The sequence below is a fragment of the Myodes glareolus genome, chromosome 1 (genome assembly GCF_982192425.1).
Source record: "Myodes glareolus chromosome 1, mMyoGla1.1, whole genome shotgun sequence".
Taxonomy (NCBI): domain Eukaryota; kingdom Metazoa; phylum Chordata; class Mammalia; order Rodentia; family Cricetidae; genus Myodes; species Myodes glareolus.
The window spans coordinates 128396846-128521012 of NC_142026.1; the positions used below are offsets into that span (position 1 = coordinate 128396846).

Genomic DNA, 124167 nt, shown 5'->3' on the forward strand with positions numbered 1-124167 from the left:
AATTAATGTGTCTTCAAGTGAGAGTACTGACACAACTTAGATAGGATATAAGGCTATATTACTATAATGCTTATATTGGATTATATATATATGTATATATACTATATGGCCATATTACTGTAACACTTAGAAATATGGATGTATTGCTGTAATGCTACAAGCCTCTGTCAAGCACTGCATGATACTCTATGAATATACATGGTGCTAATGTGTCAATTAAGATAGTGCAGGTTGTTTTCGCAGTACTATTCATGGTATTTAAATTATGAAACCAAACTAGGTATCCAACAATAGAGAACTGGATAAGGAATATATATATATATATATATATATATATATATATATATATATACACACACACACACACACAGACACACACACACAGACACACACACACACAGTAGTCATTCAGTCACAAAGGAAAATGCTGGAAAAAGGCTGCAACTAAAGATAATCCCATCAAGCAAACTAAGCCAGCCTCAGGAGGACAAATTTTCTCCCACTTGTGGTTCCAAGATTTTGTGTGCATGTATGTATATGTAAGTTATATATATTCAAGGCAGAGAAGTAGAAAGTAAACTCTCAGTGGGACAGAGGGGACTCACGAGGTCACAGAAAGGCAGTGGGGGTAGTGGGAGAGGAACTATGCCCAGCCTACAATATATCCTTGTACAAAAAACCTCAGAAAGATAACAATAATAACCACTGCCAAGGCCAAGAAACCCCTAGAGACAGCAATGGATACATCTAGAATGACTGGATGGAATCTAAGAAAAGCTGCTTCAGCCCCAATTTCATGTGTGTTTCCAACAGCACATGTGTCCCCAGGGCTTTCAAAGGATGTGACCCTGGGGTTGGCTTTCAGTTTCTCTAACTAAGGCTCCTCCACCAAGCTTAGCTTTCTTGTCTGGGCTGTCTTCAGTCTTCCATTTGGCAGCTGCCTGTCCTTGGCTTTTCTTTCACTGTGCTGTGACTGTTTGTTTATTTGGAAAACGGATTATTCTAATATCCACTTCCAAATCTCGGGGGAACACTTGGAGCTTCTGTTGGTGAAAGGCCACCTACAACTCTGTCGCAAGAAGCCACGAGGTTACCAGCACAGCATTGCTACATCTGTGCTTCGAGGCGGGGCTGTTGAGAAGGTGAAACGAAGAGCGTTCACTCACCAGGACAGACCACTTTGCAGAACCAGGCAAAGAGTGAACGCGCGACTCTTTAAAAAACAAAAAGCAAAAAGCCAGCTAAGAGTGTTGGTTGGACATGCGGCTCAGTTGTCTGAATGCTTGCCTAGTGTGCATGAGGCCCTGAGTTCAGTCTCCAGCACTGCCTAAGAACCTGGAATCAATTGCGTGGTGATAATGTGTCCCACTTCTCCCCCTTTATCTCTGTCCCTAACTGTCTTTAGTAGGTAGGAGGATGGATCCCTAAGGGATAACTGCCTTGTGGTCTGCAGGTCTGGAGGAGGCTTGGGCCTCCGGCTAGTGCAGACAACAGGCGCCGCCTCCTATTCTGTTTACTTGTTGCTCCAGGAGACACACCAGTGTCCCTGACTCCGCGCTCAGAACAACACTCCCGGCTTCTTGGGTCTCAGCAGCATCTCGAGGGACCAGCCAAGATGAGCCAGAGCAGCACCTCAGGCTCCAGGAGCTTGGAGCGCCCCCGCGACGCGGCCGCACTGCCCGAGGTAGAGTTCCCGCTGCTGTTTCATGGGAGGGACTGGGGAGTCTCCTGTTTGCACGGTGTCCTGGGTGGGACTGGAGCAGATCAGTTCCCACTGGGGCAGGGGTCAGGAATAGCAGGTCTTGAAGTGGTGCCACGCGTCCTCCTTGACCACTGAAACTGGCCGAATTCCACCCAGTGGCTTTTCCCAGCAGTTCTTCCCCCACCCTATCCCCAGGGAACAAAGGGTTTGCTTCACGGAACTGCATTTTTGATTTGGAGCAGTGTCTTCTAACCTGGAGGTGGTGGGATTAGCACTGGGCCCCTCAAGGCCTCCAGCCTGTAGGTTGCTAACAGGTCCCCAAACAGTGTTTCCTTGGAGCTATTTATTCATTCCGTTACTCCTAGGATTCTTGGCATTGGGGACTTACAGGTGTAACACTTGCTTACAGGAATGGGAGAGTTCTGGACGAGCCTGGGATCCTCGGGGAGTGCGTGAGTGCATGCGTGCGTGTGTATGTATGCGTGTACTGCTTTCAGAGTGAATCTCTAACCCAGGAAGTGTCCTCGAGGATTCCAACCATGTACACCCTTTGGGCAAAATTAGGTAAAGAACATGGGTTGGATTCTCCAGCATGCTATCACAGCTCAGATATTTAGCACACTTGACCATCACCCTACTTTTAGGCTTCTCCAATTCTTCACATATTGTGGGGGACCCATATCACGGTTTGCAAATACACCTGATTCTTCTTCTGACAATTTCATATTTGGTATTCTATTTTATCTTTGTGGTGTCTGTTCTCTGTGAATTAAGATGATTCAATCATATATAAGTACATGATACTTTTGTTATTAATATATTTTAGTAAGTCCATTTGATGTAAATTACAGATCTTACCTCCAAATATATTCTTGTAAAAATAAAGGAACTTGCTAAAGTTCAATGATCAAGTTCAGAATATTTAGCATTTTTATAATCATGTTATCTAATGTATATTATTTGCTAAATTGGAAATTATCCCAAATATAAGATACTTTACTCCCCTTACACGCAGATTGTGTTTAGTGTCTTTAAATTTGAACTGGCTCCTCAGCTTTCTGCAACTGTGGCTCCCCTGAACTGATTATTGGTAGGAGACTACTAGGAGATATTGTCTGTCAGTACATAACTTTAGGAGCTGAGTAATATCAGCATGACCATTATTGTTGATGTTCCCAATAATGGGGACTATATCTGCCAGATGCTTCCTTTGTAAAATCCCCCTCTGTGATAAGTAAATAGTTATAAGGGCTGGGAAGATGGCTCAGTGGTCTAGACCACGTGTTGACGTTATGTTGACATGCTGGCTCACAACTATCTGTTACTCTAGTTATGGGGGGGCCACCACTCTCTTCTGACCCCCATGGGTACCAGGAATACATATGGTGCTCATACACATTTACTTGGCAATATATTCACACACATAAAAATATTTGTTTGATAAATAACCATCATAATTGCATAATTTTTTTTTAGAATAAACCCCCTACCTACGTTAAGAAGAATTTCCGCTACACCTGAGGTTTGAGTTGGCTTGGAAGAAATAAACTTTACTGAGAAGGGTAGAAGCAGAAAAGCCAGCATGTATTCCATTAGAAGCTGAGTTTATAAAATAGTTCACCTGAGATAATCTTAGGTAGGTAATGAGGGGGTTTCAAGTTATATAGTAGGGTTGCTCAGGTGATAAAAGATGCAACTGAGACCTAACTGTCTCCTGAAAGCTCTGGGCATTTCCTGCTGTGTTGCATTGAAGCACGGATTAGAAAGCAAAGCGTGGGTAGGAGGCCCCTTTCTGATTGTGTAGATGTCCAGGGGATGAGTCACCCTTGGAATAAAAGGTTTGGAATAAAAGCGGGGCTCAAACAATCTGAATTATTTTACTTCTCCAGACTATTTTGGTTAAAAATTCTTTAGGGTTATAGAACTTGAATATTCTTACCCGAAATATGATGCATTCCTTATCTCTTATTTTTGCTGTGATAAAATCTCATGGCCAAAAACGACTTATGAAAGAAGGAGTTGATTTGGACTCGCAGCCCCTGCTGGAGAATCCATATTGTGCAGGAAGCGTCACAGCAGGTAGCTGGAGCCAGGAGCGGAGAGATCGCATCTTCAAACACACAGAAAGCAGAGAGAGCAAGCTGGAAGTGCCTCACTTCTCAAAGCCCCGCCCCAGTGACATGCTTTTTCCATCAAGGCTCCGCCTCCTAAAGGTTCCACAGGCTCCCAAACAGTGTCCAAATATGGAAGTCTATGGTGGGGGTGGGGGCAGTTTTCATCCAAACCACCACCACCACACACATGGATCATAACAACACGTAGGGTCTTTTGGGGATTTCATAGTGTATGAAGGGCACTTCACAGGCTGTCTGCTCTGACACTAATTAAAGTCAGCCATTAGTGTCCCCACTGCTAAAACTGTCACGATATTTCAACCAGCACCTCTTTCGCCACCTCTACAATTGGTTTCTTGAGGATCTAAGAGTGAGCCTGAAGCTAGAAAAACAAACAAGTTCTTGCTTTTCCTGGGGAGTTAGTGCTCATGGTCAAGGGACCTGGAACCATGAAAGGGATGCCCCTTCCTTGTGTCCCTTCAAGAGGCAAATTTCAGGTTAAGACTTTCTTGGTCGAATCTCCCAAAATCAAATCACTCACCAGAAGAGCTTCATGAAGCTAGAAAACATGAGAGCAGTAGGCAGTGTTAGAACCGACTGGAGCTTCTCAGGCAGGGAGGAGGGTGCCATGCTTTGGAGAATTCGTAAACAGCATTGTGGAACCATGAGACCCCCGTGAACTTGCAACAATAGCCTTGTCCGAAAATGCTACCCAAGCATGGGGTGGGTCAACAACCAGCAGAAGCTACAAAGCCGGGATTTAGTGAAAAGTGTTTTGATTTCTCGACTGAGCCACTAAAGGCAGCATTCAGGCTATTTTGCAACATTTTTGTTTTTAAGAGGCTTTGAATAAAAACTATGACTCCAGTATGAGATGCTCTTGGGAAACGGAACAAGTCTCTTTTTTCTGTGTATAGCAGGGGCTGGAGAGATGGCTCAGTGGTTAAGAGCGCTGGTTGTTGGTACAGAGGATCCTGGCACATAAGGAACCAAACAACTGAAAATGTTAAGGCCAAAAGACACCACTTGAGGTGACAATAAAGGCTGATATATTAAGATGATAAACAACTTTATTCATCAGGAAATTGTAACGGTTCTAAATGTGTATGCACGAAGTGATATAGCCCCCAAATACTAAAAGAAAACCTGGTAGATCTGTTTGGATGAACAGACAAACCCACATTAGTTAGTGCATGCCCTTTCTTTTGAAATTGAACATTTATTGTGTGAGTGTGTGCATGTGTGCATGGGTGTTTGTGTGTATGTGTGTGAATGTATGTGTGTGTGTGCATGCATGTATGCGAATGTGTGTTTGTGTAAGTGTGTGTGTGTGTGTGTAAGTCAGAGGGTTACTTGACTTGTTAGAACAAACTCTCTTCATCATGGGTGTACATGAGTGTCTGAGGGATTGAAATCAGGTCCTCAGGCCCCATGAAGCATCTTATTGGCCCTTGAACACTTTGGCACACACTTTCAATTTAGTAGGAGAGGTATTCAGAGGCTAACATGCAGGTTTAGTTAAGTTATCATGCGAATAAACACATGTAAAGGCTGGGAGAGGAATCGGAGAGGAGGGAAAAGGAGAAGGGTTTGATGGAAATACTTTATGCACATATATAAAGTTCTCAACAAACAAACAAAAACAAAGCCCCAACCGATAGTTTGAGTCTCTTCACTCATGTGAGTGAAGGACCCCAACTCGTATTAACCACAGTCATACCGTTCTTGCAAAGGATGAACAGATAACAAGCCTAGTCAGGGCCTCCGGAGTGCTGAACAAATAACAGGCTTAATTCAGGACCTCCGGAATGCTGAGCAAATAACAAGCTTAATTCAGGACCTCCGGAATGCTAAGCAAAGATACCTGAGGTTAGAGCAAGGACAGCCTTATCTGGCTGCGAGACAGGAGATTTATGAACTGGCCATAGAAACAAAGGAAGAGAGGATTGCGAGGCCTGAGTCACGTGTAAAGCGGGGCTCTCATGAGTCAGGGGCTGTGCAATCAGACATCTAGTTGCCAGCCAGGAAAGGGGGGCAGGATAGGAGGAACAGTATCCCCTCAATGTTATTTAGGTTAAAAATTTACCACCCTGCGTCTTGCTTCTGTAAACCTCGCTTTTTGCTCTCCTATAAGAACCCCTCACCCCCAACCTGCAGGCGCGCAAGTCCTTTGAGAGACTCTGTCGCCCCAGGTACCTGTGTATCCAATAAACCTCTTGCTGTTTGCATCCGGCTGTGTGTTTTCGACTGATCTTTGGGCACGGGGTCTCTCCCGAAGGAAGACGCCCTCGGAAGTCTTTCATGAGTTGCTGTCAATCTTGACAGTGTGCTCCTTTCTAAACTGTATTATTTCTTCACTTTAAATAAAATTTTGTTGCTACTTTGCAATCCCTACAAGATAAAGTTACCAAGATGTTGCGTGTGTGTGTGTGTGTGTGTGTGTGTGTGTGTGTGTGTGTGTGTGAAGCCTTAGACTGTGAAATAATTAGACCTAAGCCTAGAAGTACTTGGTTGGGACTGAATGAGATGAGATCCTTACACTATTATGGATGGAGAAAAACAACCCAATCCTTTGAGAATATGAGATAGCCCAGCTTTAAAGGAATTTTACAAAGTCCTGGCCTGTGCCCTTCTAAGGTGTTAAGGCCCCGAGGGAAGACGGCGGTGTGGGCGCTGCACCGGTCAGGAAAGGTTATTGCTGTAAAGATTGGGGAAACCGGAGCAAGGTGTGCAGAGCGGTAACTCCGTACCAGCCTGCGCTCTTAGTTTTCACAAACCTGCAGGAATTGTTCACAGGGAGGCAGGGGAGGATGTCTTTGATCAGAAAGTCTTTGTTCAGGTTTTGCCACATTCCCATAATTCTAAGTCACTTCAGAGTAAAATGCCTAAGAGATAAAGAAATACATGATGACGGGTTGGTTCATTTACACATTTGACTTTGAGATTTTTATTATAACTTAGTTCATCTTCCCTTGGCACTTATTCTCCGATCACCTGGCTTTAGTATGGAGTGCGAGATAACACATCAAAGAATGGTAGGATGTTTTGAACACCAAAGATATATATATATATATAAAATATTATACTATAATATATAATTATATTATATATAATATAATCAATATAATATATAATATAAATAAAAATAAATTTAAATATTTTTAAATTAAAATTTTTTAAATTAAAAAATATATTTAAATAAATATAAATAAAATAAATTTATATATATAATATATAAATAATAATATATATAAAGTAATATATATTACTTTAAAGTACATTATTATACTTAGTTTCAGCAAACAGACCGTGGAAGCATTTTGAACAGTAGTGAATGCTTCTTGGTTTGTACTTGAATTAAGTTGACAAATTTATAAGGACTTACTTCTTTCCATGTTCAAGGACAGCTTAAGTTTTAAAAAACTGTACAAGGGAGCGACACTGGCTGCACAAGGAATTGGTTGTGCTGGGTTCTTTCGCTCAAGGTTTCATTCTTTCTTTGTTTTGCTCCTAGTTTATTTTAGTCTTTGAAACTGGTGTCCTGGCAGCTTTACTGTCAGGGTGGGGGAGTTCACAGGCTTTGCTGAAGTGGAGCAGGCTCTGCTCTCTCTCAGATACTGGGATGCCAGCCCTGCTGGTGGCTACAGTTTCGGTATCGAGATATGTATTGCTTGAAAACTAAAAGTTGCTTATAAAATTATTAAATGGGCTAAATAAATATCCAAATAAATAGCTCTTTAGGGCATTACAGAGGGTATTAGTTCATAGAATAAATACCCATTTTATATTTCTGAGCAACCCAAATGATTTCCTTTTCATTGGATTTTCCTTTATGTTTTTCTTCATAAACCTTCCCCATGGACAGTCATTTTCAGAAATGTGGGCTTTTAGCAGAGGAAGGTGAACATATTGTGACCTCAGCATTTGTGACAAAGGCAAGAGTTTTAAGACCCGAGGACAACTGGGATATTTTTATAAATCTTTCTTATTTGGGGTCAAAGATGCAGACAGTAGAGTTTCTGATAGGAAGTCTTGATGTTGAAACCCAAATGTTTGGATTAGCAGAAATGAGAACTTAGGAGGAAGTGGGAAGCACCAGGGTTTTACTAGTGAGTTGTTGGAACAGTCAGTCACAGGGCCACAGTCTCAGGCTTGCTGTTACACAGTGAAGGCCAAGAGTCCCTTTCTGCGGCAACTATAGGGCCTGTTGTAAGTCCCAGTCTCATAAAAATCATATATGAGTAAGAGAAAAAGGGTTAGTTAACGCTAAGCAATGGAGCACAGCATTTCAGAGAGTGATAAAGGCTTTGAGAAGAAGGTCAGACAGGGTCATAAGCTGGAGATGCACAGGATGTAGGGCAAGACCCGCTTGGCTAGGTAAGGAGGGGTGGTTCCAAGGAGACTATGGCAGTGGTCTGAGTCCTGGGGAACCTGAAAGGAGAGTGCCGAGAAACAGCAGGCCTGCTGATGGGAAAGAAAGAGATGCATTTATTCAAGGGTAATTTGAGCCAGATGTTCTGAATTTCCAGCTAGAAATCCAAGCATTTGGGAGGCTGAGGCAGGAGGATTGCTATGATTGGAGGCCGGCTTAGTTTTCTTGATGAGATTCTATCTTTAAAAAACAGCAACAGCCACAACACACACACACACACACACACACACACACGTACACACACACACACACACACACACAACTCCTGCAAACAAAAACAAACAACAGATTGTTTTCAGAAGTTTCTTCTGGCATAGGAAGGCCAACATATTGGTAACCTCAGTGTCAATGCCAAGGGCAATGTTGTTGGTTAACAACAACGAAAGCAAGAGTGGTTGTTAGCTGGTGTTTCTCAGTCTGTGGATGTGTAATGTCTCTCTGTGACTGACAGGTCCATGAGGTGTTATGTTTTCCTCAGTGTCGCACTTGAGTGAGTAGTCCACGCCAGTTTACCCCATCACTGATGATAAGAAAGACAAAGACAGGCTGCGAAACAGCTACTTGGCAACCACATGTCATGCGTTCACTGTTGCTCCGAGGGAACATTACTGGGATAATTGGTGAATAATTCTGCAGCCTTGTTAAATGTCTTGAGTTTGTCAATTACATGAAGAGGAATGTTCTTGTTTTAGGGAGCTGTGTGCCAATGGACTTGGGGGTAATGGGCCATCGTGTGTGCAAATTGTTCAAAAGTGATTCAGCAATCAGAAAAACAATTCACACAGGAAGAGTAAATCGAACACAACCAAATGTTCTCATAGTTGTTGACCGAGTCTAAAATATTCTTGAGTTCGTTGGGTTATTCTTGCAAGTTTCTTCATAATAAAGTAAAAAAAAAAAAAAACAAACCAAGAAAACAAAACCAAAAAATTACAACAAAACCTCACAATACATGCCAGTCAGCAAATGAGGTTACAGAGGAGAAAGTACTGTTTCTGGCAATGGAGTTTATAGTTTAGTTAAGTAACGAATAATTCGTAACAAGTGACATTTGCCCAAGGCACATGGCAAGCATGGTGAGTATCAGTGCACCAATTCATGTAAGGATCCGGGGGATGAACACGGTGAAGCAAACCCAATGATGCGGGGCTTTCATAGACTAGAGTGTGGGGTGTAGGTAACAAGAAGCCTTGAGATAGTTGAGTTCTGTCTTTGTCACATGGAAACACGGGGTAGGGGGTCCTAAGAACTAGGGAAAGTGTTCTCACTGAGAAAACCTTGATGTCAGGCTTCCCAGCCTTTTGAACTGTGAACAAGAAATGTTTGTCCAGGCTCTGGTGTTCTGTTATAGTAAGACCGAGCTGACTGACAGATGACCTTTGCTGAAGTTAGAATCCTCATTCACGGACTCGGGTCTTACACCCAGCAGATCCGGTTCAGGGCAGAAAGGCCTTTGGTGACATTATGGACAGTGTTTTTACCTGAGGAATCATTCCTCATAGGAGGGCTTCTCGTAGCCTTTGACCACAAAACATTAAATCGGGTCTTGGAGAAGTCGATTTCTTAGAGGAATGGATTCTTGGTGCACTCCCTTGCAGGACTGCAAGCAGCGGCTGCTCTGACCCTTTTTGTGCACCTGAGTTCTCTTAGGTGTCCAGGAGATGATGGGTAAGCCCATGGCAAGGGCTATGGAGGATGGATGAGTACAGTGAGCGGACACTTTAGCGATGATGTCACTTAGACGCGGAGAATGAAACTTTTGCTCACAACTCCATTCATTATCAGGAGACGTTATCGGAGTGGAAATGTGCATCCTTCCCTGAACAAGGAAACCCATCGCATGGTTTTCTCTGTCTCCATGATGGAGATGGCGAGATGATCATGAATTTGTTGGCATGGGGCTGAGGAATAGGGGACCCTCTTCATGACCCAGTAACTCCAACTCTTTCCTCTTGGCCCTAATGGGCATCATTGTTGTCTGAGTTCTTGGCTCTGCCCAGGCTTCCAAAGATTCAGCCAGCAACTTGGTCCACACATCCATTCTGTGGCCCTTGGAGTCTACCTCATTCTTTTAGGTTTTTTTTTGGGGGGTGGGTGGGTGGGTACAGTTTCCACCTCGCTAGTTGTCAACAGGGCTTTCTGCTGCCTCCATGCCACTGAAGTGGGAGTGTCCCCAATATGCGGTCATTATCAGTCCTGACAGAGGCACCTAATGCCTCCTATGGAGAGAGATCCAGTTTAAATGCAAATACCCCGATAGGCCCTGGAGAGTCGATTAATTTTCCTGTGACTTCTTTAAGTCCAGTTTGAGAAATGATCTCATGAATATTGACTGAATTTTCCCTAGCTTTCTAGAAGTTCATATTTAGTTAAAATATACACTTCTAAATTGACCAGATTCAAACTGATTGTTTCTGAACTTGCAGAAAAAAGAATTCATCTTTTTGATGGTACCTGGAAAGAGATTTATGAATTAAAGTTAAATGAATTCCTTGTCCTCAACATTTCATGTAGGATGCAAGCTGTTATTACAATAGACTAGCATACAGTAGTCGGGGTTAGGTCAAAATTCAATTTATGGGGAGATTATTTTTAACTTTTAACCAGAGTGATACAGGATAGTAATATAACAATTAAGAATATGGGCTTTGGAGTCAAGCAGTCTTTGTTTGCACTTGGATGGGTCATTCATTCATTCATTCATTCATCCCTCACACATTTGCTGATGGCTAGTAACTGGAAACATGGCAGTGAACAAAACTGACATTCTCTTGCCTTAGTCTCTCAGGGGAAATGGATGTTGTATAAATTGTCCGTTCAGATAAATGATAACCACCGTGGTCATGACATAGAGGATAAAAGTTGGTACCACGTGAGGGAATGACATGAGAACTTAATTTACACAGAAGGGTCAGAGGGAACTGATTTAATGGCTGACGGGCCATGATGGCTGGAGCAGAACGGACGTGGGGGAGTTGGGGTTGAGGGAGGGAAGGAGTGGACTCCTTGTCCTCTTAGGGCCTTGTTTCCTTTTCACATAGTGTTGCTAGCACCACCAGCATCACAAGGTCACTCTGGGATTAAATAATGCTGCATTGATTTATGTTAAGTACTGGCTTGGCTTCAGTATTTAACTCTTGGTAGCTATACGGACTAACCGTACTTCCTCTGAATGCAGGAGACAGTGTAGACAAAAGTAGTGTGAACCAGGGTTGGATCCTCCAAAGGGAGTCTGAGTAGAGAAGGATACAGCAGGTGACTTATAGGAGACTCAAGAAGAAATCATATTTTAAAAAAATACTATCTTAATTTATATTTTTGTATATTTTGGTGACATACCACATATGTACAGTAGTACACTTTATATAAACATAGAACTGGCAGCCGTGTGGTGGTGGCGCATGCCTTTAATCCCAGCACTCGGGAGGCAGAGACAGGTGGATCTCTGTGAGTTTGAGTCTAGTCTGGTCTACAAGAGCTAGTTCCAGGGCAGGCACCAAAGCTACAGAGAAACCTTGTTTTGAAAAAAAAAAACCAAACAAAAAAAAACCCCAAATAAAACAAAAAAACCCATAGAATTGGCAAGATACAAACAAAATTACTTGTAGAACCCAGGGTAAAATCATGGGTTTAAGGATCAGCTGAGCAGTGGGGTTGGAGAATGGCTCTACAGTGTACTCGCTCTTGGGCAAGACCAAGGTGCTCAAGTCTTGTGACATTACTGTAAGAGTTGACTGTGGCAAAGTTCATACAGTGATGGTTTGTGTTTATATGTTCCCAGTCCTTGGGAAAGGATCACTGAGTGTTGTTCTCAAAGGACAAAGACTTGAATTCAGACATATTTTTAACATGCGTGTGTACGATGCTTGTGTGCATGTGTGTGTGTAGATGTGCAGACGTCATGGAATCTGTGTGGAGGTCAGAGGACAGTCTTGGGTGTTGCCCTTCCCTTTACACTTTGAGACAAGGTCAGCCTCTCTGTTGTTTTATAGTTGAGTGAGCCAAGTTAGCTGGCAGTGGGGTTCCTTTCCCTGCCTCCCATTTTCCTGCAGGAATGCTGGGATTACAGACACTTGACCCTGGACTCAGCTTTGTGTGGGTTCTGCGGGGTTGAACTCGGTTCCACATGTTGGCATAGCTGTAATTTTACCTACTGAGATCTTCCCCTAGCCCTGGAAAAGGATATTTTGAAAGGGCTGCAGAACAATAAAAAGTTGCTGATTGAATAGTGACCCTACATCAGGGACACCACAAGAACACACCCCACAGAATCAACTGCCTGGAACTCATGGGGGCCCACAGACATCAGAGAGCCCGTAGGGGTCTGACCTAAGTCCTCTGCATATATGTTATGACTGAGGAGTTTGGTGTTCTTTTGGGATCCCTAACAGTGGGAGCAGGAGCTCCCTCTTACTCTTTTGCCTCCTTGTGGGACCTTCTTCCTTCTACTGGGTTGCCTCATCTGGCTTTGATGTGATGGTATGTGCTTGGTCTTATTGTAGCTTTGTTATGCTGTGTTTGGTTGATGTCCCTGAGAGGCCAGTTCTTATTTGAGGGGAGACAGAGGAGGGGTGGATGGGGAGAAGGGTAGAGGTAAGATGGGGTGGAGAGACTTGGAGGAGGGGAGGGAGGGGAAACTTCAGTCCGATGTACTTTATGAGAGAATAAAAAAAAATACATAATGACCCTTCATGTAATGAATCTCAGTATATTGGTGAAATGTAAGTCAGTGTTGCTTTTATGTGAGACAGGCACTCAAATTCTTAAAATGTTTATTAGTTTTAACACAGCCATGTTGGAAGAAGTGGCGGGCTGGTCAGAGGTTGCAGTCTCGCTGTGGTCTGGCAGTTTATGTCAGTAAGCTCTGCAAAATGGAGCTCCCTCCCTCCAGCAAAGCTTCCTACTCTCTATCTGCCTTTATTTGGAGAACGCACCTGGGCCTGGAGGACTGACCTTATCTGAAAGCTGTCTCGAAAACCAGATGCCTGACTCATCTTTAGCTTGACCCTCGTCACAGATCCCTGCTGAGAAGACCTGTGCTAGGGCCTCCGTAGAACCCTACTGCCACATACTGAACCTTGTGATAGGAGCGAACTACTCCATACAAATTAGGGTCTGTCACCAGACTCCCCGATCCTATATATTCCTTACACTCTAGAATAAAATTGAGCTGAGTCACCAAAATCTGTCTCCCAGAGGGCTGTCTCTGTTTGTGCTCACGGACCACCAAAGCTTTCTGTCACCATCTGCCTCTTTCCCTTCTCAAGCTGGTGGCCAAAGGCCCAGAGGGAAAGAGGACTCCCCCCCCCCATTTCTTTTTCAGTAATCATCCCTAAGAGTAAATTAAAATACATCTTTATGAGGGAGTATTATGTAGGTGGGTAGAACTGCTAGGATTGTGGGGACCCTTGGAGATGGGCTAAATGCATTTTCCAGTAGGAGATGGACATAAACCTTTTGTGGGTTTTGGAGGAGAATTTTATGGCACAGACAGATGCATTTTTGGTGTCTATTTGACAAGGGTGGACTCGAACTTGTGATGATTTATCTTGACTCTCAGCTTGATTGGACTCTGAGATGGCTCCACATTACTAAAGCACAGTTGGCAGTGTGTCTGTGCAGGTCTTTCACAGAGGACCAGCTAAGGGAAAGAAGAAAACCCGTCTTGAATGACTGTGGCGCCATCCTACAGGTGTGGGAGGGCTTTATAGAATAAACACGAACAGAGCGAAAGCTTGCTAGTGTAGGCATTCTTTATTGTTCCACTTCCTAGCTGCCATGACATGAGTTGTTCTCCACCATCCCCCTCCACGGTGGACTGAAGACTAGGCTAGACATTGAGTACTAGAGCGGAAATGAGAGAAGTATGGATTCTGATTAATGGAGATGTGGTGTGTATAGCTTGGGGAGACTATTCCTTACCTTGTTTACTGGGAGGGTTTTGTAGGATGTTTGTGTTAATTTTCACCTTGCCAGGATCTAGAATCACCTAGGGGACAGGTCTCCAGGGATACCTGTGGGAGTTATCTGGTTAGGTTGGCCTCTGGACAAGCCTGTGGGGGATTAATGTGATTAACTGATGTGAGAAGAATCATTTTAATTGTAGGTAGGATCACTCCCTGGGCAGGAGGATCTAGAAAATATGAAATGGGAAACATAAGTTGAGCAAGTATGTAAGCATGCCTTCATCCTGCCTTCTTCCTATGGATGCAGTGTGAACAGTAACTTCAAGTTCCCGCCGCCTTACCCCCACCCCATCCATGATGAACAGTACTTAGAACAGTGAGTAAATAAACCTTCTTCATTATTATTTTCTTTCTCCTCCTCCTCCTCCTTCTCCTCCTCCTCTTCTTCTTCTTCTTCTTCATTTATTTATACTTTATGTGCACAAGTGTTTGCTTGTATGCATGTCCGTGTACCACATGCATACCTGGGGACTCCAGAGGCCAGAAGACAGTGTCAGATTCCCTGTAGCTAGAGTTATAGATGGTCAAGAGCTGACATGAGGGTGATCAGAGCCCAACCAGGGACTTCTGCAAGAATAACAACAACCTGACTGCTGAGTATCACTCCAGTCCTTCCCTTCTTTATAAAAGTTGCTTTTGTCAGGGAATTTTATCATCATAGCAGCAAGAAAAGAAAAAAGACACCAAGGAAATGATCAGTGCTTTCCAGCAAGATCCAAAACAAAGGAAGACTGAAGGGAGTACAGGAATTCTTCCTATTGTATCAATCTTTGCTTATTTCTGGATAAGGTTTTGGCAAAGCCATTTCCGTCCTGGTGTTGAACTGCTTCAACTCAGGTGTCGGAGAACTTAGAGAATTGATACTAATCCATGCAGGCTTCCATACTTGCCTAACAGAACACACCTTGCTATCTGTCTTCGGGTTCCTATTGCTGGGAATAGATGCCGTGGCCACAGCAACTCTTATAAAGGAAAACGTTTAATTGGGACTGGCTTACAGTTTTAGAGGCTTAATTCATTATCGTCATGATAGGAAATATGGTAGCATGCAGGGAGGGTACCGGAGAAGGAGCTGAGAGTCTACATCTTAATCAGTAGGTAACCGGAAGAGGACTGGAAGTGGCTTGAGCACAGGAGACTTCAAAGCCCACCCCATAGTGACACACTTCCTCCAGCAAGGCCACACCTACTCCATAAAGTCACATGTTCTAATAGTGCCACTTCCTATGAGGGCATGGGAGTCAATTGCATCCAAACAACCACACTATCGCAACAGGACCCTGGGTCAGGTAATGAGGTGTACCACCAAATGACTTGAGTCTTGGGAACTGGGGGCTGGGGCTATAGCTTGGGTGGTAGCATACCTCCCTCACGATTGGCCTGAATTCACTGTGTAGACCAGGCTGGCCTCAAACTCGCAGAGACCCGCCTGTCTTTGTCTTCTGAGTGCTGGGAATAATGTGCTCAGTTTACTCAGCTTTCTTATACCACTCGGAACCACGCCCCTCAGTGGGCTGGGCCCTCTTCCATCTATTAACAGTGAAGACTGTTCCTCACAGACATGGCCGTAGGCTACCTGGTTCTGGGCACACCCTCTTTGCAGATGATTCTACATTAGTTGACAATAAAAACTAAGGAGACTATTGCTGCCTTCTTTGACTCCCCAGATGCCTTTACTCTCCTCTCTGGAGTCTGTAGGGAGAATAGGATGTGGGTCCTGGGGAGAAGTGAGGTAGGTTTAGTTTAAAGTGGACCCACCCACCTTTCAGAAGCACATGGTTCCTTCCTAAACTGAAGTCTACCATCTCGGCCCCAAAGGGTGTGGTCAGGACCCTTGTCACTGTCATGCTATGTGAGGACAGCTGGTGCGTATAGCAGTGGAAAAGGTTTGAGATCCACTTTGAATAGGACTTATTCTGGAATAAACTATAAAAATATCATTTTAAACACTTTATTTTGAATCTTGTTCCTTTGCATAAATTATTTAAATTTTTATTACTTATTTGTGTGCGCACATGTATACCATGGCCCACCTTTGGGGGGTTGGTTACTGCGATCCTAGGGGTTGAACTAAGGCAGCCAGTCTCCACTGGCAGTGAGTACTATTATTGATTGAGCCAGCACAGTGATCCCAGCTCTGTGCGAATTCTTATAGGAAGGTTTAACATGGCTTGATTATTTGCTTACATGTTCTTCAGGTTTCCACATTCTCTTGTGTTCTGAATGGTTCTCTGAGGAGGCTTCATTGACATCAGGAGATGAAGCAATAGTATTTTAATGTTTCCTTGGGCAGTGCTAAGGGCTTATTTGGAAGAGAAAACAGGGGTTTGGTTCAACACAGATGTCATTTAGGAAGGTTTTTGTGTTTTTTTCCCCCCATGTCTGGTTTGTCCTTTGTTCATTGGAGAACTTTTATAGTTAGGTTAAAAAATGAAAACAATTTAATTCCTGTTTCAAGCTTCTAGGACACCTGTATTTTGGCTACCACATTGTTTATATTTTGTCTCTTAGCCGTGAATTTCCTAGAAGTAGTTAAGACTGTCCTTGCCCCACAAATGCATCCCAAGAATTCTACTGCCCTCCCTTCTGATTTATCTTTGCACACCCAAGGGTTCACGTTCAGGGTTTCTTGTTGCCTCTGCAGCCAATAAGAGCTCACAGAGAAGCCAGGCGTAAGAGCACACACCTGGAATCCTAGCCTGTGGGAGGTGGAAGAGAGCAGGAGGATCCGGAGTTCAAGGTCATTCTCTGCTACACAGTGGGTTTGAAACTAGTCTGGGCTACTGTCAGGGTCCAGTCTCAGGGGAGTTCACACGTTCCAGGGCAGGAGAGTGAGGGTTAGAATTATTAAACAAAAGGGACAGAGATGTGAGAGAAATAAAAGACAGAAACAGGACAGCACCAGGAGGGAAATTCAGTGAATACTGCAATTACCTGTGTTTATTTCCACATGCTTATATACATCACTCCAAAAGGGGTGGAGAGAGGCCACAGACTTCATTAATGTGATGTAAAGAATAAACAGAGCATCCTCAGTCAAACAGTCTGTTGTTTGAACAGGACCTGTAAGGACCACACCCTTAGACCAAGTAACTTACAGGCAGCCACTCCCTGGAACCTTCTGCCAATCTTCTTGAAGGAGAAGGAATACACTTGAATTCTCCGACCTTTGGTCAAGATGAACAGATTCACCCCTACACTCAAACTACTAATGAACCACACCCTAGGCCAGGATCTCTGGTTTGTAGCCAACCTGTTGTCCACAACTTTGAGAGAGCAAGACTAAGCTCAGACTCCCTGACCTTTAGTCAAGGTAGACTGGGCTCACATATGTGGGCCCTGAGGCTATAGGAGACCAAGCCTCCAGAAAACTTTAAAACCCAAGAGAACAAAACAAGGACAACACCTAGGAGACCAGGAACGTGACTCATCAGGTAAAGGACTGACTGTGTAAAGGTGAACCCCAAGTTTGGATCTCCAGTACCCATATGTACTTCTAATATCAACAAGTACTGCAACTTGTGTGTAGTCTCCAGCCCCCCAGACAAGGTTTCTCTGTAGCTTTGGAGCCTGTCTTGGAACTAGCTCTTGTAGACCAGGTTGGCCTCAAACTCCCAGAGATCCGCCTGCCTCTGCCCCCTGAGTGCTGGGATTAAAGTCATGTGCCACCATCGCCAGCCAGTTTGTGTCTATAACCTCACTGCTGGGGAGGCAGGGACAGAAACTTCGGAGGACACTGCCTAGCCAGCCAGATCAGTGAGCTCTGGTTCAGTGAAAGGCCCTGTCTCAAAATCCATGGTGGCGAATGATTACGGAAGACACATGACATAGACCCCTGGTCTCCACAAGCATCCACATGTATATGTAAATATACACACGCACACACATGCATATAAACATGTGTACCTGTTTATACAAGAGTAAGCATGCACATGCTTACACACAGGAGAAACAAGACCTAAAGCCCTAAACAAACAGAGATCGTGAAGCATGTAACTCTAGAAACTTCTGTCTCTAGAGGCCAGTACATGGCAACTGGGAAGTTGGTACTTTAAACACCTCAGCAGGCTTTCAATTATCTCTTAAGATTTTTAGTATGGAAGCCCATCACTTTAAAAATAGTTAAATCTGGGGCTGGAGAGATGGCTCAGAGGTTAAAAGCATTGCCTGCTCTTCCAAAGGTCCTGAGTTCAATTCCCAGCAACCATATGGTGGCTCACAACCATCTGTAATGGGGTCTGGTGCCCTCTTCTGGCCTGCAGCATACACACAGGCAGAATATTGTATACATAATAAATAAATAAATAAATAAAAATAGTTAAATCTGTTTGGAACAGAACCGTAAGTGTATACAAAGTGTACGCGTTTATGGGCATCTTGTGGTGTTTTGACAGACAAGAGACAGAAGTGAATTGCTTTCCTTTAGGGATTGTGGACATAGCCGAAGTTGCTACTGCTCCCTTTGAGAATCGTTTCTACTCTTGAGCCTCTTCAGCGGTAATGAGTACATAGATATTTTTATTCCTTTCAAATCACTCAGAATACCTTGCATGCACATTTGTACCTAGAGAAGGTATTATTTTGCTTACATGTACTTTAAAAACTAAACAGTGGATTTGGGCAAATGGTTCAGCTGTTAGGGTACTGTCTACTCTTCCAGAGATCCTGCTTTGAATTGCCAGCACCAGCGTGGGAGCTCTTTACCTTTGTAACCTCAGTTCCAGGGGAGCCAACATTCCCTTCTGGCCTCCAGGGGCCACGTGTGGTGCACAGACATACATTCAGGCAAACCACCCATCCATAAAGTAAAAACAAATACACCTTAAAGACATAGATGGTGTGATACTGTCAGCTTTGTTCTCTAAGTTGCTTTATTTACAGAAGTATGTTTGTGGGATCTCCTTATGGTCACCACATAGATTTAGTTTGGTTCTTTTTTCCCCCCTTTTTAAAAATTTTGCTTTCAAGATTATAATATAATTAAATTTCTCTCTCCCATATACCCCTCTACACTCTCCTTCAAATCCATGGCCTCTTCTTTCACTAATTGTTCCTGCATACACGTATCCATTCCCAAACATAACCTGCTCAGTCTGTATAATGTTACTTGTGTGCATGTTTGCATGGCTGACTATTTGGCACTGGGGAAGCCCACCTCTCCTGCTTCCAGCTTCCCTCAGTTGCCTGTAGTTCTTTGTGTAAGGTTGCAGCCTCCTGGGCTCTTCCCAAGCAGTTTGGCGTGTTCATTGGAGTCCTCCATTCAGCTAGCCTTTGGGCAGTCATGTTGGTGAGACTCTACAGGAGGAGCTTCTGGTTGCTAGGAGACATAATCTCACAGCACAGTCCTTGGTCCTCTGGTTCTTAACGCTCTTTTTGCCCCATCTTCTGCAATGTTCCCTCAGCTCTAGGTACAGGACTGAATTGTAGATGTAGCCTTTGGGACTGGGCTCCACAGCTCTGCATTCTGATTGGCTGTGGCTTTTTGTAGTGGTCTCCATCTGTTACAAGGAGAAGCTTCCTTGATGAGGTGAAGACAACTCTTTTTTTTTTTAAAAAAAGACTTATTTATTAATTATGTATATACAGGGTTCTTCCTGCATGTATGCCTTCAGGCCAGAAGAGGGCACCAGATCTCATTACAGATGGTTGTGAGCCACCATGTGGTTGCTGGGAATTGAACTCAGGACCTCTGGAAGGGCAGTCAGTGCTCTTAACCTCTGAGCCATGTCTCCAGCCCAGGTGAAGACAACTGTGGGTCTAAGAATAAATGTTTGTAGATTGTTGTCAGGGTTAGTTTGGTTCTTTTAACTGCTTTCTAGGTTCCCATCTTATGGATAGACAAAAATTTGCTATCCTGTTGTAATAAATATTATGAACCATAAGCCTCGTGTAGAACTGGACAGACTATGGGGCAGAGTTTACTCCAAAGCGACTACCACATTTTATACACCAATTCACAAAGTGTACATTGAACGAATATGGCACAGAAAAGCAACCATTGTTATAGATCTGTAGCTTTTTTTCTCTCTCTTCCTCTCTCCCCTCTTCTGCCCTTCTCCCCCCCTCCATCTTCTTACTATTGTTGTTGTTTTTTTTTAAACTTGTCAATATAATTTTCTTTTGGGTCCTGACTTTGCTCAGTTTTAAGTAGTGATTTAAGGACAACCCCTATTAGTAGGGTTGGTGTAGGAGAATTGTCTGTATTCTGTCAATCATGTATTTTAATAAAACGCTGATTGGCCAGGCAGGAAGTATAGGTGGGTCAACCAGACAGGAAGTAGAGGCAGGGCGATGAGAACAGGAATATTCTGGGAAGCAGGAAGCTCCCTCGCCATTCCTGTGCAGACCACTGAAGAGGCAACATGTAAGCTGACAGCTGAAAAAGGTACCAAGCCATATGGCTACCATAGATAACAATAATGGGTTAATATAAGTTACAAGGGTTAACAAGATGCCTGAGCTAATGGGCCAATCAGTTTATAACCTAATGTAGACTCCGTGTTATTTTCTTTGGGAATTGCCGGTTGTGGGGTACCGGGTGGGACAGAAACCCCAACAAGCCGGCCCTCATGTTACATAGGGTTATTGTAAAAAGTTCTAGAATAGTGTGTATTCTTTGCAATGGGTTTATTGAATTAGGAGAGCGAGAGAGAGCGAGAGAGAGCGAGAGAGAGAGAGAGAGAGAGAGATTCAATAATGGAAGAGTTTGTGGTAATTCAGTTGAACATTATGGATGCTGGAGCAGAGGGAGAATGGCTTTGAGACTCATCAATGAGAATGGAATGAACTTAAGGGCTTTTGTGTGTCCCATACTGGCAACTGGCAGTGGTTTTCCTCCTTCTCTTCCTTTTCCTCCTTTCATTTTTATTTTAGTCCATGAGATAATAAGACAGCTAGGCACTGTAGTAGCAAGACTGGCCCACGACACTGTCCACAGGTCAGATATCTTGGCACATTGTGTACTAAGTTATGAGTGAGCTTCTCTTTGCTTTCTGGCACTGAACGTTGAAACTATCCTTTATTCTGAAAAGACTAAAAGCCACCAAAAGGCAATTTCATTCATTATTATAATAGTATCAGTAGCAGAATCCAATCATATGTAGTTGGCTCTCTAAAATTAATATAAAATTGCTTCGTGGGCTAGCTGGGTGGTACCTAATGGCTTCAATTGTCCTCATGGGAGGACAGATGGATGGGGCCTTAATTCTGCCAGTGTGAATAGAGTGAAAAAAAATGAAGCGAAGATAGTTTAATACTTACAGTTAAAGTTGAGGGATTAAAAAAAAGCTACAGGAGGGCTTGATAAAAAAAAAAACAACCCTCCTGGAATATCAGCTTCTACCTGTGTTCCAGTCTGTGCTGTCACAGCCTCCTCTTGGGCACTGTAGTCTTCATAGATAAGCAGCAGGGATAGTCTATTTTAGCTATGCTTGCCCCTTTAAAAAAAACTCAGTAGGGGATGGAGGATGCGGTGAAAACAAGGTCCTCTAAATCAATGGGATCGAAGTTCATATGAACTCCCTGAGATAGAAGCAGCATGCACCGGGCATACACAGGTCTGCACCAGGCTTTTTGGATCTATATCATGACTTCTGGCTTAGTGGTGTTTTTTATGGGATTCCTGAGTGTGTGAACTAGTGGGTCTTCGATTCTCGTGCCTTCTCTCGCACTCCTTTCCTTCTGCTTGTCTTGTGCAACTCCAGTGTGTTATTATGTTTAATTTTGCTGTGTTTTATTTTTATCCCTTAGAAGCCTGTTTGTTTTCCAGGGGGAGACAGAGAGAGAGCGGATCCAGGCAGGAGAGCAGCTGAAGGGGAGTGCGAAGAGTAGAGGGAAGAGAACTGTAATCAGGATATAGTACGTGAGAAATATGTACTTTCAATAAAAGGAAAAAAACTTACACAGAGGACGTGATTTCTGATGATGAAAGTAATGTGCAGTCCTTGCGAAGGACCTGGAAAATATGGGAAGAGGAAAAGAACCACAGTATTTCTTGCCAGCATCTTAAAACTTATATTTAATTATGCAAATGATATAAAGCTAAGCCGTTACACTGTTACACCGTGTTCAACACTGGTTCCCCTGCTGGAGGTCATTATTGCCATCAGGCATGTGAGTTCTGGTGCTTTGCTCCCCTTGATTTGTCTCAGATGTACTTAGAGGAATACACATAGTGGTATTTTCCCTTTTCTTTTGGTTTATGAACACCGCATCAGATTGTAGCTCTATACGTTGCTGGGTTTGCTCAGTGATGTCTCTTGGAAACAATATAATCCTCCGACATAGCTCTGGCTCCTATTTGCTGTGTTGTGAGGTTCTGCAGCTCAGGAGACCTTTGCTTGATAACTGTCACGTGAACAGGCATCACGTGAACAGGAGTCACGTGAACAGGCGTCACGTGAACAGGAGTCACGTGAACAGGAGTTTGCATTGTTCTAATAGCCTCTTCCCTTTTGCTGTTATTAGAAATCACAGAATAGTAATAATTATCTTTGTGCATGCTTCTGCATACACACGTAAATGGTTTTCAAGGGGAAATAGCTGGAAAGTTGAGCTGTGGGTGTTTGTTTGCTTTGGTAGTGCAAGAGATTGACACCAAGGCTTTGCACAAGTTTGGTAAGCTCAACACATGGAGCACTTTGCACCCAGAGCCCCGTTTTAACCAGAATACATCCTTGTCCAGCCATGAACACTTGAAGGTGTTAATCCTTTTGATACAGATCTGCTTTAGACCAGGACCTGCTAAGATGAAGGGCTATTTCTGAACTGTTTCATAGGACTCTTAATATTATATTCAGTGGGCACATTGCATTTTTATTAGGAGATATAAAACTGTGAGATAATTACATCACTTCCTAAGTGAAGTGTGCTTTGGTGTTGAAAGAGATCATAGCCATTGGAGAACTTATTTTTCTAATAAAACTTTTATTAAATGGTGGGCCATGTACACTAAAGTTGAAACCTCCTGAGTACAGTTCAGGTGCTCATGGCCTCACGTGGGAAGTGGTGGCGAGGGTCAGTGGGCCCTTCTGAATCCCGAATGAGGCTGGCAGGATATGACCCCGGCACTAAGAGCTTCCATTCAACTCTTCTGCTCTCTGCCCAGGAGAATTTAACCACCTTGACTGTGTTGTGACTGCAAACACTGGCTGTCACTAAGGGTTCTGGAGCTTTTGTTTGGCATCTTGTGGATTACCACACACAGGCCATGGCAACGTTTGTTGTTCAGTTCAGGGCTGCTTGGTGGCGTGTGCGCATGCATGGATGTGTCAAGTGCGGGTGGTTGGCTGTTGAGTAGTCTCTGGCAGCCATTAGTGGTTTTCCTCACATGTCTTCTGAGGTGCTGGGATATTCCATGCAATTCCCCTTTCCAAGATCTCTTCCATGATCCTTCAAAAATGAGTGGTTTTCTTACATGTCTTCCACGCAGACCACAGGGCCTGGAGAATTCACAGAGGTGGGTATAGACATATGTCTGTTTTAGCCCTGTCATTTTTTCTCATGACTGTGGTAAAATGTCTAAGGACAGCAATGGAAGGAAGCGTGTACTCTGGCTTAGAGTTTGAGGGTGCAGCCCATCATGGCCAGGATGGCATAGTGGCAAGTGTCACCATTACTCTGCACCCTCAGTCAGGAAGCCTAGAGTGACGCTTGCTCATTTTTATTAAGCTTGTGACCCCAACTTGTGGGATGGTACCATTTACCAGCCCACACCAGCTCTCATCTAGGTTCCAGTCTGTGCTCCCTACAGTCCTTCCTTGGTCATTGTCTTCTGTCACAGTCTGTGCTCCCTACAGTCATTCCATGGTCATCGTCTTCTGTCGCAGTCTGTGCTCCCTACAGTCATTCCATGGTCATTGTGTTCTGTTCCAGTCCGTGTTCCCTACACCACACACACCACACATCCTGTTGAGGTAACATCATTAACCACAGCAATGTTCAAACTAAGGCACCATACATACATACATACATACATACATACATACATACATACACACATACATACATACATACATACATACATACATACATACATAGACACAAAGAACAGGTGGCAGATTGGAACCTGCCCCGCTGAATCTGCTGCTCAGCTGTGTTTACTTGGTTCACTTTTTTTTTTTTAAACTTTAAAGTCCCTTGTCAAGCTGCAAAAACTGGGACAGCTTTACTTTAAAAAGTCAAATACATGGTTTGTCTTGCAAAATTGGAATGAGGGACCGGAGAGATGGCTAAGTTGTTGCACTTCCAGAGGACCTGGGTTTGATTACCAGTACCCACAAGGCAGCTCACAACCACCTGTAGCTCCCAGCACCCTCTTCTGGCCTCTTCAGGCATTAGGCACACATGTGGGGCACAGGTATACATGCAGACAAAACAACCAGAAACATAAAATAAAGTGAAATCTAAAACAAATAAGCAAAAACAAAAAGAAAGATTTGGCCAGGAAGGGACCCATCAGCAGCTGTCAGTGAAGCCAAGAACTGTTGCCTTCGGGAAGGACCCTGACTTCTGAAGTCTCCACCATCTCACCCCTCACCTCATGCGTTCACTTAGGTCACTTTTGTGACCTGAGGGAGATTTTGATATTGAGATAAATGACAAAATGAACCATGAACAAGATGGCAACCTTTTACATGTGAGCTGTGCAATCCCTTGGGAAAGACATGAGATCAGAAAGCAGCCAATCATCTTCGTATTCAGAGAACAGTGAAGGTTGTTCCACAGGATATAGCAGCTGGAAAGAGCCTCCTTTAAGAACTCGTTGCTGGCTCTTTTTTTGTTTGTTTGTTTGTTTGTTTGTTTGGGGCAGATGTGAGCTATTGTTTAAGTAGAAGGTAACAAAAATATTATTTTATTTTTTTGTGCATGTGTGTGAATGATGTGTGTGTTCATTCACGGTCAGGGCCCGTTAGCATGGTTCTCCTATGGAGGTCAGAGGAAAGCCTCGAATGCTGGTCCTCACCTTCCACCTTGTTTGAGACAGGATCTCTTTGTAGTTCAGTGCTGTGTACTCCAGGCAGGGGCTGGCCTGTGAGCTACAGGGATTCCTCTGTCTCTGCCCTGCATTTCCCTGTAGAATTGCTGGCACAGATAAACTCCTGGCTTTTATATGGGTCCTAGGGATTTGAACTCAAGTCCTCACATTTGCATGGCAAGTGCTTTATCCACTGAGCCATCTTCCTATGAGCCATCTTCCTAGCTAGGAAAATACTTTAAACTAGCAAACACCAATTCTTTCTTTCTTGCTTAGTTTCTTCTTCTCCTTCTCCTTGTCTTCCTCCTCCTCTTCCTCCTCCTTCTTCTTGTGCCTCGTCTTCACTTTTTTCTTCATCCTCTTTCTTTTTCCTTCTCTTTTTCTTCTTCTTGTTCTGTTGTTTTGTGCTTTGTGAGACAGGAACTCATGTAGCCCAGGCTGGGCCTTGAAGTTGCTAAGTGGTCAATGTTAATTTTTAAGTCCTGATCCTATTGCCTCCAACCCCCAAGTGCTACCATGCCTGTTTTCTTAAACCTTCCTCTCTATTCCCCTTCCTTCCTTCTTCCTTCCTTCTTTCTTCCTCCTTCCTTCCTTCCTTCCTTCCTTCCTTCCTTCCTTCCTTCCTTCCTTCCTCCTTCCCTTCCTCCTTCCCTCCCACTCTCCCACCCTTCTTCCTTTCTTTCATTGGAGATCTAACTCAAAGCATCACTCATCTACTACTGAGCAGCCATGTTATTTTTCTCATACAATGATATAAGATTCATTTTTCTTGTAAGATATAGGGTTTTTCTATGTTGTACGGGTTGGCCTCTTCACACTTTCAATCCTCCTGCCTCAGCTTCTTGAGTGCTATGGTTATAGGTGTTGGCCACGGCATCCAAATGCTTCATCTCTCTACCATGGTCTCAGGCGTGTGTGCATCATTATTTCTTGGGCGGCCTCTTTCTTTTCAACTTTAAGAACAAGACACAGCACATTCTTGGCAGCATTTTCTATGCATTTGAAATACAAAGAAAACTTCCCTCTGAGCTGTCTTTGTGCAACCTCAGAGGACAGACTGTTTAACACTCCTTTTAATGCTTTGTCTTTTGGGGAACCTCTACCAGGAAACTGCCAATCAACCCATGGAATTTCCAGTCACCCGGGAACAGCTGAACCACTACCGGACTATGGCTGAAAACGTTCAAAGTGAACTTGCAGCAACTTTGGTCAAGTTTGAATGTGCTCAGTCTGAGGTGAGACACTGTACACATCTCATCACCCAGAAGGGCATCCTTTCAGCCTTTTACAGAGTGCAATGGGTGGCTGGGGATCAGAAACAGGATGGTAAGCAAGGGATTTCACCTATGGACAAAGTTTAGACTTACTTTCTCATGTGCTTAGCGCCTCCGACTCCATGCTGGCTTTTAGATTTCGGTGAAGTCTGCATAACCTGGGGACACCTGAGGATGATGGGTTAAAGTTGCTTGGGCCTTGGGGGACTTGACGTCTCCTTCAGAATATCTTCCTTTTATGTGGATTGCTTGTACTTCACAGCTCTTAGAGGGATTTCTGAATTCTCTTCATGTGAGAGAGCTCTGATCGTCTGGGAAAATTCCAAGAACGACTAGTGTAGCAGAGTTTCAGAACCACTTGGGACTCATTCTGCTCCGGGGGCAGTGGCTGCGGGGTGGGGGGGGAGATGGTCTAGCCTGTGAGGTAACTAACAGGGTCACTGAGGGCGCCCGGGACCAGAGGAGAGATGAACTTGTACCATGTGTGTGACGCTGCATTCACGCACACTCTAAGTTCCAAAGAAGCACATGTGTGTGAAAATGGTCCCACACAAGAGACCAGACGGTCTCCGTCAGTAGGATGCAAACACCTTCCAGCATTTTGATGCTTCAGAACCCACAGAGGTCCAAAAGTTCCCTTCGCGTAATTTCTCTTTGTTGCTATATTTCCCCCAGGAATCTGAATATTATTATTTTTTATTGATATTTATTGAGCTCTTCATTTTTCTCTGCTCCCCTCCCTGCTTCTCTCCTCCCCCTTCAATCCTCCCCTAAGGCTCCCATGCTCCCAATTTACTCAGGAGATCTTGTCTTTTTCTACTTTCTACTTGTAGATTATATCTATGTAAGTCTCTCTATTATTATTATTATTATTTTTACCACCTACAATCGTGATCTAAAAGGCAAACGGGAGAAGTGCAGTGGTATCCCGGACATCTGAATTTACTTGAGAAATAGCTGTGGCCATGAAATCACAGGGTGACTTGGAGGTTCCCCGAATCATTGTAAATCAGCACTACAGGCAGCAATGCTGGCAGAGTAAACGGGATCCCACTATGAAATACTTTATTGCTTTCCGTAATATCCACCACAAATGTTTCCTGAGTAGCCTGAAATCGACTTAAGACATTGCTCAGTTTTTTTTTTGTTCTGTGTGCTGAGTATTCAAAGTCTCTCACACTCTATACCATTACTCTTCCATGAGGCTATCACACCAGCCTTCGACTGATTTTTGAAAAAGATAAGACCATGACTATTAGTCAGGAATTTATTCACTCATAATTTCCAATTTGGTAATGCAGATCCAAATTCAAGAAAGAGAAAATGAAATTGGACTGGTCATGAATAAAGGATGAAAGTTTCAATTACCATTTTGGCTCATTTGGTAGGCGCTCCAGTGGCACATTGTTAAGCCCCTTTGGCCTCTTCCCCCACTTTCTCTTTACGTTTAGCTTCGAGAGCTCCGCTCCAAGATGCTTTCCAAAGAAGTTTGCTGTCAAGAGCTGAAGGCTGAAGTGGAGAACTACAAAGAACACAGTGCCAGAAAATCCTCTCTCCTCGTCTCCCTGAGAGGCAGGGTGCAGGAGCTCCAAGAGGAGTCGGCAGCACTCTCCACCTCTAGAATCAGAACCGAGATGACCGCACACGCCGCGATGAAGGAGAACCAGGAACTCATGAAGAAAGTCCTAGAGCTGGATGAAAAATTACAGTAAGAAAGTTCGAAATGATTCCCCGTTTGCTAGTGACCATCCTGGCTTCAGATCTTAGCCTAGGTCTTGAGTGGACTTTGAATGTTATGCATTATTTTTTCCTTGAAACTCAAACTGGAAAAAAAAAAATTCAGACCTCAAGTATCTTTGTAGTCTTGGAAACTTTGCTCGAGTTCATATATTGTCAAGTATTTCAGCAAACACAGCGTGTCTTATGCGTGTTTGAACCTGCTAATGAGAACTGCAAATGCTCATCACATGAATAGCTGTAAGATTTTCTTTAAATAGAGCTTAACTCTAGAGTGGCAGGGAAGCCCGCAGAAGCGTATTTAGTGGATAGCTAAAAAAATGCAATGAAACCGGACTGCTCTACACAGCCCTCATTCGATTTGATTGCATTTTATGCAAGGAACTCACACAACTCAGGTTTTTCACTCTTGGTTCAGCCAAGAGGTCACTATTAAAACAAAATCGGGAACTGCTTGCTCCTAAAATATGTTTTAAAATTCTATGAATGATTTTATTTTATTTTTTAAAGACAAGAGTCTCTTCATGCAATCCTGGCTATTCTGGAATGGTAGACCAGGCTAGTCTCAAACTCAATCTGCTTACCTTTACTTCCCAAATGTTGGGATTATGTTCATATGTTTTAGAGACTTGGTGTTGCTATGTAGTCTTGAACTTAAGATTGTTCTGCCTCTGCCTCCTGAATGTTAGGATTACACTCATGTCATACCATGACCAGTTTTAAATATCATTATTAATGAAGTAGTTGATACTATTTTTATGTATTCCATCTTAAAAAGTGAACCAGTGCCTCTAGCCCCTGTCTTTTTCCACCTATAACAAAACTGCTTTTTTGTTCATCTTAAAAAATGAACCAGTGCCTCTAGCCCCTGTCCTCTTCCACCTATAACAAAACTTCTGTTTTGTTTTGTTAAAAAAGTTTGATTTCAAGACAGGTTCTCCCTGTGTAGCCTGGGTGTTGAATTCACAATCCTCCTTCCTTTTCTTCCCGAGAGCTTAGATTACAGGAGTTCTTTAAGGATTTTTTTGTGAACCCAGGTCTCCAGTTTAGCTCTTTTCTCTGCTCCATTGGAATTCCTTGGTATGGTCACCAGTGATGGCTCAGGGCTGGCTGGCCACTGCAGCATCAGTTACGGCTGACCTGTGAGCCATTTTTTTCTCTTGACTTCCAGAACATTGCCTACAACTAGTTTGTCTTTCTTTTCTCTTTTTGTGTTTTTCCTCTTCCTCTTGGCTTCCAAATATTGGGATGCCTTTCTTCTTATCTCCATGTTATTTAGTCTCCTGTGTTTTAAGTATGATCTAGGTGCAGGTGATATCGCAGCAACTCTGTATTCAGCTTGACTCTCCTCTCACAAAACAAGGCACACAAACCTGGGCATCTTCACGCAGATGTCCAACAGGCATTGCAACTTTGTGCCTGAAGCTGATATCCTGAGGTTCCCACCATACCTTTCTGTACTTATTTGATTTGATGATAATTTCATTCTTCTAGCCGTTGGGTAAAATATCTTGGTATTTACCATGGTTCTCTTTTTCTTTCACATTCTTCTCTGTTTAACAAATGTATTCACTGCTACCTTAAAATATAGCTAAATATTAACTCTTTCGCATTTGTTACCCCAATATCACCTCTCACCTGGACTTATTGTCGTAAGTATATACTATTTCAGAACCCTAGTCCTGGTACCAGTTCATTCTTGAAGTGATTTGGGGTGTCATTATAGTATAATAGATCAAGTGACTTAGGCAGCAGAAATTTATTACTCATAGTTCTGGAGACTGGGAAGTTCAAGATTGAGGTGCTGGTTGATTCATTTCCTGGTAAGGGCTCTCTTCCTGTTTGAAGATGAATGTCTTTTTTCTCCCATGATTGAAAGAGAAGGAGAGATAGCCGCTTTCATTTCCTCCCCAAATATACTAATCTTATTCATAGGGGTTCAGATTTAGGACTTAATAATTATCTTCCAGAACTCTCAAGTGTACATACTATCTCAACGGAAGCTAAGTCATTCAACATATGCAGCATAGAAACATCCAGTTCAAAAATGATTTTCTTTCTTTTTTCAAAGTGCATCTCCAACCAGAATGATCCTGTTAAAGTACAAATTAGATCATGTCAGTCCACAGCTAAGAGTTTGCCAGCGACTTTTCTTCTTTCTTAGGGTAAAGACCTAGTGTTTTGGCAACCAAAACGGCTCACACTAACCTGGTGATGTTACCCTTCTCTCCCTTATTCTGTTCCTGACCTCTGGCTTCTTAGCTGATTCTTGAACTGGACAGACACGATCCTACCTCGGGCCCTTTGCACCTGCTCATCCCTTTGTCTTCAAGGTTCTTCCCTAGATAGCGTGGCTATGTCTAATCTAGGCACTCACTCAGAAGGACCTGTGCATTGAGTCCTTTCATAAGGGCTGTGTCTAAAAATTTCTTATTCCGTTTTCTGTTTGATCCTTTCCCTCCAGTCTTTATATAATAATGCTCTATATTTTACATGGATTAATATTTTTATCAGTCTTTCCAACTTGAACATAAGCTTCATGAGGCAAGGATTTTTATTTATTTTGCTTACTGTTGCATCTTTTGCACCCTTGATAGGATTTAGTGCATAGGTATATTTATTAATTATCTACTAGATAAACATGTAAAATAAATGTCATACTTATTGTAAAATACCCTTCCAATACAAAAAAAATCCCAAGAAGAATTAAAATTACTTAAAATCTTTCTTTATAGAAAATTTTACTAACATTTTGAATAGACTTTCAGATGATTTTGCCCCAATTGCACTATGCAATATAGTACTTTTACCGACTAATACATTATTGATGTTTTAAAAAGTCATTTAGTTTATCACCCTAATGGCCTTTCATATTCCATTTTTAAAGCAACTTAATTGGGAGCTGGAGAGATGGCTCAGCAGTGAAGTACACTTCCAGCTCTTTCAGGGGAGCAGGTTTGGCAGCTCACAACAATCTGCTTATACCTCTGGTTCCAGAAGATCCTGCGCCCTCTTCAGGTCTTGATGGCTACCAGGCAGACTCACATGTTGTACACATACATGCAAGTAGGCAAACACTCAGGCATGTAAAATATAAATAAGTCTTAAAAAGCTTAATTTACTCAAAACCAGTTCCCTGGTTCTTTCCTATAAATACTTAGTTTCATTAAAAAGTTTACCATTAAACCATCTGAACAGTGTAGTGGCATTTTAACTGTATTTTATAAATAAAGACTGCCTGAAGATCTGAGAGCAAAACAGTCCCACTGGTTAGCCTTACAGACCAGATATGGTACTACACACTTTTAATCTCCGTAGCCATAAGGACACGCACCTTTATTCCCAGTAGTCACAATGATACACACTTTTTACCTCGGTAGCCATAATGACACACATCTTTAATCCCAGTAGCCACACTAGTTGCTATAGAAACTGGGTGGAGTATGCCTTTAAAGATGGTGGTGCATGCCTTTAATCCCAGCCCTAGAGAGGAATATAAGATGGGGGAAGACAGCTCTCAGATGCAGTCTCCTACTGAGATTCCAGGAGGCAGGATCGCCGTTTCGGACTGAGGTCAAGGTAAGAGCCAGTGGCTGGCTGTTTTGCTTTTTAGATCTTCAGGTTGAACCCCAATTTCTGACCCGGAGTTTTTTATTAATTGTGCTTCAGATCAGGACATCTGCAGATACTCACATTTTTACAGTTATGTGATTATTTCCTTAGGGTAGATTCTCGGAATTCTATTGGATCAGTTGGGAAGCAAATAGCTATGGACATAGTTTAGGGGCCTTTGCAGCGGAGCTGTGATGTTGAAATCTTGTGGATAATGTGTGGGGGTCACGTAAGCAGATCTATCAGCGTCATGGCAGGCACCGTGCTTTTCAAGCACGCAGAAACTACAGATAGAGCAACACTAGTCATTTATTAATGCACTTTCCTAAATGGAAATATGATATGCTTTTGAGTATGTGCAATTACATGCTTTGTTAATCTTTGAATAGAGTCAAAATTTTTGCAGTAAACACTTAACGTGGAAAAAAGAAAGCAATAATCATGATTATTGTCTAGAATACTGAAAAATGATACCAAATTACTGAGATGATTCTAATTTGCCTTAAGAGTATGTCTGTTTCTTGGTTATCTCTCTCTCTCTGAGCATTTAAAGCATTGGGAACGCATTGCTATTTCAATAAACCTTTCGGACACCAAGTATCTGACATTTCCTTGGCTTGTCAATTTCCATATATTGTTCATATGCTAAAGATTCTCTTTGTGTGGCTGTTAATATTGCTTTTTTTTTTTTGCTGGTGCTTGAATATTTTTTCTCCATAGGTAGAGTATCTCTTGGTTCAGATCCATGTATGTATGTATGTTTGTATGTATGTATACGTGTGTATCATCTATACTTGACCATGAACATTATAGATCACCCCATAATGCCTAAAAAGAAAATGAAACGCAGTCTTCTAGCATTCATACAGTGCCATTCTCCTCCCCTTGGAGACCCTAGCAGAGGTCTCAGGTTTGTAGTTTGTGGACTGTGACCACACACATGGCAGAGGGTCCATGTGTAAACTAACGCTTGCCTTCTTGTCTGCAGATGAGTTGCAAACAGGAGGCAAAGACTCTTCCTCTCCTCTTACTAGGTCCAGACACCAAGACGATTGTTATCTCTGCAGACTGTAGATTTGCTGAAGTTGCTTTGGCATTTCTCATTTCCTGGCAGGGCTTAGCTGCCCGTCAGTTGCACTGGGACACTTTGACGGATTGAAAGTGGTGGTTATTCTCCATGGAGAGCTTTAGTTCTGACTTGGTTTGATGAATGTTATCTGCTATAATGTTAAACTTTGATTTATTTGTTATTTTCCTGATAGAAAGTGTTTAAAGGAAAATGAGGAGTCTAAGAAACAAAGCTCAGAGACTCTCCAGCGACATGAGGAATTTCGGACTGAACTTTGTGACTGCTTGAGTCTAGACAAGAAGCGTGACGAAGTATCCGATGAAGATTTAATCTTAAAGGTATTTGCATGCAGGTTAAAGGCACTATACACACAGGGCCATGTAAGTGGAGTTTCCTGTGCCTCAGTCACTCTCAAGGCTTAATATTAATTTCAAATGATGGTCAATAGCTTAGGCTTATTACTAACTCTTACATTTTAAGTTAACCCATATTCCTTATTTATGCCCTGCCATGTGGTGCAAGAGCAGTCCACACTCTTAAACACTGAGCCAACTCTCTAGCCCTGTATGATATTTTCAATAGAAATTTTCTTAGGATCTGTAGGCCTCACTAAATCCAAAACAAGGAGGTCCTATGTTTGAAAACAGTACCTCAGCTGGAGCTGTTGGACAGGAAATCTTATACCAACTAAGTATTTCTATGAGAAGCAGAAGAAAAGCCATACTATCAAAGTCATTCTTTTACTTTCCCATGCCTGCATAAACACATGGTAAAAATAAGGGGCAATTTTTAAAAAAAGATTTTAGCTTTAATTATGTGTATGTGTGTATACGGTCAACTTTGTCTATCTGGGAGGAAACCTCAGGTCAAAGGAGGAAACTACTTCAGACGTCAAGAGGTGGATAGGGATAATAAGGGCTGCATTCCAGGCACTAGAAAGGGTTTGGTCAGCAAGAGACATAACAACAACAAAATTACAAGAATATGAGGCAGTCTTGAGCTGTGTTCTTTACAACTCCAAAACCTGGACAATGAAACGCTCCTCAGAACAGCGGCTGAATGTGTTTGAGATGGTATGTTTCAGGAGGATTCTAGGCGTCACATGAAGAGATAGACTGTCCAACAATGACATTAAGAAACACCTCCACCTATAGAAGGAAGTAAACTACAGGATGTGACAACAGTGCCAAAGATACTTTGGCCATGTTGAGAATGAATGAAGGCAGATACTCGAAGACAGCACCGCTTAGAGGAGTGTACAGGATAAGGCGAAGAGGAAGGCCCAAAAAACGCTGGATAGACAGCCCAAAGGAAGACTGTAGAACCTTGGATATGACACAAGCATCTAGGACTGACCAGGATAGAAACAACTGGAGAACCGCCATTAATGGACTGTCCATGCGTGCTTCAGTATTGCCAGGGCATAAATGATGATGATGATGATGATGATGTGTGTATGCACCTGTGTGGAGGTGTGTACACATGCCCATGGAGACCACAAGAAGGCTTTAGGTGCCCTGCAGCTGGAGTTGTAGGTTGTTGTGTGTGGTGTGCACATGCCCATGGAGACCACAACAAGGCTTCAGGTGCCCTGCAGCTGGAGTTGTAGGTTGCTGTGAACTGCTTGTTTTGGGTTCTGGGAACTGAACTTGGGGCCTCTGGAAGACTAGTATATATTTTTAGCTACTGATCCATTTCTCCAATATCTCCCATGTTTAGACAGGGTCTCACTATGTCACTCTGGTTGGCTTGGAGCTCTCTGTGTAAGCAAGACAGCCTTGAACTCAAAGAGATCTACCCTCCTCTGCCTCCTGTGTTCTGGGATTTAAGACACGTGTCACGGCGCCCAGCCAGGAAGCATTCTTAATAACTTCTTTGATATTCACACACTCATTTCACCAATGTTTAATGAACCAGCATTACGTGCTGGCCACTGTTCTGCCAGTGAGCGGCACGAGACTAATTCTACACCCACGAGGAAACACCCAGCTTTCATTGTTATGGGATTGTCAGAGGTGTGGGAAGCTGGCTTAGGTGGACAGGGGCATTACCCCAGAGGCAGGAACGTAGTGGATGCTGGGAAGTGAGCACGGGAATATGAGGAAGTCTTTAAGAGCGAGGAACAGAATTGTGAAATGGTACCCAGCCCAGGGTCTGAGAGATGCGCCCCTTCCATAGGTGGTCAAAACACGAACACTGACCATGCCATCTGGGGGTTCAAGTCCTCTCACAGGCAGTGTCATGCCCTACAGAATGGGTTTATCTATCACCTAGCGAGGCTTACAAATGCTTTCAGTGAATAGTTTTCAATATACAGGCTGGAAAGCAAAAACCCCGTGAATGCTAACCCCCATGGCAACCATTATTAGCATGCTCCATAGGATGCTTATGATTACTTAGAATAATATTCCTAAACACAACTGCTCTGTTTTCTCTGCAATGCACCCTCACACCATGCCAGCACCTCACACACAATAGGTGAAAATGGATGTGGGCTGAGGACAGCTTTCTGGGCCAGTGACCTTTGCCATCCTTTTAGGCTGTCCTCTCCCCTCCAGCACCCCTCATTCGGTACCCCCTCCTGTCATCCTTGCCTGTGGCCACCTTTGAGCAATTTTAACTTGACCACCAGGTCTGCGAATCGTGGCCTTTGGAAGCTGCCTTTGAAATGTGACTGTTTGTACCTGTTGTTTTTATTGTTTATTGTTGTAACTTATTTAGGTTATAGATTGTGAGTCCTTGGGGAACACGGCTGGGATGGTCTGTCGTTGCCTACTAACAGTACAGCTGTAGTTTCTTTCTCTTCAGTTTAGAGAGCTCAGCAAGGAGAACACATTCCTGAAAGGACAAATCACGACTCTTGAAGAGACTATAAATGTCCATGAGATGGAGGCAAAAGCTAACAGAGAGACGATCATGAGGCTGGCGGCGGATGTCAGCAGGGAGCAGAAAAGAGCTGCCTCCTGGGTTGCGGAGAAAGACAAGCTGAATCAGGTACAGGGAGCTGGAGGTGCCTCTGTGCTGTGCTCACAGAGCAGAAATGGGGGAGCAGACGTCCCCGAGTGCCCTGAAATTATGGGCTGCTCTTTCGAAGGGCTGCTCTCAGCAGGAGGGGTGGGGGTGGTGTGGGGTGAGTGATCCAAGTAGGACTTTTGATATTTGATAGATATTTTTTATACATACTAGCTATGCATTTCTAGTTGCAAAAAAGAAATACAAAATGCTTTAAGGGATTTGTAGGCAGGATGACTTACTTTGATTAGATAATAATGATGATTTTCATATTCAAGTCTTAGATTTTGAACAAATAGGTAATAGGTTTAAAAGATGCAAAATTTTAATTGTACAAAAGATATTAAATGACAGCCCCTCACTCTCCTCCCTCTCCTTAGACTCCCAGTTCTCCAGGGAAGCCGCTTATGTGCCTTTTTTTTTTTTTTTGGTTTTTTGAGACAGGGTTTCTCTGTAGCTTTGGTACCTGTCCTGGAACTAGCTCTTTTTTATTTAATTGTGTGTGTGTCTGCCTATGTACAGGTGGAGGTCAGAGGTTGTTTACGGGGTTAGCAAGAGTTCACCAACTGGCCAAGTTGGTTGGTCAGAAGGCCCTCAGAGCCCTGTCTTCACCTTTGGGATTATAGTGGTGTGTTCTCTCTCTGTTTCCCTCCTCCTTCTTCTCCCTCTTTCTCTCTTGTCCCCTCCTACCCCCTCCACACTTGGCTTTTTGCATAGATGCTGGGGATCCAAATGTGAATTCTCTTGTTTATGCAGAAAAAAATCTGAGCAATTCTAGCCTTTTTTTTTTTTTTTAAAAAAGCCACATTTAAAAAATATATCCCACTGGAACTATTCATATTTATATATACATGAATAAGCCTTCTATGTGTCATATAGGTATATTCACTTTTAAATAAAAGGACCATCCTCTACACACTGGTCTCAGCAAAGCCATTATGAAGAAGTGCATCAGTTGTGTTTCTGTTGCTGAGATAGAATGCTCCAACAAAGGCAGTGTTGGGGAGAAAGGCTTCATTTTGGCTTACCGTTCCAGAGGAGACACGACCACGATGGTAGAGAAAGCAGGGCAGCAGGAGGGCGGGGTGCCTGATGGTCAGGAAGAAGACTGATCATAGTTCATCCACACACAGGAAGCCGAAAGAGAGGAAACAGGAAGTAGGGTCAGCTATGAAACCTCAAATCCCACCTCTAGTGACTTCCCCAGGAGGGCTCTACCTTCTGCAGGTTCCAGAACCTCCTGATAAACAGCACCACCAACTGGGGACCAAGTGTTCAAACACATGAACCTATGAGGGACATTTCTCATTTAAACCACAATAATCCCACATAATTTTTCATGTGTCCTCTGTCATATAGAACAAAATCCTAGAAGACTTGATGGATCCAAGTATATGGATGCAGTAATTCTGAGAGATACCAACCAAAGGGAATGGCTCTTAATTATATTTTTCTTTCTCTCTCTTTTTTTACACAATGAATAGCCTGATCTTTTCCAACTAGCCATAGCTTCTTTGAGCATGAGAATAAATACCATATGTTTGAGGCTGTATAATCTTTTAAATATGTTTAAAGTTGTATGATGAAGAAACTCACTATTGGATTAATAATAACCATTCACTTTCAAAAGCTAAAGTGAGTCAGTGCCCTCAGCTAGGAAAAGTGCTGTGGCCCTTGTCACAGACTGGGACTTTCTGATTAGGTAGTGATTAGTGTCCCAGAGAGGCTCCATGAGGAAGAAAGGCTCGGTGGTCTCCAGGCTAAGAATGACATGGACTTGGTGTATGAAGGAGGCCTCTTCCTTCCATCTTCCTTATCTGCAATGACGTCAGTGGGTCTGACAGGGGCCCACACTAACGATGGTGATTGCTAATTATTTCCAGTTCTCTTCATGAGCAAATCCTCTTACCATTGGCTTTCATCCGCCAGTGCTTCAGCACTTGGGCAAAGCAAAGACTGTCATTGTCATCAGCTTTTTGTCTTGAACAGTTTGTGCTGCTAGAAGAAACTTCCCCAGGCTTGACTTGGGATCCAGTGCAGTGAGAATATGTGAGTCTAGATGGGCAAGGCCTCAGGTTGGATTTCCAGGGCCACAAAAATAGAGGAAAATGAAACTTACAAAAAATCCAGAGTGTATGGCTTAAACAGCAGTAAGTTGGAAATGCAAGGTCAGGTGCTGGCATGGCTGAGGTCTGTTGAGGTCTTCTTCTATGTTTATAAATGGAGGATTTTTTTTTCTGTGCCTCATATGGCAGAGAAGAGGGAAGAGGAAGGGGGAAGGGAAGAAGGAGAAAAAGAGGGAGAAGAGGAGAAGGGAGGGAGAGAGAAGTATAGATAGATGGGTAGATAGATAAGATAGATAGATGATAGACAGATAGATAGACAGACAGACAGACAGACAGACAGATAGATAGATGGGTAGATAGATACCAGTCTAGCATTTGCTATGTGACTCCAGGTTGGCCTCAATTTCATAGCTATCCTTATGCCTTAGCTTTCCAAAGGCTGGGATTATAGGTATATGCCACTATATCTGGCTCTCATCTCTTTAGTGGGATGATATATTTTTTTCCCTTCTGCAGTTACCTGTGGGATGACAGTTATAACATCATTTCCTGATTTTTTTTTGTTTGTAGTACTAGGAATTGAACTGAGAGCCTCGTGTATATTAGACAACTGGTCTACCATGAAGCTCTATTCGTATCTTTATTTGTCAGGATGCTAACACCCATCAAATCTTGTCTTGATTAAAGGTCCCCTCAGAGGTGTCAAAGTGATAATTTATACACTTATAAGTCTTTCAGTATCGGCTACTAGCTCTCTCTTTCCCTCCCTCCCTGCCCCCCTCCTTCCCTCTCTCCCTCCCTCCCTCTCTCCCTCCCTCCCTCTCTTACACTCTTGTTTTTTTTTTTAAATGATTTGTAATCCAGAACAAAGCTATACATGCATGGATGTTCAGCTGCTATAATTTTATAAAAAAATCTTCTTTTTCATTCTTATACATTAATTTTTATTGTCTTGTTGTCTCACAGTCATTTTTTTTCTTGATATTCCAAATTCTATGAACTTCTGTGTCTGAAGCTCCTTTGAGATGGCCTTTGTGCTCCTGTACCATGACACTTGCTTAACATCTCCTTACTTTTAGGACAAAGGCACTATCCTAGGCTTATTTGAAATTTTCAGGTTGCCAGCCCAAGCCTCTCAATTCCCTAGAGAACCGAGGTTCTCCTTGTCAAGGAACAGTGCTTAGCAACTACTGTAGGACAATGGTCTTGTACCCTGTAAAGATTTGTCACTTGTATTGGTTTAATAAAATCCTGATTGGCCAGTAGCCAGGCAGGAAGTATAGGCAGGCAACCAGAATAGGAGAATTCTGGGAAGAGGAAAGGCTCAGTCTACAGTTGTCACCCAGACACAGAGGAAGCAAGATATGAATGCCTCCCTGATAAAAGGTACCATGCCATGTGGCTAACACAGACAAGAATTATGGGTTAATGTTAGATGTAAGAATTAATTAACAAGAAGCCTGACCTAATAGGCCAACCAGTTTATAATTAACGTAGGCCTCTGTGTGTTTCTTTGGGACTGAATGGCTGTGGGACCAGGTGGGACAGAAACCTCTGTCAACAAGAGACCATACTTTATCCTACAGTGGAGCAGATGCATGCTTACTTCCTATACATTTACCATATCACAGTGGGAGTGCTAATTGCTCACTGGGATTGTGTGGTTTGTTCAGGTACCTGTAATTATCCTGTGGCAAGGCTGGGACCAAACCCACATCACCACAGTGCCCTGCATCTCTCAGTCATGCCCTTTGCATGACAGCCACAGCATCACCCTGTATGTAAGTGTGTTGTCAGGGATTATTTAGTAGCAGAAGAACAATAATAAACAGCCATAACATCTAATTTTCTTAGTATTAATTTTCAAAAAGAGCCTCTGGACATTAACAGGAAATGAGTGAGGAAGCGTGTCATAATACTACCTGAAACAGGAAACAGAACCCGATTCTTATGTAAGTGTCTTTACTTGGGACTGACTCTGGAAACTTGTGCACTTTGGCTCCAGGTTCTCGCCAACCTCATAAAAATGGCAAAATAAAAATATGGGCAATAAAAACACGAGGCCTTTAATAAAGTGCTCATTCATAGAACTATTACTCTGATGATTTACTATCAAGAAATACTGTCCAGTGCCTTTCCTGACACATTAACGGCCTCAGAAAGTCTCCAGACTGCTTTCCAGAGCTCTGGTTTTGAGTTAGGAAACATTTTTATTAGGCAAGTCCAGATGTATGGAAGAGGCTGAAGTAGCCACACAGCTGGGGTGTCGTGTCTACAAAATTTGGCTTTGTTGTTTTGCTTAAAGACTATATTAAGAGCCAAGTGTGATGGTGCACATTTTCAATCTCCGCATGCAGGAGGCAGAGGCAGGAGGATATCTGTGAGTTAGTGACCAATCTGGTCTATATAGTAAGATCCTGTTTAAGGGGAAAAAAGATCCAAGTGATTTATCATATGTGGTAAATATATTATTTGAAAATCTTTAGCGGTTATTTTGTGTGTTTGGGTCCTGGGAACGGAAGTGAAGATATTATGCCTGTTAAGCACATGTACCCCTCAGCTGTACCACAGATGTTGCAGTGTGTTTTAAAATCTATCAAAGCTTGCTATTTTTATGCATGTTATCTTTTTAAAAATCCAACTTCATTAAAAGTAGCCACTTTACCCACACAAGCCATACACACTTTTCTTAGTACCTAGAAGTTAAATAAACGCCCTGCACTACAAATAGCCTCTTTCATATTTTCTCGAGTAGAATGAAGAAACTAGGGACTGGTACTGTGTTTGGACCCAGGCATGCCTAGGTTTGAAATGATGACCCTTCTGTATTATTTTTCTCATTATGCTACATTAAGTAGTGTGGAGAGCAGAGCCTGGCATGGTGGGCGGAGGAGTTAAGAAGCAGCTATAGGAGCTGTATTCATTGTCTGCCTTTCAGGATTTGGGTTCCTCTATGAGACAAGCCTCAGGGGACACCTAGGAGGGATCCCCTATTAGACAAGCCTCAGGGGACACCTAGAAGGGATTCCCCTATTAGACAAGCCTCAGGGGACACCTAGGAGGGATCCCCTATTAGACAAGCCTCAGGGGACACCTAGGAGGGATCCCCTATTAGACAAGCCTCAAGGGACACCTAGGAGGGATTCCCTATCAGACAAGCCTCAGGGGACACCTAGGAGGGATCCCCTATCAGACAAGCCTCAGGGGACACCTAGGAGGGATCCCCTATTAGACAAGCCTCAGGGGACACCTAGGAGGGATCCCCTATTAGACAAGCCTCAGGGGACACCTAGGAGGGATCCCCTATTAGACAAGCCTCAGGGGATACCTAGGAGGGATCCCCTATGAGACAAGCCTCAGGGGACACCTAGGAGGGATCCCCTATTAGACAAGCCTCAGGGGACACCTATGAGGGATCCCCTATTAGACAAGCCTCAGGGGACACCTAGGAGGGATCCCCTATTAGACAAGCCTCAGGGGACACCTAGGAGGGATCCCCTATTAGACAAGCCTCAGGGGACACCTAGGAGGGATCCCCTATTAGACAAGCCTCAGGGGATACCTAGGAGGGATCCCCTATTAGACAAGCCTCAGGGGACACCTAGGAGGGATCCCCTATTAGACAAGCCTCAAGGGACACCTAGGAGGGATTCCCTATCAGACAAGCCTCAGGGGACACCTAGGAGGGATCCCCTATTAGACAAGCCTCAGGGGACACCTAGGAGGGATCCTCTATGAGACAAGCCTCAGGGGACACCTAGGAGGGATCCTCTATTAGACAAGCCTCAGGGGACACCTAGGAGGGATCCCCTATTAGACAAGCCTCAGGGGACACCTAGGAGGGATCCCCTATTAGACAAGCCTCAGGGGACACCTAGGAGGGATCCCCTATTAGACAAGCCTCAGGGGACACCTAGGAGGGATCCCCTATTAGACAAGCCTCAGAGGACACCTAGGAGGGATCCCCTATTAGACAAACCTCAGGGGACACCTAGGAGGGATCCCCTACTAGACAAGCCTCAAGGGACACCTAGGAGGGATCCCCTATTAGACAAGCCTCAGGGGACACCTAGGAGGGATCCCCTATTAGACAAGCCTCAGGGGATACCTAGGAGGGATTCCCTATTAGACAAGCCTCAGGGGACACCTAGGAGGGATCCCCTATTAGACAAGCCTCAGGGGACACCTAGGAGGGATCCCCTATTAGACAAGCCTCAGGGGACACCTAGGAGGGATTCCCTATTAGACAAACCTCAGGGGACACCTATGAGGGATCCCCTATTAGACAAGCCTCAGGGGACACCTAGGAGGGATCCCCTATTAGACAAGCCTCAGGGCACACTTAGGAGGGATCCCCTATTAGACAAGCCTCAGGGGACACCTGAGATTGTGTAGCCTGTAGGCAATTTTATGAGAGACAATGTTGATTAGGTTAATTGAGATTGGAAAACCCACCCTAGCAATGGGAGGCACTATTCCCTAGGCTTGGGTCCTGGACTAGAAAAAGGAGCGAGCTAGCTGAGCTCATTGAGTTTGCGATGGGACCAGCTCTTGGTGCTTCCACTGCATTGACTTCCTCAACATGGTGGGCCACACCCTTAAACTGTAAGTGGAAAAAAAAAAACAAACCTCTCCTGTCTTGAGCTGCTTTTTTCAGGTTTGTTTGTAGGTTTATTTTCTAGACAGTGGTTTTTTATGTAGCTCTGGCTGCTCTTTAACTCACTCTGTAGACCAGGTTGGTCTTGAACTGGCAGAGATCCACCTGCCTCTGCCTCCCGAGTGGTGGGATTAAAAGTGTGTGCCACCGCTGCCCTGCTATTGCTGGGACTTTGGTTCTGGCTCCAGAATCACTTGCCTATGAAGTCCCTCCCAGGCATGCAACTTTTCCTTTGAACCTCTGGTTTCTTTTAAAATTACCTGTGAAATGGGAAACATGACTTAAGGCTGTTGTCTTATGTGCATTTTTAGTATTAAGTTATCCTTATTATTGCCTTGATATCTGTGGTGCCTCCAATCCAGGATGCCCCATGGATTGCAAAAACCTGTGGATGTTCAAGCCATTCCGTAAAACACTATAGTTTAGCATGCATATGGTCTCATAGATTTTAGATGATCTCTAAATCTAAGTACTTCTAATACTTAATATAAGCAAAATGGCACACAAACTATGATTTAGCAAGAATTTGTGCGGGAAAGGTCTGCACTTCATTTCCTTCCTGTTTATTTTCGACCTGTTGTTGGCCGGCTCCATGCGTGTGGAAGCCACATCTATAGAGAGCACACGGTAAGATTCATACAGTACTCAGGGTGACTCCAGTATGTGATTTATTTTTACTTCTTTTTCCTCGTGACTCACTTTTATCTAGAGATTAAAATAAATATGAGAGTGTTTGAAGAGGCAGGCGGAAGAGTTCCTGGATGCAAGAAATGATCAGACACAGATTGCTGAGGAAACTAAAGCTGTCTCACACCATACGCCATGTTGGAAGAAACTTTCAAGTAATTTCCTATCTAGACCCCAGCTCTTGTAGGAAATATGAGTTGTTGTTGGTTACTTATTTTGAGATAAGGTCTCACTATGTAGCTAGTTGGGGCTATGTAGACCAAGCTAGGCTCAAACTCATAGAGATCAACTTACCTCTGCCTCCCAGGCACTGGGGTTAAAGGTGAGTGCCTTGCCTGGCATATTTTATTCTTCTAATTCATTAGCTATTTTTTGGTAGTTCTGGGCCTTGAGCCCAGGGCCTTGTATAGTCTAGGCAAGAGCTCTAAAGACTTTAACATTTAATCCTTAACATTTCCCATATGACTTGATGTCTAGCTCTTCCTCAAGCTTCCCCAGAGCTGGAAAGTCTCTGATGTTCCTGCAGTTCCCAGTGGGGCAGCTCCCCAAGAAAAGAGGTTGAGACCAGACAGAGTTTCTCCAATTTATGCCCTAATCCCGGTAGTGTCTTATTTCACAGAGTAAACTGAAATAGCTTTTCTTCCTCCTCTCCTCTCCTCTCCTCGCCTCCCCTCCTCTCTCCTCTCCTCTCCTCTCCTCCCCTCCCCTCCCCCCTCTCCTCTTCCTATATCCCCCTCCCCCTATTTCCCTTCCTGACTCTCCCCTCCTCTCTCTTCTTCTCCTCTCCTCTCCTCTCCCCTCCCCTCCCTTCCCCATCCTTCCTTTCCTTTTTTTGCTTCTTCACAGCTCTACAGACCAAACCTATGGCTCATTCATGCAAGGCACGTGACGCTCAGACATACTTTCTTTACTTAGAAAAAAAAAAACATTCTTGGAGACCAGATCTTGTTAAATTGCCTGGACTGGATATGAATGCATTCCATAGCCCAGGCAAGCCTTGACCCTTCTCAGCCTCCCAAGTAGCTAGGATTTCGGGCCTGTGCTACCAGGCCTAGTTGAAATTCCTTTTATTTATGGCCACATGGTAAATTTTTTGAAGCCATTTCTAGGTCTCTTCCTTTGGCTAAGCAGCCCAAGGGTTTTCCCAATGTTCTTCACTCGGACCCTCTTAGTGTTGTCTACGAGGTTGAGGAGAGGAGTTCTTTTCTCCAGATGAGGAATTATCATGAAAACAGACAGGAACGTAACACCTGCTGAGGAGGTCAAAGTTACAGGTGTTTCTGAGGCTCCAAAGTACAATCAACAACCAAGCCAAGGAATGATGTATGGAACAGCAGAGGGTTGTTGATTGTGTTCCCTACCATGAAACAGGAAGAATTCAGTCTTCTTACTTTTCCTGCCCCCCTCTTTTTACTTCTTAGCTTTTATTATATGATTGTATTCACGTGATCACGGTTTACATTAGCTTTTGTTATATGAGTGTGTTGATATTGTCACAGTTTGCATTCTGACTTTTTATTAAAATTTATCAGATGGTTTATCTTTAGGGTCATTCTAAAAATTTAAAATCAGAATAGCATTTAAAGATTACATGATACAATGCTTTTTATTTATTTATTTTATTGTGGCTCTAATCTTAGCCATGCTAGAACCCGTGTTATCCTGCTGAAAAGGGTCCAGCAGGAACTGTCTGTGGTCCTCCAAGCACAGGCTGACCAGCCCAGGGCAGTTTTTTGCAGCTCTATAATGCAGCCCAGGAACACAGTGGCTTCTGGGGCTGAGAAATCCACCCTCAGCCAGTGCTGAGCTTGCTAATAATTGGCTAATAATAATAATTTGCTAAGACTTCCAAACTTCAGCTACCGTTGCCCCTTTCAGTATACACAAAGTCATTGGGACAGCTTGGATTTGAGAAAGGTCAACTCACCTGCAGGAAAACATGGTTCTGTAGCTTCTGCCTCACTGAGCATCTGTTAGAGTAAACAAAACAATTCTCCTGGACTACACTTATATACCGCGGAGGGGTATGCTTGGATTTGAAGACGTTTGCAGAAGTTGATGGCATGTGGCAACATGCTCTTCTGTCTCATGAGAGATCAGAGACAGGAGGAGCTAGCCTGGTCTACATTGTAAGTTCTAGATAAGCTAGACCTACAAAGAAGGCTTCTGTCTCAACAAGACAAAAACAAGAAAAACAAAGACACAAGAGTAAGCCCTTCTTACAGAGATTTGTTGAAACTAGGATTGTCAGTGTGCACCCTCGTGCCTGGCTTCCTAGAGATTTTAAGGTGATTTCTTCATGTTCAAGATATTTAATTTTAATTTGTATTTAAATAAAAGAAGTAATACTGCTTTCAAAAATATCTGGTTAGTACTGTGTCAGCAAACAGTTCTATTCACTGTTCTGTAAAGTGTGGTGTCACTCGATGATACGCAACTGTCATATAATTGGATAATTTTGAATATTTGTCATTTCCATACTTCATAACTTAGCTTATACTTATGTTTTGGGGAATAGAATTGTAGTCTTAAAAGATGTTTGCACATTACATTTTGTTATGTATTATATGAGAAATTTATGCCCAAGTTGTCCCTGTTTACACAAGTGTGCCTGTGTGGCAGGAATTGCAGGATTTATTTATTAATCTTAACTGCAGTGGACAGAATTAAACAATTGACTTTTTAAATTTATATAATTAGTTTAGAATTGGGGAATTAAGGTTCAGTCAGAAGTTCCCACTCAAACTAATTGTATTTCCAAAAAATAATTTGATCTCAGGCATTATAGAAATCCATATTGTAGTTAGCAAGTTCATGAATCAGTTGTGCCTGTATGTCATGTGTGAATGTGTATGTGCGTACCAGGTTTTTTCTTTTGAACCACCAATCAACTCCCAAATCATGATACGGAGACTTACTAGTTATGAATGCTTGGCCGTAGTTTATGCTTGTTTCTTGCTAGCTTTTTTTCTTTAACTTAAATAAATCTGTTTCTCTTTATCTTTCTTTAGTCTCGGACTCTTTACCTTTTTTTCTTTAGGCCCTACTCTGTGTCTTTAGGTCCTACTCTGTGCCTGCTGGCTGGCAGCCGCCTGTCTGGCCCAGGCAGCTCCCTTTTTTCTCCCTCAATCTTTTTCATCCTTCCTTTCTAGATTCCTCCTCTTATCTATTTTCTCTGCCCACCACCTGGTTCAGCTTTTTAATTAGGCCAATCAGGTGCCTTAGGCAGGCAAGGTGAACCAGCAACACATCTTTTCATCATTAACAAAAGCAGCAGAATGAAATGTAACACATCTTTATACAGTTAAAGTGATATTCCATAGCATAAACTAATGGAACACATCTTTATACAGTTAAAGTGATATTCCATAGCATAAACTAATGGAACACATCTTTATACAGTTAAAGTAAAAATCTGTAGCATAAACTAATATAACACATCTTTATAAAGTTAAAGTGATATTCCATAGCATAAACTAATGTAACACATCTTTTCCTAGTTAAAATAATATTCCACAACATATGTGTTTGTGTGTGTATATGTCTTGCATGAATGTGTATGTGTTTGTGTGTGTATATGTCTTGAATGAATATATATGTATTTGTGTGTGCATGTATATCATGCATAATTGTATATGTGTTTGTGTGCCTGTAGAGGCTGGTGGTTGATGGAGACTCTCCCTCCTCAGCTCCGTACCTTATTTTTGAGACAGGACCTCTCTGTGAACCTGACTAGGTCACACTGACTGCCCTACCAACTCTGGCGATCTATTTTTTTTTCCCCATCCAGTAGACCTCTTGGCTTTTTCATGTGGGGTCTGGGAATTCAAACTCAATGTTCTTATGCTTTTGAGACTGGCGTATTACCCGCTGAGCCCTCTCTACACAAGCTATTGAAAGACTTTTTTTCCCCCTTCAGATAGATTTTTGCCTTTCGTTGAACACTTTCTGTTATTTGTACATGATTTTGTTAAATGTAATGGTGAAGTCATTATTATTCATTTGCTGACTTTAGCCTACTGAGCTTAGAGATTTTATTATTACTATAATTATATTATTATTATTGTTATTACTGTCTTGATATTTTTTGAGATAGGATTCCTGCATGTAGTCCTGGAACTTGCTATTGTAGGCCAGGCTGGCCTTGAACTTACGGAGATCCACACGCTTCTGCTTCCCAAATGCTGGGATTAAAAGCATGTAGTACCACACTCAGTAAGATCTGTTAATTATTACAAAATGGTTTAAGCAGTGCCTTCCGCCTAGGGCCTGCCCTTATTTGCAGATGTACCCTCAGTGGAGGTCACTTCTGAGCTTTCTGGGAAAGAAGTTGTTTTTTTTCTTCTCCCATGTCAGTGTGGTCTGACAGCTGCCACCAGGTCATGCCTAGCCATGCTCATGTCACCGCATGTCTCAGGCTTCAGGGCATCCTTGAGGTAGCCATGCAATCAGACCCCAGGCCGGCGACTTGCTCCTGGGGACGGGGAAGGTAATTGCATTTGCAGTCCCGAGGACATCTATTTCCAGTAGAATAGTGTGGCTGAATCCCAGAGTGATTAATTAGAGCGCTGGGGAGCGGCTGTCCCCAAGGTCTGCTGCTGGCTCCCGCTCCTTTATTTCATAGAGAAACAGCTTAGAGTGCACTGGGACGGATATTTCCAGAAAAAAACCACAACCAAACTACTCTTGTGATTTTAATTAAACATCATGACAGGTGCTTGGGTTTACAAACAGGCAGTGCTTTGTTTTAGGGCAGTGATTCTCAACCTTACTGATGCTGGAACCCTGTAGTTTAGTTTCTCCTGTTGTGGGGACCCCCCCAACCGTAAAATTATTTTGTTGTTACTTCGTAACTGTAATTTTGCTACTGTTGTGAATTGTAGCTCAAATATCTAATACACAGGATATCAGATAAGTAACCACTAAAGATGTCGGGTGACCCATAGGTTGAGAACCACTGTTTTAGGGTATTACTAAGTTGGTAGTAGAAGTAGGTTAGAAACATTTTTAAAAGCTGAAATTTTTTCCAAGCTGAAATATTTTTTATTAACTTTGGTGCTCTTTTAGTGTTAGATGATATTTGATTAATCTACTTCAGACTGTAAGTCCACCATACTCTAGCATCTGAGGTCCTAAGAGGGTGTCAGAGCCCCTGGAACTGGAGTTCTAGATGGTTCCGAGACACTGCGTGGGTGCTGGGAATCAAACTGGGGTCTCTTGGAAGGGCAGCTAGTGTTTTTAACCACTGGGCTATCTCAGCAGCCCAAACAACTTTATTTAATAACTTCATGAAGACATGGAGAGACCTCAGAACTAGAAATGTAATGCACACCTAACCCTAAGTCCTTGGAGCCACAGGTACGGAGGTAAACGAAGACCTCATCAAATGCAGATATACCTTTACTGTTTGCATTCTGTAATCTTTCAGGACTTGCTCAGCGCCTTGGATGCCAAAACAGCCCTAGAGAGGGAAGCTAAGCTCTTCCAAGAAAGGCTGCTTGCTGCGCAGCGAGCCTGGGAGGCGTCAAAGCAAGAGCTGAACCAGCTGAGGAAAAACTGCCAGCAGCTGGACCTGAGTTTGAAGGCCAGCAGGGATGCAGCCGCAGGCTCGCAAAGCCAGATCTCCTCCTTCAGGGAGAAGCTCGCAAAGGTCCTTGGCAGCCGGTTGGATATGGCTGGGTCCGCAGAGGATTCCATATTGGAGAGGACTCGAGAGCTGTGCATCCAGGAAGAGAGCAAGAAAAGGGTGAGTAGGCCATGGCCCCTTACAACTTCCTCAGCAGTGACTCAGCACACAGCAGCCATGTCTTGGAATTAGTTAATATACAATGGAGCGTGTTTGCATCACTTTTAGGTGTACATGGGATGACCCGAGTCACTGATGGAGTTGGAGCTGTCCATGAGGAGCCCTGTTTCTCCTGCGTTTAGTCATGGGGCGTGAGCTCTGGCAAGACCCTGAGATCATGGTTTCTGAGATTTTCAATGACTTTTTCTGTTTCTTTTTTTCTTCCTTCTCCATTCCCTGCCTCCATGTGCCTCTGTGTGGTATGTATGTGCCTGTCTGTGTGTGGTCTGTATGTACCTAGTTGCATGTGTCTGTGTGTGGTGCGTGTGTATCTGTTTGCTTGTGTCTGTGTGTTGGCTGAGACTGCTTGTTCGTTTCTACTGCTCAGATCCAAATAATCACACAGAAATTATATTAATTATTACACGGTTTGGCCAAGATTCAGCTATGTTTCTAGCCAACTCTTATATCTTGAATTAACCCATTTCTATTAATCTATGTATCAGCACAAAGCTGTGGCTTATTGGTAAAGATCCAGCATCTGTCTCCTTCGGCAGCTACATGCTCTCTCCCTGACTCAGCCTATTCTCTCTATTTATCTCTATTCAGATTTCCTCCCTGACTTTACTCTGCTAAAAAAGTTGAAACAGCTTTATTCACTAACCAATGGTAATGAAAAATATTCATAGCATACAGAGGGGGATCCCACATCACCTCCCTTTTTCTGTCTAAATAAAAGGAAGTTTTTAACTTTAACATAGTAAAATTACATATAGCAACAGGTTCAAGCAAGAATTACAGTTACAATATTTAGTCTATTTGTATATGGCAAAACTAAAGAAAATATACTATCATCTATTTTACTTTTGTGAGTCTAAAGTTTCATCTTTAAATAAAATTTAAATTTAAATAAATTTATCTTTTATTATAACCAAGGAAAACTATAGCTATCTGTCTTCAACTCTTCAAAGACCCCAGAAGGATATAATATTAACTAAGCAAACAGGAAGTGCATTGTAAGCAACTTCTAAAACTGTAGAAATGACAGAGACATCTTTCTTGCTGCCTGGAAAAGTCACCCGAAGTTCTTCTATATCACTGGGGCATCCATCTTCAGCCTGCAGGCCCATAGTATCCAGCAGATTTTTCCATGAAGAAGGAAATTTGAAGATCTGTTCTGTCTTGTAATGGCAAAGTTCATCAGTTCCTTTCTTCTGTGTCCTACAGAATGTCTGGCAGACCCTTTCATGAAGCAGGAACCCTGAAAGACTGTCTCACCTTTAGGCAAGTTCAGCAGTCATTTTCCTGTGGGTCCTGCCTGCAGTTCACACACCATGTCATTAAGCAGTCCAGGCAAGAGCAGTTTCTTGCCGAGATGACTAGCAAGCTTCATAAGGAGCCTCTTTGATGCCCATCATCCTCTTGAAGTAATCGGTGCTGCCAGAAGCAGACATATCTCATCATTGAGATAAGCCCAAGTTCTTAAAACCTTTTAAATGCCGTAATCTGTAGGTCTTTGGAATGCTATCTAACTGAAATATATCTCTGTACATCTAGAAAACCTAACTACTATGATTAAAAGTTTGATTATTATAGATAACTATCTATATTTCTTAATTATTTTAAATTAAGATGACTATCTGTATTTCTTAATTATATTAAATTTTTAATTTTTAATTTAAATTTTTAAATGAACTCTAGAAACATAATACCTTAAACAAGAGTAGAAATATACATATACGTGGTGTAGCAAATCAACCTTAAATTTGTATCAGTAGTTCAAAATCCGTACCAATGCAAGGTATTTATTTCTATATCATCTCCCACCACCTTAGAAAGTTTATGTATGAATTTGTACATAGGTTTCTCCAAATTACTTCCTGTTTGTTGGGTGAGATATTTTTAGGGGTTCATGAAGACCTTTCAGGGGCTCTTGTTCCATCAAACCACATCAGTCTGGAAGGAATCCATAGGTTCTCATCTTCCGTGGAAACAGAAGCAGAACCTCTTTTTCAAAGCAACATATCTTTAGACCCAAATGTTTAAGTCAAGATACCTTTATATTGGCTTAGCTTAGCCACCTGTACAATGATTTTTTTCTCTGTAGTTAGCTCATTCACAGTCAAAAAATTCAAAGAAAATACAATAATATACATAATCCAGACTCTCTGTGTATATTCCATCTTGAATTGGCTAATTTTTCTTTACTCCTTTAATCTATGACTGTCTGTACTCTTTTATATTACTTTTACTCTTTTTAAAGGCTTTGTTTTATTTTTAAAAACCACTTATTTCTTTTTCTAACTGCCTATACTCTTCTCTCTCTCTCTCTCTCTCTCTCTCTCTCTCTCTCTCTCTCACAAGCCTATGTATATTTATCCAACACTGTGACCCATCCAGTGGTCTTTTTCTTTTAAATCTGAATCTGTCTTTATTGCCTATCTGTAATCATTTTCTGACTAGGAACACTTCTTAAAATGCTAAGCAGCATTGCTAGGACTAAGGCTGCATTGCCTTTTGGCCCTGCCCAGTTCAACATGGCAGAGGGACATTCAGTACCAGCTCTGTAAGCCATGCTCACTGCCCCAGCTCCAGGGACACAGCGGGTCTATGTCACCATTAAGCAATTTGTAATGCACTGCTCACGGACCCCATTTAAGTGCAGGACCTTCTGAAAAAAACAGAGTTTGTTCTGCCAGCATGAACCAGGAAGCCAGATCTTAAAGATACCATGCAATTTTTCTGCTGCTAACACTGAGTCAGGAAGACTTCTCTTAAAGAAGTCGTGCCTCTACTTGCCATGAGCAAACAAGTCTATCTGAAAAAAATGAGACTACCAAGAAGCTGTGCTTAACTCTGTTCTTTTATATCTAGAATTCCTTCCCAAGCTCTCTCAGTTTTTATGTGGATGTATTTACCCCACATTGGCGCCATTTGTTGGTGGAGACTGTTCATTCATTTCCCAACTTCTCAGACCCAAATTATCACACAGAAACTATATTAATTACAACAGTGTTTGGTCAATGATTCAGTTATATTTTTAGCTAGCTCTTACATCTTGAATTAACCCATTTCTATTAATCTATGTATTGATACAAGATTGTGGCTTACTGGTAAGGATTTGGCATCTGTCTCCTTCGGCAGCTACATGGCATCTCCCTGACTCTGCCTACTCTCTCTATAAATCTCTGTTTGGATTTCCCTCCTCCCTAAGCCACTGACTGTTATTCATTAACCAATGGTAATAAAACATATTCATAGCATACAGAGGGGAATCCCGTATCATCTGTGTGTGGTATGTATGTCCTATTTGCATGTGTCTGTGTGTGGTGTGTATATACTATTTACATGTGTCTGTGTGTGGTGTATATATGTTTGCATGTGACTATGTGCAGTGTGTTTGTATTTGATTGCTTGTTTCTGGGACTGTGCAGGTGCATGGGCTGTGGAGGTTGGAGGTACATATCAGGAGTCTTCCTTTGGGACAGGCTCTCTAGTAAACCCCAGAGTTTAGTGGTATGGTCAGCCTCAGTAGATAGCTTGCCCTAGAAAGTCCTGTCTCTGCCTTTCAAAGCTAGAATTACAGGTGAGTCACCAGACCCACAGTCATTGACATTTACTCTTGGTTCTGGAGTCTCGTGTTTGGCCCTCTTGCTTACACAGTGAGCATCTTAACCATGGGATTATCTCCCCAGCCCCAGTGGTTTATTTATTTATTTATTTTACAGTACTGAAGATGGAACCCAGACTCTCATACTTGGAAGGCAACTCTATCAGTGAACTGCCATCCCGGCTTTTTAGATTCTACTCTCTCATCTTATTAGCAGCTAGCACAAAGTTCACAGTCCCTGTTCAAAACTGTAAAGCTCTTTGAGCTCATCAAGTCTTGTTTTTGGGGAGTGAGTGGTGTTTTTGAGGTACAGTTTCATTATATAACTCAGTTGGCTTCCAACCCACAGGTACCCCTCACCCCCTACTTCCTTTATAAGGCCACCTAAGGGCTAGAATTGAAGGCCTGTTCCACCGCACTTGCCAGTGTGTTTTCAAATTTAGGGTATTCATGGGTTTATAAACTAAATATATAACAAAGCCATATATCAACCGTGCACAGTTCTCCACAACAGGTCTAGACTGTACCCCATTGCCAGCCACACTCATTGTGAGCTGCTCCAGAGAGGGTGAATGGAAATTAAATGGCTTAAGTCATTGAGGGTTTTCTGTCCTGTGGGGTCAGGTCAGGCCAAGTCTTGCGAGGAAATGAGTTACCAGTATTTGCCTCATAGGATTATTGTTTATTAGTGGCAGTCAATGGAACAGTTGTTATATGTTCATTAACATGCTGTCTGGAAAAATCAAAACAACAAACGTTAACTGTTACTGCTGTGTCTCCTCCCCTCCATCCTTCGTTCTGTCTTCTGCACCCTGTGCTGAGGCCCAGGAGAGCCATTGAGGAGACCTAGTCAGTAACTAGCCAAGGGGTCATTCAGGTTTCAGTAGATCCGTGCTTCATTTCGTCATCATCCACACTGTCAGCGATTGTCATCTACAAAGTCCTGCTTATTGGTGACTTCAGCACAGACTTGTGGGGATTGTCAACCCCAAAGGACAGTCTGTGCTCTGGTTCATGAGGCTTGAAGGGAAATGGCATCACGCTCGTTCAAGCCTCCCACTATAGCTAGTTCTTAAACTCACTTCAAAGGAGACACGCATGCTTTTCCATCGTCTTTCCGTGTTGCTCACCCACAGATCGGCACTGTGTCTTTTGTGTTTCCCCATCTCCTCTCCTCCTTCTGCTGTCCTGTACCTATGGCTTTATCATCCACTGCTTTATATTTGACCCTACTCCTCCTTTGTAAGATTCTGCATCTAGGGGAGTTCATGCTATATTATTCTTTCCATGTCCAACTTATTTCACTTCGCAGTGTCCCCTTGGTCCATCCATGTTGTAGTAAAAAAGGTAATAGAGGAGATGATATGTGCACTAATCTGTTCCAAGATACTTACTAAATATGGATTTTGGAATGTTTTTATAGACCTTAAATATACACAATAAATTTTATTTTTATTTTTTTAAAATTTTTGAGTGAATGTGGAGTGTGAATGTGTGTGTGTGTGTGTGTGTGTGTCTGTGTCTGTGTCTGTGTCTGTGTTTATATGTGGAGGCTAGAAGTCGACCTTAGGTCGATATTGCTCCTCAGGTATCAGTTTTTTTTCTCTTGAAACAGAGTTTTCACTGGCCTGAAAACCACTAGTAGGTTCTATTGCCTGACCAGGAGCCTCGGAGATCTGCTTGTCTTCACCTTACCAGGCCCTGTTATGTAGGTTCTGCTGACTGAATTCAGGTCCTGGTCCTTTCCATGCAAGTGGTTTACTGGCTAAGCCCTCTTGCCAGCCCAACAAATGACTTTTGCTTTTTAAAAAGTTAGTTTAGGAATGCACTTGTCAATTTAAAAATAAATAAATAAATAGATAAATAAATAAATAAATAAATAAATAATCATCAATCTAAAATCCGTGCATGCTCTATGCTCTACAAGTAATTCTCATGGCCTTCTTAGACCAGTGCACAGCTTTTTTATAGTTGAACTGCACCCTGTAGCGTATACATATTGCTGAGGGTAAGAGCACCTTTTCCTGTGACTCAGTTTATAAACTGGAAGTCAACTGAGGCACAAAATCATTTCTAGAACTGGGAGGAACTTCAGGAAGATGTCTTGAGCGGTAATACATATGCATTGGTAGCTAATGTTCTCCCCACACATTTTATTGCTTTTCATTGTGTTTGTCTCAGCTTCCCCTTCCTATTTTAATTCCGGCGTGTGAAACATGGCATGCAGTTGCCAGCGTGATGTGTATGTTTATTTTCTGAAGCAAAGTGGTGTAAGTTGGTTAAGCTGGCTCTGCTTCCCCCACTCCCCATACAAATGAGAATGATTCAGTCTTTTTAGTGTCTTTCTCGACCTCCCCTACCCTGTAATTTTTCTCAATAGCTGCGCTTCCCATTTCAAAGCCCCAAATCAAGCACGTGGCTGGTATCTTGCGTGACTCATCTTCAAGTAAAATCGGGAGAAAATGGATTTTGCACATTGTCTTAGAAATGTTTTCGAAGAATGGACGCTTTACAAATCGACGACTCTGTGTGTGGAGGGCTGCTTCTCGCTGTCAGCTGCCATGGCCACAGGCAGCCAGCTGTTGAGCCCCCCACGTGAAGACCCTGCAGGCTCGGCCCGGCACACTGCCCACTTCGCGTGCATTCTTACATTGCTTTTCTTGTTTACTCCGTGGTTATCCATTCTCCCTCTTCTAGAATTGAATTCTCAGTGGAACTGAGGTCACCGCCCCCACTTATTCACTAAGTCATTTCTGCTTCTCCCTTGAATGTCTGCTTCTGGCAAAATTTAATTTTCTCTTTAAAAAGCTATACCATATCTTAGAGCAGGGATTCTTAACTGTGGAACTGTTGATATTTAGACTGCAGAGTCTTTTTTTGTGAGGGTCTTATGAAGCCAAACTATTCTTGAACTCATGATCTTTTGGTCTCTGCTTCCTGGGTGTGCATCCTCACACCCAGCTCTGTATAGGATAATGTATATGTATATGCATTTGTGTATATTTATGTGTGTATGTACATTCTGTGTATTTGTGTTTGTATATATAGGTGTATGTGTATATATATGCATGTGTATATATATGTGTGTATGTGTATATATATGTGTGAGTGTATATTTGTGTTTATGTGTGTGTGTGTGTGGCAGGCGGTGGTAGTGTCCTGTGTATTGTAGGGTGTTATCAGTGTCCTAGCCTTCGCCTGTTATATCCCAGGGCAACCCTCAGTCCCAATTTGAGACAACCATTGTGTCTCCAAACATAATCAAATGTTTCCCTGACAAGGACAAAGTCATCCCTGTTTGAAACCTTCTGCCTCAGAGGAAGGCCCTACTGCTGAGTCCCCAGGAATCCAAAAAAACCTTTGGAATGTTGTTTAGCCTAGAACTTCGGGAAATATAATAGATGATGAAGAGCAAAGAGTCCTTGCATGATGGCTCAAACATGCAACATTTTTGGATTTCACATTTTGTGGCAAAGTTTTCCACAGTTTGGGGTATTTCCTAATTTACTAATCTGGATGAGAATTGATTATGTGTAGAGATGATGTGACCTGATCAATTTCTCCTCATTTCCTGAATTACATACAGAGTCACACAAGCTCATCCACCTTGGAGTAGATATTCCTTCTGCTGGCTTTGCTTCCTGCCTCAACTGAAAGTCTCACAGTCTGGAGGCTCTCCAGGTGCTGTGGACATAGCTTAGTGCTCCTGAAGACCTGACGGAAGTTCCACAGCCCTAGTCCTCCAAATCTCACAGCCCCCCCCCACCCCCTGTAATTTTCCTGCTGCTCACTGGAGCAGACATTTCCCAAGATGCACTGGCAGACTTCCCCTGCCCTGCCACTGTCAAAAATGACTCCGCATGGTCACGCCTGGGTGTGATGGAGTCTGAACAGCCAGAGATGTAGCATCTCCATCCTCCCAAGTTGTAATTGGTTCCTAGCTCTGCATTAACAAAGCGCCACTGCTAACTGGGTGGCATTAGCACAGCTTCCTAACACAGTTCTGGTAGTTAGAATTCTGCCGTCAAGGTATAGTTAGGACTGGTTCCTCTTTTCGTACATCTCACCTGGCTTCTGATGGTTCAAGGCCCTCTCTGGCTGGTGCTTGGGTTTGCCCCACATTTTCTGCAGTATTTTCCTCTTATACACATCTGATTTTGCATCCAAGTTTCTTTTATAAACTTTTATAAAGACACTGGACAAACTAACCAGATCTCACCCCAACAACCCAATGCTAACACTATCTGCAAAGAGCTTATTTCTAAATAAGCCCCATTCTGAGGGCCTTAAAACATCAAGCTTACCTATTCTGCAGACACCAAGTTAAACCATAACAAAGAGGGAGGGGGCAGTGTTAGACAGTGGACATTGTTGGCCCCATGCACTGACATGGAGGAAGGAGATGTGGCTGATGTTAAGCCTTGGTATTAAGCTGCCTGATAACTGACTTTATATTCTTCCAAAATGAAAGATATTATTTGAATAAGAGAAAAAAGTTGTTTATGTCCCAGACCTTAGGTGCCCCAAGAGGCTTTTTCTGGTCACAGAGCTCTGGTGTTGTTTGGTAGAATCTCAGAGCAAAAGGCCTCTCTGGGTAGATCAACAAATCTCCTCGGGAGGTGAGCTAGCTCTAAGCGCATTATGGCTTTACTTATTAAGTCTCTCTTGTTTCTTTTTGGAGGATAGCCTGCTGAAGTACCTCTTTAATTAACCAAGTTTAGTCACGTGATTTTTGTGATGCTCCCATCCCATAGCCCCTACATCCTCAGCAGAGAAACCGTCAGTACATTCAGACAACACTAAGGAAGAATGGAAGAAAGAAAAGTCTGTTGGTTCTTTAAACTTCTTGGTGTAAAAAGCAGCAGGCTTAATGTTTGGGTGGGAACACCCAGGGACTGGTATCCGGTGTTCTCAAGAATGGAGTCAGATGGTGCTGTTAGCCTATGTGAGTAAGTTTATGTAAATTTAGTTCTGAAGGCATCAACAATACAACAACAACAACAACAACAACAACAACACCTGTGTGCCCTGACAGCTAGCGAGCTTCTGAGGCTCAGCTTTGTGATGGGGTAGACTAGGAAGGACCACAGCTCTTTGTAATGGGGTAGACTGGGAAGGACCACAGCTCTTTGTAATGGGGTAGACTGGAAAGGACCATAGCTCTTTGCTCCTCTCTGAACCCCAGACTCTATGTAACACTGGTACACTGTTAACTGGTAACAAGCCATCCACTTGTTAGGCGTCTGCAAAGTGGCCTGCGGGCTTCCAAGGCCCTTTGTATCATCCTTGGGTCTACACAGGTGGTGTACAGGCAGGGTTCTCTTGGCTTTGACTCAAATACTTTTGACCCTCATTTGTGCCCTAGATTTCTAGTTGACAAAAGACTAGAGCTAAAAAAAAATAGTTTGGGTAATATAACATATGATGGTGTCTTTTCTTCTTTTATTGTTTTGAGACAGGATCTCATGTAGCTCAGGTTGGCCTTGGACTTGCTTTGTAGACAAGGATGACCAACTTCAACCTCCCCCCCGACCCAGTGCTAGGATTATAGGCAGGGCCACCACATCTGGCCAGCAGAGGGAAATTTCTGAAGGTTTAAAAACTCTTGAAGGAAAGAATATCAGGTTGGTTGAACTCATACATTAGAGGGGGACTAACGATGGCACATAGTGACGGACACAGGGTAGTGAACTCCTAGCACGCCTACTGACGATAGTTCTGAGAGCTGACAAGATGAACTGAGGCTTCTCAGAATCTTCTGCTCTGTAATAATATTAAATATTTCCCTGGTGGGGGGAGATAATCCCTCAAATATGGTTCTGAGTGCCTTACCATCCGATACTGATGTGTAAAATACACTCTGAAGTGTAGGATGAATTGTATTGTAGGCATGGTACTCTGAGGGTCATACACGCATAGAATGAGATTTTAGTTTGTCCGTCTAGCTTCCTCCAGATGTCTCTCACTTCAGTCCACTCTAGGACATGGAGTTGACTAGCGTCTGTCATCCATTGAGCTGGATCCACTACCTGTTTGCTGTCTGGTATCAGCAAATCAAAGACAGCTTCAGCCATCAGAAGAAACATCTTCTTTTCTTGTATAGGAATGCTTGGGCTGGGAGTGGGGACATGGAAGCATGGTCTCATGTATACCAGGCTGGCCCGGAACTCCTGGCAATCTTGCTTCCATCTTCCAGCGCTGAGAACTTCTTTGTTTTTAATGGTGAATTGTTTCAGAGATTGAACCCAGTCTCATAAAGGCTAGGTGCATACTGCAGAGCTCTGCGATGGCTTCTTTTCAAAATCTTTACAAAATTTATCTATTTTATTATTTAAATGTATGAGTGTTTTGCTGCATGTATGCATATGTACCTTGGTGGTCAGAAGAGGTCATTGTATACCCTGGGAGTGCTGTTACAGGCAATAGTGAGCCACCATGTTGCTTCTGGGAATTGAACCCTGGTCCTCTACAAGAGCAGCAAGTGTTCTTAATGACTGAGCCATTGGTCAAGTTCCTCATGATGAATTCTTAATGCAGATTTTGAAATGCTAGTAATTTTGAATTACAGAGAATAACAGAAAATGATGCTTGGACTCTTCCTAGGTAAAAACAAGGACAGAAAGTTGTACACATGGCACAACCTGGACTATATCCTAACAACACAAAACAAATACATTATTTAAAATAAATAAACAAATATCTGGATAAGTAATTGTTTGGAGGATTATGGGAGATTTTTTCCAGTTTATATTTTTGGCTCTTCATGACTATTCTGCAGTATACATAGAGGTATATATTGTATTGTATTATTTTACTTAGGGATGGATGGAAAGTCAAGTAAATGTGGACTTTTTTTTTCTAATTTATGCTTATTGGTTCTTCACTGAGGGCAAGCCAGATCATATATCTTAGGTATTATACCTATATCTTAGGTATAATAGTGTTTCCAAAAAAATGATGGCAGCTTCAGTGTCCTGCATTAAGCATGTTTATATAAACGACTAAGAAGAAAGCAAAACCTGAGTTCTGTTCTTGGTTTAAACTTTAAAAATGTTATGACAATGGAGGTGACCAGTACTGTGGACCAGCACTGTAGTTCTATGAAATCATCTATTACTCTTTGCCCTTCCACCTCCCCAAACAAAACATATTTATTCACCAGTGTTTTAGCCCAATTTTATTTATTTATTTTTATTTTTTACAGGTATTCTTTATCCTTTATTCTTTTTTAATTAATTAATTTAAAATTTCCACCTCCTCCCATCCTCCCATTTCCCTCCCATTCCCCCCACTTCCCCTCCCCCTCGCTCTCCAGTCCTAAGAGAAGTCAGGGTGCCCTACCTTGTGGGAAGTCCAAAGCCCCCACCCCCATCCTAGGAAGGTGTGCATCCAAACAGACTAGGCTCCCAAAAAGCCAGTACATGCAGTAGAATCAAAATCAAATCATTGGCTTCTCAGTCCGCCCTCATTGTCAGCCACATTCAGAGAGTCCTGTTTGATCACATGCTTGTTCAGACCCAGTTCAGCTGGCCTTGATGAGCTCCCACTAGATCAGTTCAACAGTCTCTGTGGGTGGACGCATCCCTCGCGGTCCTGCCTTCCTTTCTTATATTCTCCCTCCTTCTGCTCTTCATCTGGGCTTTGGGAGCTTGAAATTACTTTTTATCTGAGTCTTTTTCCTTCTATCTTAGCTTCGAAATCTCTAAATTAATAGCAAATTTTGAGGTGAGCAAGTGTTATCTGTAAATATGTGTTAACTAAACTTGTTGAAGGAATTAGAGGGAAATGAAAAACATCCACCATTATCGGTTTGATAAATGCAAGTTCATTTCAAACAGAGGAAAGCAGCTATAATGACCTACTTTAAGTTGAACTTTTACAAGGAATTTGCAAGTGGGTGTCACAGTGGTTATGCTTCTCGGGTGGAGTGGCGGATCTGAACACTTGGTTGCATCTAAACAAGGCTTAGCCTTCTTCTCTGTCTTTGTTTCCAGATGGTCTCCCAGCTTGAAGCCCAGATATCAGAGCTTGTTGCACAGTTGGAAAACGAAGCTGAGCTTCACCGGAAAGCCCTACAGAGGGCCCAGGAGTCAGAAAGCAAGGTGGAGGAGCTTCAGGGTCAGCTGAGTCACCTGGAGGGAGAGCTGCTTTCTGGAGACGTCTTGAGAGACAACTTGAATCTTGAGAAACAAAAAGTAATAATGGGGATGGTACATCCGTGGTGTGGGCATCTGCTGTGGGCTAACCCTGTACCTGAGAACATTCTGAACATTGCAATGTTTAGACTGATCATGCCTTGAGTTACAAGCAAATTTCCAAGGAATAGCAAGCCTCTTCCTATTGTTTAGGGTTCCCTTGATAGTCAATTCTGTTAAAGTCAGTATGCATGTATGGTATGACCACTCTTTATGAGGTTGGGAGGTTTGGGGTAGCTGAAGGATGGGTGATTTATAGTTTCTATTATTAAAGGCTTAGCACTTAATAGAGAAGGTGGGCATTAAGATGCCTGGCTGTACCCTAGACTATATACATTATAGTTGTCACAGTGTATTAATAAAGTATTGTAGGTATTTCTGGGCAGTGAGGAGATTTTTACAAGAGAGGAGAAAGTTCAACTGATCTCTGAAGGTTAAGTAGGATGATCGTGGGGGAGGGACAGATGCTGTAGACAGAAACAGTTTAAACAAAGGCATGAAGTCTTGTAAATGCTATACTCAGAGAATGCAGAGTGGGTGACAGTATATGGTGGAATGCGGCATTCTTAGTGGGGCCACGACAAAGAAGGGAATGGGAAATGAAGATCTTTTAGACCTAAAGTTCCTTTCCCTTTATAGAATATAAAGCATAATTAATGACCATGAAGATCAGACCTACACGTGTTTTTGTCAGTGGTGGACTGCATGTATGAGAGTGTTCCTATATGATCATGTCTGGGCTGTTTTGTAGTGGTAAAGCTGTGCTTACCACGCACAAAACCCTGGGTCTCATACTCAACAGCTCAGAAGTTCAAAATGATAAACTCATCGGTGGTGATGTGCCTGTTTGTGATGTCCCCACGATAATCTGATGCTGCAGAACCTGGATCTTCCGTTAAGCAGCATGTGCCTGGTGGAGCTGAGATCTCACAAGGGAACCACTCAGAAGGGAGGGAACCAGTAGGGTAGCGGGAGACAAGTTGGCACAAGAGAATAGTCCACCCCAGGGACCTGGGCATGGGGAGGACAGCGTGACTTGGAGGCTTTGTGGGTAATAGTGTGGATGCGAGACCTTGTGAACTACAAGGGTTCATGAGAGAGAGAGGGCAAGAACAGAAAAGGAGGCACATAGGATCAAGACTACAGGGACAAAATTTGTCATGAGAGATAGTCTTTGGCTGAGAAAAGTATATTCTGGAAACTCGCTCTTTATCATTTTTCTGAACTTAAAAGAAATTGAGGATATGCCATGGCTACATTAGGGGTCAGATATGTAGTGATACCTAAGAGGTGTCTGTGGAAGCCAGCACACACGAGATGGGTGGATTAGAGACTGGTCCACCTGGTGCTCTGATGGAGATGGATGTGGGATGTGTCAGGAACTTGGAGGCAGGAATGGCAGCTTGTTTCTTATTTCCATATATGGGGACATGATCCTCCTTTTCTTTTTCTTCTTCCTCTTCTTCCTCTTCTTTCCCTTCTCATTCCTCCTCTTCTTCTTCTGGCAAGGATTGGGTCTCACTCTAAAGCTCTTTCCAAACAAGTGTTATCGTTAGTCTTCATTAAAATTCTGCCAAAATAGTTCTCAATTATGAAAGCAGATTGCATAAGCTAATTATGTCCACAGTGAGTTTTCCACAGATTCAAGTAGTAAAATGGCCATGTAAAACAGAGTTAAGTTGCATAGAGGTTAAGTGCTAGATATAATCTAGATAGTACAATATAGAATAGAATACCTGGTCTCTAACTCACGCTGACCATAAAATACACAGAATCCCCTTTTTTCCCTATAAAGCTGAAGACTTTTAAGCCAACTGTGCATGCCTGCATTACTAGGGTGCACAGGACCATGAGACTGAGATAGCCTAGGCTACATAGTAAGCTCAAAACCAGCCTGGGCTACATGGTGATAGCCTACCTCAAAACCAAAGGGGAAAAAAACCCCAAAAGATAGGTAAAAGGAATAAAACCAACTTGCCATCATTAACCACAATCTTAAAAAAAGAAAGATTTATTTTAGTTTAATTATGTGTATCAGTGTGGGTCTGAGTGTAGGTTTGTGCACGTGAGTGTAGGTGCCCAAGGAGGCCAGAAGAGGGCATTAGATCTCCTGAGCTGGAGTTAGAAGCAATGGTCACTTGAAGGGCACTGGGAAACATACTTGGATCCCCTTCAAGGACAGTGCATGATATCAACTGCCGAGCTGTTCCCCCAGCTCCTTAACTGTAACTATACAGAGCAGCTGAAGTCATTGAGAGAGGCACTTCCTCTGCTGGGCCTTGGTTGGGTCCCATTTGAATCCCTTCTTGCCTGTTGTAGAACCTGGCGTGCAGACTAATTGGGCCACACATTTTTTTTTTAAATTTTAGATTCTAAGCCTCTTTGGATATGTAACTGTTAAAGATCTTTTCCTGTTCTGTAGCCTGCCGATTTGTTCAAATGCCTTGTCCTTTGTCATCCAGGAACTTTTGAGTTTCATGAGATCCCGTTTATTAATTGTTCTTAGTGCCTGTGCTGTTGGTGTTTTGCCCAGAAAGTCTTTTCCTGTGCTAAGGAGTTCATTATAGTTCCTCACTTTCTTTTCAATCAGATTCAATGCTTCTGGCATTATGCTGTGGTCTTTTGATAATTTGGAGTTGAGTTTTATGCAGGGTGATAAGTGTCGACCTGCATTCTTCTACATGCAACTATCAGTTTGATCAACATTATTTGCTTTAGATGCTGTCTTTTATCCAGTGTGTATTTCTGAAGTCTTTGTCAAAATTTAGGTATTCATAGGTCTGTGGTCTTATTTCTGGGTCTTCAACTCAATTCAATTGATCAACATATCTATTTTTATGCCAATACCATGTGGTTTTTATGCCTACAGCTCAGTAGTACTACTTGAGACCAGGGATGGTGACAAGTTCAACAGTTCTTTTGTCATTCAGTATTGTTTTAGCTATCCTGGTTTCTTTGTATTTCCATATCAAAAACCGTCCTTTCAATTTCTGCGAGGAATTGTGTTAGAATTCCCATGGGGATTGCATTGAATCTGTAGATTACTTCCGGTCGGATGGTCATTTTCATATATTAATCCTACCAATCTATGCGGGTAAGTCTGCTTCCTCCACTTAAAATACAAGCAATAGCAGCTAGATCACGTTCAAGCACATAGCAGAGATGAAAAAAAATCCCAAAGGGGAAGCACCAGAGCAGGAGGAACTGGCGGCATGAGAACTCGGAAATGAAGCTGTCTGTGGGGTCAAAGCGTGGTGAATGACGCTACATTGATAGTTACTGTAGATTATAACGACGATAATTAACTTGTATTTATCTGTATGCTACTTAACAAAATGGGAAAATATACGTTTGCAGATAATTTCATCCTGATGAGTATAATATAGATAGTTCAGACCTTAAGCTGATCCACTTGGATGGTTGGAAATGATACTCTTTTCAGCATCTAATTACCTGGAAGTGCCAGATGCTGAGAAGTTACTGCCGTGAGAGGGCATTATCGGAGACAGAAGCCCAGTCCCGCAGTTAGCACAGAGCAAGTTCACGGATGGATTGATCCACTCACCTAGCACACACTTAGCATTCTGTCCGAATACACTCAGAGAAACAATAACAGCCAAATGAAGGAAGACCTTTAAGCATTGTGCAAGTTTAGTTGGTTAAGCTATGAACCGTGTGGGCTGGAGAGACTCTGGGGTGAAGAGCTCTCGCTGCTCTTGTAAGGCCCCAGGCAGCAGCCACCCACGTGGTGACTCACAGATAACTGTCTGTAGCTCCAGTCTAGTGCATCCGATGCACTCTGTTCGCCGCCTAAGGCACTGCCTGCGTGTGGTGAACATACATGCATACATGAGGGCAAAAACACATAAAAATACGTTAAATATTGTAAAGAATGCAAACTATGGCATCTTTCATACAGTTATGCTTTGGAGTGTTCTTTACCTAATCATGTTATATTAAACACTTGAAAGACATTTTCTAAAGCTCCCGCCCCATGTGTGTGCATGCACGTGTGCATGAGTGCGTGTGTATGTGTGTGTGTGTGTGTGAGTGTGTATGAGTATGTGAGTGTGTGGGTATGAGTGTGTGAATGAGTATATGAGTGTGTAAGCATGTGTATGAGTGTGTAAGTGTGTGTATGAGTGAGTGTGTGTATGAGTGTTGTGTATGTGTAGGCCAAAGGTTGAAAACACATGTCTTCCTCAGTTGCACTTCACCTTATTTAGCGAGCTACAGTCTCTCACTGAACCTGAAGCTTACTAATTTGGCTACACCGGCTGGCCAGTGAACCCCAAGGCCTCCTCTTGTCTCTGCCTACTTCATGCTGGTTTTACAGGCATATTTGGGCCTGACTTTTTAAAAAAATATATGTTTTGCAGTTCAAACTCCTGTTGCCATGGTTGTACTGCAAGCCCTTTACCAACAGAGGCATCTTTCCAGCCCATTAAAGCTTTCTAACTAACCCCCCCCCCCAGCAATTGTTCAATTTTAGTGTATATGTGGAGAACTTGGTTTTGGTGTGGTCGCTGAGTGCTGGGACAGCTTGGGGGGGGCCAAGGTTGCAGGGGCTTTTTGTCAAGACACACAGTAAGAAATCAGGGTGGAATTAGGAACATAGCCCACTTGTTGTATGGCAGGACTTAGAAGTGTGTTTGATATTAAGCTGACATCAAGGTTCCTAGCCAGGACAGTGCAGAGAGTTTGCACAGGAAGATGGCAGAGAATTGGTAAGGTGGTTCAAACATTCACTTACAAATCTTGGGCTCAGAATTCCGGCTCTGGGATGACATTAAAGAGACCCACTTGTGAGAGAGAGGACTCAGTGAGCCCGCACCCTAACCCACACCTCCCATTTTCATTCTTGTTTCTGCATCTAGTATCTGAAGTTTCTGGATCAGCTTTCAGAGAAAATGAAATTGGGCCAGATAGTGGCTGACCTTGGCTTTGACATGCGTCTGGACGTAGTTTTAGCTCGTGCAGAGCAGCTAGTCCGCCTCGAAAGTAATGCTGTCATTGAAAACAAGACCATCGCTCACAACTTACAGAGAAAGGTAGGCAACGTTGTGCTTCATAGTACTGAGAAAAGAAACTTCTGGAAAGCCCAAGTGTAAAAGTGATTTTATTACACTGTGGTCAGCAGTGTGTTTAGAAAGCATATTATTAAAAAATATGTATGTAGAAGTCAAGTTTTAATTTGAAGTTTTGAAAACCTGATTCATGGATCTATCACCCGGCTCTCGTGAGCCTTGGAATTACCTGTCCTCATGGTGGTCTTTATTTCTGTGGCTCAAATCAGTAACTAGAACCGTTAGTCTGTGTTCCATGCTGAAGGTTGGAGGAGGGGAGAAGAGGGAAGCCAAAGACCCAAGTGATGGCTTCTAAAGAAGATTCTGGAAGATGCTAGCTGAACTTATGTTTATACCATGGCCAAACCTGACTGCAAGAGAGATTTGCAGACAGAGCCGCCAAATCTCCTAGTTTCTTCCCCTTTGAGCAAGGAGGGAAGCTGGGGGCACCGAGCGATTCTGTGCAGGCCAGCTCTATTGAGCTAGACAATACAGAGAGAAGGGCTCACTTTTCTCCAGTTGAAGGCAGAGTCGGGAATGGTTTAGAGCAAGTGAGAGAATGGATGAGTGAAAGGGATAAAGCATAATTCTCAGTTGTATAATTATCAGCACCAGAGAAAGAATAAAGGACACGCAGATGTGCCCTTAAATACTTTTCAGGATAAATGTTTTGTGTAGTGGCTATACAGTGAGTCACATCTGGGCCCTTGGATTCTGCCAGACTGTGAAATCTTGGAATAATCACACACCTCTCTGTTTATTTCTTCATTATTAAGACAGGAATGACATACACCTCACAGGAACGTTAATTTTAATAAGAGAAAATTTGAATTCCTGTCTCATGAAATAAATTTGGTTCTCAGCCCCTGCCCCAGTTCACCCTAGTTCAATGTGTCTGGAGAAATCTTTTTTTTTAAATATGTATATATATTAAATATATGTATTATATATATATAATATATATATATATTTATATGTATCTCTCTCTCTCTCTCTCTCTCTCTATATATATATATATATATATAGAGAGAGAGAGAGAGAGAGAATCTGATAACCATCAGGGATGTCAAATTGTACCAAAATTCTTTCTTCACTTCTCCTTAGAGAATTGATTTCCTCTCTTAATGCCCAGTGCTATTCCTTCTTGAGAATTATACCATCATTGAAATTACTGGTGTATTGAATTTATCAGTGGACTTTTGCATCAGGGTGCAATTTGACCTGATGAGGTTCAAGAAAGTGAGTTGGGGGCAGCCCAGATGATTCCCTGGGTGGAAGTGCTTGCTGCCAAACAATCTGAGTTTGATCCCTCAGATAGGAAGAGAGGATGGATTTCCACATGCTTCTCTACAGCCTCCACACCCTGCACACACGATGTGGCATGCCGGTGCTCTCCTACCATACACACAGTAAATAAAAATGTGTTAGAAAAATTGGATAGGCTCACACCGTTGGAACATAGTCAACACTTATTGGATTCCGTGGGAATGAAATAGGAGTGATGATGATGATGATGATGATGATGATGATGATGATGATGATGAAATAATAGTGACAGAGAGCTTGAGTCTGGGAAAGGTGGGCGGCAGGTCATGGGGGAGCAGGACAGACGTTGAGATGAGGTGGTTGGGCTGAGGTTTCAATAAGATCAAAATGCGTTGTCCACATATATGAAATTTTCAAAGAATAAGTAAAGCCATTATACAAAATGTTAAAAGGGATTTGATTGGAGAAATATCTGGCAGGATTGTTGAGGGGTGACCCAGGTGTGGACACAGCTGTCACTGATAAGAAATGCAAAGTAGTTTAAGTCCTTCCACCTCTTAACACTTAGGGGATAATGAGGGCTCACACTGCAGTCTTCAGCCAGGGAATGGGGCATTGTATTCAACAGTTCTTGACTCCTCCCCCTGGTGTTTGTGACCAGGGACAGACTGCCTGGATTTAATATCTGCCCAGTGAAGGGACAGGCAGAGCCCAGGAGACTCTCTCCTTTGGTTGGTAGTCATTTTCTACAACCCACTCTAATTCCCTTCATCAATTTGACTGCCAACAGGCAGCGACGTTCAAGAGCTTCCTCCTGGCCTGGGTGGAGGAGCTCACAGCCGAACACTAAGAGTTCAAAGAAGCGAAATCTTCGTGAAGTCTGTTTCTGAGATTTGGAAGTTTGTAAACAATTTCCTTAAAAGTCTTCTGGGCACATCTTCTATGAGAATGTATCAACCCTCCTTGTAGGAGATACTCAGCCCAGTGCTGAGGGGCTCAGATAATCTAGGGGGAAGTTCTCAGTATGATGCCGGACCTCTTGTTCCAGTAAACGCCAGTGCAGCAATCATGGCCACTGAGCGCTGGAGAGGATTTTGTCTGTCTTATTACATTCTACTTATTCTGCCCTTGATAAGCCTATTTTATTAGTCTTAAAAGTAATTTTACATTTTTATTATGAGGCACAGAATATTGGATGAAGCAGCTGTGGAGAGCTGACTTTTGTCACATTTTCTGGGGCTCCTTTGTCCCATACTTTGTAGCTACAGAATTAATTCTTGGAAAAAATATGAATAAAAAAATTCAATCAGGGAAAGGAACCCGGTGACCTTTTTTTTGATGATTTGCAAATGAGTCTCATTGACGTGCAGATAAAAATCGACATTATCTGAGTAATTCATTTATATTTACTGAGTGTTCAATTATTTTGTCAAAAAAAATCCGTTTGTATCAAACCAGCTAAAGACTCAGAAAGAAAGACTGGAGAGCAAAGACGTGCATATGAACCTCCTTCGGCAGAAAATTGCCCAGCTGCAGCAGGAGAAGCAGGCACGCACAGCCTTGGCTGAGGAGAGGGATGAGGCCCAGCTCTCCCTCAGGAAGCTGGAGAAGAAGGTGGAGAGGCTGCAGAGGGAGCTGAGCGCGTGTCAGGAATACAACACCGAGCTCAAAGCCAAACTGGCCGACACCAATGAACTCAAGGCAAGTGTGTGGCTCCTTTCTCTGTCCCTTTCTGTCAATGCACCTCAAAGTATACACTAAGGAATGGCATCCTTGAATCAGGCATGGCAGTGTGTCACTGCAATACCAGCACTTGAAAGGTAGAAGCAGGTAGACCAGAACTCCAAAGTCTCGCTTGGTTATATAGAGAATTGAAGGCCAACTTGGGTTACGGAAGACCTCAAATAAAAGAGGGCAAAAAGGTGGGGCTGGTGAGATGGGTTCAGTGTGTAGTCTCTTCCTGTAAGTGGTCTGATAAATGTATGTATGAGATTCCTGGGGAATTCCCATCTCTTTGGAGTCTGCTATGTCAATAGTCTGAAAGATTGAGAGACACAAGTGTCTAATTAGAGTGCCTGCCTTCCTTTCCAGTAGACCAGCTACAGAAGTCTTGATTAGATAAGAATTTGTTTTGGAGGAGATGAAGAAATAGAGGCTGTCTTTACTGAGGGTCAGAGTATTGTCTTAGGGTTGCTAATGCTGTGATGAGACACCATGACCAAAAGCAATCTGGGGAGGGAAGGATTTATTTGGCTTACATTTCCATTTCACGGCCCATCACTAAAGGAAGTCAGGGCAGAAACCTGGAGGCAGGAGCTGATGCAGAGGCCAGTGAGATGTGCTGCTTATTGGTTTGCTCCCCATGGTTTGCTCAGTCTGTTTTCTTATGGCACCCAGGGCCACTAGCCCAGGGACGGTCCCACCCACAGTGAGCTGGACCCTTCTCCACCAATCACTAATTAAGAAAATGTCCCACAGGCTTGCCTACAGACTGATTATGAAAGTATTTTCTTAATTGCGGTTTCATCCTCTCTGATGACTTTAGCTTGTCTCAGGTTGACATAAAACTAGCTGGTACAAAAACATTGTAGAAGAGGCTCATAGACAGGGGAGATGGACAGGTACTGTTATAGGTCATATCTGACGAAGTTCAGTTCTCGAATTTTGCTTAGCAATTTCCCTCTTGTTCAGAGGAGGTTTATTTAATTTATTTATTTGACTTATATGTAGGATTAATTTGATTGGAAGACTTCTGTCCACATTAACTAGAACAATCTGTCTTGAAATATTTTGAGTCTCAATTTTAATTGTAGCATCTTGCTGGGCAGGAGTGGTGCATGCCTTTAATCTCAGCACTCGGGAAGCAGAGACACGAGGATCTCTGTGGGTTCAAGGCCAACCTGGTCTACAGAGAGAGACAGTTCTAGGACAGCCAGGACTGTTACACAGAGGAAACCCTGTCTTGAAAAAAGATAAAAATAATTGTGGCATCTAAGAGGCTGAGGCAGGAGGATTATGCATTTGAGGACATCATTGACTATATAGTGGGAGTCTGTGTAGGCAAAGCAAAGTGAAACAGAAACAAAAATGTCTACCTATTTTTAATCTCACCTTCAAATGTCGTCCAGGAAATATCTAGAACACCATCTTACCAAATATCTGGATGTCATGGCCCCGTCAAATTATATTAACCATTGTAATTCCTTTTGATGGGTGACTAGTAATCCATTGCATGGATGTACCACCTTCTGCTCATCCCTTTAGCGTTTAACTGGACATCCGAGATCTTTCCACTCTGGGGCTGTTACAAATGAAGCTGCTATGCACATCTATGCTCCAATTCTCCTGTATATCCCCATATCCGTTGTATACTAAGGCCGAAGACCTTGACTCCAGGTTATCTGACTATTTCCTTGAAAGATACATGCATTAGGTTTTTTAGAGCTCTAGACCAAGAAAAAGCAAAACCCTTTCCAGACCAACTGTTAAATTTTAAACCGCTGAAAATTATCTTGGCATAAAAACCCAAGTATTATGGAAGTATTTTTGAAAGAGAATGATTTTTGTGTTAAATTTAGAATAATTTTATGATATTACTTACTTAAGACTACATAAATTGATCAATTGCATTACATTATTACCACTATGAAACCAAAACCAATTTAGAAATCAAAGGATAAAGACTCAAACTAAGAAATTAATGATATTAATTCAGTATAACTGGTGATGCTATTGAACTAAAATCACCATTAACAAGAATGTGTGGTGCTGCCTGCAACTCTTGAGTTTTCTCTGCCTTTGGGTTCTCCCTGGATGATGGAGTGTGTTCTACCCACATGCTCCATTGTACTGGTGTGAACCCCCTATACACATGGTGATATAGTTTGACCTTAAGTTTGCATGAATGTATATATGACTTATGTATGCATTTGTATTATTTTTTCTCATTAACCTGGGGTCATTAAAGTAGTGTTACAATTTGGCACAGATATCACTTTCTAAGAAAATGCAGGCACTGAAATCTTGTGGACCAATTCTAGAGGATGTGGAAGAGGTTTTGTGTAACCTCTCTATAGCCAGATGCTTCACAGCCTGCCTTACGTGTTTGGAACTCAGGAAATTCCTCAGCACTGCTCTCTCTCTCTCTCTCTCTCTCTCTCTCTGTGTGTGTGTGTGTGTGTGTGTGTGTGTAAGGCAGTGGGTACGCCCCATCCAGAAGGCCCTCTCAGTGACCCTCAGAAGCCTGGCTTACTCTGCTCTCACCTGGAGCTTTCTAGCCAATGCCTTCATCCTCTCTCATCCCCAGTCCCAGGGAGTTCATGCCGATCACTAGCCAGGAGGAAGGTCTGAAAGCCAATCTGCTGGCTAGTCTCTGGGAAGGATATAACAGCTGTGTCTCCATTGGCTGGAACTTAGTCTCCTGACCTTGTTTAAATGAGGTCAGTCTGATGAATAGGTCTTAATTATGGTCAGTGAGGAAGAACAGACTAGCTGACTGGTGGGGAGCCTTAGGCTACCTGCAGCCTCTAGCATGTAGCCTAACCCTTGTTAAGAGTCGTGGCTCAAAATCAGCTCCCAAACCCAGGACAGAGCCATTGGTGTCTCCTTTGTGGTTTCCCAGAAAGCATCAGAGCAGACTACAACCATCAGCCACAGGCAAAGCTTTCTTCTTTTTCTGACTTTCTCCATATATCCCCCATACGGAAGCTGCGCCCTGTGTTCCTTCGCCATGGACATGGTTCCCACCCTGCCGGTGTAGCCCTTACTACGCCGTCTCCTCTTCTTGGAGACAGCTGTTTGACAGTGCCCCACACTCCATCTACCGGATTGCTTTTCCCACTGTGCACAGTGAACAGGGCCTGCGAAAGCAGACTGTTTGCTTTCTGAAGTGAGGGTAACTTTGCTTCTTGCTCCCTAAGTGTGGGCTGCTAAAGAGGAGGAGTGGGGAGAGACAGCACAGTTGGATCTCTCCCTCACAGAGCTGTGTCTCTGTGGACACAGCTTCTGTTTTGGCCATCAGGACACCTTAGAACAGCGGCTCTCAACCCTTGGGTCATGACCCCCAAGGGGTCAAATGCTAAGACGATAGGAAAACACAGATATTTACACCCTGATTTATAACAGTAAATCAGTTAGATTTACTAACTAAATTCTCACTATAATTACAGTTAGAATTAACAATGAAAGTAACTTTCTGGTTGGGAGAGGAAATCACCAGAACATGAGGGACTGTATTAAGGGGCCACAGCATTAGGAAGGTTGAGAACCACTGATCCAGAACATCACAGCCCCAGTTCATGGAGGGACTCATGCTCTCTGCCGGATGCCTGCCAGAGGTTTGCAGGGTCTTTACAGCTGCACTAGGGGACTTATAGCCCAGGGTCAGCCAACACCTAGGAGTTCAGATTTAATCACCTTTCCTGCCTGGGCCTCTGACACTTGCGTAGCAGAGAGAATCGCCCACCAGATTACACAGTTCTTTCCTGGGAAGCAGACAGCACACGGTGTTTACCACAAGTGGCACCCTGGGAACCTTTCCCTTCCTAGCTGGACTCCTGATGATACATCAATCTTTTTTATGACCGGTTCTGTCCTGCTGGAGGAAAACTAGAGGCCAGTTGCTTGCTGAACTCTGGGCTGTTCTGAGAAGATCTCTCAGGGGGATTAAGAAACCAACTTAGTCCCACTCCATTCCCAGGGATCTGTTGGTTTGATTTTAGAGTCTCCGTCATTTTTGCTGGCTCCCAGCTCTGTCCTGGTGCCTTGGCTTGGCGCTCGCTTCCTTAGAACCCCAGCAGTCATCAGTATAAGGAGAGGTGGTGTCCCCAGTGAATGTGTGTGGCTGACAAGGACACAGCCTTCTCAAAGACCCTACTCAAAGACCCTAATGCCTCAGCCCATGGGAGTGGTAAGGCCTTCCCTGGTGGGGCTCAGAGAGACGGGAAAGTCTCTCTGTGGTCTGAGTACGAATGCTGACAGAGGGTGTGGGAAATGTCCTCTGTAGCTTTCTCCCCTGGAGGTTCTCCTTAGAGACTGCTCCTCCTGAGACTAGGAACACAGGCCTCTCAGTTCAGTGGTACATGAGAACTCTGCTCCTTGTTTACCTGTGTGTAATAACCTGCCTCCGGGTTCAGCTGGATGCAGTAACCTCACTTCTCTGCAACTCTGTAATAAACACGTCAAGCGTCTGGGTGCTGTGGCTTCGACATTGGAGAGTCCTGACGTAGATGCACACTCGTGTGTCTGTCATTTCCTCATTCCCTGGCTACCCCAATAGGGGTTCTGACCTGAGCTAGGCAAAGACATGGCTGCTCTGGGCTGTGCAAAGCCTCTGGTTGTTCAGAGTCCCCTCCTCTTTCTTATTAGGACTGTCTACAGTCACTTCTGGTCTCTATGCTGTGACCTGTCACCTTTGGTAGACATTTCTCCATGTTTTTTCAGTACAACAGAAAGCTGAATGTATCCATTCCAGTAATGCAAGGCTTCATACTCAAAATCCCAACCCCAGCGGCTTTGTGGTTGAGCATAGCTTTTCTCTGCAGTGATGATGTGGCGTGAACATTAAGAATCTCTGCTTAAATGGGTCACGTTTTCTTTCTTTCATTTGTTTGTTTTATTTTGATTTGTTTTTTTTTCAAGGCAGGGGTTCTCTGTGTACCCTTGGCTGTTTTGGAACTCACTCTGTAGGCTTGCCACAAACTCACAGATATCCACCTGCCTCTGCCTTTCGAGTGCTAGGATTAAAGGCTTGTGTCAACACCACTGGAAGGGATATATATATATATATATATATATATATATATATGTATGTATGCATTGGTTTTCTCGAGACAAGGTTTCTCTGTAGCTTTGGAGCCTGTCCTGGAACTAGTTCTTGTAGACTAGGCTGGCCTTGAACTCTCAAAGATCTGCCTGCCTCTGCCTCCTGAGTACTGGGATTAAAGGCGTGTGCTACCACCGCCCAGCAATTTAGTAGGTTTTAATGCATGTAATTTGCTCTATTGGAAAAATGTTTGATAGTCTATACAATGTATTATTTGAAGTAGTATGTTTAGGTCCTTTATAAGTAAATATATATTTATTTCATTTTTGGTGGGATCTTTGATCAATATAATTCCTTCCCGTCTTTTGGCATTGAAATTGGTTTGGGGTGTGTGTGTACATGTGTGCATGTGTGAGTATGTGGTGACATGAGAGGTGTGCCTAGATCCCCATGCATGTTAACCAAGGGCTCTAGCGCTGAGAGATTCGAAGCTCTTTTAAACCCTTTTTGTCTTGGGACAGGGTTTTGCTAAATTGTCTATTCTGGCCTTAAACTCAATCCATAGACCAGACAGGCCTCAAAGTTGGCAATTCTCCTGCCTCAGTTTCTCAAATGAATAGCGTTACAGATCTATATCTCTAGGATCGGTAAAAAATTTCAAATCTATAGAACAAGTGCCAAGAATAGTATAATGGATATTCTTTTACCCTTCATATAAATTGGTAATATTTGCTTAATTGCTATATTTTTCAAAAGAGAATGAGAAGATTTAATTAAGACATTCTCACTACAATGGACTCAGCACACTCAGGAATTACTGTTGAGACACTATTTGGACACACTAGATTGGGCAGGAAATCACTTTCCCAACAACAACGTGGGCTCCATGAATGATCACCAAAGTCAAGCCCTGTGACCTATGCATTCCCCATCTTAAGTATATACTCTGCCATTTCACTCACCCCTTTCACTACGCTCCCCCCCCCCCACCGGAGTGGCTGGCATTTTATTTCCTGTATATTCCAAGGGCTGCAGAAGGTGTTCTTTTGCCCTCTGGGCTCCAGGTTCACAGCTGCTGTCAGAGTCCCACAAGAGTTCGTATCACCCACAGAGCCAGTGCAGTGGCTAGGAAGTCAAGCATGTCTGCCATTAATGCAGCTAAAAGCAAGGTGGTTTTTAAACAACAGAAACATAGCTCTCAGATTTCTAGAGGCTGGGAGGCCCAAGGGCAAGGTTTATCTTGTTTCCTGGTTCATGTAAGACTCCTCTTAGCTGTGTCTTCATGTAGTGTAAGGGGCAGAAAGCGCCACTTGTTTTCCAGGTCATATAGTGCCTGGTTTCTGTTTGTTACAAGAGCATCTCAGCCACTGTTCTGCAGTGTCAAGAGGCACCATGACCAAGGCAATGCTTATAAAAGGAAGCATTTAATTGGGGGCTGGCTTATAGTTTCAGAGATTTAGTCCATTATCATCATGGTGGGGAGCGTGGTGCCATGCAGATGGGTGTTAGAACTGTTTCTGAGACCTTTACATCTTGATCTGGAGGGAGAGAGAGAGAGAGAAAGAGAGAGAATATGAACAAACCTGGATTTGGCTTGGGCTTTTGAAACCTCAAAGCCTACCCTCAGTGACACACTTTTTTCAATAAGGCCACACCTCCTAATCCTTCCACTTTTATCAAAGAGTTTTACTTCCTGGTGACTAAGCATTCAGATAGATGAGCCTATGGGGGCCATCCTTATTCAAACTACCACAGGTATCTATTCCCCCTGAAATGTACCTCATTACTTCTTAAAGTCCCCACTCCTTCATAATATGTGCTTTGGGGTTAATTAGGAATTTTAGAGGGTACAGGCATTTAAACCACAGCAAAAGCAATATGACCTTTTAGGAAGCTGTGACCCTGGTTTTTAGTTTGTGAGTTTATCAGCAGGCATTTGATGTGGACTTCCTTAATCTAGCTAGACTAGCAGCATAGGGGACTCACATAGTCACATTTCCTCCAAATCACATCTTGCAATAGTTTCTAACCCTCTTCTTTGTAGAAGGAGGCCAATTGTTCATTTCCGGCCATGCAGACTCCGAAATAACCACACAGAAACTATATTAATGAAATCATTGCTTGGCCTATTAGCTCTAACTTCTTATTGGCTACCTTTTACATATTAATTTAACCCATTTCCATTATTTTATATTTTACCACGAGCCTCGTGTCCTACTGGCAAGGTTCTGGCGTGCCTATCTCCACTGGCAGCTCCAGGGCTTCTCCCTGACTCCGCCTCCTTTCTTCCAGCATTCAGTTTAGTCTTCCCCACCTAGCTCTACCCTATCAGAGGCCTAAGACAGTTTCTTTATTAACCAATGGTATTCACAGCATACAGAAGGAAATCCTGCATCACTTATTGTTTTCTGATGAGATCCTGCGAAACTTAGACCAGGTTACCCCATGGCCGCCATCAGTCACTTAGTGACAGTGAAGAGGCACCGGAGGGCCAGCACCAGGTGAAGATGCTAGCTCCCACACTGATTATGGTCCCTCTCTTTTCTTTCTGACCTTTGGTTCAGTTCAGTCTTTCTCTATGAGTCACCTCTTCACCTGTGTGTCAGGGTTCTGGTCCCTGTGACTGAATGCCTGAAGCAAACAACATGAAGATAGGGAGATGTATTTCCGCTCACAGTTTAGAGGTTTAGCTTATAGCTTCTTAGTTCTGTGCGTGTCTGCAGAGCATTGTGCTGCTGGGAGCTTGCAGAGGAGCCGGCGAAGGAGGGATTTCTCTACCTTGTGCTGGATACTGAGGGGACTGTGAAGAGGGACCTGGGGAAGAAGTCGAACGTTGAAAAACATGTGACCAATTTCCTGTATCACTTAAAGCCTTCTGGAACCTTCCAGAGGAGGGCCACCATCTTAGAATTTGCATTTCTGTGTTTTCTAAAAGGATGTTTACAGACTTATCCAAATAGTATTTAACCTCAGAATATGTTTAGCGTATGCAAAGAAACTCTGCACCCGTAAGTTCTAACTCCCCGATCTCCTTTCCTGCTAGTCTCACCCCTTCTCTGTCTTCCTTCTGCCTCTGGCTCTTCCTGATGGAGATAAGTGTGTGGTTCTTGGCACTGGCTTCATTCTCCTGTCATGATGCTTTTGGGGTTCATCCGTGCTATAGTGTGTTGTGGTACTCCATTCTTGTTTGTTGCTCTGTGGCACATCTCAATGTCTGACTCTGCCACCCTTTTCCTGTCCATCAGCTGATGGACATTTGGGTGGTCCCCACTTTTGGAGCTTATGAACAATGCCTCTATGAGCTCATATACAACTTTTTGAGTGGGCATATGGTTTTATTTCTGTCTGGCTTATAACTGGGGGTGAAATTGGTGGATCATATATTTGGCGTTTTCAAAACTACCTTCCCTATTACTTATACCATCTTATATTTTCATCTGGAAGTATGTGAGTGTTCTAACTCCCCTAATTCCCTGATAACTTTTGTAATTGTCATCTTAATTTTAGCCAAGTTAGTGGACATTGTTTTGTAGCTTATTTGTATTTATTCATTTGGATTCTTTTTCTTTTCTTTCTTTCTTTTTTTTTTTTTTTTGAGGTAAGCTCTTATGTAGTCTAGACAGATCTAAACTCACTGTGTGGCCCTGAACACCTGATCTTACTCCTCCACTTCTCAAGTGCTGGAATTGGAAGTATATACCACTGTCTTAGTTTCCTGTCTGTCGCAGTGATGAACTACTCCAACTAAAAGCAGCTTAGAGCACAAAGGGTTATTTTTATCTTCCATTTCCAGGTTGCAATTCATCATTGCAAGAGCTCCACTTCTCTGTTCAATCTATGATAACAATGCTGAGCTTCCAAGATGATGAGGTTTTTCCAGCAGACAACCCAGACCACCTGATCCCAGCTTTTCCTCATGTCTGTCTGTCCGTCTGTCTTTTCTTCACTGCCCCACTGCCCCCGTTGGGTCTGTCCTTGGACCTGTGCCTGACCTAGCGCTTGGCTTCCTTGAATTTTTTTGTCAGGGGCCACAGTGGCTCAGAAACTCACAGTGTAAATGCCTCCCATCCCAGGAGCCTCAGTCAGGGCTTTAAGGCCCTGGGGCAAGTCTTGAGTTGGGGACCATCACTGCCCTTTGTCTGCACAGGATTCGGTGACATCTTTTGCCTCATGTTCATTGGTGGTGTCTAGAGACTGCTGACTAACTGCTGATGGAAATCTCCCCCACAGCCATGAGGGAGGCTTGCTCACAGACTCCCCCGTGACACCATTAGAAGAGCGGGCATTTGGCCACTGCCATGGTTTATCTGCGAGGCACAGGGACCCACTGGTTAGCATAGAAAGTCTGGTTTGCTCACAGGTTTTATTTTAGCGATCTCACTCCAGAACCATGCTGCCTACAATTTTATTGGGTTGATTTCCCAAATAAGGGTACTCTGCTTTATCATCTAGTAAGCTGCAGGGGCTGAGGTCACACTTGTCCAGTTTATGCTGTTCTTTAAGGTCTCTGTGGCTGCTTGGGACAAAGTCCGTTCTTTATTCATAAGAAAGTTAAGTGTGTTCCATTGACGTCCGAGTTATCTTTGTATCTAGATCTCCTAAAGAAGAACGAGGGAAATGATCCTGATTCTCTTGACTCCTTAGATTAAGACTTTGGAGCAGACCAAAGCCATCGAAGACTTGACTAAATCCCGAGACAATCTGGAGAAGCTGAAGGAGAAAGCAGAGAAGAATCTCCTGTTGGTCAAGTCTGAGCTGGATGCTACAGAGGAGGAGGCGAAAGAGAACAACGGAAGGGCCAGGGCCATGATAGAGTTGGCCGTCATTGAATTGGAGACCCTGAAGAAGTCTCTGGAAGAAACTGAGAGGAGAGAACAGCAGGTAGATAAAAATCTGCTGGTGGGATCCTCTCCAGGCCATGACAGGATGCTTTAAAAGTGACAGGAGAAGTCACACACTTAGGGATAAGGACGGTTTTGGAAACGGGTGTGCTATCCTGTCCAAGGCCACACTCAGCTCCCGTGTGACAATCTAATTTCAGTATATATGCTGCCAAGAAGAGCATTATTCATACTTTTCTCCCAACACAATTTGTAAAGATTTCTATATCATTTCAACAGATTCACCCACTCGGCAGCATCTTTTTTGGCCTGCCCATAATCATCATGAGTTTCTTGGCCTAGAAAGGCAATTCCTATTTGCATGACATAGACCATAAGAAAGAAAAAGAAACAAATGTGCTTATCAGAGCAAGAGAAAGCCAGTGCGAAGCCAGCTCCTGGTGGCTGGGAGATGTTTTAGGCTGTGTTTGATGATTGCCTCTGGAGATTCCTCAGCTCACATCCGTTACTGTTAAGCCGGGCTAGGAAGTCAGAGAGAAGCGTTATCTTCCACAGAGAGCAGTTGCAGGACACAGCCTCCGGTCTCAGACAGTGGCACCGAGACTTCATGGTTGACCAAGCGCAGATGTAGGCCATAAAAAAGTCCACATCAGCTGGCTGGCTACGAGGAGGAGCACTTTATCTCCCGAGCACATCAGGTCAGACATAAAGAACTCTGTCCCGGGCAGTCTGACCCCTACTGCCTTTGACGAGCATGTCACTTTCTGAAGCTGTAAAGGGCAGAGAACAGGCTCTGTTCCTAGGGGTTTTTTTTCTTCCTTTCTCACTGCTCTGCTTTGGCTCACGTGTCAGGCAGAGCTGGGAAGAACCCGACTACATGAGCAAGTGTTCTCAGGAAGGAAACATCTCAGGAATTGTGAGTTTTGGCCACGTTCAAAAGGGTGGGAAAGTTGGAGAGAAACGTTTGCATTGGAGAGGCAAGGCTGGTGCCTTGTTCTGTTTAGGTGCCTCAACAAAGCATGGGAAGCGAGCATGGGAAGCAAGCAGCTCGTATGCAGGGCACTTATTTCTCTTAGGTCTAAGGCTGGAGAGTCATCGTCAGGGCACCGGCAGAGAGGGTACCAGGTTTATAAATGGTGTCTTCATGAACCCTCAAATGGGAAAAGTTCTCTGGGGCTTCATTGATATTGGCATCAATTCTCTCTTGGAGACTCCACCATGGCGATCTTACCTAAGTTTAGCTAACTCACAGGGCCCCACCTTCCGGTACCATCCCACTGAGGATTATGCTTCAGTATAAACTTAGTGGGTAATGTGCGAATAAAAGAGGCCTTCGTCTCCCACGTTGGACCATCCTCAGGAAGGAAGTTGGGGATGAATGTTCGGATGGTGTTCTGATGACACTCCATCAGCACATTGGATCCCGTCCTTTCTGAAATGGAAGATATTTAGTGAGGGCTTGTCTTGATGACACCGCTGTTTTGCCTGTGTTGGTGTAGGGCTACAGAAACCACCCTAGAAGGACATAAAGAGGGGTGATGCCCACTCTAACCATTGCCAGTGGATCCCAGTAATCTGAGATCAGCCAGTGTTAGAACCACACTTGGAGGCAGCCGTCTTTGCAAGGTAGTTTAAGAAGGACTGAGAAGCCTTTGAATTTTAGAAGTTCATTGTCCAGTTAACATCCCAATGCAGAAATGTCTATCATCCACTGACAGGCTCACGCCAACATCGGTATAGCGCTTTGTGGCCCCCAAAGCATGTATGTGGTTATCGGTTTCCTCATCCAGGATGTCAGAGCAGACTCAGGGACGGTTGTTTCCTGGGGTTCTTGACTCAGCAGCACATACACACATGACCATTTGACTCACAGGAGCTTATGAACTTGCTGAAGTCTGGGGAGCCCGCAGGGATTTTTAGAAGCCATTTAGCAGGCAAGTCTGCTTAGTCACCATTTAGGCCAGAGGGTAATTGGCCTACCTCATGCAAACCTGGGTTTTCCTCTTTTGCTGCTGTTGTTGCCTTTGGCCTGGCAACGGGGATGTGTTTTCCCTTCCCAGCTAATGTCTCTCTGCTTGATGTTTGCAGCTGGTGGACTTCAGGGAGGAGGTTTCCCAGATGCTGGGCTTAAACTTGACCTCTCTCGCACTCCCCGACTATGAGATCATCAAATGTCTGGAGAGACTGGTCCATTCACACCGCCATCACTTTGTTACCTGTGCCTGCCTCACAGACCCGATGGCCGAGCATGACTGCTGCTCGCAATGTCCCTTAGCCCCTCGACACTGATCCCCTGCCTCCTGGAGGGAGGAACTGGGAGACGGGGCGCACGTCTCAAGTTGTGGAATGAAAAGCTTCCTCATATTTTTGAAATTTGTGACAATTATATACCTTGATGACATAGTGAGAATATATCATGGGCTGAAAGTGGTCTCCAAAATGCTGTCCCCTGGGCCAGAGAGATGGCTCAGCAGGTGAAGGCAGTTGCTACCAAGCCTGGCAACCCGAGTTCAATCCCTGGAACCCACACGGTAGAAGGAGACAACTGGCTTCTGCAAGTTGTCCTCTGCCCTATACACGTGCTCTGTTATACAAGTGCACACACATGTGCACACATGCATACATACACACATGTACACACATACACACACATGCACACACACTCACACATGAAAACACAAAAGTTAAAAAGTTCCAGTCCTAGATTAATATTCAGCACTAAGACCACCTATTACTCCATTAGCTAGTTCATTGAGACCCACAGGAATACCCTAGATTCTTGCCTCGATTGGGACATACCAACATGATAGGGGAGTTCAGCCAATCACATTCTGCTTAAGGTGTGTCCCCCTGGGGCCACACAAAACAAATAAAAGATTGAAATGCCTTGCCACTTCCTCTCTTTGGTTCCCTGCTCACCTGGTGTTCGTGGGATCTCTGGTTGTGTAAGTTTTCCCCTTTTATAAAAAGCTAAATCTTTTTGTATTGAGTTGGCCTGGTTAATTATCGATCGACCATGCCCCTTCACCAACAGAGTTTAGAAGGGTCAACCTTCTGACCTAGAACATCACTGATTGCTTTACCTCTTAAGGTAACTGTGTGTCTTTTGAAAAATATTCTTTGAAATTATTTTATTTTTAGTTCTGTGTTTGCACGTGTGTGTGTGTGTGTGTGTGTGTGTGTGTGTGTGTGTGCAAAAGCAGGTGTCAGCAGAGACCATAAGAGGGAGTCAAATCCCTTGGTACCAGATAACAGGCAGTTGTAAACCACTTGGTGTGGGTGCTGGGAACTGAACTCAGGTCTTCCGCCAGAGAAGCAAATACTGTTAACAATTGAGCCACCTTTCAGCCCCATAAACTTTATCTATCTATCTATATATCTTTATCTATCTAGTCTTAATACATACAATTTGACACTTAATAATTATACCTGTTTATAGATTTCTGGGTAACATTCCAATCCATGCATATAGTGTATGGTCATGAGATCAGGGTACCACAGTGAAGTCTCAATGGACTTACTTACGTGCTTTTCAGGGCCAAGACAGCTGTAGTAACTCAGGGCTCTACATGGTTAGTGCGGAGCCAGGATATACAAGGCAGAGGCTGTGTCTCGTACACTCTGCACTCTCAGGTTCTGCCTAGTTTTGAGGCTGATAGGATTGGCTGACACGAAGGAAGGAAGGAAGGAAAGAAGGAAGGAAGGAAGGAAGGAAGGAAGGAAGAAAGGCCACCCTACAGTCAGGAGGAGACGTCTAAAAGCAGCAGCTAATGACTCATTTGAATAACTCACATAGGTCTGAGCGCAGATAAGAAGCATGGTTGCTTTTACTGATGCTCCCAGGCTATAAATGGTGGTTTTGAGAGTTTGAACAGGGCTGTACTTTTCAGTTCCTATTTCCTTGGGGTAGAGTATCTCACTGACCCTGGAGACAGACCGGCAGTCACCAAGGTCCACCATTCACCATCTGCCACCCTGCTTTCTCTCCAGGAAGAGTAATAACCACCTGCCCAATCCCACCCAGACTCTGGTAGATCCATCTGGGATCCAAACTTAGGTCTCCGTGCTTGTACAGTACGCTTACCCATGAGTCTGTCTCTCCAAGGTCATCTTGTATTGTTCTCTATGTCAGTAGATTAAACAAGCAGAAACTCCCAATACCTCACAACATCGAGAGAAAATGAGACATATACACCTAAACATTAAGTCCGAGCCATGAACAAAGCATGAGCTGATTCCAGACAACCAGGGATTATGGAGACCTATCGGCCAGTTGCAGAGCGAGGAAGGAGATTGGATGCTGGTTTGAATGGGAAGAGAGCATAAACATATCCTTGCAACAACCACGTAAATGGCTTCTCCAATATATTTTGAAAGTTACACTGCTTCCCTCAGGCATGGTGGGGTACACATGTGACCTCAGCCACTAGGAGGCTGAGCAAAGAAGTTTGACATTAAGTTTGAAGCCATTCTGGACCACGTAGAGAGTCTCAGGCCAGCCTGGTCTACAGAATGAAACCCTATCTCAAACCAAGCTAACAAGCAGCCAACTGGCTGAGTATCCCCTGCAACTCCAAACAAAACAAATGCCCGTATTAGGTTGGCTTTAGCTCATGCAGTCACCTCCTTGTGCCAGACTTTTATCTGCCTGAAGTGATGAATATTGTGTTATTTTCCCTTTGATTGGTCACTAGTTACATGCCGGGGGTCATAGACGACACTAGAAATAACCCATATTGGCTACAACTGTACTTTATCGTGTAAAATTGCATTTCATTTATCCAACTATTATGGCGCAAGTGTGTAAATCACAAATTCTCGATACATTATTAATGATTCAATATATCTGAATGCACACCATAGAGGCATTCAGGGGGAAGGATATGTGGGACAAGCATAAATAAACTCTGTGCCTGCAGATAGTTCGTGGACGCAGTAACTGTTATCTGGACAAGCTGAATATGTGTTAGTAAAGGCATCTCCTTCACGTTCAAATGTCCATTGTTTGTTTGCCTTCCCTGTGAGCATTCATTCCAGAGTTGGCCTCCCATTTTCATGCTGTTTTATTTCTCCATAATATCCATGTATATTTTATATTGTCCAATAAAATGCATTAGATTAATGTGATTTTTAGATAAGGTCTTAAAATATTTAATACTAACTCGTCTAGCAAGTACACTCGTGGGGAAGTGCTATTGAGGTTATTGTTCTGGTCACTGAGACATCTAAATGTTTTCAGAAAACATCTCACAAAAAACCTGTTAGCTTGGATCCATCTAAATTTCCAGTCTATTCTTCTAGTCTTCTGAAGAACAGTGGCCAATGATCTAGTTCAGGTGGGCTGAGGGGCTGTTGAGGACATCTGTGATGCTGATGCTATGAACACAGCATGCGAAAGAAGCTTCTAAGTTTTATTGGGGTAACATTTTATGGTGACTAACCTTTCACCTGGAAGGCCTCTTCTGGTTTGTATAGTAAGGTTTAACTTTATAATGGGGGCAACAATGTCTATACTCAATACCAGAGACTAGCAAATAAAAAGCCCAGTGTTAGAAATGGGTTACCTCTTCTGGAGTTACTGGCCAGTGGGGTCTGATGGACCCCAAAATATTACAGGCTATCACCAGTACTTTTGGTTACTCTCCAGAACTTGATGGTAAGATCCTATTGATGAAGACACCACATAATTGAGTCATAGACTATCGAGACATCAAGCTGGTACTCAACTTGATCCCTTATTCCTACTGACTAGCTTTCGTAGTACTGGAAGATGCTATGCACGCCACCAGAGGAGAAAAGTAATCTGTAATCTTATTCAACTGTGAACCTTGTAAGCTACAATAATGGCCAGTCTGGCAAGACACACCCTCTGGTACGATAGTGACAAGAATGTCATGAAAGCAGCCATGCACTTTCTGATTGGGTTTCCTCTTGGCAAGATTTATTTATTAAAAAACAAATAAAATATCACTATATTACCCCTTTTTTGGTCTAAAATAAAAAGAAGGCTATAAGTAATTTAAGAAAAACTATATATAAGCAATATAATAACTATATACAATATATAGGCAATAAGTACGTGAACAATGTTCAATCCATTTGCATCTGACAAATTCAGAGAAAATACTTGCCTCTGGGCAAGATGAACACTGTATGTGGCACTGATATCAGGGACTATGGCCTGACTCCTAGGGGAGGAGCTACTACTATGGCCTGGTAAATGAACATGATCTGTTATTATAGACAAGTGTGTCTCTCAACTGTTGTCAGGAAGGCTTCTTTTTGCAGTAGATGGAGATTAAGAGAGAGACCCCGAACTGGTTCAATGCAGAGAGCAAGAGACTGTGGATTGCTCAGGCCTTAATGGTGCAACGATACCACGCCCCCTTCGCCCAAGGCTCAGGGATCATTGGTAGATCATAGACAGATTCTCAGAGCTAGAATCAGGGGACATAACAAGACAGTTGCATGTACCAGTTCACAGAAGTTGAGACAGCATCCACAAAATCCTGCACAAGCCCAAACTAGACAGAATCCCTGCAAAGAAGGGGGAGTGGAGGCATGATGCCTGACCCCTCGCTAAGGAGCTATATTCAATTGATATCCTTTGAGAGAGGGATGATCTGCTTTCTTGGAGTGTGATCCCCGCTAGGTTGACCATACTCCAGTGGAAGACCAGATAATCATGACTATATATTCACACGCCCCGCATTGGTCAGAACATTAAAATCTGTACCTACCTTCCCTTACCCAGCCCTTCACCCATACTCTTGAATAGTCGTTCTTTACACCTGAGTTTCCCTGGTCCTCCATTTCCTCCTCCTCGCCTTGTCAGTCTTCACTCCGGCTGGAGCCAGCCTTCATCTTATGGCTCATTTCATCAGCCATTCTCTCTCTAACACCGTTGACTTCTCATTCCCTTGTTCTTCCGTCCTCCATTTTGAGTTAATCCCAGCTGCCAGTGTTTCTGCTGATTTATCTGCCCCACTGAATGAGGCTGGAGAAAATCACATAAAATCACAGCTAAGTGGCATCCCAAATCCACAGACAGCCCTTGATCTCTGCAGAGCCCTCGGTGCCAACTGGTCACCCTACACTGTTTTCCCAGTGGGATCTCACTGCCATTTTCTGAAACAACTGTTGAAAATATTCGCTCTCTCACGGCCTTTATCCCATCTCTCCCTTCTTCATCCTCGGGGGGATAATGTCCTCTGATTTCACTCAGAAAATGGAAGGCATTACAGGAACCACCCTGGCTACCACATCCTTGTAACACTTTCTGTGTGTACACGGACACACATCTTCTTCCCTCTTTAGCTTAGTTCCACTGCCTACCAGGGCACTCATCTCCTTAGCCCCCCCATCCTCACCCGTTGATTGATTCTCTTTCAAATGATTCCATCCTCACCTCCGTTCATAGCTTATTCCCATCATATTTAAACATATTCAGCTCTCTCCCCTCTTAAAACACATTGCCCCTTTCCCTCGGAGCCCTTTCTCCCTTTTCTTCTGTACATTTGAGCCCCTTGAAGGTGTCATTTATACTTTGCCTTTCTGGCTTCAACTCACCTCCTCCCATCATGACCCTGCCACCTGACGCCAGCTCCACCCACCCAGCGCCCGCATTCCGGCTGGCAAATCTCTGTTGCTTCTAAAATGCGTAGCCCACTTGAACTTTGTAAAACATTTGCCACCATTTGCTTTCTCCTCTTTCTTCAGCTTCCATGCTGGGATCGTCGGTCCATTTTTGCCCACCTTTCTGTGCCTGAGCCAGGTCACTTGAAGGCTATAAGAAGCAAAACCGAGATGAGACGTTCATGTAAGGCAGAGTGGCTATGAGTGCCAGTGGGAAGCGTGACCTCATAGCCTGAGATTCGTGGAGAATATTCAGATGCTCTGGAAACCTAGCAGCAGTAGACTGCCCTAGGATTAGAGGGTTTCGTGAAGGGCCCCGATACTTCTTTGTCTCAAATCTGTCCCAAAGTTCCAGATCTTCTTTGATTCTGTCATGATGGTTCAACTCCTCCAGTTCTGGGCCTGCCGCTTCAGCCAGCATCCATCACCGTCTGTCCATTTCTGCCATCACCTCAGGCTCCCGCCACCTTAGGCTTCCGCTATCATGGCCTGCCCCCTTGTTAATGTTTTCTAGTGCATTCTGGATATACCGTACCTTGCTGCTTCTGTTCCCACATTCAATGGGTCTTGCTTTCCTTCTCTGTGTCTCTTCTGGAGACCCTGGATGGGTAGTCTGTCAGCCATGACAAACCTGGAGATAGACTTCCTTAGACAAGGTACCTGTTTTTGGTCCAATCCACAATGATGAGAGAGTAGAGGCTTATGCCTGTCTCTTGGTTGGGAATGTTCCCTGAAAGTCTGTTCTCTGCCTTCCTTTTTTACACTCCGACACATTAGCTTCATGATGCCAGATAAACGGTTTTTTTTTTTTTTGTGCCTTGTCTCCATCTGCAAAAGGGATGTTTTATCTACTTCTTATTAGGTTGAACTGTGTCCTGCCAAAAGATGCTGAAGTACTAACCACAAAAATGTCTGTAAATGTGGCATTATCTGGAGATAAGGTATTTATAGATAATTACATGTCAAAGCCATTCGTGTGAGCCCTGATTAAAGATAAAAAGACAGATGTCCTTCTAGGAAAACATGGGCATAGATACAGATATGGGGAGAGTGTCACACGAAGATGGAGTGAGGATTCTAACCTGCGTCTGTCTTGGAGAGGAGAGTCATGGCGACTGCTTCACTGTCTTCTTCCTCCCAGCATTCTGTTCTGTCTTCCCCGCCTACCTATATTCTGACCTATCAGGCCAGACAGTTTTCTTTATTAATTAAGCAATGAAAGTAACACATAAACAGATGACCCTCCTCCATCAATGGAGTTAGGCATGAGAGTGTTAGCTCTGCAGGTAAATGAAGCCAGATGGTCCGTGAGCTAGGCAAGTGTTTGCACGTTGAGCTACAGCCCTGGGCCTGATGGTCTCTATCTGCCCAGAACTGCTGGTTCCCGACAACCTGCGACTAAGTTCAAAGACTTGCATCTTGCCTCTCCTTCACAGACTCTTCACAAGGCCAGCTCTCATCTAGTGACTGGGTGATGTAGGGACACATAGACTTGGCATTTATCCCCGAGGCAGGATACTGTGGAAGGTCCTTTCAGCTTTATACCCTACCTTCCTCAGAAGATTGAGTGATGGTTTGCTTTCATTGCCAGCTTGACACAACCAAAATTTCTCTGTCACAGTTGAGGAATCCCCTAGGCATGATCAGGTTATTGGGTGGAGGATTGTTTGAACTGTCAACTGATGTGGGAAAATCTAGCACACTGTGGGTGGCATCCTTCCCTAAGAAGGGTGTCCTGAATTATATGAGAGCAGCAAGTAAGCAAGCAAGCAAGGCTACACACATTATTATTTCTCTCTGCTCTTGATCGGATACAATGTAAATGGCTTTGAAATCCATCCATTGTGACTTCCCCACTGCAACAGACTGTATCCAGGACTGTAAGCTAAACAAACCCTCCCTTCCCTAAGTTGCTTGTTGCCGACACATTTTATCACAGCATCAGAAACGGAACTAGATGCTAATGGCTCTGCTGGGACCATACCTTCACACCGCAGTGCCACTATATCCTAGCCAGCCTTGCCTTCCCACCTTCTCACAAGTTCCATTTCTCTGTATGCCATTGGCCAACCCTCTGCCTCATAGTCTTTCCAGGAAATGAGACTCAAGATAGGAGTCACACCCTCTATGAAGCTAGGCCTGAAGTCACTAAACCATCTTGGTATCTTGTCACGTAGTTTTATTAACCATCCAACAACTCCTCCTTCATGACTCAGCACTACAGTGCCTACCAAGCCCCTAAACAGCAAAACACAAATACCAGTGGCAAGTTATAGTTTTTGCGTTTTTTCCAAGACTCTATGGGGATTCTGGACTTAGTTCTAGTATAAGGTCAAGAACCAGAAAATAACCTCATTTATTTTGACTGTTCTATGGTTGTCACACTTCACAGTGCAGAATATGTTCCCTTAGAGAAACACAAGCAAAAAGAGCTCTGTTTTAGGGTATAGCCACTTACAGAACCCTCTGATGCTGAAGGAACAGAACCTGGTTGAATTTTCCATGGGTCTTCCTAAGTACACAGAGGACAGAAACAACCAGAAAGTCAATGATCCAGCATCACATGCTCCGTGATTTGGATCTACCCTTCCCAGAGTCTTGTTGCTGCTCCCAGATACCACCCACTGCACCTGCAGGTGTCTGAGCCAGGAAGCGCATGCTGAATACCCTCCCTCTTGGGGACCACAAATCTAGTGGCCACACGTTATACTTCCTGCTAATGGTGCCACAGAAAACCAAATGTGCATAGCATATGTCCAGCAACAGTAAGTAGCTGTGGTAGTGGAGGTGTGACCACTGCCGACACCCAGATCTCACACTTAGGCTTATAACTGACTAAACTCAAATGGCATCTGGAGGGTTCTGAGGGAAGATTCCAGGAAATACAGTATTCTACTTGTCAATGTCAGAGGTACAGGGAGGCATCCTAGGAGACTGCTTCTCCAACGTTTCAACATACTCTCTTGTGAAATTCATTTTATCACTCGTCCACATGATCACACCTGTGCCTGCCTGAAATAAAAGATGGACAGGAAGCTGTGATGATCCCACTGTGCAGTGCTGTGCTGCCCTGTGAGATTTCATTCCACTAAGAAATAGCTGTTTTGACTCTCTGTTTCATGACCTCCAATTGCATGGGAACTGGTGGGTTTGAAAAACACATTATGGTAAGAGAAAAACGGATGCTGGTTGCCAATCACAGCATCCCTATTCCCGTGCTATTCCTTCCTCCATTCATGAATTAACAAAGAGGATTCAAGGTCATTTGCAGAGGGATTCAGCATTACAATGTAGTTCACAGTGCACCGAGGAGCAGGACGGTGGCTCATTCTCAGATCAGCATCTTTTCAGTGGTAAGTAGGAACGCCATGGTGGCTTTGTGCTGTAAGAACGCTACTGGAAGGGTTCGGTAGGCAAACAGCGGAAGAGGCCAACTGCAGTTTATGGCTTTTAGTAGAGAGTGGACCAAGCCCCCATGGTGGTCTTGATGCCAAGTGCATTGTGGGCTACCTGCTGGATGCCTAAAATAAAAAAAAAAAGTTTGGCTTTCATCAAGTTTCCGACTTTGCATGTAGATATAAACCTAACAAATAATTCTTAGAATGTGCTGGTGTATATTGAATGGGAAATGTCTGGCTGGATTCCTGCCCAATGTTAGGAGGTAATTGTTAATTTTACTGTTAAGGCTTACAAAAATTTAATCATCTAATATAGAGCTTATATAGTTGCTAATGCTCAAGTCTTTCAACAAGAATGGTTCTCTAATATGCTGTGGCTTTGAAGGTAGTTTGTTTTAAAAAAGAAAAGCCAACCAAAGAGAGGGGCAAACAAACACTCAGCGCATACCTCTTCTATGCCAAGTGGCATTTCCAGGCACACTAACTCATATAATGTTCACCAAAACTTTTGGAGGTAGGGTTATGAGTGTCATTTTTACAAAGGAGGTAAAAGGGTAAAGTGATTAGCAGGAACTCACCCAAGCTATTAAAGCAGGGAGTGATAAAATACGGATTTATACCAGTCCTAGCTGGGTCACATCGAATACTTGGTGAATATAAGTGGGAAAAAAAAAGCCAGACATGAAAATCTCAAAACAGACTTGATTAGCAAGACGGCATAATTTTTATGTTCTGGGGAAAATATGTTCTAATGGATACTCAAGTTACTCATTTTGTTCTTTCTAGAACCTTGACATCTTAAGTGCGGTGGAGAATTGGAAAGATAATTTGCAGGCATTATTTTAGCCTTTCATATTTCAGGCTTCTCCTCTGCTTGTGACAACGTTTAAAGCGACTAGAGGAATTTGCATGCGCTGTCAACTGAATGCCAGTACCTGCTGAAAATGCATATGACAAAGTCTTAAGCTCTACTGTGATGATATTTGCCGGTGGGTAGTCATTTCTCCAGATGAGGGCATGAGGGTAGAGCTCCCCCACCCTTGATGGGATTAGTGTCCTGGGAATAAGAAGGAAGGAAGAATCATCATCATCATCATCACCATCATCATCACCATCACCATCACCATCATCACCATCATCATCATCACCATCAGCAGTAGCTGGACCTTGCTCTCTGCCTACTGTGTGAAGGCATGATGAGGTGAGATAGGATGAAGGGCAGGAGAGAGCTCTCCCCAGAACCACACCATGGAGACATCCATCTAGACTTGTGGCCTCCACAATAGTGAGAAGTAAACCGGCGTTCTTTAAGCCCTATTGCACTTAGTCATGGCTGTCTGAGTCGACGAAGGTATCAACACAAGACCTTCAGGCATTCACCCTGTAATGGGGCACAATGGCCAGTCACACACGTGGTATTCCAGTCCTGTCCAGTTGTCGCCATGTGAAGAACACCGTGCCTGTACAATATGTGAAAAATTCTACAAAGAATTTATGCTTCCCTTAATTCAATATTTATTCTTATGTTTTTCTTCTTTTGATAAAAATGCACAACAACACTAATCAAAATAAAAGAGCAGGAGTCAGTGGGGTTTCTCACCCGTGTAATTTTTTCTTCTTACCCTCGGTACAGGGGTTGAGCTCAGAGCAACAACAATACCATCTATAATTTATGACGTTGGAAGACTTTGCTTCATACTTTTGAGAATCAAGATTTTGTTTTAACTTGGGTCAAGTTTAATTAGAAATAATTCTTAGATTTTTCTTGTAAGTTAATATTTAGCCTACACAGTCCTGCTGAAGTCCTCAGAAGGTGGCAAAGATAACTTTCGGAGTTGATAAAATCTTGCATGCTCCTCTCTCAGAGGATGGGATAAATCGCAGGGGAAAAGGCAGAGACTCCAGACAAGTTCCTAAAACCCACTCACTTATAATCTTAAGAATGAGAGTTATTATTCATTTATATGCCAGGGTCTACGTTGAGCACTTTGTAAACTTTGTCAAAACTAATCTTCTCCTAGGCTGCTGGGCAGTCAGTAGGCATTCTGATCAGCTTTAACATCAAAGGAAGTATTTATGATGGGAGAAATGACAGGAGTCAGGTTCCACACTGGGTGATTTTACTCTGAAGGCGTTCGCTTTTGTGCATTGCTCCTTGTTTTGGAAGGATCCTCATTTCTAGGTGTGTGTGTGTGTGTGTGTGTGTGTGTGTGTGTGTGTGTGTGTGTATGGTATATGTTTATGTGTATGGTGTGTGTATAGTGTATGTGTGTGTGTGAGTATGTGTGTGTATGGTGCGTGTGTGTGTGTGTATGGTATGTGTATGGTGTCTGTGAGAGTAATTGTGTGTGTGGGGAGTGTTTGTATGTGTGTGTGTAGGTGTGTATGGTATGTGTGTGTGAGAGAGTGAGTGTGTGTATGTATGTGTGTATGGTGTGTGTGTGAGAGTGAGTGTGTGTATGTGTGTATGGTATATGTGTGAGAGAGAGGGTGAGTGTGTGTGTGTGCACAGTCAGTGCTGGGGTCTTCCCTATATGAGAGTATATACTGAGTCTGTGCATAGGTCTCGTCAGTGGCACAAAGGAGAAGAAGGTTCTCTTCCTGACAGGGAGTCTTGGTGTCTAGGTGCTCCTTCTGGAGCCCTGTACTGGGTGTCAGGCCACTTGACTTGATCTGGGTGGTAAAGACTTCCTTTGAAAGCCACACCTCACCATAGTAGTGAGGTGTTAGATTTGTCATCACTGTGACAGAATCCTGGAGAAAACCAGCGTAGAGGAGGAAACTTCTATGTGGTTCACGGTTTTAGAGGTTCTGGCCCATGGTCAGTTGGATCCATATTTTCCAGGATATAGAGAGGCAGAAATAGCACAAGGGCTTGGAGAGATAAAATTCTTCACCCCACGGTGAGCAGGAGCCAGAGTGTAACAGATAGGAAATGGTCAGGGCAAGAAGCCTTTCGAAGGCACGCCCCAGGGATCCGCTTTCTCTAACCAGACCTCGCCCTTCCACAGGCTCACAGCCTCATAGTTTCTCCCAATTTTGACTCCATTTAGTGGGTTCACCCACTGATGAAGGCAGAGGTCACAGGATTCAAGCACTTCCCTGAAGCTGTCTCCGGAAACTGCTTTTACTGGGGACCAAGGCTTCAGCACACAAGACTTTTGGGAAGGCGATTGCTTCACGGAAGGGAAGGTGTGGAGATAGCAGCAGAAAACAGCCGTTCACATTACATTCACAGTCGGGAAGGAGGGAGCCATGGATCCTGGTATTCAACTCATTTCTCTTATATTCAGCCCGGGAACATAGCCCATGGATGGTGCCACCCACATTCAGGATGGGTTTTCTCTCTTCTGTTAAGCCTTTCTGGAAACATCCTTATAGACACCCTTACAAATGTGTTTCCATGGTGATCCTGAATCCAGTTGAGACTGTCACAGTTGGTATGGGTATTACAATGTAAAATATCAGATATGTTTAATGCCTGGTCTATTGTTATTGTCAAAGATTTTTAGATATTATTTTTGGGATATCTAGATGCACAATCATCATGGTTTATATTTAATGACCTTACTTCTAGACTAAATCACTGTGCACCGACTTTTCCACTCTTTCGGTTGGACTATTAGGTAGATACTTGTTGTATGGTTTCTTTTTTTGGGAGATATGAATGAAATTCTTACACAGGGCATTGATGACAGACCAAAGCAATCAGTCCGCCCAAGTCTAGCTTAGTGAACGTGAGGGTTTGTTAAGTATTATGAGTATTTACAAGATTTATGTGTTGAAGGACTGTGGTGAGGAGCCGCTTGCAGGATCATGGGGTGCTCAAAGGCAGCTGAAGCATGGAAAAGCCCACCCCAGCATGGGTGATACCTCACAAAAGCTGCATCTCATAGAGGTTTTTGTATCTTTTACCAGAGCTTGTGAGAGCCTTTTCCTTATCAGATTTAAACCTTGGAGTCTGTTAATTTTAGGAACTTCCTGAGCTTGTGTCTGTAAATTTTAGGAACTTCCTGAGCTTGTGTCTTAGGAAATTTTAGGAACTTCCTGAGCTTCTGTCTGTAAATTTTAAAAACTTTCTGAGCTTCTGTCTGTAAATTTTAGGAACTTACTGAGCTTCTGTCTGTAAATTTTAGAGACTTCTTAAGGCTTCTGAGGTTTGTTCTTTATTTCCTGAGTCTTACTGAGCTTACATCCAGAAGGGAGTGCTTCAATTAGGGGGAAATATCATGGTTCACAGGGACTTTGTGGTATTGATGCCCAGGGTAGTCCTACTCCAGCCTACGCTAACTTTGAGTCACTTGACTGGCTTTAGGCCAGGGGACACTGGCAAGTTTGCTGTGAGCAGACTTGATTGTCATTGTGTATTGGATTTCACCCTCTTTGAACCTAGATGTCATACAAGGAAAACAAAACAAGCTAGCCTTTTTCTTTTTGAAAAAATCTTGTACCCTAAGATCATTTGCACAGTGAGGTGCAGCCTTGCTAATATTATAGTTGAACTCAATCATAAGTCCATTTTTCCAGTCAAATGCAACCACAAGGGCATTCTGGTTATGACCAGAGCTGCCAAATTAACCCACAGACTCATGAGAATAAGTTGCTATGGTTTCAAGCCCCTGACTTTGGAGAGTGGTTTTCTATGTAGCAGTTGATGACTGGAACACACTCTGCAATGACATAACACGGTGGGACCTCACCCTGCTGCACAACTGTGCTAATCAGAGTGAGCAAGCAGCTCTGTCCCCTCTGCAAATGGGCAGCCGGAGAGTGGGGACCTGGAGAAGCGATTTCAGAGAGCCTAAAGTTGCACTTCTTTTGGCCCAGAAATCTATCAGAAGGCACCTGGGTGATTTCCTGAAGAGAAAGTCAGCACCGTGAATGTTGACCTGTGGAGAAAAGAAAAGAAAAGATGGCACTAAACAAACACACAAATACAGGAACACCAACTGCCCCCCCCCATAATTGCACCCATGTTGCTATTTGACGGCAAACCAGTGTTTATAATAGAAAAACAGGACAATTTATACTTTTAGAAACCAGTGTTTTATTTGGAAATGTCAGTTGTCAATTGTACCCTGATGGTGTTTTTCTAAAATGTGTGGTTGGGAAGGCGAGTTGAGGAGCGCTTTGGGTTATTTTAGGAGAACTTGAGCAGCTGACTAAGCATTCTGGGATACATTGTGTCTGAAGGGATCTAGGCATTCTGCTTTGTGGCTACGAAGATCTGAAGTTGGACGCGTGACATACTCTTACTGGATGGATAGCTTCGGTACATGTACTGACACCACTGTATCCTCTGACTCAGTTTCCCTTTTCTGAATGACTTTTCATTTACTGTGTTTGAACGAAGATAGGGCATTGGGAAGTATCCTAATTCTTCATGGGGAAAACACACAGGATTGATACTGAGAGGACAGGAATACAAAAGGAAATACAATTCAAAGAAATAAGTTTTAATAAATCCACTTTTTAAGAATAGTTCTAGAATTACTAAAAATGTCAAGTGAGCCATACAGAGAATTTCACATACTTAGGTATATCTACTTCTGCTGATCCTGTGATCGTATAACTCACAGAAGTAATGAAAGAAAAGAACTTGTTTTTGTCAGACTTCTAGTCATAATAGACTGATTTGAAAAAGAATAAACAGAAACATATTAGCTATCATGATCAAGTTTGGAGAAAGACTGTTAAGACATTGGTTCTTTAAAAAACTCACAATTTTATGTAAAGGAGAAACTGTAAGGAAGTTTCTTTCTGAGTTCAAAATATGCTGTGGGGGGCCTGGAGTGATGGTTTGGGGGGCACATTGCTTGTGCAAGAATGAGGGCCTGAATTCTGGTCCCCTTTACCAATGTAAAAGCTGGGCATAGTTATTTCATGCTTGTAGCTCCAGCCCTTGAGGAGGGGGCAGAGATAAGAGAATTTCTGGAGCTTGCTGGCTGCAGTCAGGATGAAGCCTGGAGCTCTATATTCAGTGAGAGACCATGTCTCAAAAAATAAGGTGAAGAGCCACACAAAAGGAGACATGAAGCCTCACCTTGGCTTCTACATGCTTACTCATACATTCGCACATGTGTCAGCATTTGAATACACATGAACCAACATGCCACACAATGCCAAAAATATATCTGTGAAATTTATCATAAAATACACACATTCTGAAAGACCCTAATTTCTAGGGTTCAGGAAGGATCCCCCAGACTCAATAAGCCATGCCAATGGATGCAAACAGCAGGAGGATTCTTTATTGTTGAAGGCACCAACGGGTGGCTTAGTATTTCAGTGAGACTGAGCCCCCCTTGTATTTTTCCAGCCAGTATTTATAGAGTCTTAGGGTTACATAACAGGGAAGCATAGCAACAGCAATGCCATTGGTCAACTCAAATTAAATTAACATATGGGGTAGATCAACATCAGGACAAAAACAAGTCACAAAACAAGTCTAAATTATGCTTGTTTCAGCCAGTTTCTGCCCCCTTGGGTTACTGCTTCTGTTGCCCACAGATATCCTGTTTTCATCCTCTAGGCAGGTGCAGCCGGTCTTAAGACTGCTTCTGCCACCCACAGATATCCTGTTTTGCCCTGGCCTAGTTGATCAAAACATCTTAAGATGGAGACTAGGGTTGGGGTCTTTCAATTCTAATTGATTAATCAAGGCAGTTTGGGTAGAGGCGATCTGCCAGCAAGGGGACTTGTTAGTACATATTTGTGGTTTGCCTTTTCTTGGGTGCACTGAGGTTATTTGTGTTAGTCTCCCCTGGTGGCCTGTGAGCTTCTGAGATAATGTCTTCTTGACACGTTCATCTTGGAAGCACAAAGGATGAGTCACGGCAGACCCTTAGTAAAGTGTTTCATTACTAAGTCAATAATGGGCTGGTCTCTTGCTCTCTGCAGGAGATTGAAATCTGCTGGGTTCTAGAATTCCCCATAGATTAAACAAAAAGCAAAACCAACCAACCAAACAAAAACCACATCTTAAGTCCACAGGAAACAGTGTATCATTTTCATATAAGCCTTCATCCATCCTACCTTACATACCTTACATGTTAAGTCATCTCTAGTGTACCTGGAAGGCCAACACCATCCAAGTAGTTGCTAAACTGTATCATTTAGACGCAATACTAAGAAGAAACAGTGTATAATGTTACAGATGTGGTTTGGTTTCGGTAGGACCAAACCTAGAGCCCTTCATATAGGTGAGCAAGTGCTAGATCACAGAACTGAAGCCTTTGCTCTTTGCAGATAGGGTACCACTACAAAGCTGAGGCGTACTTTCTAAAATTAATTTTTATTGCAATATATTTTGATCATGTTTTCTCTTCCCCCAACTCCTCCCAGATCCTTTCCTCCTCCCTACCCACCCAACTTTATGTTCTTCCTCTCTCTGTTCCCAAAACAAAAAGGAAACAAAAGACAGAAATCAAAATTAACAAAACCCAACAAGACAAAAAAAATACGAACACATCAACAGAAAGAAACACCTCCTTACCCCCACCCCTGCAAACCTCAAAACATGTGTTTTTTCTTGGTCAACTGTTCTTGGCATGGTGCCTGTACTGGAGTGTGGTTAAAACACCCGGTGATACTCCACTGAGTAAAACTTATTTTCTCCTTCCCAGCAGGAAACTGCAAATGGCTTTTTGCTTAGGGTAGGACTTTGTGTCCACTTGCCCTTCGCAGCAAATAACACAATCGTTTTAGCAAAGTCGCAGCCTACAGAAAGGGAAGCTCCTATAAGAGTTCATCCTACCCCAGTTGGAATGGGCAGGGTCAATGTAACAATGAGAACACATGCTGTGGGGGATTCAGGGAAAGAGGAATTTCTGCTAGATGGAGTGCACATTGGCGCAGCCATTATGGAAACCAGTGTGACCTTGTGTTCTTTGTATGACCCAGGCTGGCCTTGAACCTGTGTTCCTCTTGCTGCCATCTCCAAAGTGCTAACACTACAGGTTTGCCAAACCTCAAAATGCAATTGTTTGAGTATTTCCTTTTAAAAAGTAAAACACAGACTGAAAGATTATCTTAAAAAGTGCTTTTTATTATGTTTGGATTCTTCAGTGAGACTTAATTACTTCTTTATAACATGAATATTTTATAGAGTTCATTCCTAAAAGATTAATCATCAACATAACTTAAATGCCTCAATAGTTTAGTCTTAATTTCTAATTCACTGATTCACCATTTGCCAACGCCAAGAAGAGATCTCTTTCCAGGTACGTGTTAAAACAAAACGAGTTATTAAGTATTCGGTAAGTTTTTACCAGCGTGCAAAATCCATAGAAACAAAGGAAAACAGCAGGAAGCATTTTCATGAGAGGGGTGATTTCATAAGCATCCTGGGTTTGGGAAATTGTAGTCCCCCTGGTGGTGTTTACAACTAATGACTACAAATAGTGAAATCAGTGCCCCCACCAGGCAGCCATATAGCATGGTTATTCTGTTTGGGAGCAGACACCATGTTCTAAGACCACATAACAATCCAGCAAGAACAGAATGAAACACACACACACACACACACACACACACACACACACACACATTATATTTGGCCATTAATCATAAATTTGATGGTCTCAGCACTAGCACAACTTGTGAATCTGCACTCATCTTCTTCTACTGAAACCTCTCTGATTACCCTCCTTTGTACCACCACTGATTGGCTCTTGAGGTATGCACTTGTGAGCCAGGTGACAGACTGCTGGTGTCCAGTCTCAGCAAAACACCACTTGCCAGGGTAGGGGCGTAGGGATTAGAAATATAATTGAAGAGTACAAAGACACAGAAACAATACAACAGAAAACCATAGAATACCACTGGGAGGGAGTTCCAGTGAATACTGAAATTGCCTGTGTTTAATTTTCCATACACTTTTATACCCAACGCAAAATGGGGAGGAAGCCAACAAAAGACTTCTTTGATATGATACGAAAAACAACTCGAACAGTTAATTGCCTCAACACTTTGAGACATCAAGTCATTTGCATTCTGTTGTTTAGGCAGTGAACCTACCCTAGACCAAGTATCCTGAAGGCAGCCATTCCCCAGGTAACCTCATGTTACAACAGGAGCAAATGTGCATTTACATAGCCTGACCGTCTGTCAGGATGGAACGGATCTACTTTTATGAGCCATCTTAATGTCAAAAGAACCAAGTAACTATGTCTTGAGTCAGGATGTGTAACTACACTGGTTGTCAACAACTTTGAGCAACTTCTCAAAACTCTCTGACCATCAGACAAGGTAGAAATAGGCCCACATTTTTGGGCCTCCACAACAGACACAGTGAACACCATTGGTCTGCCTGAAAGAACTGCTGCCAAGTTGTATCTCAGGATGCCTAGGTGGTACAAAAGTATTCTACATAAGGCCGATGGCATCAGGAAAAGGACAATTTGATTAAAATATATGTAAGGAGAGTTTCAATAGCATAATTTGAGTTGAAGGTCTCCAAGAACAGTGAAAAGCACCCCAGCAGGAAGTCCTGTTTGTAATCATTCAGCACAAGGACATATGGACTACTCATACTTCGCATACAGGATTGTCCCAAATTCCAATCTTTTTCAGTCAGCAGTGTCTGGAGTCAGCAGAGGGGAGAGGCAATATAAGTGCATCATGGGGCCATATTTCTCTCAGTGAACTCCACTCTGGGTACTCCACCTGATGCTGGCTGCATCATTACCCAGACTCTTTCAGGCCCACTCCAGTCTAACATCAATTGCCTGAGAGTTTTCTATCTGTGGTTATTTGAATTTGTGGTTGTCAAAACCTACTGATACAGCAGGCTAAATGCATATGATGCCTTCTAATTTCAAAATATTCTAAAGTTTCCTTGTTTTGGAATTGCTGGGGAGGGGAATCCTGAAATATCATTGGTAAACATCTGTGGCTCCAACATCTTGGGGATGTATCAGATAGCAGTTAGAAGTTTGGCTTTGAAATCTGTGTGTTCTAATTTTGAGTCCAAATTAGACCAAAAGTAATGAGGTACTCATGAGGATGAAATAAGAACATAGGCACATAGTGCCTTGGAGGAGGAGTTCAACCAGTGTTTGTCTCTATAATTTCAACAAACTCAACATGATTCACAAACAATACAATTGTGTTTGCAGGAGCCAATGCCAGCTTTCCCTGGAGGAGACAAACTAACCCCTAGAGTTCAGAGTCCCAGTTAGAAATAGACTGTGATAGCATGTAAGAGCAAGCCTTGACTTGGCACAGGGCATCCTGGGATGGTGTGGCTTCTATGACATCTTCTCTCTGTAGCACGAGTGGTCATAGAACGTATGTTCTATGTGAATGTAAGTTTCTCTAGTGAGGCAGGCGTATCTGACCACACTCATGTCACACACAGGTCATGATGAACACAGGACCAAGACTGTGGACTGGCTTTAGTTCCAGGAGGCCATCAGTGGAAGGGATCCTCTTGTCCTCATAGATCCTAACTAAATAAGAGGCCGGAGGGACCTTAGTCACCAGCTCCTGTGATTATTATCACCCATGGTCCCTTTGTTTTCTATCTATAGTCATAGAGTTACTAGCAGTAGGAAAACATTGTTGCTTTTATTTTTGTTAAATCCTGGCCACAGTTTGCTTCATAGTCTGATGTGGAAGAGTCTGCTGAAGAGACAAGATGTTGATCATGTGGCTTATTGGTGCTTTCGGAAGATGCTATGCAGTCCATAGTTTAAAAACCTCACTGGAGTACTCTAGAGGCAGATGGACATATAAACAAATTACATTAGGGCATGCAAAAGAGTATCTAGAAACTCAGTAAGGCTCCATAAGTAAAGAGCTGGTGTAAGGCATAGGGAGAAGACTCTTGCTCAGTATTCACAATAGTCAGAAACTGGAGCCAACTTCGATGTCCCTCAAGAGTCTTAACAAAAGGGAAGTCATGGCAGTTTCAGGAAAATGGATGCACCCGGAAATCATGTAAAGTGAAATAAGTCAGATAGAAAGACAAGTATCATGTTTTCTCCTATATGTGGAACCTAGCTTAGATTATCTCTGGGTACATTTGTACATCTAAAGGGAGCACATGAGAGAGGCAGCAATCTTATGGGGAATGGGAAAAGAGAAGGCGATGGGTAGTGTGGTAAGAAAGTGAGAGATGGGGGAGAGGTATCTCAGAGGAAGCAGCAAGCAGTTGAGGGCAGTCTGAGAGAGAAAGAATCACACAGTTATAATGATATGAAATGAAACTCACTACACTGCATGCTAACCTAAAACATTTAATAAAAAATAAGCCCCTTGTTCTAGGCACGATTTCCACAGAATGTTGGACCTGCGTGTGAGTCTCCAGGGCAGAAACAGTGGCCTTGTTCTGAGTGGATGTGCAGCTCCCACCAGCCTACTGCCTCTGTAAACACACCATGGAAACACAGGGAGTTTTCCTATCTGAAGCTTAGCCTGGGACCCAGTGGGTCATAACTAGGGTGAGATGCATATTTTAAGACATACAGACAAAGACGGTCATGCGTGGTCATCTCTCTAGGACCCTCCTCCCCTACTCATCCCTCCACACACCCATATATCTGTCTACCTGCCTTACTGACATATCTACCTCTCCAGAAAAAGATCTCTCTTACCTGTTATCAAGTTTCCCCGAACTAGCTGTTCTGTGGATTCTTAAGATAGCCAGTTTTATTGTGTTTTTGGTATAACCAGGACTCCCAAATGCAATCTTGATCCTTCAAGGTATTTTTTTTTGATGTTGCACAGATAATACATGTATAGTGTTCATAAACCCTCAAATATGGCACACTTGCTCATAAGGACAAAGAAGAGTGGGTATAACTTGAATTAAAAATCTGTTTAATAAACAATATGTGAACAGGTTCACCCTGAGAATATTAACAAAAAAATCAGGTAAAGCTAAAACGGCCTTTACCCTCTTTATGGCATTTTATCATCCAAATACAGCTACTAGTTTTACAAAAATTGATACACACACACACACACACACACACACACACACACACATCTTTAGTAGGAAATTCATTTGGAGTCTGTTTTGAACATAAATGACACCGCACTTCATGTGTCTTTCTGAAGATTACTCTGTATTATTACAGGTACCAAACCATAGGCTGGGGAAATTAAACAGAATTTCATTTCCTCATAGCTATGGGGGGGGGTGGAAATCCAAGCAGGGCTGGATTGTGATGAGGTATCTCTTCTCAGCTTACAGAGTCTTGTTCCATTGGTTAATAAAGAAGATTCTTTGGCCTATGGCAGTGCAGAATATAGCAAGGCAGGAAATCCAAGCAGAGATAGAGGAGGAAAGAAGGCAGAGCAGCTGCCGAAGGAGAAGGATGCAGGAAGCCACAGCCTCGTGGTAATACCCAGATGAGTAGAAATGGGTTAATTTAAGATGCAAGAGTTAGTTGTTAATAAGAAGCCTGAACTAATAGGTCAAACACTGTTGTAATTAATATAGTTTCTGAGTGATTATTTGTGTCTGGGTGGCCAGGAATGAAAGTACAGCCTCTGTTTACATCTTCACATGACTTCTCTGTGCTGGAGGAGGTGAGAGCGAGGGCTGGCTTTGAAATCCCTCTTCTTCTAAAAACATGAACCCTGTCTAATTGAAGTCTCACTTTTATGGCCTATTTTAAACTTAATCACACCCCCCCACTGCCCTGCCCTGACTTTATCTCCAATACAATCACATCAGAGTTTGGGGCTTCAACCTCCAGGTGGTAGAGGGATACAATTCAGCCCGCAGTGATCGGGTAGAAGGATGTCTTGAGGGTCTTTCACTACATGGAGATCTGTGATTGGCAAGTATTTCCCACCATTCCAGACACTGTCTTTCATTAATCCATAGTTTATCTTGAAGTCAAAAGTTTTAATTTTTGGTGAAGTTCAAATTATTTTAAAATTAGTTTGTTTGTGGGGTTTTGCATGTGTGTGTGTGTCATATTTGAGAACTTTTGTTTAATCCTACACTATCTATTTTCTTCTAAGAGCTTTGTAATTTGTTTTTATACTTAGGTCTTTGCTGTTCCCGCCATCTTTGCCTTTCCTTTCTTTTTTCCGTCCTTCCTTCCTTTCTTTCTTCTTTCTTTCTTTCTTTCTTTCTTTCTTTCTTTCTTTCTTTCTTCCTTCCTTCCTTCCTTCCTTACGTCTTTCCCTCCCTTCCCTCTCCATTTCTCCCTCCCTCCCTTCCTTTCTTCCCTTTCTGTCTCATTCAACAGCTCAGGTTACCTTCAGCACTTGGCATCCTCCTGCCTCAGCTATTTCTGTACTCAGCTTCACAGATTGATTTTGGATAATTTTTTGCTTGTTTCTGAGATGGCATCTTGCCTTGTGACCCAGCTTGGTCTTGAACCCTTCTTTTTAAGATTTATTTTTACTTCTAAATTATGTATATGTCTGTGAGGATATATATATATATATATATATATATATATATATATATATATATATATATATATATGAATTCAGGTTCCTCAGAGTCCAGAAAATGGCCCCAGAGACCCATAGAGCTGAAGTAATAGGAGTGGGATGCTGGAAATCAAATCCAGATCCTCTGCAAGAGCAGCATACACTCTTAGCTGCCACACAATTTCTCCAAAAATTATTCAATAGTTCAACGTCAATAAAAACAACCCAAAGGAACAATTCTAGAGTCAGCCTCTTCCATGAGTAGATTTTAAAAATTGCCATTCTTTCTGTCCACAGTCTTGGTTGTCTGCTTACCTTTGATCTCAAGCATTTTCAGTAGCTTGTTTGTGGACCTCCTCTTTCCACCAAATCTGCCTGCTGAGATGCGCCGAGATGAATCTGATGCTATGCAGTCGGGTAATTACTAGTTTGGAGATTTGGTGCATTTTTGGTTTTAATGATTACTGGGACATACCATGCTCCTGGGTCTGGCTGTGCCTTAGACTAGACATGATGCTTCAGCTATGCCTTCCTACCACACATACAGAATACATACCTGTACTGGCTGCTTTTGTGTGTCAACTCGGCCAAAGCTAGAGTCGTCAGAGAGGAGGGAGCCTCAGTTGAGGAAATGCATCTAGGAGATCCAGCTGCCTGGCATTTTCTCAGTGAGTGATCAGTAGGGGAAGGACCGGCCCATGGTGGGTGATGCCACCCCTGCACTGGTGGTCCTGGGTTCTGTAAGAAAGCAGGATGAGCAAGCCAGGTGACACAAGCCAATAAGCAGCGTTCTCCATTGCTTCTGCGTAAGCTCCTGCCTCCAGGATCCTCCTCTGTTTAAGTTCTTGTCCTGACTGCCTTCAGTGATGAGGAGCAGTGTGGAAGTGTAAGCCAAGTACTCCATTTCCTCCCCAACTCGCTTTTGAGTCATGGTGTTTTATCATGGCCACTGAAAACTGAACTAAGACAAATTGGTACCAGTGTGGTGGGGTGTTGGTGTGACAGACCTGGCCATTGTTTTGAGGAGGACTGTGGAAGGGCTTTGGAAGTTTGGGTTAGAAGAAGCACTGAGTGTTAATACCTCTGTGGTGTGTTCTGTGGGAGCTTGGAAGATAAGAATGTTGAGAGCAGTGCAGAGGATGGAGGCCTGGCTTGTGGAGTTCCTGAGGGAAGTCTAAAGACTATCGGGGACATTCGTTATTTTGAATTAAGACTCTGTAGTTCTGGTTAGCTGGGGCTGAGGCACCAAGTGATGATCAAGATACCAGAACTCCTAAAGCGAAATTTTATCTGGGATACATGATACTGGTCGGCTGGAGCTAAGACATTAGCAGTGATTAAGAAGAGACTGGCAGCGCTGTGGTGGAATCTTCTGGGAAGTGTTTCCTGAGAGCACAGAGAAGCTATGTTCCGGAGTTGGCCACGGTTGTACCTTGGGATAGTAGCTGACTTGGTCATGTGTAAGTATCACTCAACTGGTTCTGATTTTGAAGACAGGAAGGGCTCAAGGAGAGCAGCTGAGGCTTGGCCCTGTGAGAGACCACAAGAGGCCATTGATGAAGCTATAGCCTCTGTGGCATTTCAAGGCCCAGGACTAAAGGGGTGATGCAAAGAAATTGAGGCTTGACACCACGAAGAGAGCCTATGAGAGGCTATTGGTGAGAGTGGGGCAGAAGACCCCAGCGTTTTGGAGATGCCAGTACCATGGGGTGACCATCAAGAACAGCAGCAGTGGAATGGAGCCAGCCCGAGTCTACAAGACGAACTGTGTGGAGCTGGAGAAGTGATCTATTCCTTCGGAGGAGTTCAGAGGATCATGAGTAGATCCCAGACACTGAACAGTTGCAATTTAATTTTGCTTTGACTCAATTGTGACGGTGCCCTGGTTTTCCCTCTTGAAGTAAGGTAGTATTTTACTGAAGCCCACAGTTGAGAGACTTTGAATTTTAAAAGACCTCAGATTTTGAAAGAGATCAGTCTTTTTAAAGGGACTAAAATTTTAATGTGTTTGCATTTGTAAAGACTGTGGGATTTTTGTTTATGATTTTAATGTGAGATTTTGGGGGATGAATAAGAAAGAAGGGCTGTGGCTTAGTAGTGATGTATTGACAAGGGGTCCATTGTCCTGGCTGATTTTGTATGTCTACTTGACACAAGGTAGAGTCATCAGAGAGGAAGGAACCTCACTGAGGAAAGACCTCCTTGAGATACAGCTGTAAGATGTTTTCTCAATTAGTGATCAATGGGGGAGAACCCAGTCCATGGTGCGTGGTGCCATTCCTGGGATGGTGGCCCTGGGTTCTATAAGAAGTTGGACTGAGTAATCCTTCAGAAACAAGTCAGTAAGCAGGCTCCATCAAAGGCCTCTGCATCAGCTCCTGCCTCCAGAATCCTGCCCTGTTTGAGTTGCTGTCCTGACTTCCTTCAGTGATGAACAGCCATGTCCCAGTGTAAGCCAAATAACCCCCCCACACCAACTTCCTGTTTGATCCTGGTGTTTTGTCACGGCCACAGAAACCCTGACTAAGACAATACTGCCTGTCTACTTCCTGTGTCCGCTGGGAGGACAAAGTGAAGGAGATGCAACACGGAACATGAAAGACTTCTTAGAGGTTAAAGACCATGAAATTTTCTTGAGAGAGACCAGAGCAGGTCTAAACTCTCCTCACATCTGCAGAAGACAGCCTGTGTTTTAGACATGATGTTCCTCTCCCCAACACCAATAGGTTTATAGATTCGATGTAATGCAGTACAAGTTTGGTTGATAAATTCAGTGTGTGATAAAGTCCATGTTATACTATGGATTTCATGACCCCTAGCAGACAAATTCTTAATTTTTTATGAGAAAAGAAGAAACTAAGTGTGCATAACATTTCTAAATAAGAAGAAAAAAAATAGTGAGGCCCATCTTTGTCACGTATTATAATTTGTTCGGAACCTGTCTTCAGATACACACAGAAACAACCTGACTGATAGAATAGAGAACCTGTAGACATGAAAACAGTTTGTCTCTTAACAGAGATACGTGCTAAAGTGTCAGAGCAACGAGAGGTTACTCCAGAAATGTAAGTGAATTAAAGTGATAAACTTTATGGAGAAACACATAATTGAAAATTGGGTTTCTATTTCTATCACATTCAAAATTCAACTTTGTATGCCTCAAGGTAAACCAACTACCTTAGCACTTCTCAGGTTGGAGAGATGGCTCACCTGGTCAAGACGCTTGCTACCAAATCTGGAGAGCTGAGTTCATTCCCTGGAACCCACATAGCAGAAAAAGAAAGCCAGCTTCCACAAGTTGTCCTCCAACCTTCACATGTGTTCTGTGACACTTATACACACCATACACACCATCATCCCTATAGTGCGCATGTCCATGTACACACACACACACACACACACACACACACACACACACACACTAATGTTCATCCAGACTTTCTGTTTGGGGAAAGATAAAATTGAAAATCAGACTTATCTCCCTCCCTCCCTTCTCCCTGTCTTCCTCCCTGTTTTTCTCCCTCCCTCCCTCCCTTCTTTCCTCCCTCTCCCCATTCCTCCCATGCATATAGAAATGAATGAGTTTGAGAGCCCATAAAAGGGCTGGTCCACACACTGAAGTCTGACATACAAGAGGTGCCATGGCAGCTGCTATGTGTCAACATTTTCCTATGCAGATTCTGCCTGGAAAAATCACTTTCATTTAATGATACGTCCTATTTTCTTCTACTACTTTGTTTTCATTAAAATTGACTTAAGTTTTTATTATGTGCAGATTCGACTTGATTATTTCAATACAGCTCATTTTTTCAAATCTATTCCTTCAAAGTGATGTTTGAACTGTTTTCCCCCACTGAACTGAAACAACAGTCTTTTTCATGTGGCTGTCTATTAAATATGTTTGGGCTTCTGTAAAACTTGTGATTTGCCTTGATGAAGCAGTACTCTATCTATCTGAGTTTTACAGTAGTAGTTACTATAACTTACAATGGGGCTCTCTTTTCTCGACTTCTCTTTAGATACAGACTGTTTTATATGATCACTCTTTTTTTTAAGTTTATTAAAATATAAAAGTTTCCATTTTCGCCCCTCCTCCCAACACCCTCCCGCTCCCCCGACTCCCTCTCCTTTTCCCTCTCCATCCCTAAGAGCAGTCCGGGTTTCCCGCCCTGTGGGTAGTTCAAGTTCCTTCCCGCTCCCTCCAGGTCCAGGAAGGTGAGTATCCAAACAGACTGGATCCCCAAAAATCCAGAATATGCAGAGGAAACAAGTCCCAGAGTCATTGTCAATGGCTTTTTAGAAAGACTTTGGGTCAGCCACATTCAGGGAATCCAGCCTCCTCCAGAGAATCTGGTTGGATCAAGCGCTCCTTCAGTCTCAGTCAACTGGCCTTGGTGAACTCTCATTAGATCAGTCCCCTTGTATCAGTGGGTGATCGCTCCCCTTGCGGTTCTGATTTCCTTTTTCATGTTCTTCCTCCTTCTGCTCCTCCTTTGGACCTTGGGGGGCTCAGTCCGGTGCTCCAATGTGGGTCTCCGTCTGCATCGCCATCCATCGTCGGATGAAGGTTCCCTCTGATCTTGCCCTCCCTGTTCACGTTCTTCTTCCTTCCGCTTCTCGCTTGGACCTAGGGAGTTAAGTCCAGTGTTCCAACGTGGGTCCCCGTCTCTATCTCCATCCATTGCCTGATGAAGGATCTCTCTGGGAAGAGCTCCTCAGCAGTGCAACAGGGCTAGCTGGTCTTCCCAGGACCCGGGAGACAAAGGGCCAGCAGCAGTGGGGGGAGGGAGGAGTCCCGTGGAACACGGAAGACCTATGATCGCTCTTTTAAAAGGTCTCTAAATTGAGACCTATGTTTGGGATTATGACTGCATTTATCCTATTACGTTTCTGAATCTATAACATTCTGTATTCTCGTAGACGTCTCGGCGAGTGTCACCTGCTCTTGCTATGTAGACATCTAAATTGTTCATATGCTTTTGTTTTCGTAAGGGACTAGGTTTTGATTGTATGATTCTGGACTGTAGAGAAGATAGGGAAGCACATTTTTATTTGTGATTTCTTAAAACTATTGAAGATTTATTTATTTTACGAATGTTTTGCCTGCATGGATGTATGTGTACCTTGTACATACCTGGTACCTTTCAGAGTTCAGAAGAGGTAGGTCATCAGATCCTCTAAACTGGAGTTAAGGATGATTGTGAGCTACCACGTGGGTGCTGGGAACCAAACCCAGGTCCTCTCTAAGAGCAGCAATTGCTCTTAACTGCTGAGATACCTCTTCAGCCCTTATGAATGATTTCTCGGCTGTTTCAAGATTTGAGATGCAGCCTAATCTGTGGTTGAAGACCTTATAGGAACTTCTACTTCTCAAACAAAGCAAAAGCAAACACAAAACAAAAAACAAAAGCCTGGTGGTGGTGGTGGCTCTGGCCTTTAAACCTTGCACTCAGGAGGCAGAGGCAGGCAGATCTCTGGGTTCAAGGCAGGCTTTAGGAGCCTTGTTACTGTCCGTTTCTCAGAGCCTGAGGAACACCTTTCTAAATACAGCTTTGGTTTTACCTTTTCTCTGTGTATGCTACACAAATCCAGGTGTCCACGGAGGCCAGAACATTGGAGACTCTGGAGCTGGAGTTACTAAGACTCAGTTGACCTGGGTACTGGGAACCTAACTGGTTCTCTAAAAGAGGGGCACTTTCTCTTAATCACTAAGCCATCTCTCTAGCGCCTAAATACTGACTTGTTTTAGGTTGAGGTTCAGCCGAGAAGTTTAGTAGTCCCGACTACACATTTTCACTAGTGGCTGTGGGCAGCTCCTGCCCATGACTGTCTTTGAGAGAAATTACCAATGGCTTTTGAGAGAGAAGTTATGTGCTTCCCTTGAGTAAATGAAATATATTAGGAAGCAGAACTGACTCTCTCTCCCAAGAATGTTTTCAGTCCTTAAGGAGACTGAGAGTTTTGTCCTCCCCCGCAATATGTGGTTAGTGGATTCTCTTCTACAATCCTCTAAGGTCCTAAGTGGTCAGATAAATGCATGCATAGCTCCATTTTTCCTATAACCTGCTTGATTAGGAATTATATTCTCTAATTAATAATAAAAGAAATTAAGTTTTAATTTTCTACTTTATTAAGTCTACCTTAGACAATTTATTATTGTAGTTGCTATAAATGAATGTGATGAAGTTAAAATCATATGTGGTAGAACTCATGTCTTATACATGGATGCCCAGGCATGTATGTGCTGTGTTCAGAGAGGGAAACGATTAACGTTTCCACATGCTTGATGCTTGGTCAGTGGGTTTTCAGAGATCCTAATTTATAACATCAGACCTTTCAGATAAAGAGAATTTTTAGTTTCTGGAAAACAGAATTTAATAGTATCTTAAATACTAATCTTAATATAATAAGATTATAATAAGTATATTATAATAAGTATAATATAATACTAATATCTATCTTAAATACTAATAAGACCAGATCTTATACACAGGGAAGATATTTTTGCTTATTTCTCTTAATTTTCTTTGTATCTTCAGATAATGTTCTCATATATCGTTTCCCCCAAAATTCAGATTTTAGATTTATAACTGTGAATACATTTGCTGTGTGACACCTTGAAACAGTTCTCAAAATCCACAATCAATTCTAGGTGAGTGTTAAAAGTTAAGATCCACAGCACACCCGAGACAGGGAAAATTAGTTAAACTGGGCAGCTTCAAAAAAGATTAACTTTTAAACATTGAAATTTAGCTATGATAAATTGTAATATATCAAATTTCAATCTGCAGTGAATGTAAATATCTTGGGTGACAACTGTGTTGCATAATCCTGCAAGCAAGTCTGGTCTTGCTGGGGGAAATTCCTCCTAAACTTTCTGGTGAGATGATGGCGCTGCTCCAGAGTCAGTGTCAGGGCTCTGAAATGATGAGCCATCTCCCCAGCCCCTACTCTATCTAGCGTCAATGTGCAGAAGGGAAGATGTGGCGAGTGAGTTCATGGTAGCATGTGGAAGTCTCTCACATCTTGGTGGACTGAGCAAGTGTGATCCTGTGCTAACATGGCATACTGGAGTTTATCTAACACATGTATGATGTTTTTCTTTCTTACTAAATATTTTACGTAATTGTCTAAATCACTGATCCACTTTAAAAATATTTCTTTGTGCCTGTGCATGTATGCATGGTGCATGCGTGCAGGACAAAAGACAACTTTGGGGAGTCAGTTCTTCCTTCCACCATGTGGACCTCGGGGTGGGGGGTAGAACTCAGGGCCTCAAGCTCGGTTAGCAAGTGTGTTTACCAGCCGAGTCATCTTGTGGGTCTGCTGGCCAACGTTTTGTGTGAAAATTCTTCCACCCTTAGTTTAAGGCTTATGCAATTTCCCCTCCTAAATCTGCCACAGAACCGAAGGAACTGGCATGCATTCACCTAAGAGAATTGTAAGTATTATAGACACGCTAATATACGCCTGGCTTCAGAAATGGTTCACTTATATTAAAGATGAATCAGATGCAATTTCTGATCCTTTCGTATGTAAAATATTGTTAAATAAATAGAGTTTTTTTTCACATTAAAACTTACTATCTTTCATCTGGGAGGTTCTTGGTCAAGAGTTTGTGATGACTAAAGAAAAATTCACCTTTTTATCTTAAGCTTTTGGTTTTAAAGATATTTTCCCATTTTAGAGAAATACAAACATGCTCCAAAAGAGATTGGATTTTTTTTAATGATTCCCCCATATATATATTTATGCTACGTCTTCCTCCTAATTAGATTTTTTTGTACAATTAAGAAATTATTTTGGTTGCTCTCTCTCTCTCTCTCTCTCTCTCTCTCTCTCTCTCTCTCTCCCTCCCTCCCTCTCTCTGTCTATCAGAGGACACTGTCCAGATATTGTTTTTCTCCTTCTACTGTGTTGGCCCCAGGGATCGAACTAATGTCTTCAGATTTGGTGGCAGTCACCTTTACCCACTGAGTCCTCTCACTGCTCTCTTCCCACTAGTTAGCGTTTAATCGTGTAAGAAAGACAAGCATTTCTCCACAGCATCAGAACACAAGGGAAGCCTATGCTGCAGGGTCTCTGGGGAAGAATGTGCTCAGTACATATCCATTGGAGGTCCTGATTCCAGTGTGAAGGAGTAGGCTAAGGTAGCTAGCTTCTGCCAACTAAGTAGGCTTAAGTTTGGTTATGTTTTTAGTGTCTCTGAATACTTCCTCTCAAGTAGATGAAATAGCTCATAGGAATGCTCCAGGATGCTGAAATCCCTTTTATTTCCTATGTTTCTGAGAGCTAAGCTTAAGGTATATTTGATAGATTATTATTTATACATAACATATTCAGGAACTGTTGTTTACAAAATTTGCTATAATGATGTGGTGGCTTGTTAAAAAAAACGGCCCTCAAAAGGAGTGGCAGTATTAGGAAATGTGGCTTTGTTGGAGGAAATGTGTTCCTGTGGAAGTGGACTTTGAGGTCTCGTATATGTTCAAGCCTCGTCTAGTATCTTTGACTGCTTTCTGTTGCTTGCATATCAAGATGTAGGGCTCTCAGCTCCTTCTCCAGCAGCACATCTGCCATGTGCCGCCATGTCCTGCCACGATGATAATGGACTGAACCTCTGAAACTGTGAGCCACCCCAGTGAAATGTTTTCTTTTATGAGAGTTGCCAGGGTCATGGTGTCTCTTCACAGCAATAGAAACCCTAGCTAAGACAAATGATATGCACTAATACTCAGTCTCTGATAAAACATTGATAGCTAATATGTGCCAAAGACTATTCTGAGGACCGTTCATGTCATTGAGACAACAAAGCTTGGTTTCTCCATCTCTGTAATTCACTATAAGATATATATTAATAATCACTAAATGCTTTTAACATTATAACTTAAAATAAAAGTGCGTGCTGTGTGTTAAGCGCCTGTTGTGTGCAAGGTCCCATTCTAAGTGCGTTAGTTATGATCTTGTTTTCCTTCTGGTACAGTTCTAAAGGGAACGTTCTCTTGCTTTGTATATGAGTGAACAGGCTTAAAGGACATATGTATTTCCCCAGGATGGCAGAGCTGGCAGGTCTGCTGTACTAGTCACTACCTCATTGCATGGCACAGTGCCTGGCAGAATCAGTTTACAGGTGGAAAAAGTTGCTCTGGCTCATGGTTTCAGAGGCCACACTTCTGCATATTGAGGAAGGCGCAGTGGAGCTTATGGTGGCAGAAACGCATGGTGGGATTGCCTCACACCTTGGCAGATCATGAAGTCACACCTTCAAAGGTCTGTTCCCTAGGCCAGTCACTGTACCCACTGTCTCAACATTTTCATGGCCACAGCCTGTGAGGGACATTACACATTCAAACTACAACAGTAGTCAAACCCACACCTAAATCTAAGTTTTATCTTATACTTTTTGTATTGGGTATCGAACACAGGGCCTCCTCCATACCAAGAAAGCTCCCTACAGCATGACTATATCCTCAGTCCCCCTTCTTTTTTTTAACCCTTTATTAAGGTTAATGATAGCATATAGCTCTTGCTATGTTGCCCAGGCTGCCCTCAAACTCACTCTGTATCTTAGGCTAGTGTTTGGTTTGTGGTATTCCTCCCTCAGATTCTCAAGTAACTGGGATTACAGTCTAGTGGCAGAAGACCTGACTTAAAATCATGTTTTAAATGTAAAAATGCATGTGTGCATAGAAAAGAAAGCAAAGGTTTCTTTACAGATGGTCAGCTCAGGGTGTGGTAGATATGTTGAAAGAGTTTTCTGTCCTGCCCGGTCACACAGCCATTCAGTCCCAAAGAAACACTCAGAGGTCTACATTAATCATAAACTGGTTGGCCTATTAGCTCAGACTTCTTATTAACGCTTACATCCTATATTAACACATAATTCTTGTCTGTGTCAGCCATGTGGCTTGGTACCTTTTATCAGTGAGGCATTCTCATCTTACTTCCTCTGTATCTGGGTGACGACTGCAGACTGAGCCTTTTTTTTTCCTCAGAATTCTTCTGTTTTGGTTGTCCTGCCTATACTTCCTGCCTGGCTATATTGGCCAATCAGCGTTTTATTAAATCAATACAACTGACAAATCTTTACAGGGTACAAGACCATTGTCCCATAGCAATAGATAGAAGCACATGGGAGCTGACCCCAGCTATGGTAAGAGAACATTGAACGTGTGTGTGTGTGTGTGTGTGTGTGTGTGTGTGTGTGTGTGTGTGTGTGTAATTAATCCAGTGTTGGGATTTTCCTCCTGAGAATCTACTAGCACTGGCTGCATCCCTTTTTGGGTCTAAAGTCCCCCCCAATAAGTTCTTCTCCTAGAAAGCCATTTCTCATTGGTTGTCCAGTGTTTCAAGAGTCCAACTTTTCCTATTGAGTTTCTCCTGGTTCACATATGCATTGGTATTCATGTTTATCTCTAAAACACTGTGAGCAAGGCCATAAAAGAAGCTCTGTTCTGAGCTGAGGTAACATCTGGAGACTTGTTATTGATGGGAGCAATTAGCAGGGCAAAGGTCTTTCTGCCTGTATTCCAACCTCTCCAAGGGAACAATATGAAAACATCTTTGCCCAAAGTTCAGTCTATATTTTACAGCCAAATCTAGAAATGAGTATTTAAAGACAAGAGCCGATACTTTAGTAACTGACACAATTGTGACCAGAAGAATAAGCTGTATATTTGTTTCACAAAGAGTTAAAAAACACATTTTCATAATAATCATCATTTATTATTTTATTTTTTAATGTACTGGAGTATTAATGCTATGTATAATATTTCATTCAATTTTTACAATCATTTTATAAGGTAGGTATTATTAACTATGTGGTGGCTAATCTTTATTGTCAACTTGACAACATCTGGAATTAACTAAAACCCAAGATGCTGACCACTCCTGTGAGGATTTTTTTTTAATTCCCAAGACAGGGTCTCTCTGTGTAGTCCTGGTCATCCTGGAACTCACTAGTGGACCAGGTTGGCCTTGAACTCAAAAGACCTGCTTGCCTCTGCTCACGAGTGCTGGGATTAAAGGCATGCGTCACCACCACCACTGTGAGGAATTTTTCTAATCAGATATTTTGAAGAAGAAAACCCAACCCGATACAGGAAGGCCCAGTCTACCGGGGGCAGCACCATTCCCTGGACAGGCAGTCCTTTGCTATAGAAGAACACCAGCTAAGCAAAGTCTGTGAGTGAGCCAGCAAGCAGCGTTCCTGCTCCTGACTGTGACCTGGGAGCTTAAGATGAAGTGAATGCCTTTCCACCCTGAAACTGCTCTGGTAAGCGTGTATTATTGCAGCAATAGAAAGGGAACTAGGGTACCATCTTCAAGAGTGCATCTAGACCTCAACAAGGAAAGTCCTGTGGACTGCCTTCCTGAGATTTGCAGATGGGCACTGTTGGAATTTACAGCCCTCTTCTTTGCCCCCACCTCCCACATTTCTTTTAAATTTTTTTCTTTCTTTGAAATTAGATTTTGTTTTCTCACATAAAATATATCCTAATTATGGTTTCTCTCTACTCCTCCCAGTTCCTTCCCACCTCCTCTCCCATCCAGATCTGCCCCTTTCTGTCTCTCATTAGAAAACAAACAGGCTTTTAAGGGATAATAATACAATTAAATAAGATAAAACGAACATCAGAATAGGACAAAACAATCAAACAGAAGGAAAAGACCCAAGCAAAGGCACAAGAGGCATATAGACACAGTGACACATTTGTTTGCATGATCAGGAATCCTATAAAAAACATAAAACTGGAAGCCATAATACACACACACACACACACACACACACACACACACACGACCTGTAGGGTAAAATAAAAAGAGAAAAAATAAAAAATAAGTAAAAATATAGAAACATAGCATTAAAACAAGCCCTGGCATGACATTATGAGACAAGCAACCTCCAAAGATGCCACTGAGTCCAAAGATGCCACTGAGTCCAAAGATGCCACTGAGTCCAAAGATGCCATTGCTTTCCGTTGGTCATCTGCTTACGGCCCTTTTTGGCTTGTGGTTGAGTGAGTACATGTGGAAAGTGGGAAACTGTACAAGAGAATATCCAGATGTGAGGTACCCGGAAGGGAAAATCCAGCCTGCATTCTGTCCTTCAAGGAGGTTATCTTGGTGAGGGCCATTTTCAGTAAGAAGAGTATTCTTTCTTAATTATCGTCACGTTTCCCTAAGGGCTTAGCTGTGCCCCATGGGTATAGCTCTTATCTTAGTGCCTAAGATTATAGAATGCCACAAAATGGATTTTTCAAATATAAGCAGTTTTTTGTAATGTTATGGTCAGGGATGAACACCAAGTGCTGAGCCACGTTGGCCAGTGGCTCTGGAGGGGTGGGTGAGGGTCTTCCCTGCCATCTATGTACTGTCTCTCTGCAATCTGCTTCTTAACTGTTGGATGGAATGAGATGGAAGGGGCCAAAGTGGCAAGGGTGACACAAGGTCATGGCCCCTCAGTTACCTGTGAGGGGTTATCTCAGCACTTCAGGGCATGCTCACAGAAGTCAATCAATTTCAGCATTCCTTTCACCCCCTTTTCTGTGAAAATACAGTTCTCGGTCAGGGGTGTTAGCTACGGTCTCATCACTCTGATGAGGTACCTAATAAAAGGAATACAATGAAAAAGGGGTTTGTTTTGGCTTATGGTTTGGGGGTACAGTTTCTTACGGTAGGGAAGGCACGGTGACAAGGCCTGTTCATGTCACATGTGATGTCAGGAAGTAGAACTGACCATGGTGTGCACTGCTCAGCTGACTTTCTCTTTGTTATTTAGTTGGGGACATCGGTCCATGGAATGGTTCTGCCATAGTCAGGGTGTGTCTTTTCCTCATCAGTTAAACGTCTCTAGAAATGCTAGACTTTCTGGAGAAGTTTGTCTCCTAAGTGATCCTACATCTTGTCAAATGGACAACACATTCACCTTCAGCTCTGGGAAATAATCATAGCAGTTATCAAGAAGAATTATGCCATTTCATTTTACCTTCATACCAACATTTGGAGTCACCACATTTTCAAGGGGGAGGGCAGAGATTAAAGTCTTGTCTGCTGGGATCCTAGTGCTTGAACTGGCATCTAGGAGCACCTTCTCTTTGGAAGGATATAACTTGCTCAGCCTAGATATAGCAGAGAGGGCCTTAGTCTTACTTTGAAGTGATGTGTCAGACTTTGTTGACTCCTCAGAAGAAGCCTTAACCTTTCTGAGGAGTGAATGGGGGTGGGGTTAGGGGGAAAGAATAGGGTGAGAGGAGGGGAGGGAGTGGGAATAGCCTTAACTATATAAAATGTGAAAAAATTATATTAAAAAAATTCTTAGTAAAAAAGCAAAAAAAAAAAACCAAACCAAACCAAACCAAAACAAACAAACAAACAAAACCCAAAAGAGTCTTGTCTGAAGGGACTAGCTAAGAAGTAGAAGAATAAACCTTCAGTTGCAGTCTTGCCTGCGTGCTAAGACAGAGTTGAGCTCTGTGTTCTTTGGATGGTAATTCAGCTGCCAAACTCCCTACCTCCTCATCCCTCAGCCCTTGCCTTCAGATCTGTGTGCATTGAGGGGGGAACTAGGAAAGAATACAGGTGAAGGAGAACAGCAGTCTTGGGAGGCAGAGTCCACTGATGTGCTGGAGATGCTGAACCCCTTTCTAAGGGATGGACAGTGAGCCCCGGATGCCAGAGATGGAGAGAAACGTTCACAGGCATAACGTTTCACAGGTTCTGCCAAAACAAGTCACAGAGGATAGTTTCAAAGGTCTATAGCATGTATTTAGAAAATGAGGAATTTTGTTTATAAGAAAAAAAATGTGGAAAGTTCCCAAGCTTCTCTAAAAAGCTCCCGTTAAATTTTTGTGTGGCTAATAAATTAAGTCGTTATTTATTCTGTGTAATGGAATGCATGCCTGGGTAGTGACTCAAGAGACTCAGTTGGAGGAAAGGCCAGGCCCCAGGTTCAGGGCAATAGGGAATGGCATCTTCTGAAGTCACAGGGTCCCGATTTTCTCACCTACTAACCAGGGTGCTTGGTCTGGTCCATCCCTCAGTCTGTGCTCTCATCAGCATCTCTCTGCTGGTAGAACCTTGGCTTCCCTTCTGGTTATCACTGAGTTCCATGTGGTATCAAAAGCAGAGGATTTTATCCAATGCCTGGTATAGAAGGTATCTGAGGTTGTGTTGAGAGAAGGTGATTTAGAAATGAATTAGTGGATTGAGGATCTAGTGTTGGCTGAGCATTAAAAAAAAAAAACAAGTGTACTTACTGTTATGTTTTAAGTAAAACTCTGCGGATTGCTGAGTGGCGGCAGTGGGCAGTAGGCACGAGACCATGTCAGACCATGAAGCTAGCTGGGCCCTATGCAGGAATCCCCCAAGTGGCCCATAGGCCATGAGGGCCAGTCGGTCCAAGACAGGGTCCGTGTGGTGGGTGAGAGACCTAGACAGATAGGTACGCCATGCAGAGTGAGATTGGATATTTATTTAGTGGGTTATGGAGGGGAAAGGGAGAAGAGCAGAGAGGTGGGGGAGGAGGAAGAGAAAGTTGGGGGAGGAGAGGAAAAGAGTCACGGCAACAGCTACCTCTTTAGGAGAGAGACAGAATAGGAAAGAGCTCAGATGGCAAGCAGAAGAAAGATCTGCCTGCCTCTGCGGTGGACAGAGGGGGGTGTGGGGGGGATGGAGTGGGCAGGGCTTGTCTCTTAAAGGAACAGGACAGACTATTTCACTCCCATGTCTTTTTTATAATAAAAAGGCAGGAGGTTAGGCACAACAGGTTAAAGGAATTAGGATGCCAGACTCTCAAGACTGCTTCCTGCTTATTTGTGGGTGTTGTCTTGAGGGGGAGCCTGAGAAAGCTGGGTGCTGATCACATCCTGGTGTAGCTGGTCTCTTTGTTCCTGTCTGGTGTTTGTGGTATGGAAATGTCTGGTGTCTCTTATACCTATTTAAGGTATTGGCAGAACAGAGGACAAAGTTAAGTTTAGGAAGAAAAGCTTTTTAGGACCAGGGAATTGAGAGGTGTGTATCTGACCTGTTTAAGGTGGATCCTTCAATTCAACTTTCTGGAACTCACAAGAATTCTTTGGGTTTGTAAAAACATAAGTTTTAAACAGTAGCATATTTATATCAGAATAATAGTGGCAGATATTTTTACACAATAAAAAGTATTTTTAGGGCTATGGAAGGCAGTGTGTGAGAGAATTCTGATAGCATACACTTGTCCTCACATCTTTATAATTTGCAGGTATATGCCTTAATAACTTGTATTTGTATTTTGCTGAAATTTGTTAAGCAACAAAACCTCTCAGTTATCAAACTGCATCAGAGATCTTTGAGAAGGATAAAATTTTACTTGAGTTATTGATTAAAAAACAAGACAGAACTTTCTTGGTTGGCACCTAGAGCTACTCTCAGGGTCCTCCATGGTTGTTGAAGGTCGTATTTGCCTTTTCCTGTTTAGTACAGGGCCTGTCAGGCTCCAGAAGATTCTGTGGGCTAAGAAATCTGTAGGAAGACAAGCCTACCTTGACTTGAGCAACTAGGCTGTCGATTCTAGTGATCTGGTCCATGTCTGGAGATCTTCAGTTTAGATGAAAGGCAGTTTTTCTCAGTGCTTGGCAGTTGAAACAAATTGCAGATGGATGTTGTTTTGTGCCCATTTGTCTTTTGTCTTCTTTGGAGGAAGTAGAGTGCTGGTGCTAGAAGCCAACCTGTCTCTTTTTGTTGTGAAAAGCTTTTAATAATTAAATATTTAAATGCCAGATTTTCCAAATCTCTGAGCAGTTGAAGGCTATTTATTACGTATAACTACAGTACAGAATCTGCTTGAAGAGATGGGTCTGAACTTGACTGTACTGACTTTCAACTTAACAGGTAAGATTTACACTCGTAAAAAGACATACAGAAGAAAAAAAATGCTTGCAATACAAGGTTAATGGCAAAACAGACAATAGTAGAGAACATATTACTATATTTTAAATCAGGGTTGGATTAAATATGCCATATTTTTGAAGAGACTTAAAAGTACATACCAATTTAAAACATGAAACTTATTGCTTTGTAGTCTAGAATGAGATATAATGAATGATTATAACATTTAACAGTAAACATAGGTGCATTTAAGTTACATGTATGCATACACACACACAGTGACCAGGAATTGGGTGAAGTGGATGCTCTTGGTAGGCTCTACCAAAGGCATGCCACTGCACAAAACACAGAGGTAACAGAGTCAACACCGGGGAACCAGGCAGGGAATACCTCAGTAAAGATGGCAGGACTTGGTCACCTGACCTCAGTTAAGATGGACATGTATGGAAGAGAGACCTAGAGGTGTGACCCACCCTGTTGCCGAGCCACCGTGCCACAAGTCGCAGTGGGGAGCAAAGAGTGGAACTAAAAACAGTTGCCTCGTGGATCTGACCAATTTTGTCAGCAGCAGTAGCGGTGACAGGAACAGTTTGAGGAAAGTGGAGCTGGTGGGACATTGGCAGAGCATAGTTTGAGGGTTTATACCATAGCTGAAAATGTGAAAACTCGCAAAAAACACCACAGGTCCTACCGAATAATGTCCTCTCTCTATAGGCAGGGTGTCAAAGCCTGAATGGCTCTGGTCCGGGTGACTCGGAAGCCAGAGAGGCTAGAGGCCACTCCGAGCTGTCTCTCATGGTGGGGACCACTTACAAGTGGTCCAAAAGAAAAGAAAAGAAAAAGAAAAAGAAAAAAGAAAAATCCAAGGGACCCTGGGCCCCCAAATTGAATGCACCACATGGTGTGTGCAGTGCTAGTGTGGGAGGACCGACCCTGGGTTGTCCAGTCATGTTTTTAGCTATGGAAAACTGTGAAGGGTTCAACCATAGCCATGCAGGCTGTGGTTGGGGGCTAAAAGGGGGAAAACTCACCACCAAAGCTGCTGGTGTGCATAGAGGTCGATTTATTATATATCATGTTCAGGCAGATAGAACATGTGGTTGTTGAGGAAAAAGACCTGCTTCCAGATCCCGACCCCAGGAGAGGGGCAAGAGAGTCTCAGGCATTGATGTTATGGCCTCTCACCGTGCTTGCGGCTCCCTGCCTGGACTCATTGCCCTTCATGGCCTGTGGGTCACTTGGGGAACAGTGCCACACTTGGGGGCTCCCTGCCTAGGCCTGGCTGCCTTCATGGCCTGTTGTGGTCTCAGGACCTGCTGTCCACTGTGCCCCTCGGGAAACCATAGCATTTTACCTTACCTATAACACTAACCTCATTATGTTTATTCCAAAATCCTCCGGCAGACACCAGTAATTTTTCAATGTATTTAGTAAGAATTCGACTCGTATTGATCAAATTCCATTTTCTTAGAAAATTTGGTATCTTTTCTTTCAACATTCTGAAGTGTCTACCATCTGTCTGTCTCTCTACCTACTATCTATCTATCTATCTATCTATCTATCTATCTATCTATCTATCTATCTATTCATCTCTATCTATCTTCTATGTGTGTGTGTGTGTGTGTGTGTGTGTGCCTGCATGGGAGTATGCACGCACATGTGTGTGGGTGTGCCTGACTGTGAACAGGTGGAGGCCAGCAGAAGGTGTCCGGTTCCTGGAAGCTGGAGCTAAGGTTTTTTCAGGATGCTTGTTATGTGGATGCTGGGATCTGAATTCCAAAATTTATGGTCATGCCACGAGGCTCTTAAGAGATGAATCATTCCTCCAGTCCCTGGTTTCAACTTTTCAAAATGTTATTAAGACTTATTTTTTTTGTCTATGGTTCTGACCACAACTGGGCGACGGCTTTGTGCTTGGCCCGAGGTCCAGGGTGGTACAGTTATTCATGCCAACAGATAGGGAGCACCTCATTCCTTTTGACATTCACTGCCCGTAATAACTGAAGCATCTGTGCAGTTTCTTTGGATCATTAAGTAGCCCTTGACATGGGATGACGTCTGTCCTCTTGCTCTGTTCTGTTCATTCCTGCTGGAGTTCTCGCTGCATTCTTGGAACTGTGCTTGGCTGGTCATGGCCGCAGAAGCACGACTTCATCTCCAGAAAGATGGCAACGTTGCTGAAGAATAAAAGAAAGCCCTGTTTCCCCGTAGGTCAATCAGGGACCAAGATAGAACTCAAGTTCTTAAAGCAGTGCCTAAGGCCGAGCTTAGAACAAACGCCCTGAAACAGGACTATGGGCGACAGACAGCGAGTGGACTGAATTTGAAAGAAAACTACCATTACATAATTTTTATTTACACTCTGTCAGATATAGGCTCCTTTTTGTGGTGGGTGCTTTTCTATCCTTTCACCAGGGGCTCCATTTTTTGAAGGATTCCATTCTATGGGTGTTACTGGATACACTCCAGCAGTTCTTCCCCCCATTACACCTTTTATTATTGTGCTGGTTACGTCATATGCTTGCTGAGTGAGTCAAGTTAGCATGATTGGAATCAAAACAACCAAAACCAATGGCAACGCAAGAGAGAGTTATGTAGAAGTCAGGAAATATGGATCCTATGGAGAACACCCTATTTGGATTGAGGGGCAAGCTGGAAATTCACATTTCCACCAGTGGAAGTGAGCACAGGTGAAGGTGGCCCTGCCATAAGAGCTAGGAAGCAAGACATGTTTTGAATATGAAATGTACACTCGAGGCATCACCATGTCAGGCTTTGGATGGGAAATGTTCTCCATTGGCGCACGTGTTTGAACTCCTCGTCCCAGCTGTGGAGGCCTAAACATGTGAGCCTATTTCCACCTTATTTGAAGGTCAGAGAGTTTTAGCTCATTCAAAGTTGTTGACAAGAAGGGTAGCTACACGTTCTGACCTAGGATGTGGCTACTTGGTTCTTTTGACATTAAGATGACCCATACAGGTAGATTCTCTCCACTTTGACCGATGTTCAGAAAATTCAAGCATACTTCTGCTTCTTTTCCAATAGGAGGCTTGACCTTGGGAATGGCTACCTTTAGGATACTTGGTTTAGGTTGAGTTCACTGCCTAAACAACAGTATGCTTTTTTATGAATTAATTGCTTGATGGCTCAAAGTATTGAAGCATGAAACTGCTCTGGTTGTCCTTTGTAACATGTTCAAGCAGCCTTTTGTCCTCTTCCGCCTGTTGTGTTGGGGTATAAAAGTGTGTGGAAAATTAAATACAGTGGGATTTCAGGATTCACTGGAACTCCCTCCTGGTACTATCCTAATGTCTTCTGTGTTATTATTTTCATTCACGTACTCGTACCCTTTACCAACTCCTCCAACCCCCATGCCCCTATCCTGGTAAGTGGTATTTTTGTTGAGGCTGGTCTCTGACATTCAGCTGGTGGGAAGACAATGGAACTCACGTGGCTGTTTTGATGTAAGTAGCTCACTGGAGGAGGCTGGCCTGCAGATCTTATAGGATGATTTTGCCTCCTGACTCAACCCTGTTTCCTGCTTTCCGGTAAGGAAGGAAGTACCGGAACACCCTGCCACAGTGGCACCAAGCTGCCTGTTGCCATGCCTTCCTTCCTCACGTGACAGACTGTATTCCTTCAAAGTGTGAGCCAAAGCAAGCTTTCCTCCCTTGGGTTACATCAGCCAGTTATTTTATCACAGCAACAAGAACAAACAAAACAAAACAACCTCCCAACGCACCACACTTTTCAAGTAACTTAAATTCCAGCCCTTAAGTGGCTCTGATACTGACATAATTCCTCAATTATTATCTCTAATAATATCCCCAGTAGCTTATAGAAAAATGGCCATGGGAGACATAACTCTTAAAATTATACCAGTTCTGATAAGGATGAAACCTTGGATAACATGAAAAGACAAGTTTGCATTTGGGAGAGATCTTCCCAGCACAGATTTCTCTCTGATGGAATGACCTGCCAAAGTCTCGGTACGGCAGCCCATCTGATAAAGGTCAGTGGACACCCGACAAGCTCATACACACAGCACCTGCCTGACCAAAAAATTTCCTCTTTTCCTCAACCCAAAGGACATTCTCCTCCCAGAGTTTAAACACCAATAAACTAAATCACCTCCCTGTCCCACTAGACAGCGATCTGCGTGGCTATGAACATTAGGAAAGATGCCATGTGGCTGCTGTTTGCTGCTCTTGATACTTAAAAAAAATACCCAAACTCTCCCACTTCTAAACTGGGAAGGCTGTGGGAGAGAAGGGCCCCAAAAAGTCTTTGAAGTGGTCTTTGAAGAAAAGAGGGACAATACATAATCCTTTCATCAGTGTGACAAGTTGGGGTTTTTCAGTAATAAGTATTTTCCAAATTACTGCCTGTGACTATTAAGGGGGGTAGGAAAAGTGCTAGGTCATACTTCCAGAGACTCGTAGATCTCAAAATATATTATTATTATTATTATTATTATTGCTATTATTGTTATTATTATTAGACTGAAATACCAGGTGTGCCACTCAAATCAAATTTGTGAACATCTCAAGTTCTACTTGCACGCATGCATGGTATTGGTCTAGAAGTGATGGGATTTATGTTCTTGGTTGCTGTTGTCTCTGGCTCATGCCTTTTCATGCTACGGGCTGCTCTAATTTTCCTGGCCTGGAGCCTCCTCCACTAAACAAGAAAAGAAGATGGCAAGGAACAGAGAAAGAGCAGGGTCAGAGGGAACTGGACCTGGACCTGAGCTTCATCCAGTCTGATTTTATAAGTGGTTTGTTGTTTTAGAAGTGTCTGTCATGAGCTATAAATCGTGGCTAATTTCATCATTAAACAGGCCTCGGAGATTTCATTTTAAAGAGAAATTACAGAGTTCTGTTCTCCGAAGTCAGAAGCATAGAAGCCCAGCAGGGGGGTGGCCAGACCTGAGTCAGAGAAGAACTCTGGAGCTGGGTTGAGCAGGTTTTGATGGTTTTGGGCAGACACTCTTCGCTCTTGACTACTCTCCCTCTCCACCCACTCTCTTTCCTGAAACTTTCT

At 43.1% G+C, this 124167-nt stretch overlaps 1 protein-coding gene across 2 annotated transcripts; it reads left to right on the forward strand.

The window, feature by feature from the left end:
• The first annotated feature begins 1451 nt into the window (after positions 1-1451).
• Ccdc170 (coiled-coil domain containing 170) lies at positions 1452-83828 on the forward strand. 2 transcript variants are annotated; one of them, XM_085688076.2, is made up of 11 exons: positions 1452-1684; positions 26296-26424; positions 27915-28171; positions 33075-33219; positions 35690-35875; positions 48732-49049; positions 60693-60893; positions 65771-65944; positions 68684-68926; positions 78633-78869; positions 80918-83828. In XM_085688076.2, the coding sequence occupies exons 1-11, from the start codon at positions 1616-1618 to the stop codon at positions 81116-81118; spliced, it is 2160 nt and encodes a 719-aa protein (XP_085544202.2). In that variant the 5' UTR covers positions 1452-1615; the 3' UTR covers positions 81119-83828. The 2 variants fall into 2 exon arrangements, with proteins under 2 accessions (XP_085544202.2, XP_085544207.2); XM_085688081.2 differs by lacking the exon at positions 1452-1684 and adding an exon at positions 14375-14530.
• Positions 83829-124167: the final 40339 nt, after the last annotated feature.

Coding starts and splice junctions, on each gene's coding strand:
- Ccdc170 (XM_085688076.2), top strand. CDS start 1,616: ATGAGCCAGAGCAGCACCTCAGGCTCCAGGAGCTTGGAGCGCCCCCGC. Junction 28,172..33,074: donor GAGCTGGATGAAAAATTACA/GTAAGAAAGTTC, acceptor TTTTCCTGATAG/AAAGTGTTTAAAGGAAAATG. Junction 49,050..60,692: donor AGGAAGAGAGCAAGAAAAGG/GTGAGTAGGCCA, acceptor CTTTGTTTCCAG/ATGGTCTCCCAGCTTGAAGC.